The sequence below is a fragment of the Suncus etruscus genome, chromosome 1 (genome assembly GCF_024139225.1).
Source record: "Suncus etruscus isolate mSunEtr1 chromosome 1, mSunEtr1.pri.cur, whole genome shotgun sequence".
NCBI classification, from domain to species: Eukaryota; Metazoa; Chordata; class Mammalia; order Eulipotyphla; family Soricidae; genus Suncus; species Suncus etruscus.
The window spans coordinates 13,296,327-13,439,801 of NC_064848.1; the positions used below are offsets into that span (position 1 = coordinate 13,296,327).

Sequence of the window (143,475 nt, forward strand, 5' to 3'; positions counted from 1 at the left end):
GTGACCCCAAAACCAAAATAAATAAATAAAATTTAAAGGGGTGCAAAAGCTAACAGGGGACTTGGGGGGCGCTAAGGAAGTACCCTTCCAGACAGGTGTCAGATTCCACTTCAAGGGCAAGCAAGCTCAAGGCAAAGCGCTCTCAGGGTCGTCTACCTCCACCTGCAAGTGGGGCGAGGCTTTGGCAGGTGGGCGTGGGCCTAGGTCGAGCACCCCGTCTTCTTGCTTAGGGGACACCCCTCCCTGGGGGCGGAGGAGGGAGCGGCCTGACGCGACGCCCCGCCCCTATGGGCGTGGGGGGACAATTAAGAGGCCGCCGCCACCCGCTTGGGGACGCCGGTAGGGCAGGGCGAGGCCTTTGCAAATCTCCGCACGCGGCAGAGGGTGGGAGGAGCTTGGGGGCTCCCCGGACTCTTCTAAAAAAAAGGAGGAGGAGCATCAGCCAGCGACTCTCTTCGGAGCTTCCGCCACAGCCACATCTTCCGGTCAGGCGGGTCCTCCAGAGCCGTCGAGTCGGGGGCTGGAGCGGCCTGGTTCCCCACCCACGCAGTACGAAGTCTCCATATCTTCCGGCTAGGCCGGTCCTCCAGAGCCGCCGAGTCGGAGGCTAGAGTGGCCTGGCTCCCCACCCACGCAGCACCAAGTCTCCACATCTTCCGGCTAGGCCGGTCCTCCAGAGCCGTCGAGTCGGAGGCTAGAGCGGCCCGGTTCCACCTCCACGCAGCACGCCGGGCGGACGTGCTGCGTCACGCACGGGGCGGGGCAGCCGCGGGCGGAGGCCGGAGCCGGAAGCGGAAGAGTCGCCAGGAGCGGGGAGTGGGGCCTAGCCGCGGCCGGAGCCTGGGAGTAGACGGTGAGAGTCGGGCGCCGGGGGCCAGGGAGGCCCCGCGGCGGCGGCGGCGGGGATGGGTGGGCCCCGGGTCCCGGCTGCGGGGTTGGGTCTCAGCCCCCAGCAGCGGCTTTTCCTCCTCGAGCCCCTTCCAGCCGCGGGCTCGACTTGACCTTTGACCTTTGACCCGGGCCCCGACCCGCCCCGGCCTCCCGGGCTCGACCCTGCCTGCAAGCCTGCCTGCCTGCCTGCCAGCGTGCCTTCCAGGGGGCCCCTTGGCACCGCTCGAGGCGCCTCCCCACGCGCGCCTTCGAATGCACTTGGGGCCCGGGCCCCGCGGGGGGTCCCCCTTGGCCGCCGCCGGCGGTTACCGGGGCCGGGACTCGGCACCCTTGGGCGCCGGGGCGGCGGGAAGGGCTCCCGGGCCCGGGCCAAGGCCAAGCAAGGCCCAGGCCGGGCTGACTGGACACACAGCCCGGCGGCTCCCGGGCGCGGGTTCCGGGGGGCGGCCGCCGCAGGGCGGAGCGGGGCGGGGCGCCGCGGAGTGGGGTGGAGTGGCACCCGCCTGAACCCGGCCCCGACGAAGCGGGGGTTGGCGGCCCTCCAGCCTCCCTCCTCTGTGCGTGCCCTTGAAACAAAAAAAAAGGAGCATTTCTCCCGGTGGCTGCGGCCTGCAAGGTGGCACGGCTGAGGTTGCAGAGGCGCTTGGGGTGGGGGGGTGACGAAGGCCCCAAATAACTGCGGGCCGACAGGGTGGGGGAACTAGATGATCCAGGGGTGGGTGGGGGGGACAGAGGCTGGGTCAGTCCTCCCCTCCCCGTCTTTGCCTCGTGGGCCCAGGGACTGAGCCAGGGATAGATAGCTCCTTCCTGGCCGCGGACTCCACTCCGCTTGCACTGGAGAAGCCAGCTACCTCTCCGAGTTCTGTGCCCGTGCCAGGTAGAACCTTCTCGAGCGACATTAGTAAGGTCCTTGGCAGACTGAAACTAGTTCATTTTTTTTCCCTGGGTCCCGGCTTCAGGGACAGACAGGTGGCGAGAAATGTGCTGAGAGCTTCAGCTGGAAGGGTAGAGAGGACCTGAAACTACCCCCATATGTTTCACGAGCTAGAGTTGGTTTCCCCCCTCCCGGGGGGGGGGGCTGCTGGGTGCCCACAAGCTCTTAGATACCTTGAAAGGGTTTAGAAAATGTTTCCCATGCCTCTTCGGCATTCCAGAAAGGGTTTGACCCGGATCCTTTTTTAATGTCCTTGAGAAGCTCTAGGGCTTCCACTGGCTCCAGATCTGTGCTAGGGATTTGGCCTATAGGCATATGTAGGGATAGGCAGTCCTGGCAGTTCAATACTATTCCCTTGTTGCAAGAGGAGGCAGAAAGTCAGAGGAGCCCTAATAATTTATCAGAGGCACAGAGATTCCAATTGACATCTGACTTTGAAGCCCTGCTCTTTCCATATGGCATATGTTTGTGGACTGCAGAATCTTCTAGATCCTGGTTGGAGTAAGGTCTGGTGTGGCCTTGAGCCAGGTCTCTAACTACAGTGATTTTATCTGTTTGGTGAGGACAGGCAGGACCACACCTGCCTGTGGGCAGTCCTTGCCTTCATGTCTTGGTGATGGGAGGTCCTGCCCTCATTCCATCCTTTGGGCACCTGACCAGGGTAATCGCAGGAAACAGCCAAATATTAGTCAGTTGGACATCAAAACAGAAAGCTTAGGGCCGGAGAGATATAATAGCTAAGGTGTTTGCCTTGCACGTAGCTGATCCAAGATGGACCCTGATTGGCATCCCATATAATCCCCAAGCCTGCTAGGACCAATTCTGAGCACAGCCAGGAGTAACCCCTGAGTGCCGCTGGGTGTGACCTAATAACCACCACAACAAAAGCTTTCTAAACTTTTAGAGCCACAATTATGTTATCTCCTAAGGTTGCTGGGGTCTGCACATAAGGCAGACCAGGGAAGACAGAAGGTATCTGCTAATGGGGAGATTGGAGGTTCTTCAGGATCTTGAAGCTCCCAGGAGGTGGACAGGGAGTTTCTCCCTATGCCCTCCTTCTCAGAGAATTGCTTTCCTCACAGCTTGAGCAGGCAAACTAGGACTGACCTCCCCTGTAGGCTGGCTCTGGCCCAACCTCCCATGGAGATTTTGGGTGTAGGTAACCCAGGAAACTGGGTTCTCAGTCATTTTTCTCCCTGAGACTGAGCTAGCCTGGTATTACCTACTGTGGATATAGTCCCACTGAACAGGGTAGTGCAGGGATAAGGGGGTGCCTTGGACCTACTTCCTGGGAAGACCAGCTGCCAGACAACCAACCTGGCTGCTCCTGAGATGGGCATAGGAGAGGGTACTGATGGGAGATTGAATACTTGTGGACAGAAGTAAGTGAGGCTCTGCGGTGGGTACTCCAAGAGTATGCACTGGCCTTGGCAAGAGGAAGACCCTGTCCACCTCCTCCAAGAACTACTATCATGTTTGCCTTTGGCTTCTTTAAATGGGTCCAGCAAGACAGCCTTAGGCTTCTTAAACTGGATAGCTCTCTCTAATAGCCCTTGAACTTTGACTCGTCAGAGCATCTGCTCTGCAGCATCTCACAGGCAGGAAGAATTTAGCCCAGGAAGTTTTCCTTTTCCATGTCCCAGGTGTCCTGTGTTGGTGCTTACATCCCTTTTGTGCCTTCAGCCTCAGCAGTTGCCCTGGCTCTCCTTCAGGTTAATGATGCTGTTAGGGAGGCAGCTGTTTGTTCATGGGCAGAGAAGGATGTTGCCCATTGTCTGCTGTGTGACCAGTATGACCTCAGAGTTCTTCACTTCATAAACCCATGGGAGGGGCTACCTCTAGAGAGAACAATGGGCCTCTTCTTGCAGCCCTGTGGCTGCAGGTGTCTGGCTGCGTGTTTAGCCAGGCTCTCCATTTCTCGTGGCCTAGATGCATCACTGTAAGCGATACCGCTCCCCTGAGCCAGACCCATACCTGAGCTACCGATGGAAGAGGAGGAGATCTTACAGTCGGGAGCATGAAGGGAGACTACGATACCCGTCTCGAAGGGAGCCTCTACCCCGGAGATCTCGGTCCAGGAGGTAAGAGAAGCTGAGGGAAGAACAGCGCCTGCACTTATGAGTGCTGGGAGCCAGCCAGGAAGTGGTGCCGGCTCCTCTGCAGGTGACTACTGCTGTCCTCTTTTCTCAGCGCCTCCCTTGGCCTCTCCTGCAGTCCCCTGGCTTCAGTGTTTACTGTCATCCTTGTTGCCCTTTACATTCTCTCCTTGAATCTTCCAACACTCGAGCTCATTATGACTGTAATTGTTGTTGTTGTTGTTGGCTTCTGGGTAGCTGTGCTCAAGGCTTACTTCCAGCAGGGATCAGGTTTGTAGTGTCAGGGTGTGAACCCAGGGTGGCCACTTGCAAAGAAAGCACCCTACCCTATATCTTTGTCCCTACCCCGTTTCAAAAAAATGATTCCAAGGCTGGTAGGGTTTTTGCCTTCATCCTGGACAGACCTGGTTCGATTCCCAGCATCCCATATGGTTCCCTGAGCATGCCAGGAGCGATTTCTGAGAGCAGAGCCAGTAACCCCTGAGCACCACCACGTGTGGCCCCAAAACAAAAAAAAAACCCACAAGATTTTTTATTTATTTATTTTTTTTTTTTTTGGTTTTTGGTTTTTGGGCCACACCCGGCGATGCTCAGGGGTTACTCCTGGCTGTCTGCTTAGAAATAGCTCCTGGCAGGCACAGGGGACCATATGGGACACCGGGATTCGAACCAACCACCTTTGGTCCTGGATCGGCTGCTTGCAAGGCAAACACCACTGTGCTATCTCTCCGGGCCCCCCACAAGATTTTATGGGTTTTTTGTTTGTTTGGTTTGGTTTTTGGGTCACACCCAGCAAAGCTCAGGGGTTACCCCAGACAGCCTATCCCTGGCAGGCTCAGGGGACCATATGAGATGCCAGGATTCGAACCACTGTGCTGCATGCAAGGCAAACACCCTTCCTCCATACTATCTCTCAGGCCCACAAGATTCTATGTTTATTAAATCTTTATACTTAGTAAATTTGCTTATGATGGCTTGTTTTGTTTTGTTGTCACACCGGGCGATGCTCAGGGATTACTTGGGCTCTGCACTTAGAAATCGCACCTGGCAGGTCAGGGAACCATATGGGCTGCTGGGAATCCAACCACCTTCGATCCTGGATCGGCTGCATGCAAGACAAGTGCCCTACCACTGTGCTATCTCTCTGACCCCTGATGATGGCTTTATTTGTATATTTTGGGTGTCAGTCTAAGTCTATAAAGTAGACTCTGATTCTGGTTTATGATGCTCTTTACTAACTGTAGAAGTCAAAGAGATTCGATAAAATTAAGAAAAAAACACTTATCTTCTGCAAGATTCCTGAGAATTTGGATACCTTAAATAAGCTGGAGGCAGGGAGGGAAGTTTATGAAGGAGAGAACATATCCCTTCTTTTGGATATCAACTGAATTAAGGTACCAGGAGAAATCTGTCAATTATGGAAATTCTGGAGAGGCAGTCTGATACAGATGTCAATGCAGATGCGGTCATGGGTCATGAAATTGTCCAAACTACACATTCTTGATTCTGTAGGAAAACTAAATTATTCTGGAAGGTGCCAGCATGGTCAGGTTCTGGTAAGAATCATTACAGGCAGGGCCGGGAAGGTGGCGCTAGAGGTAAGGTGTCTGCCTTGCAAGCGCTAGCGTAGGACGGACCCCGGTTCGATCCCCCAGCGTCCCATATGGTCCCCCCAAGCCAGGAGCGATTTCTGAGTGCTTAGCCAGGAGTAACCCCTGAGCATCAAACGGGTGTGGCCCAAAAACCAAAAAAAAAGAAAAAATGAAAAAAAGAATCATTACAGACTACATAGAAATACAAACTACATTTTTTTTTTTTTGTTTTGTTTTGGTTTTGGTTTTGGTTTTTGGGCCACAGTTGGTGACGCTGAGGGGTTACTCTTGACTATGCGCTCAGAAATCACTTCTGCTCATGGGACACTGGGGGATTTAACCGTGGTCCGTCCTGGGTCAGCCGCGTGCAAGGCAAACGCCCAACTGTTGCGCCACCGCTCTGACTCCTACAAACGATATTTTATCTTTTGCTCTCATACATAAACAGGGAGCTTAGGAAAGAGAGCCTATCCCACTTTTTTTTTTTTTTTTTTTTTTTTGGTTTTTGGGCCACACCCAGCGATGCTCAGTGGTTACTCCTGGCTGTCTGCTCAGAAATAGCTCCTGGCAGGCACGGGGGACCATATGAGACACCGGGATTCGAACCAACCACCTTTGGTCCTGGATCGGTGCTATCTCTCTGGGCCCTATCCCATTTTCTATGCTAATGTCTTCCCTGGTAACCTTTCCAGTAGAGCCTAGTAATTTAGCTGAGCACTTTGGGGAGGAGAGAAGTGGCAGGTTGTCACACACCCAGCTGTGTTCACAGAGCCCACAGATCATTCCTGGCTAGCTCGGGGGACCATATAGGTTAGTGATGGCTAACCTTTTTTGAGCACGAGTGCCCAAACTGCCACACAATGCCCGGTCCGGTCCTCCCAATGGCCAGTCCAGCTCTGTTGCCAGGTGAGCTGCAAAGCAGACACCCGCACACTCACCTCCCGCCGTGCGGCATATCTTAATTGTGGACCTTCCCCCATGCCAGCTGCAAGGCCTTCGCGTGCCACAGGTTCGCCATTGAGGAAGGTCCATATAAGACCATATAACTAAGACTTGAACCTGAGTTGTCCCTATACAAGGCAAGTGCCCTGCCCCTTACTATCTCTTCTAGCCTTAGCTCTTACCTTTCCTGATCCTCAAGCCTGTCGGCCTCCAGATCAAAATAACACTGATATCCAGATCAGAAGACCATAGGGTGATCCAGAGTATTGGAGGCCTCCATGCCTTCCACCATTCTCCTCTGCCCTGGGCTCTGCTGAGACACTTGTTGCTATCTGGAGGAAAGGTTCTGCTGGTTGGACCACATACACACACCATTCATACATGCTTCCTCCTCTGCATGCTTCTACAATAGGCTGACCTTGAAGCCTTTTCAGAGGTTTTTTTTTTTTTTTTTGGTTTTTGGGTCACACCCGGTGACGCTCAGGGGTTACTCCTGGCTCTGCGCTCAGAAGTTGCTCCTGGCTTGGGGGACCATATGGGACGCTAGGGGATCGAACCGTGGTCCATCCAAGGCTAGCGCAGGCAAGGCAGGCACCTTACCTCTAGCGCCACCGCCCGGCCCCTTTTTTTTTTTTTTTTTTTTTTTTTTTTTTGGTTTTTGGGCCCCACCTGGCGGTGCTCAGGGGTTACTCCTGGCTGTCTGCTCAGAAATAGCTCCTGGCAGGCACGGGGGACCATGTGGGACACCGGGATTCGAGATTCGAACCAACCACCTTTGGTCCTAGATCAGTCCTAGATCAGCTGCTTGCAAGGCAAACACCGCTGTGCTATCTCTGCGGGCCCTTTTCAGAGGTTTTACCACATGCCTTTTAACATGGTAGCAGGACGGAAAGTCTTGTTGACCAAGACTGTATTCTGTTGTCAGCCATGACCGCCTACCCTACCAGAGGAGATACCGAGAGCGCCGTGACAGTGACATGTACCGGTGTGAAGAGCGGAGCCCTTCCTTCGGAGTGGACTGCTATGGATCCTCGCGTTCCCACCATCGACGTCGGTCACGGGAGAGGGAGCCTTACCGACCTCGCAAGCATGCCCACCACTGCCACAAGCGCCGCACCAGGTCATGTAGCAGCGCCTCCTCGGTGAGTTGTGGCCAGAGTGTGCTGGCTGGGGCTTAGAGGCCTCATCTCTTTCTAGCGTTCTCAGGCTGGCTGGTCCGGGTGAGTACTGCCCAGCCCCTCGCACGCACGTTAGTGTGTGTGCATGCGTGTGTGTATGTGTCGTCTGGTTCTGCAAGGTTGCACAGTGGGCCTGACTCCTCTCTCTCTCTCTCTCAGCCTCTTGGCAGTGGCAATTACAGGGCCTCTGGTTCTGGCACTGGCTGGCCCCCCAGCCCGTCTATCTGTCTCTACACTGCTCCAGGAGAGCCTGGAGAACACTTCTTAGGGAGATGACTCAGGGTTGCTGGTTGTTGGTCTGAAGCTGTCTGGCCTGGTCCTTCTTTCCCAGACTTGCCACATATGCAGCGGAGTACAGACTGGGAAGGACTGTACCACTTCTGCATCCACATTTTCATGGCCCTCCCCGCAGGCCCAGGGCTGGAGTACCCCTGGGGAAGGGAGGTCAGCTCCACCAGGAACTTTCTTCTGACCTCTAGCCAGCTCTCTTCAGCTGACTTCTAAATGTGGTACAAGCAAAGTGAGGGAGCTGGACTGCCTGTGCAGTGGGACATGAGCAGAAAAGGCAAAGAGGTATATAGCCCCAAGCCTTGTCTGGTTGCAAGTCTTCTGCCAGGAGCAGTCTGACATTGTGCCCAGCATGGAGCTTGTATGCTCTGTTGAGAGCCAACTCACACTGCATTCACAGTCCTGAGCAGAAAAGCAGTTGTGTCTCTGAGGTTCCATGCTATTGTCTCTTCTACCCATCCCAGTGCATTTGATCCCTGACTCCCTTCCACTGGCCATGAGGCCCCTGTAGAGAAGCAGTAGGACCCATGGAGGGGGCCAGACATCTTCTCTGCCTCACTTTCTCCTGACTTCTTGGAGAGAGCATGGCCTATTGGCCTCTGCATACTGCCATGGGATGGCATTTGGGTCTGTGGCTCTACTTCTCTGTCAGCGTAAGGCTCATGATGGGCCTGGACTGTGAGTAGCAGGGGTGCCAGGGTCCAGGCAGGAGCCCTATGTGGCCATGATGCTAGGAGGTCTGCATTGCAGGTTGTCCTGCCTAGAGGACCCCAGGTTTCTATGTGCTCAAGGCTGGTGGCACTCGGGCAGCTGGTGGCAGGCCCTTCAGGTCGTGATGTGAAGTGTGGCCGCAGCAGCTGTGGGGGCAGCTGTGGCACATTGGTTCTGAGTGGCAACGTCGGACACGCAGCACTGTGTGGCAAGCACAGGCTGACGACTCTCTGCAGCTGAAGCCAGGGTGGCCTCTGACCATTTTGGATGATTGGCCCTGGGCTGGGCTGGTCACTTTTCTTGCGCCGTTCTCACTGTGTCTTCAGCACTGCGAAGCCATTGGGGAGGGTCCGGGTGGGGGAGACAATGTAGAGGCGGGAGTCTCAGGGCCCAACTCTTGCCCCACCTGGCCCCTCGGCAGCAGAGGCTGTCGGTTGTCTTTCTGAGCAAAGAGCATTAGCGGCACCTTTCTCTTAGATAATGTCCGAGTTTTCTTTACATACCTGTAGCTGTTTTTACTTTTCTGTTTTTGAAGTCAGTTTGTGTCTTGACGTGTCCCTTGCAATATCCCTATCGTTATATATGCTGTGTGCCTTATGAAATGCTGGGATCTGGAAAATCCAACCAACCAACCCACCGGCTCCTCACCGTCTCCACCTCTGCCTTTGACTGACAACTCAATCTGTCAATCGGAACCGCCTACCATGCGATTGGTCGGATGGCGTTTCGGGGGGCGGTGCATGCAGAGAAGCCAACAGAGCAGTAAGCGCAGCAGCCGGAGTGTGGAAGATGACAAGGAGGGCCACCTGGTGTGCCGGATCGGCGATTGGCTCCATGAGCGATGTACAGCCACCTTTCGTAAAACTTTACCTCTCTACTTTCTATCCCTTTGTTAGATGAGACCTCTCCTGCCTGGAGGGGCCGCTAGTGCGCGTGGCGCCTTAGCGGGGCCACAGTAATTGCCTGAATGACACAAACACTAGCCACTTCTGTTTTTAAGAGTGTAGCAGTGAGGGAGAAACCTTTTTTGTGTTTGAGAATTTGAATGCTGTGAACTTGCAGGAGCTGCCGGCGCCTTCTGTCCTCCAGCACCTCATGCTGTGCTTCTTTTCTCTCCTAGATGAGATCGTGGGGAACCTGGGTGAAGGCACCTTTGGCAAGGTGGTGGAGTGCTTGGACCATGCCAGGTGAGCTAGCCTGCAGGGCTGAGGGGTATGGTGTTCAGAAATTGTTTTTTGTTTTTTTTTTTTGTCTTTCCAAAGCAATGTTTCTGACCTGTGCTTGTTGGAATTTTGCGGTCTCTTGAAATAGGAGGTGTATAGCATGGATTTGGTGTGCTGCTCCATTTCTCGAGATGGTAGTCCTGTGTATGCACATAGGAGTCCTCCATAGTCTGGCTCTGATGAGACCTGCTCACTTTTCTACCTCTTCTCAGCACCTGCTGAGACAGCCTGAGCCAAGCCCTCCCATGTATCAGTTCAGAGGCAGCAGGTCTGGGTCTCACCAGGCAGGTGCTGTATTCAGGCATGCCTGAGGGTCCCTTGAGTGGGCTTAAGGAGAACAGAGGTGTTGGGCTGCACCTGGCGTTGTAATCTACTTTTGTCTACTTCCCGTTCCTTGAGACCAGACACTTAGAGCCTTCCCCTAGGACGGAGAACTCAGACTAGGAAGCCAGGAGCCCATGATTGCCCTGCTTCCAGGGTCTTCGCTCTTGCCATGTTCCATAGGATGCTGTGTTGTTGTCTTGGTTGAGCCCTGCACTGCTCCTAGGCAGCCCTCTTACTGTACAGCTGAAGAAACATGCCAGAGCTTGCTCACAGTGCCCACTCACACCTCCAGAAGGCAGGGCCAATTAGAGCCAGCCGTACAGTCTGCCAGGGCCCCAAGAAGAGGTAGTGACAGTGATGGAGGAAGTATTTCCAGTTCTCACTTAAGTCTGTGGACCCAGGGACCCAGTGCGGGGGAAAATCAGATAGACCAAAATGTTTGACTAATATGACAGGATTCAGATGTGCCAGATACGAGAACTGTAATACCTGGGGAAGCTCAACTCTGCTCCCAGAGAAGTGACACCCTGAGTAGCTGTAGGAAGAAAGCCTCTGACTTCTCTGAGGGGAGCCCCTTCCCCATTCCCCAAAGAGTGCCGAAGGGCTTTAGGTTGAGTGGTTGGGCAGAGGCAGGGCTCATCCTCAGAAGCAGGTGGAACCTGCCTGGGACAGAGATAAGCACCCTTTGTTGCTAGTCCCAGCCGGCATTCTGGCCTCGGAGGCCTACATGATCTTTACTCCAATTCAGACAGTTAACTAGCTCAGTATTGCCCAAAGTGGGTATTACCACCCTGGGGTGCTGCAGCACCTTACGGGGACAGTAGTAAGTAGTCAGGTGCAATTTGTTCACTTAAAAGGGTGCTGAGTGATTCCCACCCCCTCCCCAGAGAAGGGAAAGTGGGCTAAGTCATTTTGGAATTCTACGATCCAAATAAGGCCTGGGGCCCTTAGAAACGATGTCTTGCTGCCCACTGGTGCACCTGTGGGAACCACGCTCTCTGTAGCCCCATTGGGCCTCATGCACTGGTTGGCCTTTGCTTATCCCATTTGAATCTGGCAGCAGAACTTTCCAGGTTCCCTCCTAAGTGGGCGTCCTGCTGGTGACATCAGGTTGGCCAGGATGGGAAGAAGTGCAGAGCAGGAATCGTTCTCATCATCATTGGGCATAACACATTCAGTGCTCACATCATAGCCAAGCCTGTGGGGGTATGGTGGAGGTGTGGCCTAGCCCTCCTGAAAATAGCACTCCACTATTAGCACCATTCCTCACTCCATCCTAGAATCTACCCCGGGGGATTATGATTGCACAGACAGGCACACAAGCTCAGGAAGGTTTAGAGGTGCCACAGAAGATGTAGGTAGAACAGCTGGCCTGCATTTAAGTTACTGAGTAAGCTATGGGTCTGGCAATAATCAGCCAACTAGGCTTCTGTCCACTCTCCACTGGGAGCTGGATTTGGCAGTGGCTGATGAGGTAATATAAGCCTAAGCCTTTTTATTTGGTTTTGGGGTAACATTTGGTACTTAAAGATGGGTGCTTCCAGGGGCTTCCACAAGCAGAGCATGTACACTCCAGTTTTTAAGCCATCTCGCTGGCCCCTAACAGCTAGTCTGGCGTGGATGCCAAGGTTGTGTATGTAACAGATATGGTCAGTTGAAGTTTCAGTATCTACTCTCTCCAGGCAAGCCCCATGCTGGGAGTCCTTAGAGTGGTTGCTGGGCCCAGTACTGGCTGAAGGGTGAGTCTGGGTGGGAGAAGACTGGCAGCCTCATGACACTTTGGTTTCCTTCCCTGGTCTCAGAGGGAAGTCTCAGGTGGCCCTGAAGATCATCCGGAATGTGGGCAAATACCGAGAAGCTGCCCGACTAGAAATCAATGTTCTCAAAAAAATCAAGGAGAAAGATAAAGAGAACAAGTTGTAAGTATTTGGGAAAGGAAAGATTTGGGAAGGAAGCTTTCAGTGGTCTGTGTCTGAGGCAGCCTCCTGGGGCTCTGCAGTGTCCCTTGTTGACACCACTCCTTCCTATATTTAGACCCAGGGAAATTTGGCATGTGAGATTGTTTTTGTTTGGGGGCACACCTGGCAGGGCTCAGGGCTTATTCTTGCCTTGCACTCAGGAATCACTCCTGGCTCTGTGCTTAAGGATTACTAGTAAAGGTCAGAACCATATGAGTTGCTGGGGATCAAACCCAGATTAACCATGGGTTAACCTACCCATGTCCTACCCGCTGTACATATCACTCCAGCTCCAGACAAGCGAGTCTTGCTGAAAGGAGTCTTTGGACTTTTAGTCCAGGCTATGCCTTAATAACTATTCTAAGGCAGGTATGTTTTGGAGCTTCCTGGAGTTGGGGTGGATGGGCCAATGACAAATTAGAAACTTAGAGGCTGTTTGGAGCTCGCCGACTTGGAGAGGTGGCCAAAGGAACCTGCCTTGGACTCAGACCCTAATCCTACAAGTACCGAATTGAGCCTTGGACCAATTCAGCAGAAACTCCTCGAAATATTGTCCTATACTATGCTAGGCGCTGTCCCAGCTCAAGAGGTACAGGGCTAAAAGCCTGCCAAATCTTGGAGGAGGCAGGAGAACCAGCCCAGAGCCTCAGTGTTAGTTCACCCCCCCATCCCCCCCCCCCACCCCCCCCCCCCCCGTGATGACTGGTGATGAAAAAAAGTTAAATATTTTTTTTGATTTCTGTTTTTGGGCCACACCTGGCGGTGTTCAGGGGTTACTTCTGGCTCTATGCTCAGAAATTGTTCCTGGCAGGCTTGAGGGGGACCATATGGGGTTCCAGGGATTGAACCTAGGCCTGTCCCAGGTCAGCCACGTGCAAGGCAAACACTCTACCACTGTGCTATTGCTCTGGCCCTAAGTTGAACAGTTTTTTTCTTCATGTTTAGCTGCATCCTGGTGGGTGACTCTGTGAACTGTGGGAGTGGGGATTGGCTTCATCTGAGGGTCATGGGGTGGGGCATCCAGCAGATAGCCTAAGCCCTGTCTGCCCTTCTTCCTCAGCCTATGTGTCTTGATGTCTGACTGGTTCAACTTCCACGGACACATGTGCATCGCCTTTGAGCTCTTGGGCAAGAATACCTTTGAATTCCTGAAGGAGAATAACTTCCAGCCTTACCCACTTCCACACGTCCGGCACATGGCCTACCAGCTCTGCCACGCCCTCAGATGTAAGTGCCTTCCCTCAGGTGGGACAGGGCCATTTTATCCCCTCCTTTCACTGCCTAGGGCACCATGGGTCCTGGCTCAGATACCTGGTAGAGTCCAAAGTAGTGATGGCTGCCATCCAGGGGTGTCCTGAGCTAGCCTTTGCCCCAGGCACTTGGGCAGAAACCGAAACCAGAAATTGCTTTAGAATCAGCCCTGTATCCACCCTGGGCCTTCCTGCACAAAGGAGAGAAGGCATCGGCAGCCTGGGGGTCAGGATATATAGACTGGAGGTATTCTGAAAGCTCTTAACTGGCTTGAGATCCTGGTTCTCTTCCTACCAGGTGAAAGTCTGACTTGGTAGGTGTACAAATAGGTGCCATTTGCAGGGTAGACCCTCTGCTCACTATCACATATTTGGGATGTAGGATTTGCAGGAGTTGGAGAGGAAGAGCAGGCTGGTTGCTGTTGTCATTGCAGAGCGTCTGGGGACAATAAAGAGCCACCTTTTGAGGGGATGGTGCTCAGGGGTTACTCCTGGCTCTGTGCTCAGAAATTGCTCGTAGTAGGCTCAGGACCATACGGGAAGCCAAGGATTGAACCTGGATCCATCCCGGGTTGGTCACGTGCAAGGCAAATGCCCACTGTATTATTTGCTCCAGCCACAGTAGAGAGCCTTTCTAAACCAGCCATGCTGCTCTGCAAGGCTTAGAGCCAGCCTGAGCTGAAAGTCTGGGGGTGTCTCCTAGGCTTAGGGTCTCAAGTACCCGACAGGAACATGGAACGCTCATCAGTGGGAGCAGGTTTGAGGGAAAAGCTGGGCTTCTTGCTCAGCGGCAGTCAGGCTCATGAGTAGCCCCTGGATTAATGGTTCACAGCCACTGCCTTGATCATATTCTTCCTGGTGTGAAAGGGTAACTTACAGTCTTGTTTTGGTCTTGGCTCTACAAAACTGTGTGGCTGGTACCCAGGAGGGGGAACCCACCACAAGGCATACTGCAGTTTGGCTGAGAGGCCTGACCTTGTGGACTGGAAGGGTGAAATTTTGGGGTGGGGGGAGGGAGGAAGGGAGGGCTCTCAAGTGGTGCTCAAATCTGGGAGAACCACTGGTTATTCTAAGGTAATTGAAATGCAAGTTCAGAACAAGCATCCCAGGGTGCTGTGCGGCTCAGACTCTGCAGTGTAAAGGATTACCCAGGTCATCCCAACATTGCTGGGAGCCTGAGAACATTCTTTTTAGCTCGGAGGTCTCCAGGGTTGTACCCAGTAATGCTCAGGGAACTAGGTAGGACCAGGAAATGTACCTGGTCTGGGCACATGCTAGGCTAGTGCACAATTGCTCTTTCTCCGAATCCTTGAATATGGTAGATTTGGTTTTGGGTTTTTAGGCCACACATGGCAGTGCTCAGGGCTTACTCCTGGTAGGAATCAGTGTTGAAGCAGGGGAAGCAGTGGAGGAGTGCTGGTAATCAAAGTAGGATCAGGCATGTGCAAGGCAACCAACCACCTTATATCTACTGTACAATCTCCTCAGTTCCCAGAAGGTGGATTTTTTTTTTTTTTTTTTTTTAGTTTTGGGCCACACCGAGGGACACTCAGGGTTACTCCTGGCTATGCGCTCAGAAATCGCTCCTAGCTTGGGGGACCATATGGGATCCAGGGGGATGGAAAGTAGGTCCAATCCTAGGCTAGCACCAGCAAGGCAAATGCTTTATTGCTTGCACCAGTGCTCCAACTCAGAAGGTGAACTTTTTTTTTTTTTTTTTGGTGTTTGGACCAAACCTGACAGTGCTCAGGGGTTACTCATGGATCCTGGCAGGCAGGGGGTGGAGGTGGGGGGCGAGCATGTGGGACACCAAGATTCAAACCACCTGTGGTCCGGGGTCGCTGCTTGCAAGGTGAATGCCCTACCACTGTGTGCTCTCTCCCGCTCAGAAGGTGATTTTTAAGTAGAAAATATTTCCTGCCTCGTCAGTCCCAGAATCCTTCTGACCTATGCACTGTGGCCTGGAGTCAGCACTGTTCTGTTTTCCTTCCCTCCCTCTTTCCCAGTTCTACATGAGAATCAACTGACCCACACAGACTTGAAGCCAGAAAACATCTTGTTTGTGAATTCTGAATTTGAAACCCTCTACAATGAGCACAAGGTATTGTTGGGGGAGAGGGGAGGGCCCTGTTGCTGGGGTGTGCACCCACAGCATGGCCTTCTGATGTGCTGCCCACCTTGTATCACAGAGCTGTGAAGAGAAGTCGGTGAAGAACACCAGCATCCGAGTGGCTGACTTTGGCAGTGCTACCTTTGACCATGAGCATCACACGACCATTGTCGCAACCCGCCACTATCGCCCACCTGAGGTGATCCTTGGTGAGTGTAAAGCCCTCCAGTCTGGCTAAAGCTGGCACTTTGTTGGGAGGTGTGCACAGAGGTGTGGCCTGCCACCCAAGGCCAAAACTGCCATGGGGTAAATGGGGCTTTTGATCAAGATGGGGCTTATGTTAGGGCCAGCCAGCATGGCTGCTGCCCATGCCTCCATGCTGGGAATACAGGCTGCATCATATTGTCTCCTGCTTCCATTTCAGAGCTGGGCTGGGCACAGCCCTGTGATGTTTGGAGCATTGGCTGCATTCTCTTTGAGTACTACCGGGGCTTCACACTCTTTCAGGTGAGGCCTCCCCACTAAGGCTCCGAAGTGTGGCTTCTCTGGTAGGTGGCAGGAGTCTTAATTGGGAACTCTCTACCAGTCCGTATCCTGGCCCCGGAGGGTAGCAATGCTCAGGGGAGGGACAAGGACTGGACACTTGGTTCACTGGAAGTCGATGGCAGGAGGTGACTCTTGGGCATGGAGATGGGTGGGACTGCGGGGTTGAGAAACACCTGTATCCTTTTATCACAAACTGACTGGACACTGAGAGGACAGGTGTTAGCTAGTATTGAGTAAGGGGCTGGGACTGCTCCATTGTGAGTTTGTAGGTTATGGGCAGGGAAGACTTTGAATTCTCCTCCACAAGAGGGAGGCTGGTACTAACCCTAGCTTGCATACTACCTGATCTTCCGTAGACTCATGAAAACCGAGAGCATTTGGTGATGATGGAGAAGATCCTAGGACCCATCCCATCGCACATGATCCACCGTACCAGGTAGGAGCCCTAAGAACCTTCAGGACTTTCCTGTCTCACTTGTGGGTAGCATAAGGTTTTGCAGCTTCACTCTTGGTGCCCTCTGTGTTGTGCTCCAGTGACCTGACAAACCTGTTACTGTCCAGACATTCCTTTCCCACCTGGCTTTGCTTCTGGGCCTGGAGAAGAGCCATCTCCCCCCATTAATGCCAGACTCCTTTGCCACACTTCCCATTGCCTTCCTCCCTGTTTTTTAGGAAGCAGAAATATTTCTACAAAGGGGGTCTGGTTTGGGATGAGAACAGCTCTGACGGCCGCTATGTGAAGGAGAACTGCAAACCTCTGAAGGTCAGTTTCTGGCTTCCCCCAGCTCAACTCATGCCAAGGAGACACCCCAGGCACTGGGCACACATGCAGCGGAGAGACAGGCCAGGCAGCTAAAGGCTGTCTCGCTCCGGCTCTTTGGGAGGCACATGACACCTGAGGCTGCTAGGTGCTGGGTTCTTGCAAGCTGCCCTGGCCAATCCCAACTGGGTGGCTATGATGTAATTGGGGAAGAGCAAAGCAGATGTCTGAGAACCTGCGGCTTCCTGCCCTTCTCAGTTTTGGGAAGAAGTAGGCAGAACTGAGGTGAGGGGGAGGGGAGGGAAGGCCTAGACATGGCTGGGAAGCCTCTGTCAACTGCATTCGCTGCTTGGACAACTGAATTCCGCAGAGGCCCTTACCACCCATCTGTCAGGACTTTTGCATGTGGGGGCTGAGGCACCACGTCAGCAAGACACCCAGTAGCCTGACTATTCTGAGCAGGAAAGGAAAGGAGCCGCTCATTGTCCTCCAGGAGGCAGCACTGCCGCCTCCACCCCATCCAGGGGACCTGCTGGGGCTTCCCGCCACCCTGCTGTCACACTGAGGCACCTTGTGTCCCTGAGCAGAGTTACATGCTCCAAGACTCCCTGGAGCACGTGCAGCTGTTTGACCTGATGAGGAGGATGTTAGAGTTTGACCCTGCTCAGCGCATCACATTGGCAGAGGCTTTGCTGCACCCCTTCTTTGCCGGCCTGACCCCAGAGGAGCGGTCCTTCCACACCAGCCGCAATCCAAGCAGATGACAGATGCAGGAGGCCCCCGCACGAGCAGACCAAGAGCAGGACTGGGCTGCCCGGCCCTTTTCTCCCACCTCCACCACTGGGCCCTAGGGCCAGAGCCACCCAATGAACAGTGCAATGTGAAGGCAGGCAGGAGCCTGCAGGGGACTCGATGCCCAGCTGCCAGAAAGCACAGATTTGACCCATGCTATTTATATGTTGTAAAGTTATAATAAAGTGTTTCTTACTGTTTGTAACCCCTGGTACCAGTGTGTCCGTCTCCGGCTCCTTGCCTTCCTCCTTCCCTCACCTTAAATAAAGTCTTTTTCAGTTCAGCTTGTGGAAAGCTACATGTAAAATTGGCCAGGAATAGAAAGACTAGCCAGTCGGTGTCAAGTGGTCTCGAGCCTAGGAGAGCAGGACTTACCCTTAAGGGGACAGCTATGATGGTCCTCATCTAGACCCAGCCGAGTCTTGCACTGTCTCACTTAATTCTGTCCTCCCAGCCTGTTGGGTAGGCCTTAAGGCTTTATGTGAGGATGATGGGACTTACTGAAGGCTGGGAATGAAGCAGTACTTTCCCTCCTTCCCCAAAGCACCATCACCACTGGACCAGGGCTGTCATTCAGCTTTATTTCCGTGCTGATTTTTAGCAGCTTTCCCTAAGAGCCACGTGAGTGACAGTCACAGCAGGGGGGATGATGCCACTGAAAGTAGCTGAAGCTGGAGGAACCAAGCTTTCACACCACTGGGGAATCCAGGCAGGAAGAGAGCCAGTGCGCACAGGTATAAATTCCCTCAACAGGGTCCTCAAGAAGGCTCAGAACCCCATTAAGTACTGTAAGGAGCAATCCTGAGCCAGTGTACTTCTCTGCTGGCTTCTAGCTCCTTTTCCATTGTCCCAAATGAGGTGAAGGGGGGGGTGCTAACCATTAGCAGCAGGGAACCAGACCTCTACACTTGGTTGTGTACTAAAATGCCTATCACCCAATGTTGCTTCTCACACTGTTGCCCTGTCTAAAGAAAGGGCTCCATGCTAGAAACGCCCTGAGAGTGAGCAGAGGTGCAAGTTCAAGAGTAGCTGGCCCCTCACACCGCTAGAGATGACGTGACAACTACTCAGTATGGAGAGTCCAGCCCCCTCTGCCCTGCCACATTAGCTCCTGGCTAAGTTTGTTTTAAGGAAAAGGATATGTGGTCTGAAATCTGTTACCAGCCTACCCTGTGTCCATGATCCTTTACAAGTTCCCCTTAACCAGGGTGGGTGCACAGAGCAGACATCAGTGCCCTCTAGGGAGCCCTTGCCAGGAATCCAGGGCCTCGTGCTGTCTCATCAGCCTTCCAGAGAAACTGAACAGCAGGAATGCATATAGCTGAATGCCATCAGCTAGCTCTCCAGAACTAGATTTGGGCATCTCTGAAATGGGGCCTGAGTGCTCAACCATGGAGTTAGGCCCAGACTAAGAATTAGGGAGCGATCATAGAGGGAAGGGGACTGGTGACCTAGGACAGAAGCACCAGGGAGCCTCTTCTGCTCAGCACCAGGCTCCCCAGGGGCCTTTCCAATACTTCACATTAAAGCTGCGGCCAAAAGGGTAAGCCCCTAGCTAGAGAGGGTGGTGGCTGAAGGGAGGGCACCGCTGGTCAGATGGGCACTGTGGTTCTACAGTAACATAACTGCTGAAGACAACAGAGATAATGGTGTAAAATCCCACAAATTATGCCACTCCTTCACAGCCTTAGTGATGGAAAGGAGGAAGGACCCTTGTAGAAACCCAGGAGAAAACAATCAGCTCAGGAGAAAGGGTCAAAAGCTTCCAAATCACCTTGTTTGTGGGGTGGCAAGAAGGCCATGCAGTCCTCAAGGTAAATGGAGAATGTGTATCGCCTTGGAGTGGCAGTGGCTTCTACATGATCAGAGAGGGGAAGGGGCTCAGCAAGGATCAGAAGCCGGGGACAAAGCCAGGAGCTTGGGACAGCAAGTGCCAGCAGGACCTGCCCTACGCGCCCTGGCTGTAAACTTGAACACAATCGGAGCTGCCTATGTCTGTAAACAAAGTTCGGCGGGGTTGGGCCACACATGGTGATACACTGCACGAGGGCTGCTGCCCACCACACACACCCAGTGGGAAAGCCTGCCTGGTGGGGGTAGGGATCAGGGCAGTACTAAATGGGTTCTGCTCTCAAAAAATAAACTCAAAAGAAAAACATCTTAACAAGGTCCTTGGAGCTTCACATCCTTGTCCAATTCAGTGGCTGAACCAGTTCGCTGCCCAGAACCCTTCTAAGCAGAGTGCAGCGGGATGACGAATTTGCAGCCAAAGGGTGAGTGGTAGCTGACGCCCACCTCCTGGAACACTTGCTGGGGGATGCCGATGTCACAGAGATAGACCCGGCCTGCGTGCTCACCCAGGGGCAGTGGTAAGCCCAGAGCCAGAGACCATTTGGCATCAATGCCCTGCTCCACTTCATGCACAGGAGGGTCTATGCTGAGCACAGGTGCCCGGTTCTGGTTGGCCCAGGCCACGGCTGCCTTGTACCAGGGCTGGTCCCGAAGGAAGGCGTTCTCAGGGCAATCCAGACAGTTGATCACCAGGTCCACAGGGCTTGTGGGCAAATCTGCAGGAGGAAGAATGTGTCACCCAAAATGCCCATCAGAGTATTGCCCAAGTGGCCCAGAGGGCTTGTCACAATCACCCAGGTGGGCCTTAGGGCAGCATGGGTCTGGCCCCAATCATCTACCCGGGCAGGGCCCTTTGTTGTCTCTGCTTCCTATTTACCCATTGTCAAATACTCCAAAAAGACTTGCCCCCACCACTTCTGGCAAACTTATCGGGCCCTTCCATATGCTGGATCAGTTCTGTCTTCATCCCAAAATCGCCTACAGCAGTGGTCCTCAAACTTTTTATACAGGGGCCAATTCATTGTCCTTTAGACCATTGGAGGGCCAGACTATAGCAAAAGCAAAAACTATGAACAAATTCCTATGCACACTGCATATATCTTATTTTGAAGTGAAGAAACAAAATGGGAATAAATACAATACGTGGCCTGCGGGCCATAGTTTGAGAACCACTGCCCTATAGGTTCACCCTCTTCTTCACCTGCCTTTCAGATGCCAATCTCGACTGGATCTTCTCCTTATTGGCTGCTCCCACTGTCTCTGTAGCTGCCTTCTTAACCCCCAGCCTCTGAACAAAGCTCAATCTAACAGATGTACCATGTCCTATCTTCAGCCAGACTCAAGATGATCTTAAATACCCTCCACTCCTGTCACTCCAAGCTGGATCCTGCCTCTGCCCTCCACACTGACCCACAACTACCAACACCTTCCACTGTATATCCACCTCTAAGGTACCTCTTTCAGGCACCTCTAAGCTTCTGCTCTTCCTCCTCCCAAGTCTTCCCATCTCAGAGATGCCACCATTAACCTTCTAAGACCGTGGAATCTTCTTCACATTGCCACAGTAACACACCTATCATCTGAACTAACAGAAATGCTACTTAATCATTCTCCTAGTCAAAATGTAAGCCACAAAGAACTTAAAAAACATCAGTGCAATATCTCCAGTGTCAAAGCTCTGCCTGCTGTATAAGCACTTATGAAAGAATAAATGGGCAAGAGCGGGGAAGTGTGAAGAGCTCTTTTATGCAAGGGCCCTCTTTGCCTGAGTGGTTTCTCATCTGTCACCACTAGGTGGCACTACCACATTACCAAATACAAAGGATAGAGTAGGCCTCACCTTTGAGGCTGGAGACTTGTTGGCCTTGGGTCTTGCTGAAGAGAGACAGCTCATTGGTGACAGATTCCAGCATCTTGACAAAGTTGGGCAGGAAGAGGATGACCTGGACATCGTGGTTGGCGAGGTGCCTTCCACAGCTGATACCTTGAGCGCCCTTGACGTGCGGCCCACAGAGCAAGGCAACTGTAGGCCTCTGGTGAACATTTTTTGGATTCAACCTGGAATAGATGGCAAAGAAACATGAGGAGCTATAGCTAGAGATGTCTGTATACCCTACCTTAGCACCTGTTGCTCTCAGAAGTTTTGACAGGAGCCAGGGAAATGACTGAGCTTTTGCTTACAGAAGGCCTGGTTCCATCCTGAGCACCAAAGTATCGTTAGGTGTCCAGGTTTCCAGGAGGGCACCTCCAGTTTCCTTCCAAATGTCTGTCAGGTATGTCTTCTCATCAGGCAGGGATCAGGATGTGCCCTCTGCCCTGTTGACAGAGGCTTGCTTTTTCTGACCTGGCTCTGGCACAAAGGACCCTACCTTGGCAGCCTCCTCTGTGTTTCCCTGGCATAACTACACTCTGGCAAGGGGACTGGTGCGCCCTTCTCTACTGTCCACAGAAGCTCTTTCTCACTTCATTTCCATTTCCACTCCATCAAGGGCCTAGCTCTTACAGTCCTTCACTTTCCCGATTCTGATCCCCTCTCTTTGAGATTCCACTCAAGGCTGACCTCTTCCTCGGATTACTCTGGCTCACACTAACAGTTTTTTCCTTCTTAGTACCTAGGAAACAGGCTGTCTGAAACTATTTTCAGTTTGATGACAGCAGGGCAGCAGAGGCATACAGAAGGTTGATAATGCATCTGACTCTGTCTGCCAGTACGGGCTTCTGGGTACTACATTGGTCTGAGACCTCTGGGCTGATCAAATCCATTTTATTTATTTATTTAGGGTTTTGGGTCACACCCAGTGGCGCTCAGGGGTTACTCCTAGCTCTGCGCTCAGAAGTCACTCCTGGCACTCAGGGGACCATACGGGATGCCGGAATTTGAACCAGAGTCTGTCCTGTGTTGGCCACATGCAAGGCAAACGCCTTACTGCTGTGCTACTGCTCCAGCACCCCCTTTTTTATTTTTTTTTTTATTTTTGGGTTTTTGGGCCATACCCGGTGACGCTCAGGGGTTACTCCTGGCTGTGTCCTCAGAAATCGCTCCTGGCTCGGGGTATCATGAGACACAGGGAGATCGAACCGCAGTCCGTCCTAGGTTAGAGTGTGCAGAAGCCCTAGTGTTTGTGCCACCACTCCGGCCCCCAAATCCATTTCTGATGAAGCAGATACTTCTAACTTCCTGTAAAAGCTGAAACCTTCTCTGGGTCAGGAGCTCCAAGCAAGGAGGCTTAGAGGACTAGTCTTGCAGTGTGGCAGTCTGCCTGTGAGGCAGGAAGGTCAGCCAGAAGGAAGGAACCAGCAGGGTGAGGTCCAGGATAAGTGATGGACCCTTACTGATGTCTCCAGGATAGAAGATGACAAATGCTGTGCTCGACATCTATTTAGAAACATGTCCACATGGGGCCGGAGAGGTAGCCTGGAGGTAAGGCGTCTGCCTTCCAGGCAGAAGGACGGTAGTTCGAATCCCAGCATCCCATATGGTCGGTCCCTCGTGCCTGCCAGGAGTGATCTCTGAGCATAGAGCCAGGAGTAGCCCCTAAGCACTGCCGGGTGTGACCCAAGAAAAACAAACAAACAAAAAACAGAAACATGCCCACTCATTTCACCTACAATGCCTGATTCTTAAGGAAAATAGGCCAGTTCTTGCCCTAAGACATTGTACCTTCCTTCTTGTGATACTCTACACAAAGATCCCCCTTCAGAGCAATGAGCAGAGGAGGGAACCCACATACCATCAGTAAGACTCAGAGCACAGGTGCTGGCAACCTACCTATATCTATGCCCCCTCAATAAACCTGACACTACACAAATTCAAAACAAAGCCCAAGCCTGCGGCCTGACAAACTGTGGAGTAAAATTGGCAGCATAGCCCAAATAACAGCTCACCATGACCTCCTTCAACCACCTACAACATGGCCCTCGGCAATCCCAAGTCGTCCTTCCTGGTGGCCATGTACACCTGGTTCCCAGCTCAGCTCTCTGAGCTTAGGTAATACTGAAGGGAATATAGCCATATGATGGTGATCAAACGTAGGTCGGCCGCATGCAAGGAAAACAAGTGCGCTACTTGCTGTTCTCTGCGGTCCCTAAAGTCATCTTTTTTTGTTTTGGGCCACACTTGGATCTGTGCTATGATACCATGAAGCGTCTGGGATTGAATCTACACCTCCTCAATCAAAATACATTCAGTCCATTGAGTCACTAACTCTCTAGCCCTCAAATCCTCCCCTCTCAGAAAAGAGGAGGTTTGAGCAATAATAAAGTAGGTAGGGTGCTTGCTTTGCATGAAACTGACCCCAGTTCAATCTGAGTCCTTGAGCATACTAGATGTGATCCCTGAGGGGAGTCTGGCGTAAGCCCTGAGTACTGCCGGATATGTCCCCACTCTGCCAAAAATTATTTTTTTGTTTTGTTTTTGAGCCATATCCAGTGACTCGGGTTACTCATGGCTCTGTACTCAGAAATCGCCCCTGGCCTGGGGGACCATATGGGATGGCAGGAATCGAACCACGGTCCATTCTAGGTTAGCGTGTGCAAGACAAACGCCCTAACGACTGCACCACCGCTCCAACCCCACCAAAAAATTCTTGTTGCAGCTGCTGGAAGACCTCATTTGAGGTTCCATTTAACATATTAGCACTGCACACTATGGTCTGCAGATGCCCAATATTTCCCAGGTCTCTGGACCTTCTCTGGACCCACACCTGAGGCTTCCATCCTCCCCTGCCCACGTATTAAGTGCTCTGGTTCCTCAAAACCCAACCTGAATAGCACTGAGCTACGAAGAGTCGCTTCTCCAGCAGGAGTCACACTTGGCTCTGTGGAGGCCCTGCTGTTCTCTACTCCCAAAGGCATCCCTACTTACCTGTTGGGTCCGCCGAGAAGGGTGAGCGCCATCTGGCTGGCACACACTCCTGTCATCTCTAGTCTGCGCTCCAGTGTCAGGCCATGCTTCTCAGCCACTGACAACAGCTTTTTGTGCAGCTCATAGGACACACTGGGGACAACCAGGCCGGAGTCTGCAGTTCCAAAGACAGTGAGGAGAAAACGGAAGAGGGATTTCAGAAACGAGGTCCACACATGGGCATGTGCCATATGAAGTTCTATGAAAACCTAAATAGTAAAGCTTCCCATTCCCAGCCTCCTGCCTGTCTAGGGGGCCAGGAAGTGGAATCAGCTTGTTCAGTTTGCTTTTTGACCACAAAGGTCAAATTCACCAAGATGTATTTGACAGTGAAAAACATGGAAGAGAACCTGTATTTCTCACTGAGGGACACTGGCCTAACTGAGCTTTCTTCTTAGTGGGCTCAGCCTTCCTCAGTCTGGTCGTATGGCCCAATGACAGGCAGGCTGGCTTGTTCACCCTATCTTCTTCCTCCTCCTTTCTTCTAGTTAATGCTTCCTCTTAAAAAATATTCAACTGGGGCCTGAGCAGTGGCACAAGTTATAAGGCAACTGTCTTGCCTGGGCTAGCCTAGGATGGACCGCGGTTCAATCCCCTGGCATCCCATATGGCCCCCAAGCCAGGAGTGATTTCTGAGTGCATAGCCAGGAGTAACCCCTGAGTGTCACCGGGTGTGGCCCAAAAACCAAAAACCAAAAATTCAACTAAGGGGCTGGTGTGATAGCATGGAGTTAGAGCGTTTGCCTTGCATGCAGAAGGATGGCAGTTCAAATCCTGGCATCCCATATGGTCCCCCGAGCCTGCCAGGAACGATTTCTCAGTGTAGAGCCAGGAGTAATGTCTGAGCACTGCTGGGTGTGACCCAAAAACCAAAAATAAAAAATTCAACTAAAGGGTCAGAGAGATGTACAGCAATAGGGCGTTTGCATGCAGTCAATCCAGGACAGATAATGGTTCAATTCTTGGCATCCCATATGGTCCCCTGTGCCTGCCAGGAATGATTTCTGAGCACAGAGTCAGGAGTAACCCCTAAGTACACCAGGTGTGCCCCCCCCCCACCAAAAATTTTTAATTAAGGGTCTGGAGAAACTGTATAGCTAGTAGGGCATTTTCAATCCCCAGCATCCCATATGGTCCTCTGAACACATCAGGACTAATTCTGAGTGCCGAACATAGATTAACCCCTGAGCATCATGAGGTGTGGCTAAAAAAACAAAAATTCAACTAAGCAACTTGTCTCAAATATACTTTTTGCTTTTTTGTTTGTTTGTTTTTTCTTTGTTTTTGCTTTTCATTTTTGAGCCACAATACTTACAGTAACATCAGGGTTTACTCCTGGCTGTGCTTATGAATTACTACTGGCAGTGCTTAGGAAACCATATAGGGTACTGGGGATTAAACCCTGGTCAGTAACGTACAAGATAAGCACTCTATCCACTATTTCAGTCCCTTCAAAATATTTTTAGTTTTCTGGTGTGAATGTAACCCAATACTACTTCCACAAGAAAAGAGCACAGAGTAAAAAATTATGTGATGTGAGGTAAGGTGAAACATGCACCTCAAAAAGAAAGCACATATTGGGGCCGGAGAGTTAGCATGGGTGTAGGGCGTTTGCCTTTCATGCAGAGGGATGGTAGTTCGAATCCTGGCATCCCATATGGTCCCCCGAGCCTGCCAGCAGCAATTTCTGAGCGTAGAGCCAGGAGTAACCCCTGAGAGCTGCCGGGTGTGACCCAAAAAAGAAAGAAAGAAAGAAAGAAAGAAAGAAAGAAAGAAAGAAAGAAAGAAAGAAAGAAAGAAAGAAAGAAAGAGAGAGAGAGAGAAGAGAAGAAAGAAGAGAGAAGAAAGAAAGAAAGAAAGAAAGAAAGAAAGAAAGAAAGAAAGAAAGAAAGAAAGAAAGAAAGAAAGAAAGAAAGAAAGAAAGAAAAAAAAGAAAAAAAGAAAGAAAGAAAGAAAGAAAGAAAAGAAAGAAAGAAAGCATATAGTATCAAAACAACCAACCAACTCACACTACCTCTGTGTGTCTCCCTCCCCTAAGTCTCTGGAGCTGAGATCTGTATGGGCATTCCTGGCCCAACAGATGATGCCATCCTACAAATAGAGCCATTCATTCAGCAAGCCTCAAGGAGGCAGATTCTTTGTCAAAGGAACCCTGACTGGCCTCCTGGGCTGAAGGATGAACAAGGATTCTACTTTGATTGAGTCATTATGGGACTGCACGTAGCTAGTTCTGCCTGACTACATCAGCAGTTCTGTGAGATGCTGCGTCCACCTCTGTACTAAACTGTAGTCCTCAAAGTAAGTATAAGCCTATTACTCATTTGCCTCTGCTTAAACTTTAAGTCTGGGCTACCTTTTCCATCAGGAATGGGCTCACAGTAGGTCAGCTCACATACTGAAGTACAGCAGCCAAAGCACTACTGCAGGACCTAGCCTTATGCTTACAGCAGAAGTTTTCAGAAAGTTCATAATCAGGGGCTGGGGAGATAGCATGAAGGTAGGGCATTTGCCTTACATGCAGAAGGATGGTGGTTCAAATCCCAGCATCCCATAAGGTCCCCCGAGCCTGCCAGCAGCGATTTCTGAGCGTACAGCCAGGAGTAACCCCTGAGTGCTGCCGGATGTGACCCAGAAACCAAAAAAGAAAAGAAAAGAAAAGAAAAGAAAAGAAAAGAAAAGAAAAGAAAAGAAAAGAAGGAAGGAAGGAGGAAGGAAGGAAGGAAGGAAGGAAGGAAGGAAGGAAGGAAGGAAGGAAGGAAAGGAAGAAAGGAAGAACGAAAGAAAGAAAGAAAGAAAGGAAGAAAGAAAGAAAGAAAGAAAGAAAGAAAGAAAGAAAGAAAGAAAGAAAGAAAGAAAGAAAGAGAGAGAGAAAGAGAGAGAAAGAAAGAAAGAAAGAAAGAAAGAAAGAAAGAAAGAAAGAAAGAAAGAAAGAAAGAAAGAAAGAGGAGAAAGAAAGAAAGAAAGAGAGAGAGAGAGAAAGAAAGAAAGAGAGAAAGAGAGAAAGAGAGAGAGAAAGAAAGAAGAAAGGAAGGAAGGAAGGAAGGAAGGAAGGAAGGAAGGAAGGAAGGAAGGAAGGAAGGAAGGAAGGAAGGAAGGAAGGAAGGAAGTTAGTTCATCATCATCCTACTAAGTCCAGAGTCTTGGAGTGACAAATACATCTTCTTCACTATTTCAGGAAAAATTTAGAGAGGTTCTGCCAGTTGTTTAAGCCTCCATGCACACAGATTCTCAAAGCCACACCAAATGAGGTTATGGTATATTCATATTATTTTGGTTTTGTGGGTATTCCCAGAATTGACTCTAGGTTCTGTGTTCCTGGAAGAGCATGGAAATAATTTGGTGAGTGGCGGAACGAGGGGTTGGTTACATGCAAAGAATGATTATTAGCTATTGTACTATCTCTGCAACTCTAGTGCTCAGATGCTACTTCTAGCTCTATGTTCCAGGACTGCTCCTAACAGTGTTTCAGGGACCATGATTTTACCCACCACTCCAGCCTAAAGGCTGTAAACTGTAACAACAGGAATTCCAGCACAAAGACTGAACTTAAAGCACCAGGTCTGTAACCTCAAGGGGAGGTAAAAATAACAATTTAATATAAAGACGCCTACATCTTTAAACAGAGCTCTGTCCTGGTTTGACCAAGTTCCTCTCTCCTCCTGCGTTTTTGTGTTCTGCTGATATTGGCAGACAGTAGACAGTGCTGTCCAGGATCAACACTGTCTTGGCTACTGCTCTGAGATACCAGGCAGGGACAGCCCAGATATCAGTAATGGAGGGTGAAGCCTGACCTTGCATGTCAATAGCTGAGGAAAACAGCTGCTTTATGGCCTGTTCCAGACACGCACACATTATCTGAACTAATTAGGAACCATTGAGAGCAGTGTGAAAAAGCACAACAAATTCTCAGAGTCCTAAGTCACTAACAACTCTAAACCTGCCAGACAAGTCACACACCTGCCGACTCTGCCTGCAAAGTCACGCAAAGCAAAAGCTTTCACCAAAGCCTGACATTTATTTACCTATTGATTCTCTTTTGGTTGAATTTGAAATGAGACGAGGTGTTAAGTCTTGGCCACCCACAAATAAAGCTGCTAGGGTCTAGGTCTTGTGCAATGCTTGGTCTTTCCACCATTTCTCTCTGAGGGCTCTCCAGGGCAAACTGAAGCAGTTTCTGCCACCCATCTCCTTACAATTCTTTTTTTTTTTTTTTTTTGGTTTTTGGGCCACACCCGGTAACGCTCAGGGGTTACTCCTGGCTATGCGCTCAGAAGTTGCTCCTGGCTTGGGGGACCATATGGGACACCGGGGGATCGAACCGCGGTCCGTCCAAGGCTACCGCAGGCAAGGCAGGCGCACCTTACCTTTAGCGCCACCGCCCGGCCCCTCCTTACAATTCTTAAGGGTGCTAACTTATGGTTCAGAGAAAGGAGTGCTTATCCCACTATGCATCTACTTGTATCTCCCATCTGTGCCAGGGGTCAAGCACAGCTGACAGGACTAGGGGTTCATTCTCCTGCGGTCCTTCTAAACTTGCAAGCACCAAACCCTGTTCCTTTCCGACGATGACACTAAGTCCAACCAGTATGACTGGCTTATCAGAAACAGAGGAAGGGAACCAAGAACATAGCGTGTAAATCACGGACAATAACATCATCAAGGCTTGAACGTGGGCCACACCTAATTATGTTTGGGTTGGAAGGTAGATCTTTATTGTTCTGAAGTTGGAAGCTTTACAGTCAGGTGGCAGGCTGTTTTTAACATTAGTATGTATTTTACAGCTGTTGGTGAAATAAAGGAAGATATAATTATAGCCAGTTCGTGACAAGCAAAGTACAGGATCTGATTTAACCCCAGGCTATCAAGGAACATTTCAAAGCCAGGAGGGAAGACCATCGCCTCCCTGTACAATTCACTCTGTAGCACGAGATGAGGGCCACAGACCCAGAGGCCTCGCCACAGCACATGCCCACACTTTTTCTTCCTCACTTCTTTTTTTTTTTTTCCGCCCGTCTCCTTCCTCCTCCTTTCTTCCTCACTTCTGCCCACCTCTTCCAGTACAGGAAATTTCAGGCCTCCCTTCCTGCCCTCATGGACACATAAGAACCTCATGTCCTTCACTGCACATCCACTCTCTTGGCCCGCCTCGAGCATCTCTCCAGGCCCCAGCACCTGCACACACACCAACTCCTAACTCATACATCCTGCCGGCTATATTCCAAGGTTCCTCCAGTTCTACACTCCTGTCTTCACACTGACAAGGCCCTCTACTGGAAAAGGCTGCATGTGTTCAGAGTCCTGTCCACTAAGTCTAACACACCACTGGACATGAGGATTCCTCCAAGATCATGAATTATGTGACTCCATTCTATGGAGGTTACACAATCAAGAGAAAAGAGGCAGACATGTTCCCAAAGCCACATGCCAGACACAAAAGAATGGGATTCCACAGAAAGTTATTTTGAATATGACATGGAATGCCACAGACATGAGTGATGTGGCTAAGGGGACTGACAACTCTCATAAGTTGAAAGTTAAGACATACGGTAAACACAATAAAACCAAACTCCTCCTCCCTCAGCTTGATGCTTGTACTAAAATGGCACACAGCATGTGACAAGATGACACACACCAACAAGGCAATTGTTTTTGAGACCAATTGGGTTTCTAGAATATGCTATTGAGAGCCTCATAAAAAACCTTCAGGTGAGATCATCTTTTTTGTTGTTGTTTTGGTCATATCCGGCAACACTCACAAGTTTCTCCTGGCAGGCTCGGGGGACCTTACGGGATGTTGGGAATCAAATTGGAGTCTGTCCAGGATTGGCAAGGCAAACACCCTACCACTGTGTTATCTCTCTGGCCCAAGGCCATCTTTTTTTTTTTTAATTTTATGGGGGGATGGGCCACACATGGTGGCAATCAGGGGTTACTCCTGGTTCTGCATTCAGAAATCACTCCTAGCAGGTTTGGGGTACCATATAGAATGCCAGGGATTGAACCCGGGTTGGTCCATGGTCAGGCATGTGCAAGGCAAATGCCTTACCACAGTGCTACTGCTCCTGCCCCACATTAGGCCATCTTGTGAGGGATCCAGATATCATAGCCCTGAGTTAAGAGCTGAAACTCTGGGCCCGGAGAGGTAGCACAGCGGTGTTTGCCTTGCAAGCAGTCAATCCAGAACCTAAGGTGGTTGGTTCGAATCCCGGTGTACCATATGGTCTCCCGTGCCTGCCAGGAGCTATTTCTGAGCAGACAGCCAGGAGTAACCCCTGAGCACCACCGGGTGTGACCAAAAAAAAAAAAAAAAAAAACAAAAAAAAACAAACTCTTTCATTAAAACTGGCAACTGCGGGCCGGAGAGATAGCATGAAGGTAAGGCGTTTGCCTTTTATGCAGGAGGTCATCGGTTCGAATTCCGGTGTCCCATATGGTCCCCCGTGCCTGCCAGGAGCAATTTCTGAGCCTGGAGCCAGGAATAACCCCTGAGCACTGCCGGTTGTGCGCGCGCGCGCGCGCGCACACACACACACACACACACACACACACACACACACACACAACTGGCAACTGGGCAGGAGCAATAGTACAGCATAGAGGGATTTCTGCTTTGCAAACAGACAACCCAGGTTTGGTCTTCAGTATCCCATTGGATCCCCTAGGGATGCCAGGAGGGATTCCTGAGTATAAAGCCAAGAGTAAGTAAGACTTGAGCATTGCTGGGTGTAGCCCAAAAAAGGATGGATTTTGTTTTTTTGGGCCACACCCAGCGGTGCTCAGGGGTTACTTCTGGCTGTCTGCTCAGAAATAGCTCCTGGCAGGCATGGAGGACCATATGGGACACTGGGATTCGAACCAACCACCTTTGGTCCTGGATTGGCTGCTTGCAAGGCAAACGCCTCTGTGCTATCTCTCCGGGCCCGGATTTTGTACACTATGTGACTGTAACTATCACAGTGGTTCAATTAAAGAAAAAAAAAAAAAAAAAGACCCTCTAGCAACACTTTCTCATTGAAAAGTTTCCTGAGATCCTTTGTTTAAGAAGCATGAATGCTTGTTACTGAGGAAGAGTTTGGATAAGATTTGCCTGGTCTCACAGACTGTACTTATTCCCCAGAAATGCACCAATGACTACAATTACTCCCCTATGTCTCCAAAAACACAAAGTTGTAAAATTACTATAATGAAAGATAAAGATACCAGGAAGCGGGCCGGGTGGTGGCGCTAAAGGTAAGGTGCCTGCTTTGCCTGCGCTAGCGTTGGATGGACCGCGGTTCGATCCCCCGGCGTCCCATATGGTCCCCCAAGCCAGGAGCAACTTCCGAGCACATAGCCAGGAGTAACCCCTGAGCGTTACCGGGTGTGGCCCAAAAACCAAAAAAAAAAAAAAAAAAAAAAAAAGATACCAGGAAGAGTAAAGGGGTTGGTCACATTTACTTTATTTTTGTATAAAGACTCTGTAAAACTGTACCAGAGCAACAAACAATACTAACTTGGTAGAGTAATAGAGCAAACATTGCTATTGATTGTGGAAGAGCAGCTGAATTTATCTGAAGAAAAAACTACTTTGATGAATCTAAGTGTTATATATATGGGAAAAGTGGACACTTAAGTTATGTCAGGACCAAAAATATGCTTGGAGAACATGAACCTCCACAGAAGAGAAAATGAAAAGAAAAAAAAAGTCCTGAACCAGGAAAAATGGAAAAGATTGAATGAAGATAAAGGTGAGAATCCTACTGACAGCCCTGGTGAGCTCACAGCTTTCCTGAAAACCCAAATTGAAAATCCAGTTCAGGAGGTACCTCATCATCAGAGGGTTTAAGAGGCCCAACAAGAAAAGCACATAATTCAGTTAAGAGGAATAATTTATTTTAAAATTATATATATTTAATTAAAACTTTTAAATATTAGGGCCAGAGCCAATAGCAGTGAGTAGGGTGGCTGCCTTGTGGCAGACCCAAGTTTGAACCCTAGCAATCCATATGGTCTCCAAGTCTGCCAGGATTTTTTTTTTTTTTTTTTTTGGTTTTTGGGTCACACCCGGCAGTGCTCAGGGGTTACTCCCGGCTCCAAGCTCAGAAATCTATCCTGGCAGGCTGTGTGTGTGTGTGTGGGGGGGGGGGGGCCATACGGGATGCTGTGATTCGAACCAATGACCTTCTGTGTGAAACACAAATGTTTTACCTCCAGGCTATCTCCCCCAGGAATGATTTCTAAGTGTGGAGCCAGGAGTTACTTGAGAGCCCCAGGTGTGACCCCAAAACAAAATCCACTTTTAAATATTTAAAATATGAAAAAGGGGGCCGGAGAGATAGCATGGAGGTAGGGCGTTTGCCTTTCATGCAGAAGGTCATCGGTTCGAATCCCGGCGTCCCATATGGTCCCCCGTGCCTGCCAGGAGCAATTTCTGAGCATGGAGCCAGGAATAAACCCTGAGCACTGCCGGGTGTGACCCAAAAACCACAAAAAAAAAAAAAAAAAAAAAAAAAAAAAAGAAATAAAATATGAAAAAGGACTCTATCTTTTTTCCCTCCCATCCTCCACCCAGGACTCCATCTTTTTGTTTTGTTTTTGGGCCACACCCAGTGATGTTTGGTGATTATTTCTGGCTGTGACTCAGAAATTGCTCCTGGCTCAGGGGACCATATGGGACATCAGGGATTGAACCAAGGTCCATCCTAGGTCAGCTGCGTGCAAGATAAATGTCCTACCACTGTGCTATGGCTCCAGCTTCATCCATCTTATTATTTTGTTTTAGGGCCACACCCAGTGATGCTCAGGGTTTATTCCTGGCTCTGCCTCAGTAATTATTCCTAGTGGTACTTAAGAGGACCATGTAGGATTTCAGGGAGAAGTCCTGAGTCAGCCACAGGCAAGGCAAATGCCTTCCATCTGTACTGTTACTCCAGCCCTGTAAGGACTCTATCTTAAAGAGACTCAGGGCTATGAATTAAACGGCTGGAACATGTGCTTTGTATGCTGAAGGGCTAGGATTGTTCCATGAGACCACATAGTTCCTCAAGCATGGCCAAGGCTGACCCATGAGCAGAGAGCTAGGAGTACCCCCAAAACAAAAAAGGCTTGCTCCAATTCCAGGAGCAAGGTTCACATCAGCAAGAAGCCTGTCTGCAGAGACATAGGCACAAGAGTGCAGGTGCTCTTTCCATAGCACACCAAGCCTGTGTCTTGATATAAGCACTTACTGCATCTGCAAACACAGAATGGGGAATGGGTGGATGTGGTGGGAAAGTGAGCATGCTAGGCTGATATATGGTTGGAGGAAGCAAAATGAGAAGGATTACACCCTTGCCTGCAGGGTCAAGTTTCTCAACAGTCCCTCCTAAATGCAAAGATTAATTTCTTCCTAAATTCCTCTGGATCATATATGCAAAAACAAAGCACATTTTCCTGGCTGTCTGTTTCTCAGGAGATAAACACTTCTGGAGGGACTCTTGGTGAGGCAAGCAGCCGGGGCTCAAAGGCAGACACTGAAACACTGTATATGGAAACCAGTAGGAAAGATGAAAACCAAACCTTACTCATGCTACTTCATGACCAAGCTCAGAGCCTTGGCTCACCAGAGGGCAAGAAGAGCCACAAACCAGCAGGAACAGAGCTGTAGCTTCACGAGCTACTCGCCTGAAACCGGAGCTGGAACATCAAGTAGGAGAAATGGGGCGGGAAAACAGTGTAGACTGGCACAAAGACTCCCTGGTGCTTTGGTCCTATTTTGGGGGGGGGGGCCCTTTTTTTTGGGCCACACCCGGTAACGCTCAGGGGTTACTCCTGGCTATGTGCTCAGAAGTGGCTCCTGGCTTCGGGGACCATATGGGACGCCGGAGTATCGAACCGCGGTCTGTCCTAGGCTAGCACTGGCAAGGCAGACACCTTACCTCTAGCGCCACCACACCGGCCTCATGTCCTAACTATTTTTAATATCCATATTCTCACACATCAACTCCATGCCTTGGCCAAGCCAAGCTCCCACAGGTCCCTTTCCTCACATTACTCATCAGCACCTGCCCAGCCTCCAGAGACCTTCCTCATTCTGCCTGGTGCAACCCTATCCATGCCTGACAGCAAAGCATTCTCCACTGAGCTCAGTCGTCAGGGTCCTCTTGCCTCTACCACATACAAACAACTCCCAGACTCCAGCACACACACAGGGCTATCCATTATGAGAATGCTACCTGAGGGGATCAAACTGTCCTATTTCTTTTAGGTCATGAATACTAAGCACAGATTTTTCTTTGAAAGCTAACAATTTGACCCAGCTTCTGGTACCCTCCCACCACTGAACACTAAGCATTCATACAACTCCAGCATTTCATAGTATATCTGTGCATGCACACACATGTACACAAGTGTACACACACACGAACACAATCTGTCTCAAGAAGTCCCAATGACAAATCTGGAATGTGATCAATTCTTGAGATCACAACTGGTTACCGTTAGTTAGGTCAAAGCTGGAGGAATGTCTGACAATTTGTGACGGTTGGAGTCAGCAACATTGTCAAAGGGCCTGAAAAGCCTTTCCAGAGAGAAAAGACAGATTAAACAAAGATCTAAATTTCGTTGCTTCCTGGATGTGTTTTTCCAATCAACTGCCCTTTTATAACACTGTGTGCTTCACCACACCAGCCCCCCCCACCCCCAATTTGGCAAAGAGTACTGCCAAGGAGAATAGAAGCAATTAAGAGAATAAAGGATTATAAATTGTTGACACCAATTACCATGTAGTCAATGTGGAGAGCTACCAGCAATTAAGTGGTTAAATCTCTCTCCTCCTCCTCCTCCTCCTCCCTCTTCTTCCTCCTTCCCCCCCACTTCTCCCCCTCCCCCCTCCCCCTCCCTCTCCTTCCTACCCCCCTCCTTTTTTTTTTTGGTTTTTGGTCCACCACCCAGTGACACTCAGGGGTTACTCCTGGCTATGCCCTCAGAAATTGCTCTTGGCTTGGGAACCATATGGGACGCCGCAGTCAGTCCTAGGTCAGCCACGTGCAAGGCAAACACCCTACCACTGCACCACCACTCTGACCTCTAAGCTGTTAATTTTTTTTTATCTTATCTTATTTTTTTATTTTTTTTATTTTTTTTTAAATAGTTTTTTTTGGGGGGGGGGTTTTGGGCCACACCCAGTAACGCTCAGGGGTTACTCCTGGCTATGTGCTCAGAAGTTGCTCCTGGCTTGGGGGACCATATGGGACACCAGGGGATCGAACCGCGGTCCGTCCAAGGCTAGCGCAGGCAAGGCAGGCACCTTACCTTCAGCGCCACCGCCCCATCTTATTTTATTTTATTTTTTGGTTTTTGGGCCATACCCAGTAGCACTCAGGAGTTACTCCTGGCTCTGTGCTCAAAAATCGCTCCTGGCAGGCTCAAGGGACCATATGGGATGCCGGGATTTGAACTACCATTGGTCCTGGGTCGGCTGCTTGCAAGGCAAATGCCCTACCGCTGTGCTATCTCTCTGGTCCCTATTTTTTTTATTATTTTTTTTAAGATGTTAAATTTCTTTTCTTTTTGGTGGTGGTGGGTGGGGGTAGTGGGGGTGGTAGGTGGAATGGTGATAAGATGTTAAATTTCTAAAACCCAAGTCATCACCCAAATAGGTAGGAAAAAAACACTATGTTTTTCTTTCTTTTTCTGTTGTTTTTGTTTTTTGGGCCACAACTGGTGATGCTCAGGGGTTACTCCTGGCTATGTGTTCAAAAATTGCTCCTCACTTAGAGGACTATATGGGATGGCAGGGATTGAACCCACGTCTGTCCAGGGTCATCCATGTGCAAGGCAAATGCCCTACTGCTGTGCTATCTCTCTGGCCCACAACAGGACTCTTTTTTCTTTTTTTTTTTTTTTTTGGTTTTTGGGTCACACCCGGCTCAGGGTTTTTTCCTGGCTCCGTGCTCAGAAATCGCTCCTGGCAGGAACAGGGGACCATATGGGATGCCGGGATTCGAACCAATGGCCTTCTGCATGAAAGGTAAACGCCTTACCTCCATGCTATCTCTCCGGCCCCAGGATTCTTTTTTCTTTGTTTGTTTGCTTCTGGTTTTTTGGGCCACACCTGGTGACACTCAGTAGTTTCTCCTGGCTATGTGCTCAGAAATACCTCCTGGCTCAGGGGATATATGGGATGCTGGGGATTGAACCCAGGTTCGTCCTGGGCAAACACCCTGCCGCTGTGCTGTTCTTTTGCTACTCTTAGGGTGAGTAGAAATATGGTATCTAGGTCTAAAGCACAAATGCTGAAAAGCTACAGTGGGGAGTTGTCCAGATTATCTTCCATAATCAATCTAAGCTGGTCCTCTCCGAATGAAATTTTTGCCTTGTAACTGTTCTCCTCATACACTGTGTATTCTTCTTCCTTTTCAGCCACATTTAGACAAGAAAGAAAATGTGACAGGTAAGATTTGTAACAGCCTTTGTCTTTTTTGGCCTCAATATAGAAACCTATAAAGTGACAAAGTTATACCAGGTATCCAAGTAACCCAACATTGACATTTTATGTTCCAGGTTGTTTCTCACATATCTCAGATAGTCTATCCTGTTCTGATCCAAACACTTGAACAATAGATCTGACTGAAAATGCAATTATTGGGCCCGGAGAGATAGCACAGCGGTGTTTGCCTTGCAAGCAGCTGATCCAGGACCCAAAGGTGGTTGGTTCGAATCCCAGTGTCCCATATGGTCCCCCTGTGCCTGCCAGGAGCTATTTCTGAGCAGACAGCCAGGAGTAACCCCCTAAGCACTGCTGGGTGAGGCCTAAAAACCAAAAAATAAAACAAAAACAAAAACAAAAAACAACAACAACAAAAAAAAACCAGAAAATGCAATTATTTGTGTTGTCTAAATACAACTGTGGAAACCTATGGTTTCCTGGAGGCTGTCAGGAGTTGGAACAGATATTCCAGCAAAATCTGTAAGAAGGGCCAAGGAAATAACTCCATCTTCTATAATGTCCCCTAGATATTCATTTTAGAAGTTACCAATACCAGGGCCCGGAGAGATAACACAGCAGTGTTTGCCTTGCAAGCAGCCGATCCAGGACCAAAGGTGGTTGGTTCAAATCCCGGCTTCCCATATGGTCCCCCCATGCCTGCCAGGAGCTTTTTCTGAGCAGACAGCCAGGAGTAACCCCTGAGCACCGCCGGGTGTGGCCCAAAAACCAAAAAAATAAATAAATAAAGAAGTTACCAATACTATATTATCCATAATTATAAGAATTTAAGATTACATCAGTCAATAAAAAAGAAAATAAAAGAGTATTTGGTGACCCCATGGGTTTCAAACTGCAGTCCGAGAAGCCCAAAAAATAATACTCAGGAGAAGGGCCTAGGATGAGGCAAATACCTCTCCATAGCTGTACATCTGCTTCAAATGCCTAACGTTTGAAGCGTTGTTACGTAACCAAATGATATATTCAAGAACTTCCATACTTCTTCGCAATCTGAAGAATCGAAGAACTAATATACGCTGTCCATGCACTAAATATTTATGGTAGTCCCCTCTGACCCAACTGTATATCTCCCGGTTTTTTCCACTTAACACTGTTGAAAAAATATTTCCTAATTATTAAAAATTCTTTGTTGAGTTTCTGGTAGCTGCATATAATACTTTAGGATTAACAGAGATTTGTTTGGGGGCCACACTCAGTAACGCTCAGGGTTTACTCCTAGTGGTGCTTGGGGAAGCAGATAGGGTGCCAGGGATTAAATTTGGAAGGGCGAATTGCAAGGCAAGTGCCCTCCCCACTGTCCTGTCTCTTCCAGCCAGGATTAATATACTACAATGTACGGCTCCCTTTTAACTACCCACTAACTCACCTAAGAACAATATGTAATGACTGATACTACTACCAGGCACCACTTTATTTACTTTGCTACAAGGAAATTATGACTAGCTGATCTCAATGACCAAGGCTAGCTGTAGCATATGAAAAAGTTTCCATAAGATGATTCTTGGAATTGTATATAAAAGTGTTTCCTTAGGATTGTTCTGTGACTTTTGCCCCACCTAACCCTTCCAGGTGGGGCGCTGTGGAGTTGGGAATAAATAGCTGGAGGGACAGGAGTTAAGGGTCCTTCTGTGAAAAGCTGCTGGCTGCAGGAGGATTCTTTGGCTCTCCTCGCCCGAATCTTTTAAACCCCTATCGTTCTGGTCTGTGTGGATTATTATTTGCTGCGGATAAATATTTCCAAGGTCTTCCCCCGAAAGGGGACAAGGGGATGGGAAGTAATTTCTCATTCTGGGGACTGTTCTTGGATTCACAAATACCCAGCCAAGATAACAGCGAAGATATCTTGCAGCTAGCAAAAGACAAGGACAACTGATGTGATTTATTGACTTTTTCTCCCTATTTTGTTTTTGGGCCAAACCAAGTGCTCTGGAGCTACTCCCAGCTCAGAGTTTGGTCCCTATGAGGGGATATAAGGTGTTGAAGATGGAACCTGAGCCTTTCACTGAAACCTTAATTTTAGCCATTCAACTTTTTGTTGAATTTTAGCCATTCAAGCTTTTTGTTTTGTTTAGTAAAACCAAGGGCCATATATATTCTGTCTATGTATTTGAATAGCAAGCTACATCCCCTGCAGCAATCCCCAAACTGTTCTCACTTCAGCACAACACAAACCTGAACTAAGCGTAAGATGTATTTGGCAGAAACAGGGAAATCAAACTTAAAATGTATCTATCTAATTATGTGAATGGCCACATCTCTTAATTCCTGATTTTTAATACACTAAAATGAAGAATAGACTACATGTTGCCAGATAATAGGGTATTGGTGGCTACGTTGTCACAGAAGAGAATTCAAAAGGCGAGGCTGACTCAGAATCTGAGTTACTCTGTTTCAGGCATAGCAGATGAGTGATCAGGAAGATGAGCTGGTGGGCCTTGAGCACTCACCTGTACAGAATTCCTTGCTCACAGCATGGGGCACAGTGATGCGGCGGTACACAATAGGCTCGGACTCAAGAATGTTCTCATCATGGCTGGGTACGCGAGCGGGTCTTTCATTCGGGGGTGCCGCGAGAGCGGGTGCCACTTCTCCTCTCATAGGTGTCGATCTCCTCAAACACTGCTGCCTTGTCAAAAAGGGCCAAGTTCCCTTCAAAATCAAAATCTGTATCTGGGATCTCCTCAATATCATCCCCAAAGCACTCATCATCCTTATTCTTCATTTGGCCGTTCTTTAAGCCACTTTTCTTTGGAGTTGCCTGATTTGGGTGCCTGCTACTGGATGACCCTGGAGAAAAAGCAGAGACAAATGTTACTGTGTCCACAGAAAGTACTCAGCAGAAGTGGAAACATTATTGTGAGTATTTTGTGGAGAAGTCACAGGAATCAAAGAAAAAACAATAAAGGTACTCTATGCTTAAATCCTATTAGACAACACAAATATCACACAGAATATAAGTTTTCACATTATACAAGTAAAGTGAATATGAGATAAACAATCTTCTTGAAAATCTGTTTTGTGTGAGTGTAAAAAAATAGTTTCTCTGAAAGAAATTTCTCTCTGTGAAGGGAGAGACAGAGGAAGTGATATACGTTCAAGAAAGTAACATGGCCTTCTCCAGAGTGGAAAAGACCACTTATGGAAAACATAACCAATTCTTTTTTTTTTTTTTTTTTTTTTTTTGGTTTTTGGGCCACACCCGGCGGTGCTCAGGGGTTACTCCTGGCTGTCTGCTCAGAAATTACTCCTGGCAGGCACAGGGGACCATATGGGACACCGGGATTCGAACCAACCACCTTTGGTCCTGGATCGGCTGCTTGCAAGGCAAACGCCGCTCTGCTATCTCTCCGGGCCCATAACCAATTCTTCTCCCCTAAGAAAATCAATAAAGAGGGGCTGAAACAATAAGTACAGTGGGAAGGGTGCTTGCCTTGCAAGAACCCAAGTTTGATTCCAGGCATCCCATGTAGTCCCCCAAACCTGCTTGCGAGCCAGGAATAAACCCAGAGCACTGCCAGGTGTGACCCCAAAACAAAGAAAAAGAAAATTCAGTGAGAGAAGCTTTTTAACAGCTGAATGTCTAAACAGAAGTAGAAGGAGAATACTCCTTCCATTGGTACACTTCTCGACTCAATGCTCATGAGAAACTGGATCAACTGCCTCAATAAATACTAAGTAGACAACTTTAAATTTCTTGTTTGGTTTCAGACAAAAATGGAATAGGAAGGAATACCCAATTCAGGTAAGGTGTTTCAGATTGAGTCAGATACAAAGCTACAGTGGTAAGTTGCTATTATGACTAATGTTTCTGTTCTTTTTTTTTTTTTTTTGCTTTTTTGGGCCACACCCGGTGATGCTCAGGGGTCACTCCTGGCTATGGGCTCAGGAATCAGAAATTGCTCCTAGCTTGGGGGGACCAGGAGATCGAAACATAGTCTGTCCTAGGTTAGTGCGTGCAAGGCAAATGCCCTGCTGCTTGTGCCACCGCTCTGGGCCCATTTCTGTTCTTTTGATTAGCATGAGCTCTTTCCTCAAAATGTTATCACTTCTGGGTAATTCCTGCTCCATTAAATAGTAACAAGGACCCTGTAGACCTGACCCCATAGAGAGCATACCAAGATGCATCTCCCCACTGGAGCAGCTTGCCACTTCCATTCTCAAACTTCATCTGGCCATCCTCAGTCACTTATTCTAGTAGTCCTGAAAGACCCCAAGGAATTCTCCAGGACATTCATTATGAGAGAACTCTGAACTGAATTTTTCTTTTTTGTTTTTTTGGGTCACACCCAGCAGCATTATGGAATGCCAGGATTCAAACCATCAACCTTCTGCATGCAAGGCAAACACCTTACCTCCATGCTATCTCTCCAGCCCCTGAACTGAATTTTTCATGTGATTCAATCTGACCACCCTGAAAAATGGGCAGACCATAAAAAATATAATCATATAATAATATGTGATAGTAACATACCAAATTGAATTTTTTTTTGTTTTTTTTGGGTCACACCCAGCAGCACTCAGGGTTTATTCCTGGCTCTACACTCAGAAATTGCTCTTGGCAGGCTTGGGGGACCATATGGGATGCTGGGATTCAAACCACCATCCTTCTGCATGCAAGGCAAATGCCTTACCTCCATGCTACCTCTCTGGCCCCTCAAACTGAATCTTTAATGTAATAAATACAATATACTTCCCTTTTAGAGGAGCTCCTAATTACTAAAAAATATACCTCCAGTGGTTGGAATAATAAACTATTACCTCATGTATACCATTCTCACCTATACTGCTCTAAAATATCACAAAACAACCTTCTTCTACTCAATGAACGGGTGTCTACAAGCACCTAGGAATTTGTGTGGGGGGGGGGAAATGGAGATGCAGTATGGTATGCTGGGGTTTGAACCCAGGGTTTCAAACATGCGCAGCATGCACTCTAATCCTGATCCATTTGCCCTGCCTGTTGGTTAATATTTTATCACTAGCATGTTATATAATCTAATCTTATGCCTATCAGCCAACTTCTCCATTTCTTTGTACATAAAATACTCATTCACAGAATCCTTAGGAGGATTTCCAGCACAAAGCAGTCAGTCTATTAAACAAATACTTGTTTCAAGAATTAACACCAGGGGCTGGAGAGGTGGCGCTAGAGGTAAGGTGTCTGCCTTGCAAGCACTAGCCAAGGAAGGACCGCAGTTCGACCCCCCGGTGTCCCATATGGTCCCCCCCCAAGCCAGGGGCAATTTCTGAGCGCTTAGCCAAGAGTAACCCCTGAGCATCAAATGGGTATCTCCCCACCCCCGCCCCAAAAAAGGAATTAACACCAGCAAGACTAATTATAATAATTCTTCTAAAAGATAAGAACCATACAACATGAATATTCAAAACATCCTAATGCTAAGTATTAGCATGAAAAATGACTGTACTAGGAGTAAAAATTAGATATAAGCTTCTAGGGATAACAACACAGCTGGGGCTGGAAAGAGTGCAGAGTGCCTTGCATGCATGTAGTTAAGCCAGGCTCAGTTCCAGGAATGATCTAGTTTCTTGAACACCTCCAAACCCTCAGGTTACTGCCAGCTGGTGGTGATCATGGGAGTCAAGCCTGAGAGATAGTATAGTGGGTAGGGTACTTGCTCTACATATGGCTGACCCAGATTCAATCCCCAGATTCTCATATGGTCTCCAGAGGCCATCAGGAATGATTCTTAAATGCTGAGCCAGAAGTGAACCCTCAGCACCACTAGATGTAGCCCCAAAATAAAAACATACCCCAACCACTCTCCAAAAAAAAAAAAAAAAAAAAAAAAAAAAGGCCCATACCTTAGAGCTACCTCCTAATTCTTTTTTTTTTTTTTTTTGTGGTTTTTTTTGGGTCACACCCGGCAGTGCTCAGGGGTTACTCCTGGCTCCATGCTCAGAAATTGCTCCTGGCAGGCACAGGGGACCATATGGGACGCCGGGATTCAAACCTTCTGCATGAAAGGCAAACACCTTACCTCCATGCTATCTCTCCGGCCCCAACTACCTCCTAATTCAGAATAAACTTTTATAAAGTAATTTAGATAGGTGCTTACTTTGCAAGTGGCTAACCTGGGTTTGAATCCTAGCACCCCATAAAAGTATCCCAAACCCTATCAGGAGTGAGACATGAACACAGCCATGTGTAACCTCAAAACAAAAATAAGTAATGACTTAAAAGCCTGCAAATAGCTCAATGATAAGTAAAGCTGGTATGAAGTTACACGATCAATCCTAATACTGCTGTTTGGGATCCTGACACCACATACTTACTTCTGCTAGCAAGTATGCAGAAAGACAACCAGTCTGTCTTGTGATTCCTGATTACTATGACAACAAAAGGGAATGGGGAAAGGGAAAGTAAGTCACTAACAAACAACTTTATCCCAGTGAATAGAACCTACTAACCGGGCCCGGAGAGATAGCGCAGCGGCGTTTGCCTTGCAAGCAGCCCATCCAGGACCAAAGCTGGTTGGTTCAAATCCCGGTGTCCCATATGGTCCCCCGTGCCTGCCAGGAGCTATTTCTGAGCAGACAGCCAGGAGTAACCCCTGAGCACCGCCGGGTGTGGCCCAAAAACCAAAAAAAAAAAAAAAAAAAAAAGAACCTACTAACCACAGCATTGGGACCACGCCCAGTGCCTATAAATAAATTTTATTTATATATTTATAGGCACTACCAGTGCCTATAAATAAATTTTCATTGCAACAGTCACACTTGTTTACATATGGTATTGTTTGGACCAAAAGATGCACCCCACGCCCCCAAAGTGCATCTTGTGGAGTGAATGCTGCTTAGAGCTGAAGCCTGAGTGCAGGGGAAGAGAGCATCTAAAAATTATGTGTGTCTTATAGAGTGAAAAATAAGGTATGCTGATGCTGCTGTAGGTTACAGAGGTAAATGTAAGTATCTGAGACACTTTGACTGCAAAGATTGAAATACTTAACATTTGGGGCACTTTATTTAAGTTTGAACTTTTGTAGGTATAATAGTGAAAAACAATGAGTTGATGAGCCAACTGAGAGTTCTCATGAGGCTTTGTGGAGGACCACATGTGACACATTCCATTTCCAGAATGCACAAAGTTCTTCTCAATGTCACATTAAAGTTGAGTTTTGAAGAAGATAAAGAAAACCAAATCACTGGAGCAGAGTTTGCCTTGCATGCTGCCGACCTAGGACGGACCTGGGTGGGTTCAATTCCCGGCATCCCATATGGTTCCCCAAGCCAGCCTGGCAATTTCTGAGAGCAAAGCCAGGAGTAACCTTTGAGTGCTGTTGGGTGTGGCCCAAAAACCAAAAAAAAAAAAAAAAAAAAAAAAAGTAAATAATGTACTGGAGAGATAGCATGGAGGTAAGGTATTTATTTGCCTTGCATGCAGAAGGACAGTGGTTCAAATCCCAGTATCCCATATGGTCCCCCATGCCTGCCAGGGGCAATTTCTGAGCGCAGAGCCAGAAGTAACCCTGAGCACTGGCAGGTGTGCCCCCCCCCCATATGAAACTACCAATTTGGAGGGTGAGGGACTTAGGCCACACATTACTACACTCAGGGCTTACTCGGATCTCTGCACTCAGGGATCACTCCTGGCAGTACCCAGGGGGCCCTATAGTAGTGCTGGGGATCCTATTCTCCTCGGCTAACATGTTACTCACCTCACCACCTGCTTTAGTGTATCTCAAATCACTCCTGTAGACCCAGTATTCAAATGGCCTGTATTTCCCCCAAAAGCGGCCTTTTCATTTGACCCCTGCCTGCTACAGGCAGTTTTTCAAGACTCTTCTTACCCTGAAGCCAGCTGTTGTTGCCAATTCGGCATCCAGATAGACACCTTGAACAAAACCTACTTCTGCTCATTCAGATAACCCCAGTAGGTCAAGGCTAAATCGGCCACTGCAGAGTTAATGTGATGAAGTGATTTAAGTGCAAGCACCGGAAGTGCTCATTAGTAAGGAAAACTTGACAGATGGGCATTGAAAGGAAGACATAGCTCTTACAACAGTTTCTAATCAAGTCTTCTTCAGATTTCTACTCAGGGGCATTTCATTTTGCCTTCACACCAGATATCTGCCACCAATATAAAGATATTTCTAGTGGCATTTGGGGGTAGCTGAAGAGTGTGCCCCTGGAATCTAGCAGAGTCCAGAGATGCTACTAAGTATTCTACAATACATGGGACTGTCTCTCACAAATGGCCCCCCAATTAAGAGTCCTGAGATTAGAATCCAAAAAACAGCATACTAGGAGAGATGCAGCCCGTTGTTGTTGTTGTTGTTGTTTTGGGTTTTGGGGCCACACCCGGCAGCTAGGGGTTACTCATGCCTAAGTGCTCAGAAATCGCTCCTGACAGGCTCGGGGGACCATATGGGATCCAGGAATCAAACTTGGGCCCGTCCCAGCTCGGCTGTAGGCAAACACCCTACCGCTGTGCTATCACTCCAGCCCACTTGTTTTGTTTTTAGGTACACCAGGCAATGCTCAGTCAGAGTTACTCCTGGTTCTGAGCTCAGGGATCATTTCTGGCAGGTTTGGATGACTATATAGGCTTGTGTTATAGAACCTGAGCTGGCTACTTCCAAGGCAAATGCCCAATCTGCTGCAGACTATCACTCTAGTCCTAGAGAGAAGCTGTCTTTCCTTCTGAAAAATGTTCATCCAGGTGAGACATATGAGCCTGCTGGAGCCATCTGAAACTAATTTAAGAAAAAAGGGGCCCAGAAAGATAGCACTGTGGCGTTTGCCTTGCAAGCAGTCGATCCAGGACCAAAGGTGGTTGGTTCAAATCCCGGTGTCCCATATGGTCCCCCATGCCTGCCAGGAGCTATTTCTGAGCAGACAGCCAGGAGTAACCCCTGAGCACTGCCAGGTGTGGCCCAAAACCCCCCCCCAAAAAAAAAGAAAAAAGAAAAAAGCTAGCCAGCTTTTCTAATAAGTCAACTTTTCTAAAAAAAAAAAAAAAAAAAAAAAAAGAAGAAGAAAAGAAAAAAGCCAACACAAAGAAGAGCTTCAAAGAAACAAGGTTGAAGCCCTGCTTTTACTTAGGTATGTGTGTCATATCATCTTAGCCTTAAGTATTTGAATCTGTCTTTAAAAACCTCTGAATCATCCAGGCCTGGGGTGGGGAACCCCCCTTAGGCACCTGAAAGGGGGGGTGGCCTGGCGCTGGTGCCCCATGGTTTTTGTCATACCCTGGCCGTTGGTCACTTCTCTGGCTGGCCCGAGGCATGTGACAATAAACATGCAAAAAACGGGCCTGGAGAGATAGCATGGAGGTAAGGCGTTTGCCTTTCATGTAGGAGGTCATCGGTCCCATATGGTTCCCCGTGCCTGCCAGGAGCAGTTTCTGAGCCTGGAGCCAGGCTCCAGCACTGCCGGGTGTGACCCAAGAACCACACAAAAAAAAAAAGGCCGGAGAGATAGCATGGAGGTAGGGTGTTTGCCTTTCATGCAGGAGGTCATAGGTTCGAATCCCAGGGTCCCATATAGTCCCCTGTGCCTGCCAGGAGCAATTTCTGAGCCTGGAGCCAGGAATAACCCCTGAGCACTGCCGGGTGTGACACACACACACACACACAATGCAAAAAACGTAAAAAACAAACAAAAAACAAAACAAAAATAAAAACAAAAAAAAACTCTGAATCAGGGGCTGGAGTGGTGGTACTAGTCTAGGATGAACCGTGGTTTAATCCCCCGGCGTCCCATATGGTCCCCCAAGCCAGGAGCAATTTCTGAGCTCATAGCCAGGAGTAATGCCTGAGCATCACCAGGTGTGGCCCCCCAAAAATCAAAAAAATAAAAAGAAATTAAAAAAATAAATAAAACCTCAGAATCAAATCACCGTTCTTCATATGAGCAAGTTAATTGAGCTTCAAATTCATTGAGCTAAAAATGTCTGTTAGGACTTCAACTTATCACATTCAAATATCATTCTATTTCCATATATAAAAACAAGAGTAGAGGAGTCAGAGAGTACTGTGGAGTCGGGGGGAAGGATCTTACTCTGACAATGCCAGCCTAGGTTCAATCTCTTGCACCATATATTATCCCTCAAGCCTCACCAGGGGTGATCCCTGAGTACAGAGCCAGGAGTAAACTCTGAAGACAGTCTACTGTGATCCAAAAATAAAACCAGAGCATAAAAATCATGTAACTCTGAGATGAAATCAAAACTACTAGAAAAGATCGTATCTTTTATTTTATTTATTTATTTACTTACTTATTTGGGGTGGGGGGGTTGGGTCACACCGGGCAGTGCTCAGAGGTTACTCCTGGCTCTATGGGCTCGGGGAACCATATGGGATGCCAGGATTTGAACCATCAACCTTCAGCATGCAAGGCAAACTTCTTACCTCCGTGCTATCTCTCCGGCCCATATCTTTTATTTTTTCTTTCTTTTATAAAAGGTATATATCTTTTATGTTTATTTCCAATAAAAAGGTCAAAACAAAAAACTATTTTCTTGAAAATAACTTTTTGTTAATAAAGCTCATAGACGAGATAGAAAAATCACACTATTCACAATTTAACAGTAAAAAACATGCATTCATTGTATAAATTTTGTATTCCACTTTGTCCTGTGGCTTACAAATGTCAATCCCTAAAACGTATGCAAGTCAATGGAGAGCAGAATCATTTAGAACTGTCATCCATTACTAAGTCTGGTCCTCCAGAAACACACACATTTCTACTAAAGTAGGAAATAAAAACTTAATGAAATACCATCACCAAATAACAAAAGTCAAGAGATTATGAAAGAGAAGATAATTGAGGGGCTGGAGCAATAGCACAGCAGTAAGGCATTTGCCTTGCACAAGGCTAACACAGAATGAACCTGGGTTCGAATTCCGATATCCCATATGGTCTCCCAAGCCAGGAGAGATTTCTGAGGGCAGAGTCATGAGTAACTCCTGAGCACCGCTGGGTGTGAGCCAAAAACAAACAAACAAACAAAAAAAAAAAAAAAGAAAAGATAGTTGAGTAGCTACAAGAAATGATAATGACCTTGCCAAGTGTGTTGCGTGACTAAGGACAGACAGGAAGTCATCAACAATACAAGAGGGAGTATGAGGCAAGAGCTTCACAGGAAAGAAGTTCAGTTAGATCTGGCATGAAATGGCAATGAACTAACCTGGACTCATCACAATGACAAAAGGAAACAATCAATCAAGTGGCTTGAAGTTAGTAAATAAAGTAAAATGGGAAACCATTTTTGTCTTGTCTTTGAGACTCTACAAATAGAACTTGCAACCAAACCCAGAGTTGCCGTATCTTCTGCAATGCAAAAGTTTATCAATTTTCTTGTGTTAAATACAGAATTTCCCATGCTATCACAGAGCAGCAAGAAATAAATAATATAAACATAGGACTGCACATAGCCAATCCTGGCTCAAATTCGAGTACTACTAATTGCTCCTGGAGCAACCAGAGAAACCCCTAAATACAGGACTGGGAGTAAACCCTGAGGACTAGGTATCCCCCTAGAGAGATTGGTATTGTTATCCCCAATAGAGAGAATATAAATGAAGAGTTAAGTTAATTTGTCTATCTTTCCCTTTTCTTATACTTTTAACACAAATATTGGGACATCTTGGGTGAATAATACTTGGCTTACTCAACCCAAACAGCCTGGCGCTATAGTAAACTGACCTTTGGCCAGTGAGAGAGAAAAGCACTTCCCTTGCAAAAGATAAACAGTGTTTCCCAGATTTCTTTACAATGACAAAGGCCAAGTATGTGTTAAGACTATAGAGGCTGGTGGCCTTCCTGTGCCATTTTGCTACTAGCTTTTGGCACCAAGGCCCTTAGGCCAAAATAACTTAAAACAAAACCATTGTTGTGTAATCCTCAGTGCCACTTATTTATTGTTTTTTGTCATACATATATTATAAAAGAGGAACTTTATCCCGCACTTGGAGCGCTAAAGGGCACCTGATGGTCATTTTGCCATTTTAGTGCCAGGCTGAATAAAAGCTTCTGTGAGAAGGCAGCTGAGAGTTTCTGGAACTCTTTTTTACAACTCCTAAATTCAAGGCCTGGTAATCTGCCAACCTCTGTGCTTCAGCAGTGGCACCAGTGCGATAGGTATTGAAGCACACTCAAAGTCACAGCATAACCAGTCAGCATGACAATTTGGTAATGATAACCTCTGCCCTCAGAGAGCAGGACCACTGTTACATTTAAGAGAAGACACACAGACCTGTGTCCTTAGCAGCTTCCTCGTGCTCCAGGGGACTGTGTTCCTCATATCCCCTTGATAAATATTTTGAGCAGTCAGTTCAATGACCAAGGCCATAGAAATTATTTTTTACTCTTCCAAGTCGAGCTCAGAAGGCCCAACAATTGGGCCTACAGTGAGATCCCGAGAATACAGTACTGCGGAGGACAATGCCAGAGATCAAACATAGGCCAGCCTCGTGCAAGGCATGTGCCTTAACTCCTGAATAATCTCTCAGCCCCTAGGACTGTTTTTCTGGGGAACACCTGCTGACACTCAGGGGTTACTCTGCTCAGAGTTTATTCCTGGCAGACTTGACCTTATAGGGTACTGGGGATCAAATCTGGTTTGGCCACATGTAAGGCAGATGCCCTCTCTGCTCTGACCCCATTAGTGACTTTTTTTTAGGTGATGCTAAGTGGTTACTCCTGGCTCTGCACTCAGAAATTGCTTCTGGCTTAGGGACCATATGGGATGACCGGGCCCAAACCCAGGTCCGTCCTGGGTTGGCTATGTGCAAGTCAAACACCTTACTACTGTGCTATCACTCCAGCCCCTAAATATGAAATTTTAAATCTCCTTGTGCTAAATCATCAATTTAAAATTAGGTAACCAGAGCCAAAAAATTCCTCAGCACTTCAATTAGTAATCTGATGTTATTTTTTGTTGTTGTGTGTTTCGGCCTCACCCGGCAGCGTTCAGAGCTCAGGGCTTACTCCTGGCAGGTTCGGGGGATCATATGGGATGCCAGGAATCAAACCCCGGTTCACCCCAGGTCAGCTACATGCAAGGCAAATGCCCTATTGCTGTGCTATCACTCCAGCCCTAATCTGACAGTTTTTTAAAAATCAGAATGAAGCAAGATTACTTAAATGTACCCATTGACCAGTCTCAATACCAATATATACATACCAGAAAAAAATTCTATCCAGAGATTTTTTTTTTTTGGTTTTTGGGCCACACCTGGCAATGCTCAGGGGTGAGTCACCCCTGGCTCTGCACTCAAAAATTACTCCTAACAAGCTCAGCAAATCTATGGGATCGAATCTAAGTGGGCAAGGTAAACACCCTACCCGCTGTGTAATTGCTCTGGACCCTCTATTCATAAACTTCTTTTTTACTTTTTGGCTCACATCTGGCAGTGCTCAGGAACCCCTGAGCTCTGCACTCAGAAATTGCTCATGGCAGGGTTGGAAACCATATGGGATGCCAGGAAATGAACCTGGGTCCATCCTGTATTGGCCTCGTGCAAGGCAAATGCCCTACCACTGTGCTATCACTTCGGCCCCTATTCATAGACTTTTTTTTTTTTTTTTTGGTTTTGGTTTTTGGGCCACACCCGGCGGTGCTCAGGGATTACTCCTGGCTGTCTGCTCAGAAATAGCTCCTGACAGGCACCGGGGACCATATGGGACACCAGGATTCGAACCAACTACCTTTGGTCCTGGATCGGCTGCTTGCAAGGCAAACGCTGCTGTGCTATCTCTCCGGGCCCTATTCATAGACTTTTAATGAGAAAAATACTTAGGAGTCAGAGAGTATAGAGGTTAAGATGCCTGTTTTTTTTTTTTTTTTTTGGTTTTTGGGCCACACCCGGTAACGCTCAGGGGTTACTCCTGGCTATGTGCTCAGAAGTTGCTCCTGGCTTGGGGGACCATATGGGACACCGGGGGATTGAACCGCGGTCCGTCCAAGGCAGCGCTGGCAAGGCAGGCACCTTACCTTTAGCGCCACCACCCGGCCCCCATAAGATGCCTGTTTTTAAAGCAGTTGGTCCTGTTTCAATACATGATACTAGATACAATCATCCCTAGGAGTAAGCCCTGAGTGCCACCAAGTGTGATCCAAAAACAAAACAACAAATTCATACTGCTAACTGAATACTCTCTGAAAAGAATACGTAATGATTTTAGTTATTTAATTTTCTGGAAAAGGCAACACACTAGAGATAAGAAAAAGATGAAAGAATGCTAGGGTAGAGGTGGGGAAATAGTTAAAGAAGGAGAGCAGAAAAAATTGAAAAGGGGAAATAAAAGGGCTTCTTTATAATATTAAAGGAAGGACACAAGATATATATACTTGTTTAAAACCTACAGAGGGGCCTGAGCGATAGCACAGTGGTAGGGTGTTTACCTTAGCTGCTTTTAACAATGGGAGCTGCACACTCATAACCAGTAACGGTATCATGGACATTTCCACTGTGATTATAGTGCTCAACAGGGTCATATTATTAGTATTATAACCATTATTATCATTGTTATTATGGATTTTGGGTCACAACCGGCAGTGCTTAGGAGTTACTCCTGGCTCTGTACTCAGGATACACCCCTGGTGGTGCTCAGGGGACCATATGAGATGCCTAGGATCACACCTGGGCCAGTCTCATGCAATGCTAGAGCCTTTTTTTTTTTTTTTTTTTTTTTTTTTGGGGCCACACCCAGTGACGCTCAGGGGTTACTCCTGGCTATGCGCTCAGAAGTCGCTCCTGGCTTGGGGGACCATATAGGACGCCAGGGGATCGAACCACAGTCCGTCCAAGGCTAGTGCAGGCAAGGGAGGCACCTTACCTCTAGCGCCACCGCCCGGCCCCAATGCTAGAGCCTTAACCGCTGTGCTATCGCTCCAGCTCCTGGGTCACGCACTTTAGATTGGTCGTAGGATCCCAAATGGCAATGCTGATGATAACCCTGAGCATGTGGGACAGTTAGAAACAAGGCAGCTTCATGTTGACAAAGCAGTAACTCTGTAACTGAGCTGATGCTGGGCCCCCCGAAGGTTTTAAGAACAAAAAAAGCAATCTACATTCTAAACAAAAAGTCATTTTCTATCTAAGACTCCTATAGAATACAGAAAAAAAGGGCCCGTAGAGATAGCACAGTGGAGTTTGCCTTGCAAGCAGCCGATCCAGGACCAAAAGTGGTTGGTTGGAATCTCGGTGTCCCATATGGTCCCTCGTGCCTGCCAGGAGTAACCCCTGAGCAACGCTGGGTGTGACCCAAAAACCAAAAAAAAAAAAAAGAATACAGAAAAAAAGTTTAATTTTAGTCTCAAATACCTTCAAATATCAAATATATTTATTTTCCTTCCAAATTTACAATAGTTTATTACCTACAATGAGCCAATGGCATTTACAAATTTGTCACTATAAAATAAAGCCAGCACCAACACATACCAGTACATCCAGTAGTAGTGAGAATTTTAAACTGTCAGTCTATCTGCCAGAAACTTTAAGAGCACAGAAACAGCTAGGTAAATTCCTCCCCCTACTTCACATGTGAAAAGGAACCAAATCATGAGAAGTTACTCAATAATCCTTTAAAGCAGGGGTCTCAAACTCAATTTACCTGGGGGCTGCAGGAGGCAAAGTTGGGGTGATACTTGAGTGCAAAGTCAGTAGTAAGCCTTGAACATTGAGTGTGACCCAAACAACTAAAACAAAACAAAACAAAAAAAGATTCCTCTAGGGCAGGGCCACCAAATGTTGTACGGAGGGCTGCTAACGGCCAGAGGGCCGCGAGTTTGAGTCCCCTGCTTTAGAGGGACCTGCATATGGGGCAGTGGTAAAACATTTGTTGTACTTATATGACCCTAAACTCAATCCCACGCAACAGTCCCTTTTTTTTTTTTTTTTTTTTTGGTTTTTGGGCCACACCCGGTAATGCTCAGGGGTTACTCCTGGCTATGTGCTCAGAAGTTGCTCCTGGCTTGGGGGACCATATGGGACACCGGGGGATCGAACCGCAGTCCATCCAAGGCTAGCGCAGGCAAGGCAGGCACCTTACCTTTAGCGCCACCGCCTGGCCCCACAGTCCCTTTTCTTCCCCACTATGCACTCACCAACCACAAAATGCTCCTGGAACTGCCCAAAGGTTTAACATGCATATCACTATCACCATCAATCACCAGATTAGAAATGTGACACAGGCTGGAGAAAGTGCTCAAAGAGCACTTTTTCCTCAGGCACTGCTTGGAATGGAACCAGCCAAGAGCTAGAAGCAGCCATTTACCACCACCAAGTGTGGTCCAAAGCCACAGACCACAAGAAATGTCACTAAATGTCTTTAAGAACTTCAGGTAGGGGCTGGAGAGATAGCGCAGTGGGAGGGTGTTTGCCATGCAAGCGGCCGACCCTAGACCAATGATGGTTCGAATCCCAGCATCCCATATAGTCCCGTGCCTGCCAGGAATGATTTCTGAGCACAGAGCCAGTAGTAGCCCCCTGTGTGCCACCGGGTGTGAACCAAAAACCAAAAAAAAAAAAAAGAACTTTAGGTAGATGACAATTTCTCTTTAAGAAATTTAGGTGTAAAGGACTAGTCCTAGAATTTAAATTAGGGCTGAAGTAGTAGTACTAGTGGGTAAAGCAATTGGTTTGCATGTGGCCAATCCAAGCTCGATCCTTGGCATCTCATATGGTTTTTCCTAAGTCCTAAGCACCGCCATGTGTAGCTCCCCAAAAAAACAAATGACCCATATTATACTTCTGTGAAGCTCTGCCAGCACCCTTTATTAGAGTAATAAAGGATTTGGTTTAAAGAGAAGCAGTAGATAAGATTTCAGGCCCTGAAACATCAGGTTACAAAGAAATATCAATTTTATCCTACTTACAAGAGTTGTGACGCCGCCGGAAACTCTTTGACTGACTCAAGGACTCCATATGCCTATCCACGTAGCTCTTTGAGCACTGCTGTTGCTGGGGAGAAATGGCAACATCTTGACTCTTCATGTCTGTCCTCTTCGGGATGTTCTGAGGAGCACTGCTGGAAGAGACTGGCTTCTTGACCAACTTGCCTGTGCCATTCTGATTGATTCCCACTTGGTAACCGACACCAGAGAAGCCTAATTCTGTCTGATGAAGGTCTCCAAAATGCTGATTGTCCCCAGGACCTGGTATTTCCAGAATTTTTAATTCTGTAATGTCACCTGCCCTGAAACACACAGAGTTCAAGTCTCAAAACTGTAACAGTGATAAAACTGGCTTCAAAATCAATCGGCCCACTTTTGCAAGATTACATTTCCACAAATTATCAGAGGTGAAATCCAGGAACAGTAGCTACCAGGAATAACACAGGAATAAGCTACCAACTTTCACAACAGAAACAGTCCTTGGTCTTTTTTTTTTTTGGGGGGGGGGCCACACCCGGCGGTGCTCAGGGGTTACTCCTGGCTGTCTGCTCAGAAATAGCTCCTGGCAGGCATAAGGGACCATATGGGACACCGGGACTCGAACCAACCACCTTTGGTCCTGGATTGGCTGCTTGCAAGGCAAACGCCGCTGTGCTATCTCTCCGGGCCCACAGTCCTTGGTCTTAAAAAGACATACTGTTAATCACAAAATTAGCAAGTTTCCACAATGCTTGATAGTTTTTAGGGGACTGGGCTGGCTGATAGAGAGGTGGTAGTTGATGCTGCCTTACTGTGACCAAGGTTATGAAGTTCCTGGCATATAGGAAGCAGCTTTGGCACTGGTGGGAAAGGAAACTCACTGTTATTGACCTATTAAAAACTACCTGAGCTATTGGACTGCCCCTTGTTATTCTTCTTTAAGATTGACATAATAAGAAATGAATTTGAAAGATTGGTTGCTCAACAACCAATTGAATCCGTAAAAAATGATACAAACTTGCAGCCCTTTCCTTGGGACAGAAATATCACACTATTGTACGACAAGAATGTGAAAACAATTCTATGGTCCAGTTAGAACACCAGGCAGTTCAAACTAAGAATCTAGAGCTAATGTCACAATATAGATATAATGACTAGAAAAACATCCTGCAAATGTAAATATGATTAAACGTGCAGAGAACCTCCGAAAGTTAAAGAAACATTCAAGATTTAAACTGGCAATGAAAAAAAAATACAATACACAGATAAATCTAAATTAAGAGAAATGGAGTCAAACTGGGTTTCCCGATAAGAACTATTAAGAATGAACTATGACTGTAGTGCAATTAGAAGACAAAGTCATTTAAATGAAGCAATAGCACAAAGAGGCAAACAAAGAAAACATCTGGAAAGATTACTGAACAGACAATTTGGGTTGTAAGGCAAGCATGTTCCAGGCCGTCCTGGAGCAGGCCTCTGAGCTGTGAAGGACAAAAGTGCTTTGTAGAAATTATCAATGGTTAAGTGTTTAGAAACCATAGGATGTGGACTATTATATAAAAAAATTTATATAAATATAAAAACTTCAACCTGAAAAAAAAATTTGGGGGGGGGGGCCATACCCGGCGGTGCTCAGGGGTTACTCCTGGCTGTCTGCTCAGAAATAGCTCCTGGCAGGCACGGGGGACCATATGGGACACCGGGATTCGAACCAACCACCTTTGGTCCTGGATCGGCTGCTTGCAAGGCAAACACCGCTGTGCCATCTCTCCGGGCCCTCAACTTGAAAAAATTTTGTGAGGTGTTTTTTTTTCCCATTTATTCACTCTATAGTAAGCATATATATATGTACTTACTCAGTGATGAGCCCTATCCTAAAATGAAGTATGTAGAGATAAAAATCTGAACATGCCATGAAGAATCTGTCTCAAGGTTTTATTTAGTCTGGGTAAAAAGGTAAGCAGACAAAGGAGTGAGATTCTATGACGTGTGTGCAGGACGGGGACTGACTAGAAACACTAAAGCCAAACAGCTAAGTTCGACATATGGATAAAATATTTCAGCTAAGTCACAAGAGCAGGCCAAATAGAGATAGAGAGGAGTCTTTCAGAAGCTGGAAAGGTAGTACAGGGTTAAGGCACTTGAGTTCCACACATTTCACTTAAATTCAATATATATTCACATATATACTCCATATATGTGTGTATATATAGTCCCATATATATTCCATTCCATATATATATTTCATATATTCCACTGAGTACTGATTCCTGAGTACAGAGCCAAGAATAAGCCCTGAACACCACTGGGTACGGTTTCAAGAAAAAAGAAAGTACTTCAAGACTAGAACTTGTAAAATATGGCACACTTGAGGAACTGAAAATGTTAGGATCTAATAAAGGAAAGAGTTTTAGAGGGTCATCATGAGAAAATAAAACTGTATAGGCTCCCAGGGGCCAAATTATATCAATACTGATTTTTTAGATGACTGTAGAGAAGATGAAGAAAACAGAGGCTAAAGAATACCAGGGAAGACATAAGATGAAAAAAAGAGAGCACGTGGAAGTCAAAGAGATGGCTGGAGTATAGTAAAAGTATAGTAAAAGGGCTGGAGATTAGGTTGTATACATCTAAAGTCTGGGTCTCAATCTCAGCACCATATGATCTCCTAAGTACTATCACTGGGAGCAATTATCAAGTGAGCACCAGGTATTCGTAGCCCCCAAACAATTTCAAGTATGATCCCAAAACTGAAAAACGAAAAGACAAATAGCAGTGCAAAGGGAAAAGACAGAATGGAAACAAGGGACATTTGGAACCTGGAAGACTGGTAGAATTCACAACTGATTAAACATGAAGACCAATGAAAGAAAACAGAATTTATTAGGGCCAGGAGTGGCCCTGGTAGCCCTTTGATACCACTTAGTATGGCCCACAATAGCAACAACTAAAAACAGCAGCAACAGGGCTGGAGAGACAGCACAGCATTGGGGCATTTGCCTGGCAAGTGGCTGACACAGGAGAGAGCCAGGTTCAACCCTCAGCATCCCATATGGTTCCCCAAGCCTGCCAGGAGCTATTTCTGAGCGTAGAGCCAGGAGTAACCCCTGAGTGCAGCTAGGTGTGGCCCAACACCCCTCCCCCAATAAAAATAAAAATAGCAGCAAAAAAAAACCGACCTCAAAGAAAAAGAATTTATAACTCTTAGCTTTCCAGCTGAAGCTAAGGACTTTTAATAGTGAGTCAAGTATGTTTCTGGAACTAAATGATACAAACTATAAAGAAGGCTATATTTGTACTGGGAGGGAATCGAAAGAGAATTCAGAAATAAGTACAAAGGCAAGGCCGAGAAAGAAAATCAAAAATAAAATAAAGGGTTATTATCAACTTAACCAACTTAAATAAATACAACATATTTGACAGAAAAAACTGTTTCTTGAACCATAAGATCATTGACTGAAAGCCAACTATGACAAAGTCTGCTAACAAGGCACCTGCACTAGAAGACATAAGATCACAGACTCTCTTCAAGCACTGACAAACCTCAACATCAGGTAAGAAGGCACTGGCAATCAGACTTCAAGTCCATTTGCTGAAATGCAAATAACTCAGTTCACTCACCTGAAGGTGACTTCGGGCACAAGGCACTTCACTCCGTTGTGGAAAGGCCGGGTGAGAGAAATGGTCTGGCTGACCTGATCCACCGCTGACACTCTTCCTTGATAAACTCCCAAGCTCTCACCACAGTTGATGGACACGATACTTCCTAGCCAGTCAGCAGCCATGTTTCAGATGTGCAACCACAGTGGAAAAAAGGACCCACACAGCTTGCCTTGGGAAAGATACATCTTTAATTAGATTCAGCAGGTACCATGTCAGGCTCTCAACCCAGGGCTACTTAATAAACATATTTTATTACATCCTTAACTGAAAAAAGGAGAACAAAACGTTTTATTGTATGCATATCAATGAATAAGTGAGTACTTTGCCTCAATATACAGAAAGCTCTTTTTTTTTTAAAGCCAGTCAAATTGAGCAGTGGGGGGGGGGGTTATACACCAACTTTTGTGATACTCACAGAAAGCTCTCAAAGTTACTTTAAATCAAATTATCCAAATCATAACTTGTTTATACTGTTTGGGGGGGGGGGCTTCCCAGAGGTGCAGGGGTCCACCAAGGCTATATCTCATGGTGCTTGGGAGATCATGCAGTGCTGGGTTCCAAATGTGAGGCCCTATGCATGCCTCTTTGAACTATCTGCCCAGCCCTATTTTCAATCTGTCAGCAGGATGCTCAAAAAAAGCATATTACAAATATATAGTACAGTGGGTAGGGTACCTTTAAAGCCAATAGTTGACCCAGTTTCAATCCCTAGCACAACATTTAGTTCTTCAATCTCTGCCAGGAGTGATCCCTGAGCTCAGAACCAGGAATAAGCACCTTAGCATTTCGGGTATGACACAAAAACAAATAAGAAACACCAGCCAGGGGGCCGGGCGGTGGCGCTGGAGGTAAGGTGCCTGCCTTGCCTGCGCTAGCCTAGGACGGACAGCGGTTCGATCCCCCGGCGTCCCATATGGTCCCCCAAGAAGCCAGGAGCAACTTCTGAGCGCATAGCCAGGAGGAACCCCTGAGCGTCACAGGGTGTGGCCCAAAAACCAAAAAAAAAAAGAAAAAAAAAAAAAAAAAAAAAAAAAAGAAACCCCCGCCGGTGTAAATCTTTTTTTTTTTTTTTTTTTTTGGTTTTTGGTTTTTGGGTCACACCCGGCGGTGCTCAGGAGTTACTCCTGGCTGTCTGCTCAGAAATAGCTCCTGGCAGGCACGGGGGACCATATGGGACACCGGGATTCGAACCAACCACCTTTGGTCCTGGATCGGCTGCTTGCAAGGCAAACGCCGCTGTGCTATCTCTCCGGGCCCCAGAGTAAATCTTAAACTGCAAACCAATGTTCATGCTGCTTAGCAATTGTACTTATTTTATTATCAAATCCAATTTCCTTTCCATGGATTTAAGGTCTTACATGACCTAATTTCTGCTAAACCCCTATGGCTTCATCCCTTCTCGAGTACTTCCCACAACTCTCCCTTCACACATATCCCTAGTACTCTTCAAATACGGAAAGCTTGTTCCCTCCAGAACTTTGCACCATAATCATCTCAGAAAACTACCCCGCCCCCAGCTTTATGAATGACTCTCCTGCCTTTCTGGTATTAGCTTCAAAGTCACCATCCCAAGACTCTGTCCCTCACTATCCAATCCAATATAGCAACCTCCCATCACTTTGCATAATTCACGATAAATCGCCATGTGCTAGTCTAAATTGTGTTACCTTGTTGGTATCCCTTCCCTCAACTTCCTGTTTATCCCACCTGGAATGGTCAGACCCACCCACACCTGAGAGGGGTCTTCGGTTTGGAATAAAAGATATAAAAGTTGTGTGGGAAAGGAGGGAGCAAGGAATCATTGAGAACAGCTGAAAGGGAGACAGAGAGCTCCTGAGAGAAAGAGGCCAGAGGAGAGCTGTGGAGAAGCTCCTTGGAAAAGGCTTAGCACAGAGCCCTGTGAAGAAATCCACGTGGTGGTTAGGGCCATGAAATAAAGCTGGCTTACTCCTATGAAACTTTAACTGACTGCCTGTGAAATTATTTCACCCCTCTTCAGACCCACCGAGATAAGGGGTAAAAGCACTATGGGGAGAAAGGCCTCACCCAACACTAGGACTTCAGACTTTTTTTTGGGGGGGGAGCACACCTGGTGACGCTCTGGGGTTTACTCCCAGCTATGCGCTCAGAAATCACTCCTGGCTTGAGGGACCATATAGGATGCTGGGGGATTGAACCATGGTTCATCCTAGGCTAGCGCTTGCGCCACCGCTCCAGCCCCAAGACTTTTTTTGTGGGGGAGGTCACACCCGGCATCGCTCAGGGGTTACTCCTGGTTCTACACTCAGAAATCGCTCCAGCAGGCACGGGGGACCATATGGGATGCTGGGATTCAAATCATCGTCCTTCTGCATGCAAGGTAAACTTGCTATCTCCATGCTATCTCTCCGGCCCTAGGCCACAAGACTTTTAATTTAAAACATTATCTCAGTTGAGAGTCAGATACACAAAGGCAAGGGATCCTGTGTATCTTGTCAATGAGCATGTCTCACTTGACAATCAGTAATTTACTCAATCAATGAAGAAACTGGTAGTAACAAATTTGACAGAGGTTAATCACTCAAAATATAGAGCTTCTAAATATCCACATATAAATTTCTGGATTCAACTTACAACAGTTTTTTGTTTTTGGTTTTGGGGTCACACCCAGCGGCGTTCTGGGGTTACTCCTGGCTCTGTGCTCCAAAGTCACTCTTGGCAGGCTCAAGGGACCATATGGGATCCCGGGATTCAAACCAGGGTCTGTCCTCTGTTGGCCTAGTGCAAGGCAAATGCCTACGGCTGTGCTATCGGTCCGGCCCCAACTTAATACAGTTTTAAAAACAAACTGCTGAGAATAATCCATGCAAACGTTCGACATAGAAAGTCAAGTAAGCCAATAGTCAGAAAATTGCTAACACAGGCATGAAAGTATACTGAATAAAGTAAGGGCTGGAGAAAGAACAAGGGTTAAGGTACTTGCGTTGTATGCAGCTGATTCTGGTTAGATCCCCTGAAAGACACCCAGTTCCCTGAGCACTGCCAGGTGTGACTTTGAGTAATACCAAAAATGTTACATACAAATACACATACTCATCCAACTAAAATCAAAACACTTTGGCTTAATGTCTGTCATGAAAAATAGAAGACATGGGGCCAGAGAGATAGCACAGGGCATTTGTCTTGCACGCAGCTGATCCAGGACAAATGGTGTGGTTCAAACCTGGCATCCCATATGGTTCCCCATGTCTGTCAGAAGCAATTTCTGAGCACAGAGCCAGCCTGAGCATTGCCAGGTGTGACCCCCACAAACAAAAAAAAGTAGAAGCAACAGTTAAAGACATAATTGCTTAAAGTCCCTAGAGCTAAAGCACATGCACTCACATCCTGGATGCCTCAAGAGTACCAGCTGCTAGAACCCCCAAACAAGATCTCAAGAAACTGGAAAATTACCAACAAAAGGACCATAAAGCAGACAGAAGTAAAAAAAGTACTAAAACTTAGAGCAGAAATTTATTAAGTGGAATCCCATAAAAACAATCCAAAAGATTAATGAAACCAAGAGCTGGTTCTTTGAAAGAATAAAACAAGATTGAAAAACCACTAGCAAAACTCAGAAAGAACTCTAGTAAACAAAATCAGAGAAGTATCTGCATTGAAGTAAAGGGGAGTAAGTAGAAGGTAATGGAAAATTGGTGATGGGAAATAAACAAACAATGGTGAAGGAATGGATGTTGGAACACTATGATGAAAAAACTCAATTTTAAACAACTTGTAATCTCTGTTTCTCATGGTGATTAATTAGGGGGAGAGTTGTTTATGGGGCCAAAGCAACTGCACACTGGATAAGAGTATTTGCCTTGCACGGCTGACCTGTATTCAATCCCTGACATACTATATGGTCCCCCAGCCTGCCCGGGGTAATTTCTGTGTGTTGAGCCATGAGCAACCAGGTCCTCCCACCAAAAAGTGGTTTATAGAAGAACCCGAGGAAAGAGTAATATGTATTTGAGAGAAAGCATGGGCTTATGAGGGGGGGAATTCATTCTCAGTCTGTCCCCCCCCTTTTTTTATATATATATAATAGAATGATCACGGTTCTTTTGTAAAGTATTTGGTGGCCCAGGGACATGGTTCAGTACCAGAACACTTGCTTTCCATTACAGGGGTCTCAAACTCGCGGCCCGCGGGCCGTTAGCAGCCCTCCGTACAACATTTTGAGGCCCTGCCCTAGAGGAATCTTTTTTTGTTTTGTTTTGTTTTAGTTGTTTGGGTCACAACCCCCAATGTTCAAGGCTTACTGCTGACTTTGCACTCAAGTATCACCCCGACTTTGCCTCCTGCGGCCCCCAGGTAAATTGGGTTTGAGATCCCTGCATAAGACCTGGGTTTGAGTCAGCAAAAAATGTAGCTTCTTGGGGCCGGGCGGTGGCGCTAAAGGTAAGGTGCCTGCCTTGCCTGCGCTAACCTTGGACGGACCGCGGTTCGATCCCCCGGTGTCCCATATGGTCCCCCAAGCCAGGAGCAAACTTCTGAGCACATAGCCAGGAGTAACCCCTGAGCGTTACCGGGTGTGGCCCAAAAACCAAAAAAAAAAAAAAAAAAAAAAAAAAATGTAGCTTCTTTAGCTCATGACTACATCTGTAATATTAGTTCATTCTTTCTCAAATAGTATTTAAGGATACCTCATAGTATTTAATGATACCTTGATGTATTTATCCTTTCTGTGGAGTTAATAAGGTTATTCCCAGTTTGAGGGTATTACAAATAAAGAATTATAAATTCGGGGCCGGGGAGGTGGCACTAGAGGTAAGGTGTCTGCCTTGCAAGTGCTAGCCAAGGAAGTCCCCCCTGGGTATCAAACGAGTGTGGCCCCAAAAACCAAAAAAAAAAAAAAAAAGAATTATAAATTCAGGGCCAGAGCAATAAATAGTACAGGGTGTTTGCTTGCATGTGGCCAACTCAAGTTCAATCCCCAACATCCCATATGGTTTTCCAGCACTGCCAAAAGTTAACGTCTGAGCACAGACCGGTGTGGGAGTTTCCCCTCCAAAAAAGGGAAACCAAACAGCAACAAAGATTCTTATACTAAACGCTAATGATTCCAGACTACTGAATGCCACACTGAGAACAGAACATTGTGGCACTTCTCTTTAGATAAAGCACATATATCAAAATGACATACCATCATACAATTATGGCAGTTCACAAATGACCCATAAGTCACAAATAAATCTAACTAAGGGGGCTGGAGCAATAGTACAATGGATAGCATACTTGCTTTGCATGCAGCTGACCAGGATTTGATCTCAAGAATCCCGTATGGTCCCCTGTGCAGTACTAGGAGTAAGTCCTGAGTGCAGAGTCAGAAGAAACCTCTGAGCATCAGAGGCAGGTGTGATCCCACACACACACACACACACACACAAAATTAAAACCTAATTAAGGACCTATAGCTTCTATCTAATCTGGTACAGGAATGCATCCAGACAAAAGGGGTAACCCATTGTCTTCAAAGAACAGTAACAACCGGGGCCAGAGAGATTGCACAGTAGTAAGACGCAGAAGGACGAGGTTCGCATCCCGGAATCCCATATTGTTCCCCGAGCCTGCCAGGAGTGATTTCTGAGTATAGAGCCAGGTGTAACCCCTGAGCGCTGCTGAGTGTAACCCCCCCAAAAAAAAAGAACAGTAACAATCAACAGATTATGGGTAGTAGTACTGTTTTGATACTAAGGTTAAAGATTTTACACAGACATGCACATATATATATATATATATACACACACACACACACACACACATACATACATACATACATACATACACACACACACAAAGGGTCCAGAGTGATAGCACAATGTTGGTAAAGTGCTTGCCTTGCATGAGGTTGACCCAAGTTTGATTCCCTGTGCCACTTTTGTTCCTGGAGCCCACCAGAAATGTTTCTTGAAGAGACAAGAGCTCTGAGCATCACTAAGTATGACTTCATCCCCCCCCACCCAAATGCCTTCTAAGACCACTTACCCCAAATAGAAAGAAATTGTAAGATGGGGGAAAAAATCACTCATGTCAAAGCAAATCTATATCAAGTATCAAAAAAGTTACTTTTCAAACTTTGACAAATTTCGGAGGTACATAGATAGTACAGGAGTCCAGGAACTTGTCTAGCAGAATCAAACCTGATTCAATCTCCAACACAACTGGTTCGAGCCCATAACCACATACAGACCCTCTGGGTACTGTGGGCTATTGCCCACAAACTTCTGCCTTACCCCCTTATACAAGATGGCAAATTCCATCTTTCAACTTTTTAATTTTAATTTAGGGGCCACACCCAGCATGCCCCAGGAACCAGGTGTGCTAAGAATGGAACATATATGTTCATGTGCTTAGGCCATTATCTATGTCTCTGGTCTCAGCTCCTTTCAATTTCTTTTTCTTTTTTTTTTTTCTTTTTTTGGTTTTTGGGTCACACCCAGCATTGCTCAGGCTATCTGCTCAGAAATAGCTCCTGGCAGGCACAGGGGACCATATGGGACACCGGGATTCGAACCAACCACCTTTGGTCCTGGATCGGCTGCTTGCAAGGCAAACGCTGCTGTGCTATCTCTCCGGGCCCAGTTCCTTTCAATTTCTATCCACAAATTAACTTACTCTTGGAGAATATCCAGACCTAATTCTCCAGTGTAAGTCAACAAGCACCAACATGAAGTGCAATGGGTAATATAGTAGTTCTCAAAACCTAACTACACCACTGACTCACCATCTTGAATCCTGAGATGCAAATATCGTTTTATAGTCATTAGGATTATCTGAATTATCTTCGTTGGTTTTGGGGTTTTTTTTTTTGGGGGGGTCACCCTCAGCAGCGCTCAGGGGTTACTCCTGGCTCTGTACTGAGAAATCACTCCTGGCAGGCTCGGGGGACCATTTGGGATGCCAGGATTCGAATCACTGTCCCTCCTGGATCGGCTGCTTGCAAGACAAATGTCCTACCGCTGTGCTATCTCTCTGGCTCCTCAAATATCTTTTTATTATATGAATTCCTCCTAAGTCAATTTCTAACTTTATTAACTTGTGTAACTGAATCGTCTGGACCCAATTAAAACCTCTCATATATATCCCTCCTTTTCATTAAGCTGTCTTGGGGGAAAAATCTTAACTAAATGAGATTTCCTTTACTTCAAAAAAGCAACAAATTTGAAAGGTACATTTCTAGATAAAGTTTCAAACACTTTAGATATTAATGTCTACAAAAGCAATGAGGCCTCAACTAGAATCCCAGAATATATTGTATCCATAAACAAACCTCTCTAGACTTGCAAATTCAAAGCTAGAACTCGCTCATTTTAACACAAACTATCAATTTTTCTGGCTCACCAATCAGAAATATCAGTATAAAGATTTAGGAAATGTCCTAATAAAATTGCTACGCTATTACCGTTTCGCAATGTTGTTCTAGCTTAATTTAGAAAAACTTTAGTAATCCCATCATTAGCTGCTTACAACAATGACACATTTTCCATTTTGCATTGAGAATCTGAGAGATCTTAAACATTATCTTGCCCAAGGTTTCTCAAAGGGATGGATATATGGACTCCTGCTGGCCCCAGGTTATCCTATGGGGAATACAGATTAAAACAGCATAGATTATAACTGTGGCAAGAGAATAGAGTCGCCATATTAAGTATACAAGTCGCAAGAGGGTCATGATTAAAGGGTTGAGTAATGCTGCCCTACTTTATGTTTTTCAAGCTACAGGTCTTTGTCAGTCACGTTAGCGAGTGGTAACCAAGTAACTTTTCATGAAATAGAAAACGTCAGAGAGCACCCTTGGAAAATAAATAAAAAGGCAAATGTTTGTTTCTTTCTGTCTACATGAATAATTCCAATGGGCGTGCTCACGTGAATCACTGTGTTATGATGTAAAATATGAGGCTGGGATTAAAAAATGATAATAATAATAATAATAATAAAAATAAAAACCTTGAGTAGTCCAGAAAGATAGTACAGAGGTTACGATTACGAATTTACAACCAAGAAGTTAAGGCCTTACATGGTCATTCTCAGCCAGGTATTGCGTGTGTTCCCCCACCAGCACTGCCAAGTGAGGCCCCAAAAACAAAACAAAAAAACTCAACAGTAATCAAAAAGATGCTTGTTACCATCTTCAAGTGATGACTCAAATGGGGAATCTGCGCTAAGTATGCCTAGTCAGTCATTTACAAAAAAGAAAACTGAAATCAAGTTGATGCCTGGATGGGACAGCAGGATCTATGAATTAGGTTAAGTTTGTGCTTCGGGGAGAAAATAAAAACCTCACTCCTTACTCTATTCTAAAACACCACAGAAGACAGAAGTGGGTGGGATGGGGTGGGGTAGATTCTGTGGTCTGGACTTGTTAAAAGTTTGCAACCCAGTGGCCAAGATGGGGAGGAGAGCTAGGCCACCCACACACACATCCCAAACACCGGGGCACACTCAACAGGTCCGTCTCGGATTCATTCGATGAGTAACTTTGCAAATGGGGGTAAAGACTCAAGCTTTGAGCAATCGCAAGTGGGAACCCGGTGTCTGTGAGTGTGTGTGTGTGTGTGTGTGGGGGAGTGCCCCCAAAGAGCAGAGCCCCAGAAGCGCTTAGGAACTTCTCCCGACGCTTCCCCTCCGTCCCTCCAGCACCCTGACCCCCTCTGTCCTTAGAGTTAGCTGTTCACGAATGTGGGGTTCGCGCCATCCCCCTACCAGGCACCTAAGGTAAATTAAAGCCGGATGGGCCCGAGCTACAGCAGCAATTGGGGGGTGTGGGGAGCTACACGCAGAGACCAGGCTCGCCTCTCCCAGCCTCCCTCCATGCCCCGACGACTCAGGATATCCTGTCTTCCACCTCCCCATTCAAACCAGACCCCCGAAGCGACCCCCCTACTTGCCAAGGGGCAGGCAGCCCCCCGGGCTCGAGAAAAGCCAACGAGGCCTGGATGGATGCTGGAAGCCCGAAGCAGCCGAGTCACCCCAGAAGCCCCCAACCACAAGCCGACCCCCCCAACCAACCAACCGCCTCCCCTCGCTCCCACCTCCACGCCGTCGGGGGGCCCACGCCGCCTCCGTACACCAGAGACCCCCAAGACACCACAACACCCGGCGGCCGGAGGGGGGCTAATCAATCCCCGCCCACCCACCACTACCACCACGGCCGCCGCGCGGCGCGGTATGTGACGTCACTTCCCGCGCGCCGCCGGGGAAACCCGGAAGAGCGCGGCTCCTAGCCTACGATGCAGGGCTCAGACGCGTCGCTCTATGTGACGTCACTTCCTGTGCGCCGCCGGGGAAACCCGGAAGAGCGCGGCTCCTGGCCTGAGATGCGGGGTTCAGAGGCGCGCGTGACACCTTCTGCATCCTACCCGCTCGGATCATTCAGGCTCCCTGAATGGTGGTCTTCGGCTCTTGTTTTCTTCGCTAAAAGCCCTCGCTTTTCCTCCTCTCCTACCCTACACCGAACGCGGATCCGATGAGGAGGTCCTGGGCTGGGCCTCTTGATGGTAGAAAGCCTACCTTGGGACCTTGGTATACAGGCCGACTCCGCCACTCGTGAAAAGAGGAAATTCAAGGCCTGAGCGATCGTACACTTGGACGATCCGGATTTTGGTTGAACCCAACAGGAGTGAACCTCCGAGTAGAGCCGAAATAAGCCCAAATGGCAACCTAGTGTGGATTAAAAACTTTTAAGTTTATTTATTGTGAGACCATTGTGAATGACAAGTCCTTCAAGGTTGTAGTTCAGGCATATAATGACAGTGAATTCGGACCATTCCCACCACCAGTGTTGACCTCCCTCCTTCAAAGTTCCCAACCTTCACCCTTCCGCCTCCCTGGTTAACCAGTGTTAACAGGTCCATTTTAAATTTAGGTTGTTGTAGTTTGAGTCTCTTGATTCTATTGACGCTTACAAAACACTCATTTAAAAGGAAAGAAAATTTAATAGCGCTTTTCAAGTACAAGTTTATAAGTTTCCGCCTGTTTTCCAGCACTGCCCTGCAGTGGCTTCTGCACAGAAAGAAGTGAAGAAGCGCTGCCACTCCTTTTCCCCGGGGTTTTGTTTTCTTGCTGCACTGGGCTCAGTGCTCTGGGTTTCTGCTGGCTGTACTATCTCTTGGTCGCAGTGGATTTTTAGACTTACTAGCTTTGAGGGGGATACCAGGATGGGGTTTGGTAGAGAGTTGTAAGAATTTAAAGTCTGGGAACTGGAACGTTAGCACAGAGAGTAGGGCATTTGCCTTGCACTCTGCCAACCCGGATTTGATCCCCGGGATCAAATTGATCATTTGATCCATATGGTCCCTGGAGCACCGCCAGGAATGACCCCTGAATGCCACCATTGTGGTCCAAAAGAATTTTTTGTGTGTGTGGTTTTGGGGGCCACACCTGGCGGCAGTGCTCAGGAGTTACTCCTGGCTCTCCGCTCCTGGAAGGCTCAGGACCATTTGGAATACCAAGGATCGAACCTGGGTCCGTGCCAGGTTGCCCGCGTGCAAGGCAAATGCCCTACCGCTGTGTTATCGCTCTGGCTCTGGATTGAATTCTGAAAGCAGAGCCAGAAGTAATACCTGAAGGTGGCCCAGCCCCCACAAAAAAGGATTAACTTTAAATTATTTAAAGCATGCTTTTTATGTTATGTAAATTTTACATTTTTTAATTGGTTTAGAGGAAGAACAAAGAGAAGAAAAATGTCTCACAAAGGCAGGCTGGGGAAAGGGCAAGAGGGCAACTGGGGATATTGGAGACAGAAAATGTGCACTGGTGAAGGAATGGGTGTTGGACAATATATGACTGAAACTCAGTCATGAACAACTTTGTAACTTTGTATCTCATGGTTATTCAATTAAATAATATATTTATTAATTAAAAATGGGGCCAGACCAATAGCACAGTGGTAGGGTGTTTGCCTTGCACGTGGCTGATCTAGGACAGACAGGGGTTTGTTCCCCTGGTGTCCCATATTGTCCCCCAAGCCAGGAGTGATTTCTGAGCTCATAGTCAGGAGTAACCCCTGAGCTTCACCGGGAGTGGTCCAAAAACCAAAAAAAAATAAAAATAAGAATAAGAATAAGGGGCGGAGGCAGGAGCAATAGCACAGCAGGTAGGGCATTTGCTTTGCACATGGCCAGCCCAGGTTCGATCTCCAGCATCCCATATGATCCCCTGAGACTGCTAGGATTAACTTCTGATTGCAGAGTCAAGACTAACACCTGAGCGCTGCTAGATGTGGCATATATATATATATGTATGTATATATATTATATATGTATATATTATATATAATGTTTAAGGCATATATATGTGTATGTATATATAAAATGTTTAAGGATGGGATATGTAATTTAGTAGTAAGTAAAAAGCCTTGCATGTAAGAGGCTTTGGTTTCAACCCTGGCACTATATGAATAATAAAAGTACTATATAGTTATACTCAGTCCTTTAAAAAATTCTCACTGTATTAGACCACAATTAATTTTGTTCACAGAATCAGAAATTCTCCATCTCTAGATTCCATCCATTTTGACATTCTTGGGGATCAGCAGAGACACACATTTATTTTCTAAAAACTTGCCTCCACTTGTACCAATTTCCAGAACCCATTAATCAAGTTGGGGAATTCCCCCAAGTTGGGCCAGAGCAATAATGCAGCAGGTAAGGTGTTTACCCAGGTTTGTTCTTAGCATCCTATATAGTCTTCCAAGATCCACCTGGCGGGATCTCTGAGCTCAAAGGTAGGACTAATCCCTGAGCACCTTTCATGAGCCCCCCCCTCCAAATAAATATAAGAGTTCCCCAAATCAATGAATTCAGAGTTGTCGGGGAATAGCTTTATATGTAGATTAAAATAATCTGAGAAGTGCCTTCCCTTTCTGCAACATGGTGGTGGAATTCTTTCTGGCAGGCAAGGCAGACATTGGAGAAAGCAGGAATCCTGAATCCCAGAGAAGATAATACCAAGAGTCTGGACCATTCAGCCAGACAAAAGTATCTCCCTGCCCACCTACCCAAAGCAATACTTTCTTCTAAAAAGCCCCTCCCACCAAATCCTGTCATCTTTAACCCATCCCTAACTCTTCTTTTTTTTTTTTTTTTTTTTTGGTTTTTGGGCCACACCCAGCGGTGCTCAAGGGTTACTCCTGGCTGTCTGCTCAGAAATAGCTCCTGGCAGGCACGGGGGACCATATGGGACACCGGGATTCGAACCAACCACCTTAGGTCCTGGATCGGCTGCTTGCAAGGCAAACGCCGCTGTGCTATCTCTCCGGGCCCCTAACTCTTCTTATAGCTAAATAAGAGGGATTTGTTATTTTCTTGATAGTGTTTAGTATAGTCTGAGCATAAGAACAAGAGGAAGGGGCCCGGAGAGATAGCACAGTGGCGTTTGCCTTGCAAGCAGCCGATCCAGGACCAAAGGTGGTTGGTTTGAATCCCGGTGTTTCATATGGTCCCCCATGCCTGCCAGGAGCTATTTCTGAGCAGACAGCCAGGAGTAAACCCTGAGCACTGCCGGGTGTGACCCAAAAACCAAAAACCAAAAAAAAAAAAAAAAAAAAAAAGAACAAGAGGAAGGGGGCCAGAGAGATAGCATGGAGTAGGGCATTTGTCTTGTATGCAGAAGGAGGGTGGTTCGAATCCCAGCATCCCATATGGTCCCCTGAGCCTGCCAAGAGCAATTTCTGAGCATAGAGCCAGGAGGAACCCCTGAGCACTGCCGGGTGTGTGATCCAAAAACAAAACAAAACAAACAAACAAAAAACAAGAGGAAAGGGGCCAGAGAGATAGTATGAAGGTAGGGCGTTTGTCTTGCATGCAGAAGGATGGTGGTTTGAATCTCAGCATCCCATATGGTCCCCCGAGCCTGCCAGGAATGATTTCTGAGCATAGAGCCAGAAGTAGCCCCTGAGCGCTGCTGGGTATGACCCTCCCCCCCTAAAAAACAAAACAAAATAACAACAACAACAACAAAAAAACAGAACAAGAGGAAGGGAAACCTGTGCTAGGAAGTGGGGAGTGTGTTTGACTAAATGGTCTCAGACGTGGCAAGCAGCCCTTTGCCTCGGTTGAGCCCCTACCTGTACCCTCCCACCCTGGTTTTTCTCCTACCTGTCCCCCTTGGGGTCCTAAGAAACTACCTCAAACAATTAGCCTTCACATATGCTTCTTATTCTTCTGTTTTTGTTTTGTTTTGTTTTTGGGTCATACCCAGAGGTTCTCAGGAGTTACTCCTGGCTCTGCACTCAGAAATCACTCCTGGCAGGCTCAGAGGACCATATGAGATGCCAGGATTCAAACCGAGGTCTGTCCTATGTTGGCCACGTGCAAGGCAAAGGCCTTACTGCTGTGCTATCGCTCTGGCCCCTCTCATATTCTTTTTTTGTTTTGTTTTTGGGTCACACCCAGCAGTGTTCAGGGGTTACTCCTGGCTCTACACTCAGATCGCCCCTGGCAGGCACAAGGGACCATATGGGATGGCGGGAGTCAAACCACCATCCTTCTGCATGAAAGGCAAACATCTTACCTCCATGCTATCTCTCCGGCCCCCTCACATATTCTTCTTATACTGAGTTGCTCATCTTACTCTGACCCTGAATCTCTAAACAGCCTCAAGAATGCCAGCTTCCCTTCTTGGTTCCCAGACAAGCCTAACGAGTTGCATGTAGACACAGAGGCTTCTCACTCCAACCTGCACGCTGGCTATTAAAACACTGGAGAGAGAGAGGTGAGGTCACTGTGTTGACTCAGAGCTGGATCAAATTGATTACAGAGGTGGGCGAGGCTGACATCACTTGGAAAATGTCCTAGGTTATGGCTGCAGACAGCCCAGAGTGGACTCCCTCCCAGGCCAGGTCACACCACAGAACACCTACAAGCTAAACAGGCATGCTGTACCTTCCCATGGCCCAAATGAATAAGGATGACAAGTTTCTTACTCTGCTGCACTCCTGTTTTTCCTCCTCCACTACCATATGCTGACATTCTTCCCGCAAGAGGCATGCTGGGATAAACAAAGAGTAAACAATAATTTTTCATGTAAACTAAAGGCATTCAAAAAAATTGGCCATGTTCAAACTTGGCCAGCTTCATAGACTCACTCTTTTCTTGAACAAGGTGAAAAACTGAGCTGTGAAAGATCATGGGTACAATGGCCCAAGCCACATCTGGGGAGGAGAGAGTGGGCCAAGCTCCTACCTGCCAAAGCCACGCTTGTTGCCTCCAGCACCCAGAATCACTGTTTTCTGATGCCCTACCTCATCACCTCTCTACATTTCCCCTCAGGGACACCAGTCTGACCAAACTTAAGGTATGCCAGTTTGGAGGCTTTTTATCATTAGGGCTTTTTGGAGCAAGTGCGGAGACCCTTCCTTAGTATCTTCCTTTTTCCAAAGGTATAGCAACTGAACACAAGTCCCTAAAAGCCTTAGTATCAGTAATAGTGTTTTGAATTTCTAGACAACTTCATTGTTTGATGCTGTCATACCTATAGGAACACACCAATTTAACAGAATGAAAAACTTTGCCAGTGTATTAATGACTTCATTGAAGATACAATTTTCACAAATGTACTGCTACTGTATGCTTTTTTTTGTTTTGTTTTGTTTTGTTCTGTTTTTGGTTCACACCGAGCAGAGCAGTGCTCAGGGATTACTCCATTTCTGAGCTCAGAAATTACTCCATGGGCCAGAGAGATAGCATGGAAGTAGGGCATTTGCCTGGCATGCAGAAGGACGGTGATTCAAATCCTGGCATCCCATATGGATCCCTGAGCCTGCCAGGAGTGATTTCTGAGCATAGAGCCAGAGGTAACCCCTGAGCACTGCCGGATGTGACCCCCCTAAAAAAAAATTACTCCTGGCAGGCACGGCGGACCATATGGGATGCAGGAATTCAAACCACTGTTCGTCCTCGATCAGCTGCATGCAAGGCAAACGCCCTGCTACTGTACATTAAAAAAAATACTTCCGTGGGGCCGGAGCAGTGGTGTAAAGCGGTAAGGCGTCTACCTTGTTCGCGCTAGCCAGATGGACCGTGGTTCCATCTTCCGGCATCTCGTATGGTCCTCCAAGCCAGAAGCAATTTTTTTTTTGTGTGTGGTTTTTGGGTCATACCCGGCAGTGCTCAGGGGTTTTTCCTGGCTCCATGCTCAGAAATTGCTCCTGGCAGGCACAGGGGACCATATGGGGCGCCGGGATTTGAACCGATGACCTCCTGCATGAAAGGCAAACGCCTTACCTCCATGCTATCTCTCCGGCCCCAACCAGAAGCAACTTCTGAGCACAAGCCAGGAGTAATCCCTGAGCCTCACCATGTGTGGCCCAAAAACCAAAAAACAACAAACAAACACCTTTGTTTAGGGCTATTATCTTGTCTCATTTCACAATTAAATGCGGATTTTAGGAGCTTTAATTACTTGCTGATAATTATACAATAATTGTAGGAACAAAGGTTTCATGATTGATGATGAGATATCAAGATGTACAGAAAAATAAATTTTAAAAATGTGTGAAAATTGAGACCAGAGAGATATCATGGAGGTAAGCCATTTGCCTTGCATACAGAAGGCCGGTGGTTTGAATCCCAGCATCCCATATGGTCCCCTGAGTCTGCCTAGAGCGATTTCTGAGGGTAGAGCCAAGAGTAACCTCTGAGCGCTGCTGGGTGTGACCCAAAATAAAAAAAAAAAGTGAAAATTTCCAGACAAGAAAGCCCTGTGGGGGCCGGAGAGGTAGCACAGCTGTAGGGCATTTGCCTTGCAAGAGGCCAATCCAGAACCAAAGGTGGTTCGAATCAACGCATCCCATATGGTTTCCCGTGCCTGCTAGGAGTGATTTCTGAGCAGATTGCCAGGAGTAACACCTGACATCGCCGGGTGTGGCCCAAAAAGAAACAAACAAACAAACAAAATGAAAGTCCTGTGTTCATTCCAAGGCAGTTTCCATCAGCAATGCTTAAGCAGGTCTGGCTGACTTACATTAAATAAATGCAGTGTACAGGAACCTGAGTGATATCACAGCAGATAGGCTATTTGCCTTGCATATGGCCGACCCAGGTTTTATCCCTGGCATCCCATGTGTTTTCCTGAGTACCACCAGGAATGATTCCTGAGTGCAGAGCCAGGAATAACATCTGAGCACAGCTAGGTATGTCCCCCAACCCACTCAAAAAAAAAAAAAAACAAAAAACGAATAGAATGATAGTGTAGTGGGTAGGGCACGTGCCTTACTTAGCCCCAAACCCAAAAATAAATAGATAAATAATTTTGTTTTCTTCACAGTGTCTAAAATGGAAAAAAGGAAAAGAGAAAGAGATGAGAGAGAGAGCAAGAAGAAGAAGAAGGTTTGCATAGAGACAATCAGGTTAGAGGGCAGGGGGAGGATGGGAGGGGAACTGGAGGACTTTGGTGGTAGGAAATGTGCACTTGTGAAGATGGTGTACATTGTGTGACTGAACTTTAATCATGAGCAACTTTGTAACTGTGTATCTCACTGTGATTCAATTAAATAATTTATTTTAATAAAATTTGTGGGGGTGAGAGACACGCTAACAATGTTTGGGACTATTCTTTTTTTTTGTTTTTGTTTTTGGGCCACACCCATTGACGCTCAGGGATTACTCCTGACTATGTGCTCCTGACTTGGGGGACCGTATGGGACGCTGGGGGATTGAACCGCAGTCCATCCTAGGCTAGTGCTTGCAAGACAGACAGACGCCTTAGTTCTAATGCCACCGCTCCAGTCCCATTTGGGACTATTCTAACTGTTGTTTTTTGTTTGTTTGGGTTTTGTTTTGTTTCATTTTGCTTTTTGTTTGGATCAGTGGAGCTGACCCTGTGTTCAGCTGGCTCTATGTTCAGTAATCACTCCTGGCAGGCTGTGTGTGTGTGTGTGTGTGTGTGTGTGTGTGTGTGTGTGTGTGTGTGTATACCCCACATGCAAGCAGGGAAACATATGAATTGCCGGGGATCAAACCCTAGTCAGCTATATGCAAGGCAAATGCCATCCCCCCTGTATTTTTGCTCTATCCCAAAGGATTACTCTAACTGTTCTTAGGGATTAACCCTGGCAGTGCTCAGAGGACAATGCAGTACTGCAGATCAAATCTAGGCTCCCAACATACAAAGCATATGCTTAGTCTATCAACATCTCTTTAGCACCTGATTCCTTAAAAAAAGTGATAAGGGCAGGACTGGAGTGATAGTATGGTGGGTAGGACCCTTACCTTATACACAGCAGAGCTGGGTTTGATCACAGGCATCCCAGGTGATCAGAATTGATCCCTGAGCATAGATCTCAAAGTAAGCCCTGAGAACTATCATGTGTGACCCCCCCACCCCAAAATTAAGGCAGAACTAGGATGGCATGAGGCATGCAGGATGAGGTTTGAATAAGGGTTCCCCACATCTTAAGCATTTGCTCACCAAGTGCTCAATCACTTGAACAATCTCGTTAGTCCCCCTGATTCTTTTTAATCTAGCACGAGATCACAAAATGTGATTAATGTTCTTTGCTCTTCATAGTTGTGGGGTTTTTGTTGTTGTTGTTGTTTTGTTGCCTTTTTTTTTGGTTTTTGGGTCACACCCGGGAGCACTCAGGGGTTACTCCTGGCTCTACGCCAGTGCCTCTCAATTATTTTCTGTCATGCCCCCCTAGGAAGAAGAAAACATTTTTTGCGCCCCCCCACAAGACTATTAATAGTATCTTTATTAAAAAAAACTTTAACCTGCAAAACAAAAATATATATAATAATTTGAGCTAATTTTTTTAAATCAGAGGTGATGTCTGGATTAATGGCTACAATGAGCACGTTTTGCAATGCATAGCTTTTCGAAGCGGGGTTTGAAGCAGGACACAGCGACTCTCAGCTCCAGTGGCATACAGAGACATAAACACAGGGCTTAGCTTATTAGGACAATGTTTGCGGAGGTCACACGTGCCCCCCTTTACAGAGGATCGCGCCCCGCCTGGGGAGCGCGCCCCACTATTTGAGAACCACTGCTCTACGCTCAGATATTATTCCTGGCAGGCTTGGGGGACCATATCAGATGCCGTGATTCGAACCACCGTCCTTCTGCATGCAAGGCAAACACCTTACCTCCATGCTATCTCTCCGGCCCATAGTTGTGTTTATTATTTCTTCTCAGTGTCACATTGCTCCTCAGTTGTTTAAATAGAGCAAATAAAATAACTAATTCATTTTGTTTTCTCTGTCATTTTTGTTGTCGTTGAGTCACACTCAGTGGCCTTCAGAAAAAGCAGAAGGGGAAGGGTAGTTTTGTAGTTTTGTTATTTTGAGGCTATGCCTAGTGATGCTCAGAGATCATTCTTTTTTTTTTTTTTGGTTTTTTGGGCCACACCCGGTAACGCTCAGGGGTTACTCCTGGCTATGTGCTCAGAAGTTGCTCCTGGCTTGGGGGACCATATGGGACACCGGGGGATCGAACTGCGGTCGGTCCATCCAAAGCTAGCGCAGGCAAGGCAGGCACCTTACCTTTAGCGCCACCGCCCGGCCCCCAGAGATCATTCTTGACAGGGCTATGAGAACCATACATATGTCAAGGATCAAAGTAAGTTTGTTTCATACAGGGTAAATGCCCTAGCCACTGTATTATTGCTCTGGCCCCAAAAGAAAGTAGTTTTGAAGACAGGAAGCCTATTTGTGGATTTTGTGTAAAGTTCTTTAAACCTGAGTTAAGGAAATGCAAGAAGAGGGATTTTTCTGACCACTGAATCAGTGAACAAGGTGCTCAGTCAGACTAACTGTGACTGTATGCTGTGGTGGAGAAAAAAATAAAGGATCTTTTGTTGCCATCTACAACTGCTCTAAAAAAGAAGAGCTTCCGTGTGTGATGTTCATTATATCTAATCAAGGAACAAATACACTCACAACGTATTAGAGAAGTAACTGGTTGGATTCCTCCTGGAAGAGCAAATAGCCCTATCGATGACAGCAGATGAAGTATTTTGAGATATTACCACAGAGTGGAAATAATTAACATCCAAACATTCTCCTGAGCAATTCACTGAGCAATAGCACAGTGGGTAGGGGTTTTGCCTTTCATGCAGTCAATCCGGGCTCAATTCCCAGCGTCCCATCTGGTGCCCCAAACCTGAGTAACTTCTGAGTAACTCTGAGTGCAGAGCCAGGAGTAAACTCTGAGCACTGCTGGGTGTGGTCCAAAAATTAAAAATTAAAAATAGACAGGTTTCTCACTTTCTTCAAGGTTCCCATTACATAGCAATACGTAATGCAAGTATATTGAACAAATAAAATAGTTAATCCATTTTTTCTCTATCATTTTATTTTAAAAATTGTTGTTTTTTATTTGTTTATATGGGCCACACCAGTGATGCTCAGTGGTTACTCCTGGATATGCAATCAGAAATTGCTCTTGGCTTGGGGGACCCATATAGGATGCTGGGGAGCTAACCCAGGTTTATTCTGGGTGGCTTCGTCCAAGGCAAATGCCCTACTGCTGTGCTACCACTCTGGCTCCTGTCATATCATTTTCATTGTTGTTTTTGAGTCACACTCAATGGTCCTCAGAAAATGGAGAAGGTGAAAGGTAAGCACAAATCAGTCTATGCATTTAGTAATTTTCTGTCTTTTTCTCAGATGTCAGGGACCCTGACAGCTAAAAAAATTGAGCCAATAATTAGTACAGCAGGTAGGACTTGCCTTACACACAGCTGATCAGGGTTCTATCCCCAGCATCCCATCTAGTTCCCTGAGCCCACCAAGAGTGATTGCTGAGTACAGAGTCAAAACTCTGAGCTTTGCTGAGCGTGGTCCCCAAACAAAACAAATGTTGTTAGTCTTACCTGCCCAAGGACATTTTTTGATCAATATTTATATAGTTTTATAATAGAGGGGAAAGACATATATTTGTTTATTTAGAGACCCAAAATGTATTTGCATTATGTGGGATTAATTGGATTGTTGGATTGATCTGACCCCACCCCACTCAGTATATGCCTTGGTTGGAAACATCTTTTTGTTTTTTGTTTTTTGTTTTTGTTTTTGTTTTTCGGGCCACACCCGTTAGATGCTCAGGGGTTACTCCTGGCTACGTGCTCAGAAATTGCCCCTGGCTTGGGGGGACCATATGGGACGCCGGGGGATCGAACCGTGGTCCTTTCCTTGGCTAGCGCTTGCAAGGCAGACACCTTACCTCTAGCGCCACCTCGCCGGCCCCTGAAAACATCTTTTAATGTCGCACCTTGGATTGGTGTTTAGACCACCTGGTCCCACCGCCAGGTGCAGTTTCTTCCTTCAGAATAAATACTCTGGGGCTGGAGAGATAACATGGAGGTAAGGCGTTTGCCTTTCATGCAGGAGGTCATCAGTTCGAATCCCAGCATCCCATATGGTCCCCCGTGCCTGCCAGGGGCAATTTCTGAGCATGAAGCCAGGAGTAACCCCTGAGCACTGCCGGGTGTGACCCAAAAACTACAAAAAAAAAAAAAAAGAATAAATACTCTGATTTTCAGGAAAATGCTCTCTTGTGTTTCTGTACTTTTACAGAACTTGCTGCTTCTTAGGAGTAAATGGCAAATGTGTTGGAATTCCTGAATCTGCTTCTTCCGTCTTGTGTGTGTGTGTGTGTGTGTGTGGATTTTTTTTTGGGGGGGCCACACCCAGCGTTGCTCAGGGGTTACTCCTGGCTGTCTGCTCAGAAATAGCTCCTGGCAGGCACGGGGGACCATATGGGACACCAGGATTCGAACCAACCACCTTTGGTCCTGGATCGGCTGCTTGCAAGGCAAACGCTGCTGTGCTATCTCTCCGGGCCCTAATCTAACTTTTTAAGCAGGTTCTCTTTAGCTGCCCTGCCATCTCAACTGGTTTCTTCTTCATCCTGTCAATCTCTCCTGCTGCTTCTCCATCAATCTCTCTAGGAATCCCCCTTATTCCCCTGAGGCAATCCTTTTGTTACCTTCCAAAGACCCCTCCCAGAAATGGGCCAGTCTTACCATCAGGTAAGGTTACACAGGAAAATGAGGGATGGGGTGACATCTCCCCTTCCTTAAATAATTAATGAGAAAGGTACTCTTGTTTTCCTGACTTCTACCTGCCAAACGAAGGAAACTTAATATTCCAATATTCCCATAAGCTGCAAAGTCTAAAGTGAGAAATTAAAATATTAGCCTTTTCCATAAACATAGCTTTTCTGTAAAATATACGTGTAGCTTAAAATTACTTAATGTTTATTTAATCAAGCAATTTCCCCCTGGAACTTCCTCTTCCTTTCCATTAACCTTACCTAAATCCTAACCTTCCCTAAACCCCTAAACCTAACCCTAACCCTAAATTACAAGAAACATTTATACATTTTGAAAATAGGCTACTACCTTAAAATACACAATAAAACAGTATGCAATTGGAAACATTAATTATGGAAAACTATAAAGCACATTTAAATCAGCAAGACTTAGACTGAGATCAAGAGATACACCTGAAATAGTAGTTAAGATGCAGGAGGCTTTAAATCAACTTTTTCAGTTGGGCTTCACTGTTTATCTACCTTTTTGGGGGGTGGGTTCATACCCAGCAGCACTCACGGGTTACTCTTGGCTCTACACTCAGGAATCGCTCCTGGCAGGCTCAGGGGACCATACAGGATGTCGGGATTCGAACCACCGTCCTTCTGCATGCCAGGCAAACACCCTACCTCCATGCTATCTCTCTGGCCCTATCTACCATTTTTTATTTTATTTTATTTGGTTTTTGGGCCACACCCGGTAATGCTCAGGGGTTACTCCTGGCTATGCGCTCAGAAGTCGCTCCTGGCTTGGGGGACCATATGGGACACCGGGGGATCAAACCACGGTCCGTCCTAGGCTAGCGCTGGCAAGGCACACACCTTACCTCTAGCGCCACCACGCCGGCCCCTTAATATTTTTTTTATCCCATCACCAACACCAACATTTTCCAGATGCAGGTGAGCTGTATGTTTCTCCCAGGCCACTCACCACATGGCTTTAGCTCCTTGGAACCGCAAGCTGAGCTGGAGGATCTGTTTCCCTTGTCTGGTCCAGAGCTTCAGTCTCTCAGCTCTTTGCCCCGCCCAGCTGCTGCACCCCGTTTGCCCGCTAGCAAGAAGGGAACAGTCTCGGATGCTTCTCGCTAATCACTGCCGCTTCTTCTTCTCCACACCTCTGGGCAGCAGTGGTGTTTGGAAGAGTAGCTTTTTGCCGCAGCCGTCTGCATCAGGTGTTCAAAGTTCAAGGTGGTCCGAACTGATAGTACAAAAATTTTAAAGCAGGATGCATGTCTGGGCTGAGGTCGTCATCCAGAGAAATCAGTCCTTTTAGTGAAGTGATTTCAATCTGGTCCTTTTCCAATTAATGGTCTCTGTACGTCTCTGAAGAGTCTCTGAGGAGGCTGAGGTCTTTGGAAAAATAACTTTTTGCAGAAAAATCTCAGTCCTGGGCTTCGGATGGGGGTGTTCCAAGTTTTCACCTCCTCTCCTTCACTGGCTCTTCTGCCCCCAGAAGGGGTCTCCACCATGTTTAGAAAAGGCACCACATGGCCCAAGGTTTTGGGATCACTCTAGGTGAAAAGAGCCAAAATCAAACACAGGAACAGGAATATCACCATCATCACTGTCTTCTTGGTCCAGGGTTCAAATCAACGTTCAGGTGCCAAAATGTAGGAATACATATTAATTAGGTACTGATAGAATTACTGGATGAACAGCTAAGATTAGGAAATATTGAACCTTCTTTTTCTCAATGGAATTTGCCCATATTTATGATAAAAAAAATCTGGGAAATGGAGATTTTTTGATAGATCTTAGAGATGTAAATTTATCCACGATACCTATGGGCAAATGGCAGTCAGGTTTACCATCTCCTGTAGTTATTCCAAAGGACTGTCTATTAAAAATAATTGATCTAAAAGATTGCTTCTCTCATATATTCCTATTCAACCAGAGGATAGAAAACATTTTGCATTTTCAGTTCCTTCTCTCAATAATACTTATTTTTGCAGGCATTTTCAATGGATCGTTCTCCCCCAGAACATGTGTCAGATTTTTTGTTTATTTGTTTGTTTTGTTTTTTAGTTTTTGGGTTACACCTGGCAGCGTTCAGGGGTTACTCCTGGCTGTACGCTCAGAAATCACTCCTGGTAGGCTTGGGGGACCATATGGGATGCCGGGATTTGAACCACCGTCCTTCTGCATGCAAGGCAAATGCCCTACCTCGATGCTATCTCTCCGGTCCCCAATGTGTCAGTTTTTTGTAGATAAGATTTTGTGCCCTGATTGTGAAAAGTTTCCTCAAGCTCGGGGGACCATATGGGATAACGGGATTCGAATCACCAACCTTCTGCATGCAAGGCAAACACCTTACACCCATTCTATCTCTCTGGCCCCAACAATTTTTTGTTTGTTTTTGGGTCACACCCAGCAGCGCTCAGGGGTTACTCCTGGCTCTATGCTCAGAAATCATTCCTGGCACGCTCAGGGACCATATGGGATGCTGGGATTCTAACCACCGACCTTCTGCCTAAAAGGCAAACGCCTTATCTCCATTCTATCTCTCCGGCCAATATTGCCTCTTAATGAAACTTTTCAAAGGGCCCTCTCAGATTTCACAGGAGAAATATCTTCCCATTATCCAGCAGGAAAGACTTGGGACTTTTTTTTTTTTTTTTAAGAAAATTCAGTTTAAAAAAAAAAGGAAGGGGCTGGAGAGATAGCATGGAAGTAAGGCATTAGCCTTGCATGCAGAAGGTCGGTGGTTCGAATCCCAGCATCCCATATGGTCCCCAGTGCCTGCCAGGAGCAATTTCTGAGCATAGAGCCAGGAGTAACCCCTGAGCGCTTCTGGGTGTGACCCAAAAACCAAAAAAAAAAAAAAAAAAAAAAAAGAAAAAAGAAAAAAGAAAGTTGTTTCTTCAATTGTTCTGGATTCCCCTATTTCCAACACCAAGGTTTTTTTTTATATATATAGATGGATCCCAAAATGGAAAGAGAGGCATCACCGGGGACAACATTAGTATGATTATAAATACCAAATATATTCTGTACAGAGGGCTGGAGAGATAGTATGGAGGTAAGGCGGTTCAAATCCTGGCATCCTATATAATCCCCTGAGACTGCCAGGAGCAATTTCTGAGCATAGAGCCAGGAGTACCCCTGAGCGCTGCCATGTGTGACCCAAAAACAAAACAAAACAAAATCTACCCAGAAAGTTGAATTAGCAACTTTAATTCAGCTATTAGAAAACGCAACAGAACCAATGAACATTGTCATTGATTCTGCGTACGTGATAAATTTATGTCCTGCAATAGCCACTGCCTCCCTTAATGCCAACAACCAGGTTATATAGAATTTACTTAAATGATTACAACAGCTTCTTCAAAAACGAACTGAGCCCATATTCATTACTCATATTAGAGCCCACTCAGGTCTTTCAGGACTGATGGCTCAAGAAAATAAAACTGCTGACTTTTGGCAATGACTATATTTAGGGGGGTCACACCCGGCAGCACTCAGGGGTTACTCCTGGCTCTATGCTCAGAAATCACTCCTGGCAGGCTCGGGGGACCATATGGGATGTCAGGACTCAAACCACCATCCTTCTGCATGCAAGGCAAATGTCCTACCTCCACGCTATCTCTCCAGTCCTGGCAATGCCTATATTTAAATCTCCCCTAGAAAAACATTCAGTTCTACATACAAATACACCTGTTTACATGCGAATTACCAAATTCCTTGGAGGCAAGCCAGAGAAATGATAGTGAACTGCAACATATGTGCAACATTAACAAAGAAAACTCACATTGCAGGAGCAAACCCAAGAGGTTTACAGACTAACAAACTTTGGTAAATGGATATAACTCAAACAGATTTATTCCCAAGAAACCTTATCTCCATGGTGTGGTGGATACATATTCTCAATTTATATGGGCAATCCCTATGTCTTCTCAAAAGTCTAAGGCTGTTTGTAGTTTTCTTTTACAGTATTTTTCTATAATGGGTATTCCATATTTTATAAAAACAGATACTGGGTCCGCCTATATTAGCACAACTATTGAATTTTTTGGTAAAGAATGGCAGATAAGACATCTGAAAGGGAATCATCATAATTGTCACGAACAGACCATTGTGGAAAGGACTCACAGAACCTTAAAAACTCAATTACAAAAAAAATAGAAAAAGAGGTTTACCACCAACGGATTTGTTATCATTGACTCTCATTACACTAAACTACTTAAATTTACCCCAAGGGGAAAGTTACATTGCAGGAGAAAGATGTTTTAAAGAAGATATATAGAGACAAAGAACAACCCATACACCTATTTGGATTAAGGCAGATGATAAATGGATAGCTGAATATCTTCTTCTGAGAGGAGAGGATATGCCAATGTTTCTACAGATGACAACCCTCCCAAGAAATTTTGGGTCCCATTTGCCTCGTCAGAAACTAGACTATCATAAATGATCAGGTTCGGACTGCTGAGACTATAAAGTCCCCTTCAGATCAAATACAAAAGACTTAAGACACTGACAACTGTAACTTTGCTGAGACCTCCATGACAGGTAACAAGGATTTAACATTCACACCCCATAACTTGAGTGAGACTGACAATAGCGATAAACCCTTACATTCCAGGATACAAAAAGGACAGGAACCTGTCTTAACTGGGCTCCAAAATATAAGAAACTCTTGCTACATGAAATCAATATTGCAATGCTTGTAAATAAAAGACATTAACAGGAAAAAATCTACTGGGACATGAAGGTAAATTAGCGAAGAATTTGGCTAGATCATCAAAACCATGGGAAATGGATATCATAGATATATTAACCCAGAAAGCTTCAAAGTAACAATTGGCTTACTTAATGACCAGTTTGCCGGACACAATCAGCAGGATCCTCATGAACTATTGATGTTTCTCATAGAGAGCCTACACCAGATTTGCTTAATGAAAATTCGGTGACAGATAAAGCTAAACACCTTACGGACAATGAAAATTATGAACAATCTGGGGCTGGAGAGATAGCATGGAGGTAAGGCATTTGCCTTTATGCAGAAAGTCATAGGTTCGAATCCCAGTGTCCCATATGGTCCCCCGTGCCTGTCAGGAGCAATTTCTGAGCATGGAGCCAGGAGTAACCCCTGAGCACTGCTGGGTGTGACCCAAAAACCACACACAAAAAAAAAAAGAAAAAAGAAAGAAAAGAAAGAAAGAAAGAAAGAAAGAAAGAAAGAAAGAAAAAAAGAAAGAAAGAAAGAGAAAGAAGAAAGAAAGAAAGAAAGAAAGAAAGAAAGAAAAAAAGAAAGAAAGAAAGAGAAAGAAAGAAAGAAAGAAAGAAAGAAAGAAAAGAAAGAAAGAAAGAAAGAAAGAAAGAAAGAAAAGAAAATTATGAACAATCTGAACAAGTATACCAAAAGGCTCACAAGTCTATTATTTATTATCTCTTTCAAGGACAGTTCAAATCTATACTTCAGTGCCTCACATACCACTGAAAGTCTGAGGTTTATGAGATGTTTGTTCATTTGTCCCTAGCTGTCACGTCTACAGATAAATGTACATTACAAAAATGCCTCTTTGAATTTTTCAAAGAAGAAGAATTAATTCATTTGAAACGTTTTGCTTGGCCAGAGAGACAGCACAGCGGTGTTTGCCTTGCAAGCAGCCGACCCAGGACCTAAGGTGGTTGGTTCGAATCCCGGTGTCCCATATGATTCCCCGTGCCTGTCAGGGGCTATTTCTGAGCAGATAGCCAGGAGTAACACCTGAGCACCTCTGGGTGTGCCCCCCAAAACAGAAAGAAACGTTTTGCTTTTGATGGCAAACAAATTTAAAAAACCACCATCCTTCCGCATGCAAGGCAAACGCCCTACCTCTATGCTATCTCCTCGGCCCCTAAAAGGGATTTTTTGAAGAAAACATACATATGGAAACTGCCACCAGTACTAATAATACATTTGAAACGTTTGCTTTTGATGGCAAACAAATTAAAAAACTACACACTTATATGGATTTTCCTTTAGAAGACCTCAATTTAGCAGAATTCACTCCTGAGAATAAAAACAAGATTGAGAAAAACAACTTATCATCAGTGTCAAACCATTATGGTAAAGTTCACTGTCGCCACTGTACATCATATTGTAAACTTACTGCAAGACAACACTGGATCAACTTTGATGACAAGAAGATCAAAAAGTCCCTAATAATCCACAGCAGCATACATCCTGTTTTATACTTCTCGGAGATCTACAATGAATGCCAAATAATCATTTCACTTCCTTTTCAGTTGCTATTAATGCTCTATGGTTCTTTTCACAGATATGAGCACTGAAAAGAATTGAAAACAATGAATTCCCACTTCAGTTGCTTTTATGGTGAATTTATGTCTTAATTTTATTATTGCTCTAGGTCACAGTTACTCATGAAATTTTCAATATAATTCTTGTTACTCAAGGTTCACCTGAAAGAAAAATTTCTCATCATATTAATGTTGTTCTATAACAATTTATTTAGGTATATTTATTTAACGACTTTCATTATTTTATTCTAACATCACTGCTTTATTTTCCCCGATTTAGGTTTCAAGATGGAAGTGAATACATAATTTTGGCATGACGAGTTTTTAGGTGGACTCCCTTCACAGTGCTCCTCATCTATGATTGATTATTATATAGTTACCATTTAATACTTATATTAGTGTTTTCCATGTTTGTATTGTGCATAAAATTCTCTTTCAGATCTGCTCCACTCTGCTTTTGGAAAAAATATTTTGTGAATTTGAAGTTATTTATCTAACCAGTTTGCTGGCTACTATATCTTGAAGCACTCTTTGTCAATTCAGCTGAATTTTTCTTTTGCTCTATTTTGAATCCATCAGCTTTTTTTTTTTTTTTTTTGGGCCACACCTGGTGTTGCTCAGGGGTTACTCCTAGCTGTCTGCTCAGAAATAGCTCCTGGCAGGCATGGGGGACCATATGGGACACTGGGTTTTGAACCAACCACCCTTGGTCCTGGATCGGCTGCTTGCAAGGCAAAAGCCGCTGTGCTATCTCTCCGGGCCCATCCATCAGCCTTTTGGTTAAAAAAAATTTTTTGTAATTATGAGTGAGTGTGGTGGCCATGATTTTTGTGAATTCTGTATTTGTCTGTCTTGTTACGTGTCTGTTCATTTTATATATTTTGCATATAGTTCTTTTTTCTTAACTTTCTCTTCCCCAATTTATTCTTTCTTCCTTATCCTTCCCTCTCCACCCACCCCAGTCCTTAGCATTCAATTTTCATGAATTCCTTCATCTATGCAAATCACCTCCTTCACCTGCAATTACAGGCTTTCTGATTTCGGCCTTAGGAAGAAATCCTCAGCTTTTGGAATTTCATATTCTGTACCAAGTTTCAACCCACTTTTCCAGACTCCTCAAGTATCTTTGGTCTGACTTTTCAGAGTTCCATTCCCCTCATCATTATAGATTGGCATTGGACTCTGTAGAAAATTCACCTTTCTGTGGGTTTTAAGAAAAATGAAAGACATTCTTGCAATAATTTTCAGAGACAAAGGAGAGGAAGGCTGGAAGTTCCAGCTCACGACACGAAGCTCACCACAAAGAGTGATGAGTGTAGTTAGAGAAATAACTACATCGAGAATCATCATAACAATGTGAATGAATGAATGAATGAATGAATGAGGGAAGTAGAAAGCCTGTCTAGAGTACAAGCGGGGTGGGGTGGGGAGGAGGGAGATTTGGGACATTGGTGATGGGAATGTTGCACTGGTGAAAGGGGGTGTTCTTTTTATATAACTGAACCCAACCACAATCATGTTTGTAATCAAGGTGTTTAAATAAAGATATTAAAAAAAAAAGAAAATTCACCTTTTGTATTTTTCTTATGACTGTAATCCTTTGAATTTATATTTGATACTAGTCGTTTTTTTGTTTTTTTTTTTTACTATTGTAATTAATGTTCTTCCCCATTTTAATTTTTACTTTTAGGAATTGGTGTTGTGTTACTTTAGGGTTTTTGCTTCCTGAACTTTAGGTTAGTGGCTTGGATGTACTGTTAATAATTTCCTAAATGACATTTTTGTCGGTTCTCATGGTTTTTGCTTGGGCGCATCATAGAAAAAAATATAGTAGGTTCATAAGGAGGTTCTATCCATTTTGGATGGAACCTCAAATTATTTATCTATATGGGGAGGTTCTCAGCCTTAAACATTTTGGTCTTGGTTTGATCCCATCAATAAATAATTGGCTGTACTTTGTACATTAATTTTGAACCTTTCACAGACTTCTGCATGGACTAAGAACTTGGATTAAGTTCAGATACCTGTTGGTCATCATTACATTTGCCCCCCCCAGTGGTCATGGGGTGTGCCTCCTCCTCCTAAATAGGGGCTAATTCAGTGCCCCCAAATATGGGCTTCCTGGTCAGCCTGGACATGAATAGAAAATGTGCTTTATCTCACCTGTTACACAGCCTTTCTAGTATCTCGTGGAAGTATCTCTGTCTCCAGATTACAATTGGGCTTTTCGCTGGCCTTGGGAGCTCCCCATCGCCTACTAGATCTTTAATCATTGAATTTTGGATACTCCACTTGTTCTTCCAAGGAAGAATTTATTTTAAATTCTTCATCTTGTACGCCGTAGATCTATCATCTCTGGAGCTTATAGTTGATTCCTTGACACATGTTTCTGGTTTTGGACAGCCTGTGTTTAGGTTAGGATTTTTTTTACTTTTCCCTGTGATGCGCTTATGCAGACAGTCGCCCTTTTCTCTTTGCTTAGTTGTTCCTTTTATAATTATAGGAAATGTTATTTACTTTTGTATCTTATTATTGTTGCTTTACTAAAGGAGGGAGAATTGTTATATATGGAAGCATTTCTATAAAATCATTATCTCTGTCCATTGTCCAAACTTCCAGGTGGGGATGCTGTTGAGAGCCTAATAAATAATTGGCCATATATATAAACAAATAAAATATATACATATACAAATATATATACATATAAAATATATGCATAAAACAAATAAATAGTTTTCAATTGAGGTGCTCAGAGTCTTTTGGGGCAGCTAACTAGCTAACTCTAGGTTTTTGGAGCTGGTGGTTGGCTGACAAAGGATTCTGCATCCAACCTTCTCACCTTTTTACCCTCCTGTCTATGTGGATTATTTGCTGCGGATAAATATTACCAAGATCTCTTCCCCCTCCAAGGGGATAGGGTATGGGAATCCATTTCTCATTCTGGGAGCTCTTTGAGGATCCATCAATAACCAGTCAAGGATTAAACTTGACACAGCACCCTACCTGCTGTACATCTCTCTGGTTTGCCCATCCCCACCCTAGGAATTTCTTGTGTTGAAATTAATGTGTTGCATTAATGGTTTACTTTATAGTGGGAGTGAGATCAGGAAAGCACCTGAGGTTGGGGACTGGTTGCCAGGGAATGTTGGGGTTCTATTCCCTGTGCTTTCCTACCACTACCTCTGGGGAAGGAGGGAAAAATTGGAGGTTGAGTCCAATGGCGAAGAAGTTCAACTTAGTCAAACTTAAGAAGTCCTCCATAGGGGCCGGAGAGATAGCATGGAGGTAAGGCGTTTGCCTTTCATGCAGGAGGTCATCGGTTCGAATCCCGGCGCCCCATATGGTCCCCTGTGCCTGCCAGGAGCAATTTCTGAGCCTGGAGCCAGGAATAACCCCTGAGCACTGCCAGGTGTGACCCAAAAACCAAAAAAAAAAAAAAAAAAGAAAAGTCCTCCATAAAAAAAAGGAGGGGGGATGGGGAAAGGATCTTCATTGAGTTTCCAGGTTTGTGAGCATTGGAAGTTTTCAGAGAGTAACACTATTTTTTCCATTCTAGCAGCAGTCTGTTATTATGGCCTTTCTGACTTTGTGTTTCTAAAATAAAAATAAATAAATAAATAAAAGCAGTGGATACCAAGTGATAGTTGTACAACATGTCCTAATGCCACTTACTTGCATCCTGTGAAATGATTAGTGTTCGCTTCACTTGAGGGGGACCAGAAAGACTATAAAAGATAGTAAATGAGATAATAAGCCCACTGTTGGATGTGGCCCAACAACAAAAACAGAAGTGGTAAACCTCATATTATGTGTATTTTACCACTTTTTAAAAAGAATGAAAGTAGGGGGCCAAAAGATAGCACAGCAGTAGGGCGTTTGTCTCGCAAGCGCTGACCCAGGACCGACGGTGGTTCGAATCCCGGCATCCCATATGGTCCCCCATGCCTGTCAGGAGGGATTTCCGAGCAGAAAGCCAGGAGTAACTCCTGAGCACCGCCGGGTGTGGCCCCCAAAATAAAACAAACAAACAAACTAAAATGATGAAAGTCTTACTTTTTTGTTTGATTTGTTTTGCTCTGCTTTGGGACCACATCCAGCAGTGTTCAGGCTTTATTCCTTTATTCCTCTGGGATCACTCCTGGAAACGCAAGGGACCTTACGGGATGCTGGGAGATAGAACCTGGATAAACCACAAGGTAGGCAAGAGCCCTAATTAACACCTCTCTCTCTAGCCTGAGTCTTTTGTATTTAAATTGACCTGGAGTTATTTCAGGGCCAGAGAGTCTTTCTGGAGATTCTTGGCTTCTCAAGAAAGAGACAGCCAGAGTAACAGTGTGCTAATTTCCACATTTATTTCACAAAAAATGTTGAGAAAATACTTTTGTGTGTGTATGAAGCAAGACAGTTGATTTTGTTTTGTTTTGTTTTGTTTTGGAGGGGGTACAGCTGGTGATTGGCAGGAGTGGTGGTGCTCAGGCTCGAGGAATCACATTGGGATTGAACCCAGGTCAGCAGCGTGCAAGGCAAGAATCCTTCGGATTGTACTATCCATCCAGCCCTTGCAAGATAGGTTTTTTGTTTGTTTGGGTCACACCTGGCGGCGGCGCTCAGGAGTTACTCCTTGCCCTGAGCTTAGAAGTCGCTCTTGGCAGGCTCGGGGGACCATATGAGATGCTGGGATTCAAACCGGGATTCGAACCAGATCTGCCCTGTGTTAGCCATGTGCAAGGCAAATGCCTTACCACTGTGCTATCACTCTGGTATGCAAGATTGTTTTTATTGAACACAATTTACTTAGAAAGACTTGAGGGGAGAGAAAGAGAGGAATACATGTTTAAAAGAGAACACAGACTTCTCCATAGTAGAAAAAGCAAGCAAGCAAAGATTGTGTGTTCACATGCTTGAGAGATAAAGCTGAAAAAATTATTTTGTTTTCCAAACCCAGGATAAAAAATAGCAAACTAAAGGACCATGGAGATTGCTCAATAGGCTAGAGTTCATGCTTTGTATACAGGAGACTCAGGATCATTCCCCAGCACCACATAGTCTGTTGAGCACTAAATCCTGACCACTGCCAACCATGACCCCAAAACAAAAACAAAACAAGTTAACCTGAAACATCATAACAGAAACCCAATGGCTCAATGGTTGCTGTGGTCAGCAACTCCTCATCACAGGAATGCCTGAACACCTCCAGATATAACCCCCAAAACAATAAAACAAAATATAACCTAGACAAACAAACAAGACCCATTAACCCCAAAACATTAATTTAAAAAGTCTAGCTTCTCTCCTTTTTTTTTATACCAGGCACATGCCTGGCTAGTATGTTCAAGGCCCTGGATTTGAACCACCCCATGACCTGCTGAAAAGCACCAACACCACAAGTGTTAAAAGGAGAGAAGTTCAGGGTAGGAGAGAGTACAGCAGAAAGGGTGTTTGCCTTGCACATAACTTACCCGAGATTGCTCCTCAGCACTACGTATCGTCTTCCTCAAGCTTCACTGGAAGTTTCCTGAGCACAGAGCTAGGAGTAAGCTCTGAGCACTGCCAGCTGTGACACACACACACACACACACACACACACACACACACACACACACAAATAAAAGAATTAAAAAATGAAAGAAGATAGATTTTTTTGTTTGTTTTGTTTTTGGGCCACACCCGGTGGTGCTCAGGGGTTACTCCTGGCTATCTGATCAGAAATAGCTCCTGGCAGGCACGGGGGACCATATGGGACACCGGGATTCGAACCAACCACCTTAGGTCCTGGATTGGCTGCTTGCAAGGCAAACGCCACTGTGCTATCTCTCCGATTCCAAAGTTAGATTTTTTTAAATTAGTGTTTTGGGGTTATTGAGTTTTGTTTGTTTGTCTAAGTTGTATTTTGTTTTATTGTTTTGGGGGTTATACCTGAAGGTGTTCAGGCATTCCTGTGGCGAGGGAGTTGCTGATCACAGTGTTTTAGAGATCATATGGCAAAGCATGCATGCTGGTCCTTTGGAAAAGCTCAGTTTTTATACTAACTTAAATATTACTTCAAGGCCTCTGTCCTTTTTTCTTCCCCAGGGGGTGACAGTGGCTTGGAAAGCCATTGATGTTCAGGAGATTTGAAGGTCTCACTGGCAATTCTCTTTCAACCAGACCTAATAGGGTTTAATGAAAGAGCTTAAGATGTGATGCTGCGGGCCCGGAGAGATAGCACAGCGGCGTTTGCCTTGCAAGCAGCTGATCCAGGACCAAAGGTGGTTGGTTCAAATCCCGGTGTCCCATATGGTCCCCCGTGCCTGCCAGGAGCTATTTCTGAGCAGACAGCCAGGAGTAACCCCTGAGCACCGCCTGGTGTGACCCAAAAACAAACAAACAAAAAAACAAAACAAAGAAAACAAACAAACAAAAAAAGATGTGATGCTGCTGATTTCTAGGGTGGCTGGGATTACACAGGCCAACCCAGCAGTGTTGGGGGACTCCCAAGGCTGCACCTTGTCTTAAATGGAACTGCTATACTAGCTCCTGGCCTTAGGTCTATGTATATTTTAACTTGCAAATAGGTCCCAAAACAAAACAAAAAACGAACAAATAAAAATACTGAAGGCAATAACTGCATGCTGTTTGATGAACAGTTTTTGTTTCTAAGTTTACTTGCCCTTAACAACTAGGAGCAATAATAAAAAATAGTTTTATAATATAGGTGACTAACTCAAGCCTTATAGATAAATGTCTATTAATCTCAAAGAGAGTTCCAATTTTTTCATTATGTATTATCAATTATTGAAATAAAATTAATCAGAGCCATTCAGTCTTATCATGCTTATGTCATTTTTTTTTTTTTTTTTTTTTTTTTTTTTTTTTTGGTTTTTGGGTCACACCCGGCGGTGCTCAGGGGTTACTCCTGGCTATCTGCTCAGAAATAGCTCCTGGCAGGCACGGGGGACCATATGGGACACCGGGATTCAAACCAACCACCTTTGGTCCTGGATCGGCTGCTTGCAAGGCAAACACCGCTGTGCTATCTCTCCGGGCCCTGCTTATGTCATTTCTATTTCCTTATGATTGCCTAAAAAGTCCCTGCTACAAGTTGTAGATTAGACATTGAAGGCTAGAGAAATAGTACAAAGGTTAAGGTTTGCCTAGTATGTGGCAATAGTTGCAGTTTGGGTTCAAATCCTGCATCCTATACGGTCTCCCATGCACTTCTAGACAAGGTGCTTGAGAACAGAATCAAGAATCCTGAAGACAGGCCCGGAGAGATAGCACAGCAGTGTTTGCCTTGCAAGCAGCTGATCCAGGACCAAAGGTGGTTGGTTCAAATCCCGGTGTCCCATATGGTCCCCCGTGCCTGCCAGGAGCTATTTCTGAGCAGACAGCCAGGAGTAACCCCTGAGCACCACTGGATGTGGCCCAAAAACAAAACAAAAAAAAAGAATCCTGAAGGCATGAAAAAAAAAATCTCACTGGGTCAGAGAGATACTAGGTATTAAGATACTTGCCTTGAAAAAAAAAAAAAAGATACTTGCCTTGCCTATGACCAATACCAGTTTAATTTCCAGCACCACATATGGCCCTCTGAGTCATGCCTGATGTGATCCCAAGCACAGAGCCAGAAGTAAGCACTAGAGTGCTGCCTGGTGTGACCCAATAATAACAACAAAAGCTTACTTAACAAACCATTACAAACACTCACACATCTCTATTAAATGGTCATATCAATATTAGCAAGCCTTTTTAGCCCCGAGGCAGAGACTTCGCAGAACCAAACAGCTCCACTCCAAGACATTAAGATTATACCTACAGGACCGGAGAGATAGCACCAGGGTAGGGCATTTGCCTTCAAAGTAGCTGATCCAGAATGGATGGTGGTTCAAATCCTGGCATTCCATATGGTCCCCCATGCTTGTCAGGAGCAATTTCTGAGCATAGAGCCAGACCACCAGGTGTGACCCAAAAATCAAAAAAAGAAAATTATACCTATAAAGAGAGCTATAAATTTATGTCTTAGTTTATTATATTATTTTTTGGGGGGTCACAGCCGGCAGTACTCAGGGGTTACTCCTGGCTCTACATTCAGAAATCGCTCCTGGTAGGCTCGGGGGACCATATGGAATGCCGGGATTTGAACCACCGTCCTTCTGCATGCAAGGCAAATGCCTTACCTCCATGCTATCTCTCCGGCCTCTATCCTATAATTTTTATAATAAAATTTAAACTAGTAATTTTTTAATGTTTGGGTGATGGGACTAACTGCTGATGTGTTAGAAACAGTAGCTGCCTCAGGATATTTAATTTGAATTAATTAAATTCGCTGTTGAATTTGTCTTTTGTCTCTACGAATATTGGAGATATTGCTTCTCTCAGAGGAATCTGCTGCAAATGCTATCAGCTGTAATGTGACAAGGTACACTAATGACAACTGATTTGTTTGGTTGGTTTGCAATTAATAACTTTGTTTGGGGACTACATCCAGCTATGCTCAAGGCTTACTTCTGGCTCGTTGCCCAGGGATCAATCTTGGTGGGGCTTGACAGGACTATATGCTGAACTTGGAATTTAACCCAGGTTGACTGCACATGCAACACAAGTGCCTTAGTGCTTTTTAGACCAAGAGCATACAACAAAAAGAATGCCAGCCTTTTGATCTGAAGAGTTTGCATGGCTGAATTTTACTGACTTTAACACTTGCGTTACCATTTTGAATATTCCTTCATCCTTCTCGTTACCATTTTAACACTTGTGTTTTCGTTTTGAATATTCCTTCATTCCCTGCATACATTGCAAACTGGCAACTGGACCTAGAGGATTGACCAGACTGGACCCGCCCTTTGGCATTATCAGTGACAATGTGGGTGCCCTTTCATCAGGAGACACATGCCCAGATTTCTTGACTTTATTGATACTAGCAGCTATACAGTAAAATGCTCAGATTTATTTATTTATTAATAGCTGCAAAAAAGTGATATTCAATTTCTATCTTTTCTTTGTTTTTTTTTGGGGGGGTCACACCCACCAGTGCTCAGGGGTTACTCCTGGCTCTATGCTCTGAAATCACCCCTGGCAGGCACGGGGGACCATATGGGATGCCGGGATTCGAACCACCGTCCTTCCGCATGCAAGGCAAACACCTTACCACTGTGCTATCTCTCTGACCCCCCCTATCTTTTCTTTTTTATATAATAACTGAAAAACCTTACCAGGAGACATTCTTTTTTTTCTTTTCTTTTCTTTCTTTCTTTTTTTTTTTTTTTGTTGTTGTTTTTGTTTTTTGGGAAACAACCAGCAGTGCTCAGGGGTTACTCCTGGTTATCTCCATGCTATCTCTCCAGTTGCATCAGGAGACATTCTTCTTCTTCTTCTTCTTTTTTTTTTTTTCTTGCTTATTGGGAGACATTCTTATCTACTCTCTGGTTAACATTCATATAGAAAAGTTTAAAGAAAGGTTTGTATCTTTGTCTTCTGTTTTTTACTTTTTAATTTGTTGATGGTGAGTTATTTTGTGTGTTTTGTTTATTTGTTTGCCTTGGCCATACCTAACATTATTTTAGGGTTTTTCATGCTCAGGGGATGATGCAGTGCTGGGGAACAAAGCTGGGACTCCCACAGGCAAAGCTGACACTCTAGCCCTTTAAGTTATTTCCAACTTTTTTTTTGGGGGGGGGGGCCACACCCGGTGGTGCTCAGGGATTACTCCTGGCTATGCACTCAGAAATAGCTCCTGGCTTAGGGAACCATATGGGACGCCAGAAGATCAAACCACAGTCCGCCTTAGGCTAGCGAGGGCAAGGCAGACACCTTACCGCTTATGCCACTGCTCTGGCCCCTATTTCCAACTTTTGACAACCAAATTGCTCTACCTCTTTGACTAGTTAGATTCTCTTCAGTTTACTCTTTTTTTTTCTGACCCTTTCTTCGGTTTACTCTTTTTTTTGGGGGGGGGGGTTTGGGTCATACCCTGCAGTGCTCAAGGGTAACTCTTGGCTCTGCAATCAGAAATCACTCCTGGCAGGCAAGGGGGACCATATGGGATGTTAAGATTCGAACCACCTTCAGTCCTGGACCCACTACTTGCAAGACAAACACCCTACCACTGTGCTATCTCTCCGGCCCCCAAACAAGAACCAGTTTACTCTTAAATGGCCTGATTCACTCGTGTAGCTACTTTTTTGCTATTCTAGATATGGCTCTATTCTAGGCTCATCTTTATACTGTGTACCTACCTTAGATCTATAAACAGGTGGATTGGAACAATAGTATAGAGGGGAGGTTGTTTTCCATGCATGCAGCCTGCCATGTTTAATTCTTTTTTTTTTTTTTTTTTGGTTTTTTTGGGCCACACCCGGTGACGCTCAGGGGTTACTCCTGGCTATGCGCTCAGAAGTCGCTCCTGGCTTGGGGGACCATATGGGACGCCGGGGGATCGAACCGCGGTCCGTCTCCTAGGCTAGCGCAGGTAAGGCAGGCACCTTACCTCGAGCGCCACCGCCCGGCCCCGCCATGTTTAATTCTTAGCACCCCATAGAGTCCCCTGAACCCTGTCAAACATGACCCTTAATGCAAAGTCAGGAATAAGCCCAAAACAGTACTAACTATATTTTAAAAGCAAACTAACAAACAAAGTATAGGCAGCATTTTTCTTAAAAGTTCTAGATGGCGGGGCCGGGAAGGTGGCGCTAGAGGTAAGGTGTCTACCTTGCAAGCGCTAGCGTAGGACGGACCACGGTTCGATCCCCCGGCGTCCCATATGGTCCCCCCAAGCCAGGGGCGATTTCTGAGCGCATAGCCAGGAGTAACCCCTGAGCGTCAAATGGGGGTGGCCCAAAAAAAAAAAAAAAAAAAAAAAAAAAAAAAAAAAAGTTCTAGATGGCAATCTAAGGACTCTGGATAATCAGTGCTTTTGAGTTGATTATTATTTCTAAACTTAGGAAATATGTAATAATTCTAATGATTAGAATCATTTGTGTATAGAATCTATATTACATAATCATATACATTCAATACATGTATCATTAACTTAAGTTTTTCTATATAGCTATATACCTTTTTTTTTTTTTTGGTTTGGTTTTTTTTGGGGGGGAGTCACACCTGTTTGATGCTCAGGGGTTACTCCTGGCTAAGCACTCAGAAATCGCCCCTGGCTTGGGAAGACCATATGGGACGCCGGGGGATTTAACCATGGTCCTTCCTTGGCTAGCGCTTGCAAGGCAGACACTTTACCTCTAGCACCTCTAGCACCACCTCACCTCACTTGATTCTTAAAAAAACAAAGAGCTCAGTCAGAGGGACCAGAGATGTTTTGGAAGCATCTTGGCATAACTGCCCAAGGAGAACCCTGAGTGTACTTTAAACTGGTGCCGGTGGGTAATGGTGGCACATGGAAGACCACCTTCATGAAGCGCCACCTAGCTGGAGAGTTTGACAAATATGTTGCCTCCTGGGTGTGGAGTATACCAGCTAGTTCTTCCACACCAACCAAGCCCCATCAAGTTCAATGTATTGGGCACAGCTGGCCAACTGAAGTTTAGACGTTTGTGGAACAGCTCCTACATCAAAGTAACTTAGAGATCTGGTATGAGTATAAAAAAATAATCCTATCATGTTGTGTGGCAACAAAATAGATAACTAAGGATGGGAAAGTTAAAGCAAAATCTATTGTCTTCCACTGAAAGCAGAATTCTCAGTACTATGACTCTGCTGCTGAAAACAATGACAGTGTTGAAAAGCCCTTCCTCTGGCTTCATAGAAAAATAATCAGAGACCCGAGTTTGGAGATTATAGCCATGCCTGCTCTCACCCCAGCTGAGGTAATGATCATGGATCCAGTTCGACAGCTCAATGTGAGCACAATTTATAGATTGCTCAGGCAACTGCTCTCCCTGGTGAAGACCTGTGGATGAAGGTGGAGCCCAGAGTCAGTAGCCAGTTTTATAGGCACTTTTCCTGTGATGTCAGTGTACAGGGCATTTACCACTTTATTATATAGCTAAGCAGAGCATGCACTTAAACTTCAGTTGCTGAAGAAGGTGAATCAGCTTAGGAATGAATGTGACAGTTCAAAAACCCCTTTACCAGTTAGAGTGCTTGCCTTGCATGTGGCTGACCTAGGTTTGACTCTCAGAACCTCATATACTATAGGACATCCACTAGGAGTGATTCCTAATTGCAGAATCAAAGAGTAAGCCCTAACACCTCTGCATATGGCAAAGGAAAAAATACCCACTCTTTTGGAATCCATATTTAGCTATTTTGGAATGCAGCTGTCTCCCTTGAGGTCCAAATTTAAGACTGCTGATAGCACACAACAGTCTTCAGTGGTCGGATCTTATTTATTACTGTCATACCAATTCCTTTTCATTGAGAATCAGAATAAAATATTTCAAATCAGGAGCCGGAGAGATAGCATGGAGGTAAGGCATTTGCCTTTCATGCAGGAGGTCATCGGTTTGAATCCCGGCGTCCCATATGCCCCCCCCCCCCCCCCGTGCCTGCCAGGAACAATTTCTGAGCCTGGAGCCAGGAATAATCCCTGAGGACTGCCGGCTGTGACCCAAAAACCACACACACACAAAAAAAGCATTTCAAATCAAAAGATGTACAAAGGATACTAAATTAGAATATTCTCATTAATTGCCCATTGTTTCCTTACATTCACTATACTCTCAAAATATTAGTGTTCTTTTGATAATGGAATTGTTATGCCAACCAATAAGATTGTTGAGAAAAGCATAAATTAGATACATATGCTAATCCATTCTTCCTTACTTTAGGAGTAAAGTAAGTAATTTAAAAAGTATTTAGGGGCCGGAGCGGTGGCATAGCAGTAGGGCGTTTGCCTTGCATGAGTCCGACCTAGGACGAACCATGGTTCGATCCCCCAACGTCCCATATGGTCCCCAAGCAAGGAACAATTTCTGAGTGCAGAGCCAGAAGTAACCCCTGAGTGTCACCAAATGTGGCCCCCCAAAAAAGTAAGTATTTAAGAAAATATTTTAGGAGGCTAGAGAGGTAAGAGAGTGAGTAATGCGTTTGCCTTGCATGCGGCAGACCCGGATTCAATCGCTGGCATCCCATATGGTTTCCTGAGACCACCAGTAGTGATTCCTAAGCACAGAGCCAGAAAGTAACCCCTGAGCATTGCCAGGTGTGGCCTAAAACCAAACAAAATTTTTATTAGTTTTTTTTTTTCATCTTGGAGGTCATACTTGTAGATGCTCAGGATTTATTCTGCACTCAGGGATCACTCTTCATATTATTCTGGGGAAAAATTGTGGAGCTGAGTACCAAATCCAAGTTGGCCAGGTTCAAGACAAATGCCCTAGTTTCTATACTATCTCTCTGCCCACCCTCCTTCAACTATTTTAATTTATTTATTTAGGTTTTTGAGTCACACCCGGTGGCATTCATGAGTTACTCCTGGCTCTGTATTCAGAAATCGTTCCTGGCAGGCACAGAAAATCATATGGGATGCCAGGATTTAAACCACCATCTGTCCTGGATTTGGCTGCATGCAAGGCAAACGCCTTACCGCTGTGCTATCTCTCTGGCCCTCCCTTTAACATTTTTGTTGTTGTTGTTGTTGTTGTTGTTTTGGTGTTTTTTATTTTTTGGTTTTTGGGTCACACCCAGCGGTGCTCAGGGGTTACTCCTGGCTGTCTGCTCAGAAATAGCTCCTGGCAGGCACAGGGGACCATATGGGACACCGGGATTTGAACCAACCACCTTAGGTCCTGGATTGGCTGCTTGCAAGGCAAATGCCACTGTGCAATCTCTCTGGGCCCTTTTTTTTTTTTTTTTTTTTTTTTTGGTTACACCTGGGAGCACTCAGGGGTTACTCCTAGCTCTACACTCAGAAATCAATCCTGGCAGGCTTGGGGGACCATATGGGATGCTGGGATTCAAACTACCATCCTTCTGCATACAAGGCAAATGCCCTACCTCCATGCTATCTCTCTGGCCCCCTCCCTTTAACTTTTAAACTCAGCAATTTAGTTATTTGTTTTGTTTTGGGGGGGCACACCCAGTAGTGTTCAGGACTTACTCCTGGTTCTGTGCTCAGTGTATTATCACATCAGCACTTTCAATTTTTTTAAATTTACTTTATGTAAAGAGCATGTATCACAAAGTTGACATAGTTGATCATAATACATTTGTTTCCAGATAAGTGGGAGCTATAGTATTAAAAAAAAGAAAAAGAGAAGGAAGTGAGAGAAAAGGAAAAAAAAATTTGTTTGTGGTCCACACCTGGTGGCACTCAAGGATTACTTCTGGCTCTGTGCTCAGAAATCACTCCTGGCAGGCTTGGGGGATCATATGAGATGCCGGGAATTGAACAAAGGTCCGTCCTAAGTTGGCAGTGTACAAAGCAAATGCCCTACCACTGTGCTATCTCTCTGGCCCCAATAACAAGCAAATTTTTGAAAATTATTGTATCTCCAATGAGGTTATTAAGTCATTGTCAGAAGATTTAATAAGCTTTTATTGCTAGTTAACTATTCTCTTACTTCATTTATTTTTGAACATTAGGTGGCTTCATATACACATTGGCATCTAAATTAGTGTGTTCCTACAAGGAGGACAGTATTAAACAAAAATGGGGTTGTAGCAGTCTAGGAATTACAAGCATTATTGATGATACCATGGCTTTTTATTTTTGTTTTTCTTGGCCACACCCAGTGATTCTCAAGGGTTATTCCTGGCTATGCACTCAGAAATTGCTCCTGGCTTGGGGGACTATATGGGACACTGGGGGATCGAACATGGTCTGTCTTAGGTTAGTGTATGCAAAGCAGATGCCCTACCACTTGTGCCACTGCTCAGGCATGATACTTTGGCTTTTGTGGGGGTGTGTTTTCAGCTGCCAGGTCTTCTTCAAGAAGGAGGGTAGAGGATGCCCACACTCACTCCAAAAATGTTTTGGTGATTTCTGCCCAAATACTGGCATGCTTGGAGTTCTGATCAGATTGGTGTTTCTGCAGAGAGCTATAGAGGAGCGGTGAAGCTGACCCATTGATGAAACAGCAATTGTGGATGGTAGTTACAGCCAGCATGCCTTTGGCAGGGTGGGTATTTAGTCCGCCCTCTCCTCCTAAGATTGCCAGTTTTCAGCGGTATGACCACTAAACCCATAATTTTTCATGGCTTTTGTTTACATCTCTTTCAAGACTAGAATCTATGCACCGGAGAAATAGCATAGCAGTAAGGCGTTTGCCTTGCATGCAGAAGGACCGTAGTTCGAATCCCGGCATCCCATATGGTCCCCGTGCCTGCCGGGGGCAGTTTCTGAGCATAGAGCCAGAAGTAACCCCTGAGCGCTGCTGGGTATGACCCAAAAACAAAACAAAACAAAAAGATATAGGTGACAGGCATACCGGTGCTGAATCAGAGGGTGAATCATCTCAGAGCCCTATTCGCAGTAATTTTGCCAACACAGGCTCAGCCCCTTTACCTGGAGTAAACATCTCATTATTGAACCCCTTGAGGTGAAAGACGTAGTTTGGTTTAAAAAGTCATGTAAAGATTACTGCCCCACATCACCATATTGTGGGGAGTAACTAAATTTTTGGTGTCAAAAATCAGTTTGGGGCCCGGAGACATAGCGCAGCAGCGTTTGCCTTGCAAGCAGCCGATCTAGGACCAAAGGTGGTTGGTTCGAATCCCGGTGTCCCATATGGTCCCTGTGCCTGCCAGGAGCTATTTCTGAGCAGACAGCCGGGTGTGGCCCAAAAACCAAAAAAAAAAAAAAAAAAAAAAAAACCAAAAAATCACACACACACAAAAACACACACACACACCCAAAAAAAAAAAAAAAAAAACCAGTTTGGATTCTGCATGATTTTAAAAGAATAGTAAAATGTGTTTAACTTCATCTCAGCAGGTTCAATGAGACATGATTTACATGGAAGGAGTTAAAGCCAAGCTCTTTAGCCCAGAAGGAACTAAAAAACGGGTAGCAGGGGTGACCCTATCTTATGAACTATTGATGGGTGAAAATCAACATTCAAATGTTCAAGTTTAAGCTGCTTTACCAAAGAAAATTTTGGATATAGTTAAGGAATTTTTGTTTGTTTGTTTGTTTTTTTGGGGCCACACCCGGCAGTGCTCAGGGCTTATTCCTGGCTGTCCGCTCAGAAATAGCTCCTGGCAGGCACAGGGACCATATGGGACACCAGGATTCGAACCAACCACCTTAGGTCCTGGATCGGCTGCTTGCAAGGCAAACGCCGCTGTGCTATCTCTCCAGGCCCTATAGTTAAGGAATTTACATTATCCTCATGGGAAAAGATTAATTCAACAGGAATAAATTCAGGGAATTTTCTTAAAATTACACACGGCAATCTTGAACCATATGTAGAGTTTGTGGGAAGGCTCCAGGTATCACTTAAATTGCAAATGAAAGATGAGGAGATGAGAAAATTTCTCGAAAAGAATTTGGCTTACTACAATGCTAATACAGTTTGCAAGTCAGTATTATTGCTTCTGATTGATAAAGTTAATTTGATCGATTTTCTCAGAGCCTGTCAGAATGTGCAAGATATAACTCAACCCCCACCTCACACAAATCCTGTAAAAACCTTTACAGTGACTTCCCACAGAGGACAAAACACATTCAGGAAACCAGATTTTTGTCCAAAATGTGATAAAGGGTATCATTGGGCATGAGACTGCTGGTCCAAAAACCACTTTGATAACAACCTGGGAAGAGGTTTGAAAACAAACCAGGGGCCGGGAAGGTGGCACTACAGGTAAGGTGTCTGCCTTGCAAGCGCTAGCCTAGGACGGACCACGGTTTGATCCCCGGTGTCCCATATGGTCTTCCTAAGCCAGGGGTAATTTCTGAAAATATATCTAGGAGTAACTCATGAGCATCAACGGGTGTGGCCCAAAAATTAAAAAAAAAAATAAAGAAAAAGAAAAAAAAAGAAAACAAACCCAAGGAGGCAAAGTAACTGCTTCCATTGTGGGAAGCCAGGGCATTTCGACTCCTTTTAAATTCAGTTTTCAGGGGCACAGATACACGATGCAAGGAAATGCATATCGTGGCTTGCCTCAGCCCCATCAAAATCAGGGGCAAAACCCCTCAACCATAATGCTGCTCAGCCCAGCCAAAGGAAATTCTGCACTGTAAATGATTTGAATCCTGCAACACAGGCAACGGTGGTTTGGACATAAGATGTCTAGAAGACATTACTATCTACCCAGGACAATGTCCTTATATGTTGAAAACAGGTATTATGGATCCAACACCCCCGAATACAGTAGGTATGATTTTTGGCAAGAGCAGCCTCAGTATCAAGGGAATTTCAGTCATAAACAAAGTCATTGATTCAGACTCTATGGGAGAAATAATTGTGATTATTACCATACCAGTTACTTGGACTTTTAAGAAAGGTGAAGGAATAGCTCAGCTCATGATAGTTCCATATGCCAAGATAAGGAAATCAGATAAAGAACGAATAGGAGGTTTTGGAAACACTGATCCGGGTGCCATCCACAACCCACTCGTGGCTATGGTTCCTAAAGTGAGGGATGAAAATCCAATGTTGAGCTTTAATTGCAAGGGCAAACTTTTGAAGGGCTTCTGGATTCTGAGGCACAGGTTACCATAATCTCTGAAAAAGAATGCAGAAAATTGGCCTCTCCAAGCAGTCCGGTATTCTCTGTAAGGCATAGGAGGTTTAATATCCTGCTTGCTGGCCCCATACCAGAGCCTTTCTCCCTAGCCTGGGGAGTACTGGGAGGCTTGGCAGGCCCCCAGCCGTCCTTGTCTTTTTTCCCTGACTCCAGGCCTTCCCTGGGTGCCAGCTCAGATGGCCAGAAGTGGGTTCAGGTGGACTCTTAGTGGTCCTCAGGTTCCCCCCTCCCTCCGTACTCCAGGGTGGAGGTGCATGGGGAGGAGGGCGGGCAGACATCTGGCTTCCGATTTCATCCTTGATTCTGGAGACCAGCTCTTGCCAGGTATAGGGTTTTTCTCCCCTGGACTTAAGTTTTTCCCTGGGCACTGGTCTAGGTGGGCTCTATAGGGGTCAACAGGCTTTCCCCCTATCTCTCCCTATACTAATGGTAATGCGCTCTGGGAGGAGGGCAGGCTGTTCTAGCACTGGTTTATATTGGGACAGTCAGTGGAAATTTTTTCTCTTTGTTTTCATATTGATAGTATTGTGTGCATATATTCTATATATCCAAAATATCCATCTTGTATTGGGACCTTGATACTGCCCTACAAAGCTCATTTCTAATTTTTTTTTTTTTTTGGTTTTTGGGCCACACCCGGCGGTGCTCAGGGGTTACTCCTGGCTGTCTGCTCAGAAATAGCTCCTGGCAGGCACGGGGGACCATATGGGACACCGGGATTCGAACCAACCACCTTTGGTCCTAGATCGGCTGCTTGCAAGGCAAACGCCGCTGTGCTATCTCTCCGGGCCCTCATTTCTAATATTTTACTGCCTCAGTCCCAACCCTTACTTCCCCCCATCCTCCCATGTAGGTGCAGCTAATGACATGAAGCTCACCACATAGAATGATAACTGCAGTTAGAGAAATAACTACACTGAAAACTATCATAACAATGTGAATGAATGAGGGAAAAAGAAAGCCTGTCTCGAGTACAGGTGTGGGTGGGGTGGGGAGTAGGTAGATCTGGGAAATTGGTGGTGGGAATCCTGCACTGGTGAAGGGGGGTGTTCTTTACATGACTGTAATTATACAACTACAATTATATTTGTAATCACGGTGTTTAAATAAAGATAATTTTAAAAAAATATCCTGCTTGCTGAGTATAGAGACTATGGTGTGCAAAGGCCCAGAAAATCAAAGAACTATAATTAGACTTCACGTGGGCCCATTTTCACCATCCTTGTGGGGTCACGATCTACAAAAACAGTCAGGAGTAACCCCTGAGCACTGCCGGGTATGGCCTAAAAACCAAAAAAAAAAAAAAAAAAAAAAAAACAGGAAACAATCCATACACCTGTTTGGATTAAGGAGGATGATAAATGGATAGCTGGATATCTCCTTCTGAGAGGGAGAGGATATACCTATGTTTCTACAGATGAAAACCCTCCCAAGAAATTTCAGTCCATTACGCCTTGTCAGAAATTGGGCAAGCACTAATGATCAGGTATAGACTGCCATGACAACAAACTCTCCTTCAGATCAAATACAAAATACTCAAAAGACAGACAACAGAGGCCAGAGAGATAGCGTGGAGGTAGGGCATTTGCCTTGCATGCAGAAGGATGGTGGTTCGAATCCTGGCATCCCATATGGTCCCCCCGAGCCTGTCAGGAGTGATTTCTGAGCATAGAGCCAGGAGTAACCCCTGAGCAATGCCGGGCTGACACCCCCCCAAAAAAAAAAGACCAACAACAGTAACATTGCTGAAATCTCCACAACAGGTAGCAAAGATTTAACACTCACACCCCACAACTTGAGTGGGACTAATAATGGTAATAATGGTCTTTACACTCCAGAACACAACAGAAAAGACAGGAACCTCTCCTAACTGGGCTCCAAAATGTAGGAAATTCTTGCTACATGAACTCAATATTGCAATGCCTGTATAATATTTCAGACTTGACTCAGTATTTTTTATCAAGATTATTATAAAAAGGATGTTAACAGAAAAAATCCTCTGGAACATAAAGGTAAATTAGCAGAAAAATTTGGTCTGATTATCAAAACCATAGGAAATGAATATCATAGATATATTAACTCTAAAAGAGTCAAAACAATTGGCCTACTTAATGACCAGTTTGCTGGACACAACCAGCAGGATCCTTATGAATCTTTGATGTTTCTCATATAGGGCCTACACCAGGATTTGTTAAAAGGAAGTTCTGTGACAGATAAAGCTAATCACCTTATGAATACTGAAAGTTATAAACAATCTGGACAAGAACACAAAAAGGCTCACGAGTCTGTTATTTATGCTCTCTTTCAAGGACAGTTCAAATCTATACTTCAGTGCCTCACATGCCACCAAAAACATGAGGTTTATGAGATAGCTGTTCATTTGTCCCTGTCTGTCACATCTACAGATAAATGTACGTTACAGGAATGCCTTATCGAATTTTTCAAAGAAGTGTTGAGAGATGACAACAAAGTGCATTGCAATTTCTGCAACAATAAGAGGGATTTTTTTTGAAGAAAACACATATATGGAAATTACTACCACTACTGATAATACATTTTAAACGCTTTGCTTTTGATGGCAAGCAAATTAAAAAAAATTGCAAACCTATGTGGATTTTCCTTTAGAAGACCTCAATTTAGCAGAATTCACCCCTGATATAAAGACAACATTGACAAATACAACTTATCATCAGTTTCAAACCATTATGGTAAAGTTCACTACAGATACTGTACATCATATTGTAAAATTGCTGCAAGACAACATTGGATCAATTTTGATGACAAGAAGATCAGAAAAGTCCCCAGAATGTTAGTGAAATTCACAGCAGCATACATTCTTTTTTACACTGTTCAGAGACCTACAATGAATGATGTGATTTTTTTCCAGCTAATCATTTCCCTTCTTTTTCAGTTTTTTGTTTTGTTTTGTTTTTTTGTTTTTTGTTTTGTTTTTGGGCCACACCCGGCGATGCTCAGGGGTTACTCCTGGCTGTCTGCTCAGAAATAGCTCCTGGCAGGCACGGGGGTGGGGGTGGGGGGACCATATGGGACACCGGGATTCGAACCAACCACCTTTGGTCCTGGATCGGCTGCTTGCAAGGCAAACGCCACTGTGCTATCTCTCCGGTCCCTAGTTTTTATTAATGCTCTATGGTTTCTCTACAGGTATGATTGTGAAAGGGTTTGAAAATGCTGATCCTTATGGTGAATATTGTCTTGCTTTTATTACTCTCCAAGATTGTAGCTACTTATGAATTTTATATAATCATATTCTTTCTTTATACATAGGGATTTTCCAAAAGAAGACTTCTGTATTTTTTTTTTCTGGTTTGTGGGTCACACCCAGCAGGCTCAGGGGTTCGTTCCTCCTGGCTCTATGCTCAGAAATCGCTCCTGGCAGACTCGGGGGACCATATGAGATGCCGGGATTCGAACCACCAACATTCTGCATGAAAGGCAAATGCTTTACCTCCATGCTATCTCTCCGGCCCTGACTTCTGTATTTTATTAATGTTTTTCCATATCATTTTGTTGAGGTATATTTCTCTAATGAGTTTTTAGTTTTATATTCTAATACTACTGCTTTGTTTTCCTCAGTTTAGTTCTCAAGATGGAATTTGAACGCCTAATTTTGGCAAAATGATACCTTTTGATGTGGACTCCCTTTTCAGTGCTCCTCATTTTTGCTCAATATATTATACAGTTACTGTTGATTATTTATAGTAGAGTTCTTCATGCTTGTATTGTACATGTAATTTTCTTTCAGATCTTCTCTACTCGACATTTGGAAGACATTTTTGTGAGTTTGAAGTTTTTCTCCTATCTAGGTTGCTGGCTATTATGAAGCACTTTTTACCATTTCAGCTGATTTTTCTTTTGTTTCATTTTGGATCCATTCATTGAATTTTTTTTTTGTGTGTGTGTGTTTTGTTTTTTTTGTTGTTTTTTTTTTGTTTTTTTGGGCCACACCCGTTTGATGCCCAGGGGTTACTCCTGGCTATGCGCTCAGAAATCGCCCCTGGCTTGGGGGGACCATATGGGACGCCGGGGGATCGAACCGCGGTCCGTCCTACGCTAGCGCTTGCAAGGCAGACACCTTACCTCTAGCGCCACCTTCCCGGCCCCCATTCATTGAATTTTTGGTTAACCTATTGTGTGAGTGTGGTGTGTGTGGTGGCCACCTCTATATTTATTTTTATTTTATTTATTTATTTAGTTATTTATTTATTTATTTATTTATTTTTGGTTTTTGGGCCACACCTGATGGTGCTCAGGGGTTACTCCTGGCTATCTGCTCAGAAATAGCTCCTGGCAGGCATGGGGGACCATATGGGACACCGGGATTCGAACCAACCACCTTTGGTCCTGGATCAGCTGCTTGCAAGGCAAGCACCACTGTGCTATCTCTCCGGGCGCCTCTATGTTTATTTTAATGTTTGTTTGTATTATATGTAATGTCTGTCCATATTATATTTAGTCTTTCTTTCTTGTATATGACCATTTCTTTTTCCCCGGAAGAAGATGATGACACTGCTGCCACAGTGGTTATGCTGGTGCTTATGGTACCAATCCAATAAAAGTTTGTAGGATCTACATAAATTGACCCAGCTGAACTTACTGAAGACCATCCACTGCATGAAATGCAGGACTCAGACAGCACCATTGGCATGTGAACTGCTCATGATCCTCTTCATGGTTCATTATATCTGAAGGTCTCCTGCTCTATGTCATCACTCTGTCTGCTGCTGCTGTCAGAATTACTTGAGTTCTTGAACACTATTGTGAGAGATCTTCAGATCTAGGATATTTCCTGATCTGTAAATGCTGTGAGCCATTTTCCAGACTCCATAAGACTATGTTGCAGGCTGCATTTGGAATCTAGAATTTGTCTACTCTCCTCAGACTATCTCAAAAGACTTAGAGGATATGTATAACCTCTTTGTATACTTAAGTGTCTTTAACTCTTTAACATGTATATGTAACTCTTTAACATGTGTATGCTCTATGGTATATTATGCTTTCCTTTTTTATTTTGATATATTAGTAGAAATTCTTAGAAAAGAGTACAGATAGTACTCAGGAAGTCTTTTGTACTTTTGATAGAGCCAGGATAGGATCTGTTGGTTTATTATTTTCCCATAAGCCACAATAGTATCCTATGGCACTGTTTCTTTTGCATAGGCACATTAAAATTGGAAAATATTAGAAACTAAGAGTAGTTATTATCTATTAGGGGTTAAGACTCAATAATTTCCTACTACAGGTGGCATTCCACTCTGAACATTTGCCTTGGCGACTTGACTTGAACATTAGTCATTTACTCCTGAACCTTGGAACCGGCACAGTTCTCTGCACCTAATCTAGGAATTGACCATCTACCAGTACAAGACCCCAGATGGGTGCCAAATAGCCACAATCTGATCTTCCCTCTCTATACCTATAAAAGTTATGGAAATCAGAGTCTACCCCAACACTGAAGAGGGCTGGAACAGACCCCGTCTAATAGAACATTCCTACAGAGGACGAGAGGCTCAAGATTACTTTATGGCTCAAACTGTCTTTGAGGAGAAATTTTCCAAGGACCTTAAAGAATACTATAGGGTAATACAAATTACTGTTCCTGGAGACAGCAGATGGCACTAAGGCAGGATGCTTCGTGGGTAGGAATACCCTGTTTTTAGGCCAAAAAGTTTATTTTTACTAAGTTTTTCCAAACTTTTGTTGTGCCTATGCAAAATATTGCCAACCTTTTTTTTAGAAGCATATGTCATAATCTTATAATCATGGGATATGAATTATTTTGTATTTCTATAAGTCAAATAAGGGGACATGTTGGGTTACTGATCCTATCCTAATCAATTATTGTAAACCACCCTATGGTGTGATCTGGTGATAGTATATTGGATTATCCCTTACTTGGTATTCTTCTAGCACCCTAGGGTGGGACCTGGTTCTTGTCAATAAAAGCAGGGGTCTGAGGAAGGCAGGGGCTCATTCTTCGGTCTTCTTCCACTGAGCTGCGCTCCATCTTGGGAGCAGGAAGCTTGGGTGGTTTGAATTCCTTACTTGAGCACTGGAGTTCCTGAACCTATTCTTGTACCTCTTCACTATGTGAATTATTTCCTGCAGATCTCTGCAACTGGAACTGTTCCCCCTACCCTAATTGGACAGGGGAATGGGAACTACCTTTCCTGTCTGAGAGCTCAGTGGGAATCAAACCTTAACCAATCTCCTAGAGAATGTGACTCTTTGGGTATCTCATATCTTCCAAGCCACTCAACCCTATCCCTTACCTCCTATCCCCAACAATCACTAATCTCTGATTCTGTGGATTTGTCTATGCTGGATGTTTCAAACAAATGGAATGATAAAATGAGGTCTTTGTACCTGATTTCTATCACTTAGATATGTTTCCCAGCATCATTCATACAAAGTGTTATACAAAGTATAACACATGGTTTATTTGGAGGAAGGTCCCAACTCAGCCATGTTTGAGCCTGTTCCCAGCATAGTGCTCTGAATGCACTCTTGAGATAGTTGGGTGACAATGAGTAACTAAAGATATTAATCAGGGCCGGGTAGGTGGCGCTGGAGGTAAGGTGTCTGCCTTGCAAGCGCTAGCCAAGGAAGGACCGCGGTTCGATCCCCCGGCGTCCCATATGGTCCCCCCAAGCCAGGGGCGATTTCTGAGCACATAGCCAGGAGTAACCCCTGAGCGTCAAACGGGTGTGGCCCAAAAACCAAAAAAAAAAAAAAAAAAAAAAAAAAAAAAGTTGCTTTTTTGGGGCCGGGCGGTGGCGCTGGAGGTAAGGTGCCTGCCTTGCCTGCGCTAGCCTAGGACAGACCGCGGTTCGATCCCCCGGCGTCCCATATGGTCCCCCAAGAAGCCAGGAGCAACTTCTGAGCACATAGCCAGGAGTAACCCCTGAGCGTCACAGGGTGTGGCCCAAAAACCAAAAAAAAAAAAAAAAAAAAAAAAGATATTAATCAGTACTTTATTTTACCACATATTCCCATATTTTTCTATAAAACTAATAAGAAAGGAATAAAGAAAGGCTGGAGGGTCAGGGGCCAAGTGGTCTATATGCATTGGTGGGGAATTAAATAAGGACAGAACTAAATACCCAAGCCAGAGTCAATGATAATAGAAGCAAGGGACCCAAACTTTAACAATCTAAACTCAAAGGGGCCTTTTTTTTTTTTTTTTTTTTTTTTTTTGGTTTTTGGGCCACACCTGGCGGTGCTCAGGTGTTACTCCTGGCTGTCTGCTCAGAAATAGCTCCTGGCAGGCACGGGGGACCATATGGGACACCGGGATTCGAACCAACCACCTTTGGTCCTGGATCGGCTGCTTGTAAGGCAAACGCCACTGTGCTATCTCTCCAGGCCAAATAAGGGGCCTTTTATAGTGGCAGGCCACGGGGCAAAGGGTTGTATAGGATGCACTCTGGATCCATTGGTGGAGGGAGGTTGACACTGGTGGTGGGAAGGATCCTGATTAGTTGTATATCTGAAATTCAACTATGAAGGACTCTTCAGATCACAATTTTTTCAATAAAATAAAATTAAAACAAAAATGAGATGGAATTTGGGACCTTTTTGTTGTTTTTGTTTTGTTTTATTTTTTGGGTCACACCTGGCTGCGCTCAGGAGTTACTACTGGTTCTGCACTCAGGAATCACTCCTGGTAGTGAATATGGGATGTCAGGGATCAAACCTAAGTTGGCAGCTTGCAAAGCAAATGCCCTACATACTATACTATATCTCTGGCCCTCAAGAAACCTTTTTAGAGTAAGTTTACCTGCACTCATTCCTCTCTCCCAGGTCACCCTATTCCATCTCCCCCTCTTATTTTCCTTTGTCTGACAGAGTCCTGGTTCCAGAGAATTAATTGGATTATGTATTTATGAATCAATTCTCCCAACAAGCCGAAGAATCTCGAGAAGAAAGGATATTTTGTTCACTTTCTACCCACAACACCTGATGCAGAGAATAATCTTCATGAACAAATGCTGTTAATTAGGGCTAATAAAGCATATGCCAAACAGTCTATGAGTTTTATCTGCCTGAGATCAGTCACTTAATCTCTTCACAGCCTCCTCCCCTTCCCTCAGCAATGTCTACTCAAGCCTGGACTCATCCCTTGTAGTTGGGGGGTCTTCACCCAAGTGTTTGGGAAGAGATGAAACAAAACAAACACACCTAGCAGTGGGGCCAGAGAAAGAAATCAGTGAGCAGGAGAATATGCTTAGGATGTAGGAGACCTGGGTTTCATCCCTGAGACCGAAGATCCCCTGAGCACTGAACTACGAGTAGCCCCCTGAGCACTGCCAGATGTGGTAAAAAAAAAAAAATCAAACGTGGGGCCCAAGAGCTAGCACAGGGGTAGAGGCATGTGCTTTGTATCCTGCTAACCTAAATTCAAATCCCTGGCACCACCTATGGCCCCTCAAGCACCTCCAGGGTTCATTCCTGAGCACAGAGCCAGAAATAAGCCCTGAAGCACTGCTAGATGTGGTCCAAAAATCAAGCTAGTGTAAACTTGGGTGTTTTTCAAGCAGAAAACTATCAGTCATGGCCCGGCTAGGTCAAGTATTGCTGGGACTAGTTCACTAAGTACCTGCTCCCCACAAATAATATTAAGATAATATCTTTAGTTAGTCCAGGTATATATTTCCTATATTTTTCTGAAATTTGTTTTTGTACAGGTACCTACTGCTGTCAAAATTGTTCTTAAGCTCTCATGCAAGATCAGTGGAAACATGCAAGTCCAATGCAGGCTAAAATTAAAAAAAAACTATTTGTATATACACATACTTTAAAAGTGCATTTTAATTCAGGTCATAGAGAAGGAGGCAGAAGGTGCTGAAATTCTCCCCTCACACGTCAACCCCAATGTGACCCCCAATGTCTGAATCAGGCACTTTTTCTGTCCTTTTTAGGCACAGATTATAATCATTCAGGACATGTTCTGGGGCCTGACCTGGCTGGGAGGCAGCCCTATTCCTGCTTGCAGGGAGGAAAAAGGGAGATGAGCTCCCCGTAACAGAGTACAGACCTGTGTGGGTCAGCCTTGCCCAAGCAGAAAGACCAGCCTAGCTAGGATCACAGGTGCTCTTCCCTTCATTCTTAACAGCTCCCAATTGTTGAAGAGCTTACCAGACTATCATGACCCACTCTAAACATTTCTCAAGAGAGTTACAAAGAAAGAGCCAGCTGGGCCTGAGGCTTTTCAAAGTTCCTCTGAGGGTCCAGAAGGCCTCTGGAGTCCAGTCTAGCAGGCCTACCAGCTCAAGCACATTTAGAAGGCTTCCTCAGCAGCTCCGACTCATGCAGTGCAGCCTGTGGTGAGGCCAGTTCAGGTTAGGGGGCCGGGCATGATTCTTCAGGCTTGCCCAAAGCTCTTACCATCAAAATCAACCAGCGCAAAATCTGTGAGTTTTCACTGAAGATTCAAAGCCCCCAGGGACAGCCCATGTGTAGAATCAAATAATTAACGATGGGACGCAGGCTTCAGGAAGAATCATCTTTATTTATGCCCTTGCCACCACAGGTGTGTGGCCTATGTCAACCTTTTAAGCATTCAGCTATATTTTGCTAGCCCTGCATCTTATTTCCTGTTAGCCATCTTCCCTTTGGGCTCCATGCGGCCCAAAGATCCAAAAGCCAGGAAGCCAAGCCGGGCCAAGAGAGAAACGGCAAAAGGGCCCGAATCCCCTGGCTCAGAGGTTTATCTATCCTTTTCCAGACCCCTCCCAGAAATGGGAGGTTTTGCAGGTAGTTACACCTATTATCCGGTTCCCAAGACCCCTCCCAAATATGGGTGGGTCTTAGGGTTTTTGCACCCAACTTCAGGGTTTTAGCTAGGTACACCAACACCCATGGGACAGTGTGCCCAGAAAAATCAGGTAAACTGAATCTAGGGGGCAGAGAGCTCAACCCCCTCAGAGCGTATGTGTGCCTGGAAGTGATGGCAGCGGGCATACTTCATGGTTAGTCCATAGATGGGGGTCAGGTCCACCTCTACGCCTGGAGTCACACTGAATTCTACCCTCTGCAGCAAGATGGCCAGGAAAAGGAAGATCTCCCAGCGGGCAATGGTTTCTCCCAAGCATTTCCGCTTGCCCATGCCAAAGAGTATCACTTTCTCGCTCGCTGTCTTGTCAATGGTGCCATCTTCGGTGAGAAACCTTTCTGGCCGGAAGGCAGATGGATCATCCCACAGCTTCCTGTCATCAGAGGAAAGGCAGCTGAAGTGGGAGCTTAGGAGCTCAGAAGCTTCCTCAAGATTTTTGTTTTGTTTTGTTTTGTTTTTGGGTCACACCCGGCGGTGCTCAGGGGTTACTCCTGGCTGTCTGCTCAGAAATAGCTCCTGGCAGGCACGGGGGACCATATGGGACACCGGGATTTGAACCAACCACCTTTGGTCCTGGATCGGCTGCTTGCAAGGCAAACGCCGCCGTGCTATCTCTTTGGGCCCAGAAGCTTCCTCAAGATTTATCCAGTCCCAAAGAGGAGAGCGTAGGCAAGTGGACCCTGGGGACCAGCAGGGTCTAAAGCCACCAGGAGAAAGTGAGGTTTCTTTTGCCCCTTGCCCAAAACTTACGGGTCATGGTTGATCTGCCACTGATTCACAAAGATACAGCGTTCCTTGGGGATGTAGAAGCCAAGCAGACTGGTGTCTCTAGTGGTGCTGGGGAATGAGGAAATATTAGACCCCACAACCCAAACTCTGTCTCTACCACTATTCACATCCAACTCTGGGGTAGCATCTGGGAAGCAGTGGATCTGTGGGGTCTCACCTGTGGGGGATAGTGAAAGGCACAAAGGAGGAATGTCGGAAGGTCTCCAGGATAAAGGCCTCCAGATAGGGCAGCTGGAATCTATCTGAGAGCCGGGGCTGTCGCACTCCACCAATCACCGTGTCTGCCGGAGATCAATGTCAGACATATGAAGGGGCAGCCCAGACTGGCCAGACCCCTGGCCCTGAGCCTTTTGAAGAAAACCACTACCTACCCAGTTCCTTCTGGATCTTTTTCTGTATACCAGGGTTCGTCACTAGGTACAGGAGTGCCCAGGAGAGAGCAGTTGTGACTGTGTCAAACCCTGGCCAGAAGAAAATAGGGAGAAGTTAGGCTGTGGGTGGTGGAGGGCACTTGGGCCCAGGAAAGGCACAGAGGCAGCTCTCACCAGCTCCAAAGAGATCCATAACCACGTTGACAATCTTCTCATCGGACAGCTGCATATTGGCATTCTCGTCCAGCTTCTTGTCCTGACAGTGATCAATCAGGCTGTCTGTGATGTCCCGAATATGGCCCTGGGGAGGGAAAGCTCCCAGATTAACTCGATCCCAAATACAGTTTCACACACTGGTATCCCCTCTTATTTAAGAGGTGATCGCAGGGGCCGGCGAGGTAGCGCTAGAGGTAAGGTGTCTGCCTTGCAAGCGCTAGCCAAGGAAAGGACCACGGTTCGGTTCGATCCCCCGGCATCCCATATGGTCCCCCCAAGCCAGGGGCAATTTCTGAGCGTGTAGCCAGGAGTAACCCTTGAGCCTCTAATGGGTGTGTCCCGAAAAACAAACAAAAAAAAGAGGTGATCGCTGATGCCAGAGAGAGAGCATGGAGGGAAGGCGTTTGCCTTTCATGCAAAAGGTCATTGGTTCAAATTACGGCATCCCATATGGTCCCCCGTGCCTGCCAGGAGCAATTTCTGAGCCTGGAGCCAGGAGTAACCCCTGAGCACTGCCGGGTGTGACCCAAAAACCAAAACCAAAAAAAAAGAAAAAAAAAAAAAGAGGTGATCGCCACTGACACTGCCATTCCTGCCTCCCAAAGCCTCCCTCTGCCTCAGCATTTTAACTGTTCTTTTTTTTTGGGGGGGGGGGTCACACCCAGCAGCGCTCAGGGTTTACTCCTGTCTCTATGCTCAGAAATTGCTCCTGGCGAACTCAAGGACCATATGGAATGCTGAAATTCAAACCACTGTCCTTCTGCATGCAAGGCAAACGCCCTACATCCATGCTATCTCTCCGGCCCCCATTTTGACTATTCTAACCAAGGGACACTCAACAGAGTATGGCTCATTACCATCTGCCTCTTATGCTTTCTCTCCCATGAAGGCAGGAAGGACTCATTAACTCTTCCAGGTTCCCAGTACAACTGACCTAGGAGTCCCCTGGATTCGAGGTACAGGAGAATGTTGCTGACTGATAGGAAAATTAAAAATCAAGTCTATGCCAGCACTAGCTCTGAAATTCCAGGGAGAAGATCCTGCAAGTCTGCCAAACCCCAAACACTCCCCATTCTCTGTGACCAGCCCACTCCTGACCCCACCTTTCTCTCCCCAGGCTGTACCTTTTCAAACTTCTTGTAGTGCTCCTTGACCATCTTCTGCATTAAGTTATAGAACTTGTTATTCAAGTCCTTGAAGGTAGCCAGAGTAGGGTTGGGCAAGTAACGGAGGATTGGGATGAAGTCAGCTGGGTTGCCTGAAGCCACTATCTCCCCAAATTCATTACTCAGGTCAACCAAGCTAAGAAACTCCTGGTCGTCGTGGTCAAAGCGCTGGCCGAAGCATATGGCACAGATGACATTGGCTACAGACACCACTACATACCTGTAGGCGTCAAAGTGCCCAGTCCCTGCCATCAACTCCTGGAACTTGCCAATAAGATATTCGGCCTCCTTGCTTACATGCTCCTCCAGATAGCAGGAGGATGAGGATGTTGGATCCGAGGCAATGGCAAAACTCTTTAGTGCATTCTGGGCCAGGCGCCTGCGAGCAGCCCACACAGGCCCTGAGTCTGGGTTGAAGGTCAGGCTCTGACCTTCAGTGACCAGGGTGAAACTGTAGAAGTCAGGCCGGCCTTTGAAGTCATCTCCCTGCCGCACCAGGGCCTGCCTGATGGTATCCAGGCCACTGAGCACCACCACAGGCGTGCTGCCAATTCGGATCTCCAACACATCCCCATAAAGCTGGCTCATCCGTGACAGGACCAGGTGCGGGTTCTTCCCTAACGTCAGCGCATGTCCCAGCAGGGGCCAGCCCCAGGGCCCTGGGGGGTTCTTCAGGCCTTTGGGGGCTTGAGGCTGCCAGGTCCGGATAGCCCAAAACACCAGGCAGAAGACAATAGAGATCAAGAGTAGCTCCGTGGCTGAGAAGGGAATGGTGAGTCCCAACACAGAAAACATGACCGGTGAGTAGTGTAGACTGTCAGGTGACTGCTGAGAAGTGGGCAGGAAGAAAAGGTTATGATATAAGTGGAGGTGAGTCAATGTCTTAAAGCTTCAACATACTAAGAAAACCAAGAGGACTCTTTTTGTTTGTTTGGGGGTTCACCCAGCGAAGTTCAGGCTCACTTGTCCTGGCTGTCTTGGCTGTCTTCCCTATATGTTAAGGAATTTCCCAGAATTCCCTCAGGAAAGTGTGTGCACAGGAGTTGGCGAATGATGAATGACAGGAGCCACACACAGCTGTGTGAGAGAAATAGTGTTCTGGTTTATTCAGCATATATTGGGGGTCTATATGCAGAATTTTTTTGCCAGTCACAGTTTTTTAAGGTATGTAAAAAGAGTTCACATTTGTTCCTTTGCAAAGAAAACATATCTCTCTTGTTAACAGAAGCTTTATCAATATACACTGTTTGATCTTCAAAATAATTCACATGCTTCTAGGTGGTTTGCAGACCTTATGAATAGATACATGTAATTAAGAGCCCAGAGACTTCCCTGGGATTAAGAAGAAGTAAATTTTTACTTATTTATGGTTTTGGGGGGGTTTTGTTTGTTTGTTTTTTGTTTTGGGGTCACACTCGGCAGTGCTCAGGGGTTAATCTTGGCTCTGCACTCAGAAATCACCCCTGACAGGCTCAGGAGATCATATGGGATGCCAGGATTCAAACCACCATCTGTCTGCATGCAAGGCAAATGCCCTACCATTGTGCTATCTCTCTGGCCTCAAGAAGAGGTAAATTTCAACATCTCAAAGTTTTTCCTCTCTGGTCAGGCCTTAGGTGTCAATTCTGACGTAGATGAAAGGATTTAGCAAGAAGCCAGGTTTTTCTATCAAGGTTCCTTTTTACCTGAGGGAATAGGTTTTTTGCTTTTAGGGCTTTCTTAGATAACTAACTTCCTAAGTCTAAGAAACAATTTTTATTAGAAGGGGCAATAAAGAAAACAATCTTTACCTGGTAAAAGATTTCTTTTTTTTGTTTTTTTTTTGGGGGGGTCACACCCAGTGGTGCTCAGGGGTTACTCCTGGCTATCTGCTCAGAAATAGCTCCTGGCAGGCATGGGGGACCATATGGGACACTGGGATTTGAACCAACCACCTTTGGTCCTGGATCAGCTGCTTGCAAGGCAAACGCCACTGTGCTATCTCTCTGGGCCGGTAAAAGATTTCTTGAAAGCCATTGCTACTTCCAGGCCAAACTTTGAATGTTATATCCAGGGTAAAAAATTAGCTAGCAAGTCACTCAGAGTCCCTTAGTGATGTCCCAAAACAAACATTCCTTTCATCTGAGAGAGCAGTCTGCTTAAGGCTATACAGCTTTTTAAAAGACTATGATGATTGGGGCTGGAGAGGTGGCACTAGAGGTAAGACATCTGCTTTGCAAGTGCTAGACTAGGATAGACCATGGTTGGATTCCCCAACGCCCCAAATAGTTCCCCCAAGCCAGGGGCGATTTCTGAGTGAATAGCCAGGAGTAAACCCTGAGTGTCAAATGGGTGTGATCCCAAAAAAACCAAAACAAACAAACAAAAAGACTATGATGATTAAAGTTGTATTAGGTATCTCTTGGTGCTGTTTTCCAGGTAAAGAGAAATTTAATCAAGGCTATATTTGCCTGTATAGATTCTTATATTTGGAAGTAAATGCTCAAATATATACATATATACATACTTAGTACAGTGGAAGGGAGATTCATATTTAGGCCATATAAATGTTTGTAACTAAGCTTGAGAAATATCACTCTCACTATTAGGGAAGTCTGGTCAGCCATTACTGAGGGGTGCTCTCAGTGGGTCTTCTGATTAGCTTCCTTTAGCCAGTGGTTATTCAAACTATGGCCCATGGGCCACATATTGTATTTGTTCCTGCTTTGTTTCTTCACTTCAAAATAAGATATATGCAGTGTGCATAAAAATTTTTTCATGGGGCCAGTGAGGTGGCACTAGAAGTAAGGTGTCTGCCTTGCAAGCACTAACCAAGGAAGGATTGCTGTTCGATCCCCCAGCGTCCCATATGGTTCCCCCAAGCCAGGGGCAATTTCTGAGCACTTAGCCAGGAGTAACCCCTGAGCATCAAAGGGTGTGGCCCAAAAAAAACCAAAAAAAAAAAAAAAAAAAAAAAAGAATTTTTTTCATAGTTTTTTATTTTACTATAGTCCAGCCCTCCAACGGTCTGAGGGACAGTGAACTGGCCTCCTGCTTAAAAAGTTTGAGGACCACTGCTTTAGACCATGCAGTGTCACTCACTCCTAGCTCTGCACTCAAAAATCACTCCTGCTGCTTTGAGGACCATTGTGATTTCAGGATCAAACCTAGCAAGGCACATACCCAGCCTGCTCTACTATTGCTAGAGTCTAGCCTCTAGTCTCTCTTCTTCTATAATTTTTTTGGGATAAAGAGAGTGGGGGGTTAGAGAGCAATACCCAGCTGTGCTCAGAACCTGACTTTATGCTCAGCTCACTCCTGGAGAGATCATAAGAATCTAGTTAAATATAATTCATCATAGGCTGTAAACAAGGTAAGAAAATATCTTTCCTGCTTGTGCTGTTCCTTTGGTCCCCAAAAGAAGAAGCTGGAGGAGTATGAGAGATAAAATAGATAGGAAAATTAGAACAGAGGGTAAGGTAGGCTGGTAGGTTCGAACACCAGTAACATATATGATCCTCCAAACTCCACTAAGAGTGATCCTTAAACACAGGGGCAGAAATAAGCTCTGAGCATGCCAGATATGGTCCCCAAATAACTACTACTACTACTACTACTATTGCTGTTGCTACTGCTACTGCTGTCGTAGTAGTAGTAGTGACAATAGATAATGAAACAAAAGCATTTGGAGATCACCTAGATTGATTTGTGTGTGTGTGTGTGTGTGTGTGTGTGTGTGAGTGTTTAGGGCCACACCCATCAGTGCTCAAGGGTTGCTCCTGGCTTTGCATTCAGGAATTACTCCTCACAGTGCTCTGAAGATCTTCTGGGATGTCCAGAAACAAACCCAGGCAAATGTCCTACCCGCTGTACAATTGCCTAGCTTAACCATCCAGGCTGCAAAACTCCAAGGCCAGGGTTGTTTTTTTTTTGTTTTTGTTTTTGTTTTTGTGGTTTTTGGGTCACACCCGGCAGTGCTCAGGGGTTATTCCTGGCTCCAGGCTCAGAAATTGCTCCTGGCAGGCACGGGGGACCATATGGGATGCCGGGATTCGAACCGATGACCTCCTGCATGAAAGGCAAACGCTTTACCCCCATGCTATCTCTCCGGCCCCAAGGCCAGGGTTTTTATTGGCACAATTTACAATGAAGTTGTCTGCCCACCTGACCCCCTATCACCAGGCTATGGATAAACAAAAAATAAATGGAAACCAAAGCTGCAAGAAAACTCTAGACTGGAATCCCAAAAATTAATGATAGACTTGAACAGACTGGGTCTAAAAAAATTGTGCAAATACATGACTTGTCTCTCCAAGACAGTGGTTCCAACTGGTGTCCTGTATTGAAAGTAAAAGAACCAAGCACCCAGAACTTGAACAAATCACTTTACACTTCCAGGTTTCCATCCTCTGAGACATCTTGATCTCTAATTGAGGGTGACCATGGATCCTAGAGAAGACCCAGATCCAATCAGATATCCTCATAGTCTGACTTAATGAGGATACCCAACAGAAGAACCACACTAGCCAGGATGTTTATAAACTTTACACACTCAAGTGGGAGTGGGGGGATTTTTGGAGGAGCTCGTCCCAGAGTATAGTTGAGCGCTAAGTCCTAAAGCCACCTAGACAGGATTTCCTGGCCCTGGTGTGCAGTGCTGTCTCCTTTTACTCAATAGGTGCCCACAAGGAACTCTAACCCTAAGAAAGTTGGCAGGAAGCCAAGAGACTCAGGACTGGTAGTGTTCAAGTAGTGGTTGTCCTAGAGGCAATTGGCAACTGGCAGCTGGCCCCACACAGACAAAAGGGACAGTTAATGAGACAGTGTCCGAACTCCTCACAGACCAGTTCCTTTGTTCCTGCCACACCTGGGCCGCAGGCACGTCACCCTTGAGAAAACAGAAACGGTGTAGGGTAGCTTTAAGATAAAGCCATGTACAGGGTCAAAGAGATAGTATGACCGGTAGAACACTTCCCTTGCATGTAGCCAACCAGGGTTCAATCCCAGGCATCCAATGTGGTCCCCTGAGCACTACCAGGAGTAATTCCTGAGTGCAGAGCCAGGAGTAACACATCCAAATATAGCCCCCAACCAAAAATATTTAAAAATGTGTGTGTGTGTGTGTGTGTGTGTGTGTGTGTGTGTGGCGGGGTGGAGAGATAGCATGGAGGTAGGGTGTTTGCCTTGCATGCAGAAGGATGGTGGTTCGAATCCCGGCATCCCATTGGTCCCCCGAGCCTGCCAGGAGCGATTTCTGAGTGTAGAGCCAGGAATGTAGAGCTTGAATGCTACAGGGTATGACACCCCCCAAAAAATGTGAGTGTGTGTGGAGGGCCAGGTAAAGTTGGTTAGTAAGAACCCAAGCTTCCAGGCCAGAGAGTGAATGCAGGGCTTAAGGCATTTGCCTTGCAAGCAGCTGACTCAACCTGCAAATTGACCTGTTCAATCTCCAGCATCACGTATGCTTTGGAGCAAACACTGCCAAGGAGTGACCCTACACACATCTGGGTGTGGAATAACCCCCCAAAGAGCCTAAGTTACCCCCTCCAGCCACCTGACCACCTCTCACCACTCATCATAAGAGCCTAATGAAAGGAATGTCCAACTGACTTTCCTCAGCAGCTGCCCTCAGGGGGAAACTCTCTGAGAGAGGGCTGTGGACTGGGGCTGGAGCAGGGGTCCTGGGGTCCCCAAAGGTTTCCAAACTGACTGTGTGCACTTGGGCAAGTCTTGCTCCTCTCCATGCATACTTCAGTGGCCCCACCAGAGAGCTGTCCTGCCTCCACCCCCATTTTATTTATTTATTTATTTATTGCTGGGGTTCACTTCTGGTTCTGTGCTCAGGGACCACTCCTGCCAGGAGGTGGGAAATAATCTATGGTTCTATGTTTTGTCCACCAAAGCAAGCGCCCTACCAGCTGCACTATCTTTCAGACCCCAGTCTCTTTGGTGGAGGGGCCAGATAAGAAAGGCATAAGGGGACACTTACCTATGGCTGGGAAGAGGGGCTGAGCAGAGCAGAGACCCAACCGAAGACTCTAAAGAACTGTTTACCTAAGAAGATGAGCTTGAAGGCACCCTCAAGCCACCTTTATAGGCTGCTTTTGGCCACGCCCCTGAGACTAGAGGAGGGGCATTGGAGGAAGGGGGTGCGGGGGATGGTCTTTCTTGGCAAGGAGAAGAAGTGGGACACAGTGGAGGGGAAACAGGTAGAAACCCATTGTGGGGCACCTTATGCAAGGACTCAGAGTGGGACCAGCTAGTCCTAGGGGCTCAGGGGAGGCGATAAGGGGCCAGCGGTGGGCTGGTACCAGGAGATCCCTAACTGGGCACCACTCTCCCGGGCGGGCACTGGGACCTCTCACCCTCATTTGGGGGAGACGTGCCAACGCTAGCTAGCGGACTCAAAGAGGCAGGGCGGGGTTTCGGGGGACCACCCCACCTCCAGGGTTGCAGAGACCAGCTTGCGTGACAAGGGAGGCGACCCCAGCCCCGAGGTCACCGGGGCGGAAGGCCCTAGGCGCCGATGGGCTTGGCACATCCGTCTCCAAGCGCGCGGGTGGCTCCCGGAGGTCTGCGCTGCGCTCAGGGCCCCAGGGGCAAGAGTGGGGGGGACACGCGCTGTCTCGGGGTGCAGCCCTGCAGCCCTGCAACCTTGCAGCAGGGACCCTCGAGGTCCCTTGGCACCCCAGGGGCTGCTGAGTGCTTTGGAGGGGTCCAAGAAATAGGGCTGAGGAGCTGCCACTTTCTCCTAGCTCTGGGCGGGTGGGCACCCCAGGAAGAAGAAGGTCCCCTTCCCCACCCACCCACCCACCCCGGAGCAGATGCTCCTGCCAGCTGCGTGCACGGTTGGGTGCAGCCCTCCAGGGGCCAGAGGTCAGACGGTGCGTCTCCGCCCCACCTGGCCAGGGGCACCGTGCCCGGGACTTGCGTGACAAGGGCCCAGAGGCCGTGCAAGCCACACACACCACCGCCCGGTTCTGGGGTCACGCGAGGGGCCGGGGAGGGGCCCGGGAGACGTTTTTCAGGAACCTGTCGCCCTCAGGGTGGAGATACGAGTGAGGAAGGAGGAGAGGAGCCGAAAAGCTTCGGGGTGCACATCTGGAGAGGGCTAGGGAGGCGCGGGAGGGGGCGGTGCAAAAGCCCAGGGTTTGCGTGCGGAGCTGGGCTTGGCCTGCAAAGCGGGGTGGCTTCGTGTGAGTTGATTTTCAGTCCACGCCTGTAGCCGGACACGCAGCTCCAGCGCCGCCCAGCTAGCTGACTCCTGGCTCCTGAAGAACCCTGCCTGCAGACAGAGGATGCCCAAGATCTTGGCCCGTTCCAGCACCCACGCCTGTGCCATGCCCCCCACTCCACCCCAGCCACTGACCTGGGTCTGAAAACAGAGCTTCTTTCTATATCTCCTCTCACCTCTAGCTCGAGTCATTACATTACCTCCTACTCAGGCATTGCGTAAAAGAATCTATATGCCAGGCGTTCTTGTGGATGGTTTGTGATTGATAGATCGATGATGGAGAAGAGACCGAAAACAACAAAGCTGCTATTCTCACGCCAACTTCATTACCTGGAAGGAAGGTGCACAGGCTTTTGAGCAATTAATACAGAGGCCCTGAGATAGCTCAAGGGACCTAAGTGCAAAGGGGGCCGAACTTCATAGTAGCCTCCAATCACCATCTGTTGTGGCCCAAAAACAATCACAACAATGCAGAATTATTATGAACGGTGAACATGGCAAAGAAAAGAGCAAATTCAAGACCCTGTAGAGTACACAGTGGTCATGGAAAATTAGTGTTCCAAGGTGGGGCTTAGTGGAAGCTGGCAGGCAGCTCACTGTTGAGGGATGTGGGACTTCTTGTGAGGTGAAGAAGCTGTAGGTGTGAATCAAGCTGGCGTCCATCTTGCTGAGACCACACAGAAGCAACCTGTGTCCAGTTCAGACTCCTGTTCCCCAAATCGGCTTGCATTTGTCCTTCATCCACTTCAACTCCTCACCTGTCCTGTTCCTTCCAGAGTGAGATTTGGGGTGGGGGAAGTGTATACACAGTGCTCATGGCTTACTCCTGACTGCATTCATATCACTCCTGGCAGTGTTCAGGTATTGACCCGTAATGTTGTGGGACCAAATCCTGGTCCACTTTGTGCAAGGCAAGCATCCTACCTACTGTACCACCACTCCGCCTCAGAGTGGACTTTTCGAAAATGCAAAATCTCATTTACATCTTGGTCTTTCCCCCTTTAGAAGCTTACATCTGAAAATAAACCCTTCGAAGGGTTTAACAAGCCTGCCCACCTGTATTTCTTTTCTTTTCTTTTTTTTTTGGTTTTTGGGCCACACCCGGTAACGCTCAGGGGTTACTCCTGGCTATGTGCTCAGAAGTTGCTTCTGGCTTGGGGGACCATATGGGACACCGGGGGATCGAACCGCGGTCCGTCCAAGGCTAGCGCAGGCAAGGCAGGCACCTTATCTTTAGCGCCACCGCCCGGCCCCCCACCTGTATTTCTTTTAAATTTTTTTTGAATAGTTTTATTTAGAAATTTAGAGGAAAAATAGGGAGTGAGGGGGAGGGAGAGAGTGAGAGAGGAATAGCAAGCTCAAAACAGAGCTCAGGGGGCTGGGAAGGTGGCGCTAGAGGTAAGGTGTCTGCCTTGCAAGTGCTAGCGTAGGACGGACCACAGTTCAATCCCCCGGAGTCCCAGATGGTCCCCCCAAGCCAGGAGTGATTTCTGAGCACATAGCCAGGAGTAACCCTGAGCACCAAACGAGTGTGGCCCAAAAACCAAAAAAACAAAAACAAAAATTTAGAGCTCAGACTTTTCCAAAGGTGGAGGAAACCCCAGTATTCATCCCAGAGTGGAAATATGAAAGTCTAGAAGTTCATATCAAGAGGGGAGACTCAGGTGATGTGTGTGAAGAGATGTATAAGGTGTATAAGTCTGGCAATAGTCTGCCCTACCTATATTTCTGCTCTCCTCTACATTGTCTCAACTAAAACATCACTTCTGGGAATCCTTCCTGAATTTTCTCCATAGCAAGTAAATTTTTCCCGGCTTTATGTCTAACACTTCTCCATAGTAATTCTCAGAACATTTGATACTTGCTATGATGCTGATCCAACCTGTTACTACTTCCTCTCTGTCGTAACACAGAAAACAAACCGATTAGGAAAAATATTGATACCTGGAAAAGGTATTAGGCACAAGTGTGTTAGGGATGTGTCAGGGCCAAGCACGACTCCAACAAGAAAGGTTGTGGAACCATGTTTAAAAGAGAAATAGGCAAAGCAGAGAAGCCAGGGTCTTTACAGCCAAACCCATAGGCTGGGAGAGGGAGAGATAGCAAGCTAAGGTTGGGATCAAGGCAAGGGGTCATCTAGGGAGAGGATCAGAGAAAAGAGAAAAGCAGGAGAGGTAGCAAGACAACAGAAACAGAGGACCCAACCAAAAGTTTTTCAGCAGTCTAGTAGCTATTATCTAGCAGAGTAGTCTGGTCGAGGCATCAAAGCTCACCCCACCAACCCACCACCCTACCCTCACCCCCATAGGAGCCTGGAGCTTATATGCCTGGTCCTAAACAGCTACAAAGGGCCTCTTCCTATTTTTTATTTACAAAGTTTTTCATAATTGAATTTTAGACATACAATTTTCAGCATCAAACCCACCACCTGTGTCAACCTCCCTCCACCAATGTTCCCAGATTTCATCCCAGTCCTGACCTCACATAGGTCTTTTTATTTACAAATCATAGCTACCTTTTTAATCCTCGCCAAACCAAATGCTTAGAGCCATAAAATTAACTTCCTAAATAAAGACTTAACTCTGAGGTCAAGAGAGGTTGAAGACTTGTCACAATCACTTAAGGAATGATCTTATGGGCCAGAACTCAGTTCCAGATCACTCTCATTTCAGATGATTCTCAAGTAACCAGAAAACAGTTCTCATGCCATTTTTTTTTTTTTGCATAGGCCCAGCAAAATATAGGGGACATGGAAAAAAAAGGCCTTAGCCTAATACAAGAAGACCTTACCCCTGAAGTTTTCTGGCATAAGACCAACTCTAAGCTTCAGGTATATTAGGTTGTCCAACCCAAGTCATTGTCTGTAGTGCCAATATACTTTTATTTTTCACACAGTCACTGTTGTTGGTATCAGGTTTCTGTAGCCAAGGATCTTGGAATATGTCCATATGCTATATAAGTCAGAATGATGCGGAGCACCCTTTAGTTTCACTCACAATTAGAGGGTGATGCAGAGAGCTCAGTCTTTAAAGCAGGTTGTTATTGTTGTTAAGTTCTCTGGGTGTTAAAGGGAAGTCTCTGTTGAATAGGTCTATGCCAGAGCAGTGGTAGGATCTTCCTTGGTAGAGGATTGCATTCAGGTGATGTAGTACAGAACCATGGTTGTTTTGTAGATGGCATCAAAGGGCCTCTTCTAACTGGACTTCTTAAGCCTTACAGGGACAGATCCCTCTTATAGCTGTCCAGGGTCCATAAAAATCTGTGAACTTTAAAAGGGCTGAAGCTCCTGGACAGGGCATTTCTGGACCCAGAGTGCAGGTTCTATGATGGTGGATTTTGGGCATAAGACAGGTAGGGGTGAAGCATATGTTTCTGGGATTTCCCTTGCATGCAACATTCCCCCATTTATCCTACATTTAAGCCTCTGGGCATTGGGTATATTGGGGCTCCTCAGGTTGAGCCTGAGCTCCCTAATGCACAAGCTCTGAAACTCATAGTAGGTTAGCTCCCCAGAGCCAGAAAACCAGCGAGTGCTAAATACTGCTTAGATAAAGTCTCCTTCTCTTGGTAGGAAAGGCATTGCTTTGGGCTAGAGAGATAATATAATTATTAAGGTACTTGCTCCACCATGCAGTCAACCCTGGTTTAATCCCCAGTATCACATGAGGTTTCCTGAACACAAATCTGGAAGTACCCCTGAGTACCACCAATGTAAATGGAAGGAAGGAAGAAAGGGAATGAGGGAAAAGAAAATAATAGGGGGGCCGGGCGGTGGCGCTAAAGGTAAGGTGCCTGCCTTGCCTGCGCTAGCCTTGGACGGACCATGGTTCGATCCCCCGGTGTCCCATATGGTCCCCCAAGCCAGGAGCAACTTCTGAGCACATAGCCAGGAGTAACCCCTGAGCGTTACCGGGTGTGGCCCAAAAACCAAAAAAAAAAAAAAAAAAGAAAAAGAAAAAGAAAAGAAAATAATAGGAATAAAAAGGTAAGGAAAGGAAAGAAGAGAAGAGAAAAGGAAAGAGAGATATTCATTAATTGCCTTCACTTCTCTGCTGGAGACATTGATCCTTGACAGGAGCTGGCTCAGCTCACATGACAAGTTGAAGTAGATCCTGGAACTCCAGCCCCTGCTTTCATGCCAGGACTCTCCCCACCAAGATTTGCTAACTCAGACAACCAGCCACTCCTTAGGAGACCAAAAAGCACAAGCCTAGTTTCTGGGGCAGATCCCCATCTTCTCTGGACATTAAGTTCTATGCATTAGAGTTATGAAAGTCTTTACCTTTTCATCATCAATACCTATTTATGAATAACTCAGAGAATGAAAGGGGGATCTCAGGGGCACAGAAAAAGAGGGAGTAAGGCAGGAAGTTAGAGGACCTTGGCCTGGGACTGAGCAACCAGCGTGGGTCAAAGTTTGCCTGCCTTGCGTGAGAAGCTCTTTGGCTAGGATCCCCTAGGTTATCCATGCCAGGAACACAGAGGCGGGAGTGGGGACAGAGTGGGAGTGGATAGGGCCCTGAAATGGAGAAACACAAACAACTGCGAATCTGGTCCAGGAGAGTAATTCAGGCCTGAGGCTAAAGGACAAGGGGATCCCAAAGAGGAGATCAGAACCAAACCCAATTAAAGCCTTTGCTGCATCTAAAAAGGCTTCCTGGAGGGACATTCCTCCATAAAAGAAACAAATGGGGTGGATTGTCAGGGGTGCTGAAAGTAGAGAGAAATCATAAAGGATGGGAATCCTTAAAGGCATTCCTGACAAACAAGGGGCACAAGCTGAACAGGGCTAGACTGCAGGCAGCAAGGGGAGCAGTGAGTGAGGAGGGGAGCAGCAGGGGAGCACTGGATAAACATCCCAAACACAGTATCCTCTCAGCAACATGCCTAGAGAGTTAGAGAAGTTTGGTCTTCAGGGTCCAAGGCTCAGATGGATCAGCCTCTTGTTCCCAGCTACAGTAGTGTGGCCTCCTTGTCCCCTGGCAGCCTTGGTCTCAGCCTATTCTCCTGTGACAGTGACTGAGACTGACTCTCTTCAACTCTCGCAAAGTCATGGCTTGAACCATCAATCATGGTCACTCCAGCAATCAAGGAAGTTGGAACTCTTAGATCTACCGTATTTATTCAATTATAACACACACCCGTGTATAATGCGCACCCCTAATTTTCTATTAAAAATTGGTATAAAATTTTGTTTCACACCAAGCATTGTCATTGACAAAAAACGTTGAACTCGTGCGGCCATGATAGAAATCATTTATTGACAACGTAAACTGGTATAAACACAATACCGAAATAAAATTACCGGTAACAATATTTATTTAAAATGCTTCCAAGTCAGATTCATCATCAGATACACTACAGAGTTGTTCCCATTCTTCTTAAGTTAATTTTTCATCAGTGTCCCAGTTGGCAGGAACATCTGTTTCTCCAGTTTCTTCGTTCTCTTCTGAGTCTGAATTCCACAGCAGGTTATCTTCTGTGCCGTCCATTTGATTGCTGATACCTGTCTTCAAAAAACTCTTGATGATCATTTCTTTTGGTATGTCTTCCCATGATGTTTTAACCCAGGATGTCACGAGAGATAGGCCAGGTTTCTTGAGGTTTATTTTTTCTTTGCCCTCGTGTACAGTGCATGGCTGCAGCCCGGAAAAGGCACAGTGCGAACTCACAATTCACCTGCGCCCTCATTGGACCGGCCGCCACTGCCACCCTCATTTATAACGCGCATTTATAACCCAAACTTTGATTTCTTTTCTTTTTTTTTTTTTTGGGGGGGGGTTTTGGGCCACACCCAGTAACGCTCAGGGGTTACTCCTGGCTATGTGCTCAGAAGTTGCTCCTGGCTTGGGGGACCATATGGGACACCGGGGGATCGAACCGCGGTCCGTCCAAGGCTAGCGCAGGCAAGGCAGGCACCTTACCTTCAGCGCCACCGCCCGGCCCCTGATTTCTTTTCTTGATAGAAAATTCTGCGTGTTATACTCGAATAAATACAGTATACCTAGCACAGTATCCTTGCTGCTTCTTTTGGCCTATCACTTGGTCTTTTGGAGATCAGCCCAACCCTACTCTTTTTTAGTCAATGGGGTTGGTGAAGCTAAGTAGCCAGCATATGACCCCACGTTACAAGGCTGATCAGCTCAATAAGCACACTCCAGAGGCTTCTGGAAACTGTCAGTAGAGAGAAATTCTCCTGCCAGGAATGACTATACTGATCGAAAATAAGTGGACCTTGGAGTATTATCACAGAGAGATAATGCTGTGGATAAAGGACTTGTCTTGTATGCAGATAATCTGGATTCCATCTCCAATACCCTATCCCTAAGCCCCACAGGAGTAAGCACTGAGCACAGAGTGCTCACTCATGAGCACACCCGGTGTGGCCCTCAAACAAATAAACAAACCGAAAAAATGACAGAGGCCTGATGAGACTCTAAGTCTCAATAAGCAGAGCACCAGGTCCAAAGGTATTGGCAAATGAGGTTCCTACCTTTCTTCTGCACCTACTAGTTGGACAAAGCTGGAAAACAGGTAAGCAAGCCCAGTGCTCACCATGCCTGGCCCAGCTCAAGGCATCCTGCTTAAGCCATCTTTGCTTCTGGTTAGGCCAACAGGACCTGGTGGCCATGTGGCGGTGATGGCCAATGTTCCCACTCATTTCACCTGCAAAGCCTCCTAGTTCTTCTAACAAGCTGTGACTCTTACAACCCTGGCTCCCCCTTCCCAGGGTCACCAACAGCCTTCAGTACTCCATTTTCAGCAGGACTAGAACAAGAGCTCTCCTAGCTTTGATGGAAGAAAGAGCTATGAAGGCACAGCCCTGGGGCTCCAACAGGTGGGGAGATAAGGTATAACCCAGATGTTCTGGAAAGGTTCCAGAGGAGGAGGGGAGTTGCAGAGAATGAGAGAGAGAGAGAGAGAGAGAGAGAGAGAGAGAGAGAGAGAGAGAGAGAGAGAGAGAGAGATGTTCAAAGGAAATTGTTTTCCTTTTCTCTTTGTGAGAGGTTGGTTCAACACCCCTACACTCAAGTCTAATCTGAATCAATCCTTATGGATTTATAACCTTCCTGGGGACTGGATAAAACCTTGGTCTGGGGAGAAGGGATGTGTTTCAAGAGATCAAGTACATACATGCCCATGTGAAGGCTGAGGTTTGATTCCTAATGCCATATGCTACTCATAAGTTTCACTAGGTCTGGCCCTGCTGGCACTGGAGCTTCACTGGGAGTGACCCCAAGAACCTCAAAATATTGCTGGTGTCCCCCTTAACAATAAAAACATAAACATGGATTTATAATATCACTCTGATCAATGACATACAGAAACATTTTTTTTTATTTTGGGCCACACCCAGTGACGCTCAAGGGCTACTCCTGACTATGTACTCAGAAATCGCTCCTGGCTTGGGGAACCATATGGGACACCAGGGATCGAACCCAGGTCCATCCTGGGTCAGCAGCATACAAGGCACCATCACTCTGGGCCCTGACATACAGAAACTTTTTGAGAGAGCAATTAGGAATCTATCTTCTCCATTAAAAGTGATGCATAGGAGAGGAGCCGGCCCAGAGAGATAGCACAGCAGTGTTTGCCTTGCAAGCAGCCCATCCAGGACCTAAGGTGGTTGGTTCTAATCCCGATGTCCCATATGGTCCCCCGTGCCTGCCAGGAGCTATTTCTGAGCAGACAGCCAGGAGTAACCCCTGAGCAATGCCGGGTGTGGCCCAAAAACCAAAAACCAAAAAAAAAAAAAAAAAGTGATGCATGGGGGGCCGGAGTAAGTAGGACATTTGCCTTGCACTCAGCTGACCCAGGACAAATCTGTGTTCAATCCTCTGCATCCCATATGGTCCTCTGAGCCTGCCAGGAGCAATTTCTGAATGCAGAGCCAGGATTATCCCCTGAGGCTGGCCCAAAAACAAACAAACAAACAAAAACAAACAAACAAACAAAAACATAAAATGATACATGGCCAGGGTCAGGGCGATGGCTCAATAGGCTGAGCCTTGAATGTGGGAGACCTGATTTTAATCCCAGGCATTGCATATTCCTCTGAGCACTGTCAGGTGTGACCCAGAGCCCAAAGCCAAGAGTAATTTCTGAGCACTACTGAGTGTGGCAAAAAAAAAAAGAGGGAGGAAGGAAAGGAGAAAGGGCGGGAGAAAGGGAGGAAGGAATGAAGAAGGAGAAAAGAAAAGAATACCTAGCCAGAGGCAAATTATTACCCCTGTGGGTCTTGTCAAGTTATGAATGAGATGGCTGGCACTGCATCAACCACCTTGTGACCATGAGGGAGATAACATGGTAGAAAGGCTGCCATTCCAGTGATTATTGATCAGTAATGCACAAAGAATACGTTGTTATTCAGTGACTTTGCAAGAAAGAGGGTCTGTTTAAATAGGCTATTGAGGAAAACTTACTAAGGGGCTATTTGGGCTGGAGAGATAGTGCTGGGGTTAAGTCACTTGCCTTGCACATGCCGGACCCCATTTTGAATATGGCACCACCTACAGTTCTCCCAATCACCACCAGGAGTAAGCTTTGAGCAAAGAGCCAGGAGTAAACCTTGTGCATACTCCTGGTATGCTCCAAAGAACAAAACAAACGGGGCCGGGCGGTGGCGCTGGAGGTAAGGTGCCTGCCTTGCCTGCGCTAGCCTAGGACGGACCGCGGTTCGATCCCCCGGCGTCCCATATGGTCCCCCAAGCCAGGAGTGACCTCTGAGCGCATAGCCAGGAGTAACCCCTGAGCGTCACTGGGTGTGGCCCAAAAACCAAAAAAAAAAAAAAAAAAAAAGAACAAAACAAACAACAAAAACATGAAGTAGTCAGAACATACCCAAAACAAAATAAATAGCAAATAAGTGATGGTGAGTTTGAGAAACAATTAAAACTCTCAGTGGTAGCTGGTAAGAGTAAAATTGGCCAACTACTTTGAAGGATTTTTGGTGGGATCCTGTGAGGCAGATAAATCCATATAAGCCGTGCTTAGTAATTCCACTCTGGACTCAATAATTAGCAGGATCCACACTTAAAGATATCTGGGAAAGCTCCCCGTAGCCAGGACAGAAAGCAACACCAGGGTCAATCAACAAATGAACAAATAAATCAAGGATTGTGGTATTATTATAATGGAACATCATCCACAAAGAGAAGAAGTACAGACACACCCAACATTGAAGGTGAAGTTTATGAAGCAACAGAAACCAGATTCATTTACAAGTGGTTGAAATGGTAAAACTTGGGTCAGAGAGATAGCATGGAGGTAAGGAGATTGCCTTTCATGCAGAAGGTCATTGGTTCGAATCCCGGCATCCCATATGGTCCCCCGAGCCTGCCAGGAGTGATTTCTGAGCATGGAGCCAGGAGTAACCCCTGAGTGCTGTAGGGTGTGACCCAAAAACAAACAAAAAAAGTGAAATGGTAAAACTTTTGGGGTGTGGGGCTACACCCTGCAGTACTCAGGATTTACTTCAGGCTCTGAGCTCAGGGATCATTCCTAGTAGGGTGGGGGGGGGTCCATATGGGATACTGGAGATCAAATCCGGATCAGCTGCATGCAAGGGAAACACCTACTGGCTGTACTATCACTTTGGTCCCCAAAATGATAAATTTTAAATTCACCATGATTTAAAAAAAAAAGTAGAGGGCCAGAATAGTACAGTGGGAAGGATGCTTGCCTTGCATGTGGCTGACCCTGGTTCAATCCCCAGGACCGAATATGGTCCCTCAAGCCTTCCAGGAATGATTGCTGAGTGCAGAACCAGGAGTAATGCCTGAATTGCTGCTGGATGTGGCCCAAATTTAAAAAAATGGAGCTTAGGAAAAAAATTATATCAACCATGATAAAAAAAAAAAAAGGTGGGGGTGTTAGGGTTTGGAGTCGAAGGATGAGACCACACAATTGGAGTAAAGCTAAACAAAACTTTATTCCATCAGCCATAAGCTCCATACTGACCAATAGGGCCATGTCCCTGAGGAGATCATGCCCAAGGTCACAAGTCAGATTACATAGAGAGGAGATATAGGGATGTTCTAGCTTCTGATGATCTTAAAAAGAATTGGCTGTTGTCTAGGGCACTTTCCTACTGCTTCCTACTGTCCTTTCCAGATAGGCTATTTGGTTATGGCCAGGAAGCTTGGGGCAGTGTTAAAGAAAATAGGGTTGAGTATGTGGTTCTTACAAAATGATGTCCCTCCTTGTTCAGAACCAGGACTCCACAGGGAACCAGAATAGTTGGGAGCTTGTCTTGCACATAGCCAACCTGGGTTCGATTCCTGGCATCCCATATGGTCCCCTAACAGTGATCTTTGAAACAGTTAGGAGTAACTCCTGAGCACCACTCTGTGTGACCCTCCCCCCCAAAAAAGAAAGATGAGGGAGGGAGAGTGCTGGCTCAAAGGGTGAAGCACATGCTTTGCATATGGAAGTCCCAAGCTTTAACTCTGACACCACTTAGTCTCTCAGCACCACTTAGAGCAACCCTTGAGCACCAAGTCAAGAGTAGCCCTGAAGTACCACTGTGAGTAGCCTAAAAATCAAAAACAACTTTTAAAAAATGAGAAGGGAGAAGCTATAAAGCTGCCTATTCAAAAAAAAAATCATCTTTTGTTTGTTTGTTTTTGTTTTGTGGGGCCACACCCAGGTGCTCAGGGGTTACTCCTGGCTGTCTGCTCAGAAATAGCTCCTGGCAGGCATGGGGGACCATATGGGACACCGGGATTCGGGATTCGAACCAACCACCTTTGATCCTGGATCGGCTGCTTGCAAGGCAAACACCACTGTGCTATCTCTCTAGGCCCCAAAAAAATAATCTTAATGTAAACTACAGACTTTAGTTAGTAGTAATATAAGGTTGGTTTTTATCCCAGCGTTTATGCAAGATGTTAACATTAGAACAAAAAAGAAGTGAATGGGGAATGAAGTGTTTTCCTATAAACCTAAAATTGCTGTAAAAAAATACTGGGACTATGCAATAGTACAGGGGTTAAGGCACTTGCTTAGCATGCAGCTACTCCTGGTTCAAACCCTGATATCACACATGATCTCCTGAGCACCATCAGGAGTGATACCTGAGCACAGAGCCAGAAAAAGTCATGAGCACAGTCAGGTATGGCCCCCAAACTGTCACCTCATGCTTACAAAACCACTGAGCTAAGCCACTGAGCTCTTTTTATCCTTGACAGTTTCCTCTTGCATGAGCTGAACCCAGGCTTTTCCCTTCTTCTCTGTTGAGACCTTCCAACCTGCATTGTGGCTTCACTTTACAGTTCTGGCTCCAGTACATCTTCTCATACTGATGTCTCAGCTCTCTCACTTTCTGAAATTTAAAAGCTTGTTCCAGGCCAAAACAGAGTTGGTTTCTCACCTCTGCTGGTTTCTGAAACATCCCGCAACCCTACATCATGAGAGATGAAGAGGCAGGTTCTATTTCTGCACTTTCTTTCCCTACCCCAGGGCCACCCAGCAAGCAAGCAGAAAGGGGGGCACTGAAGAACCAAGTACTTTGACTGGCACTATTTTTTCTTCTCACTTTAGCTCAGTGTGTGGGTGTGTGTGGGGGGTGTGCATGCATGCATATGTGTGCATGTATGTACTTGTGTGTGTCTGTGTATATTGTGTGAGAGGGAGAGAGAGATATCTGCTGCCAGGTAGACTGTTCAATTCCCAAAAGAGATGCTGGACTCTGAACCTCTTTCCTGCCCTCTGCTCATTTCTACAGAATTTACCCTATAGCCCGAGACTGCTGAGGTCCCCTCTCCTATAATGAGGTACCCCTAATGTAATTAAAAATCCTGACCTTCAGCATATCTAGCCTCAAGAAGGCACCAACTCTGGCCATGCATGCTGCCTTCTTCAGGCACCTGTCTCAGTCTGTTCATAGATGTCCCCCTTGGGTTCTCAGGTGTGCATCAGACCTCGGCAGAGAGAAGTGATTAGAATACTGTCTTTTCAAAGCTCCGATTCAACTCGAGCACACTCCAAAGGACACCACAACACATTACATAACTTCTCGGATCTGCTGTAATCTGAGTGTAATATCGTTTAATCTCTAGCCAATGGATTACTGAGATTGATTTGGGTGATATTTGTGAAACCCTTAGGAGCAATTGGTATTGCTACCCCTAAGTAGCAAGGCCATCAGAGTATGTGAGAAATAAACAGACACCTCCATCTCCCTTACTTCACTCCACTGACATTTGGGGAGCACCTTCTTCCCCTTCTCACACTCAAAGTCTTAGTCTCCTAGGATTCCCCTCGACTTTGCAAGACATGTCCCCTCCTTTCTTCCCAAAGTGGGAGCATATAGGTGCTCTTCGGGACTCATTACAAAGCAACAGATTCCCACCTTTGATCTCACTTTCATCAACAATCATTAACCCCCCAGCATGCCCTATCTTCTCTTTCCATAAATACACAGACACAGTGGGGAGAGTGCTTGCCTTGCACATGACTAATCTCGGTTCATCCATGTAGTGCCCAAGAACCACAAGAGCTGATTCCTGAGCACTTCCAGGTATGACCCCAAAATAAAGGATTATTCCTGTGGAGCTCAGAAACCATATGGGGTGCTGGGGTTTGAACCCGACTTAGCTGTGTGCAAGGCAAGCACTATGTGTGTGCCATACCCTGTATTATCTCTCCAGATCTTAAGTACATTTGAATTTTATTTGTTTTGGGAGGGGTATGTTTGGCTGTGTTCAGAGATTTTTCCTGGCATTGTGCTCAAGGATCATGCCTGTGATTGCTCAGTGGACAATACATGGTGTTTGGCATCTAATTAGGGTCAGTGGCATACAAGGCAAATGCTTTACCCTTCTGTACTATCTCTCCAGCCCAGAGGTACATTTTTATGTAGAAGCATTTGAAAGTAACTTACAAAAATTATGACTTTGAGGGGGCCGGAGAGATAGCATGGAGGTAGGGCATTTGCCTTGCATGCAGAAGGATGGTGGTTCAAATCCCGGCATCCCATATGGACCCCTGAAACTGTCAGGATGATGTCTGAAGGTAGAGCCAGGAGTAACTCCTGAGTGCTGCCGGAATGTAACCCAAAAACCAAATATATATTTAAATTTGAGGCTGGAAAGGTAGTAGTGTGGTTAAGATGCCTGCCTTGCACATAGCTGACCAGAATTCCATCACCAATATCACATATGCCCCCCAGCACCACCGGGAGTAATCCCTAAGTACTGCCTGGTGTGACACAAAAACAAAACAAAAAAAGAAATGATGACCCTTCACCCATAATCACTCCAACACTAATCTTCTAGAAGCATTAATTAATCTCCTAATCATATTCCCTAGATAAGTCTTCCAAAGAGCCAGGAGCAGCTCACAAACACTGAGTTGGGAGCAGCCTTGGACCAGCCAGATGTGACCCCCAATAATTTTTCAAATTCTGGCCCCAAATATGTTTCATATAGTTTACTATATATACGGTATATATTTTCATATATATAATATATATATATCCACTCCAAGCAATACTCCTGGCTTTGCACTCAGGAATCACTTCTGGTGGGCCTAGGAGACCATATGGGATGCTGGGGATAGAACCCCGGCTAGCTGCATGCAAGGCAAGCACTTATCCACTATACTATCACTCTAGCCTCCTCATTAGACTTTTATATCTCTTTGTATAATCTCTCTGCTCAGAACAGGTTCTAGATTTGTTTTTTTTTCCTAATAAAATGAACAATTTTGTTGTTATTATTTTTGTTTGAACCACACTCATCTGTGCTCAGGGCTTGCTTACTCTTGACTCTGCACTCAGGAATCACTCACAGGGATGTGAGGGACTGTATAGGGTGCTTGGGCTTGAACTGAAGTTGGCTATGCATGAGGCAAAGCACCTTCCTTACCTGCTATATTATCTCTCTGAACCCTGAAATGAATCATTTTTTAAAAGTTATAAGCACCAGCCCTGGCTGGGATAAAAAAAAAAATTCAGTAATGGAGCCAGAGTGAAAACACAGCCAGGTAGCAAACCAAACACCCAGGATTGAGGGCCAGAGAGATCATATAGTGGATAAGTGGCTTACCTTACTTTCAGCCAACCCAGGTTTGATCCCCTGCATCCCAGATGCTTCCCCTGAACACTGCCAGGAGTAATTCCTGAATGTGGAGTCAAAAGTTGAACCCCTGAGCACTGGTAGGCATGGCCCCCAAACTAAACAAAACAAAAAATGAAAACAGAACAGGGCCTGGCACATATAAGGCATGTGTTTTACCACTTGAACCCCATCCTCAACATTGGCAATTTTGATGCATTCAAGTCAGTAAACCATAAGAATAACACAAAATTAAGTTAACAATGGACCTGAAGACTGGAGAGAGACCAAAAGCTACCAGGCAGGCTTTGCAAGCAGGAGAACAATATATTAGCCACTAATCTCTGGCTAATATATGATTCCCTGGATACTTTTGGAAGTGACTCCTGAACACTGGGCCAGAAGGAGCTTCCTTGAGTTCTTCCTACAAGAAGAAAAAGCATGAATTTTATTTCTTTTCCTTTTTTTTAAACTTTATTTATTTATTTATTTTATTGCTTGATTGGTTTCTGGGCCACACCTGGTGGTGCTCAGGGGTTACTCCTGGCTCTGCACTTAGAAGTCGCTACTAGCAGGCTTGGGGGGACCATATGGGAGGCCAGGAATTGGGATGCCTAGGTTCCTCCCAGGTCGGCCACATGCAAGGCAAATGTTGCATTGCTGTGCTATCTCTCCGGCCCAAAGCATGAATTTTCTTCATTCACTTTTTCTTTGTTTTTTTTGGCTACTTTGATTTGGTTTCTAGGCCACATCTGGTGGTGTTCAGGGGTTACTCCTGGCTCTACCTCAGAATCATTTCTTGTGGAGCTCAGGGGACCTATTTGGAATTCTGGGGATCAAACTTGGGTCAAGTGCAAATTTTACAAGGTAAGAGCCCTAGTCATTGTACGTCCTTCCATCTCCCTCATTCACGTTTGTTTGTTTGTTTGTTTGGTTGGTTGGTTTTTGGGCCACACCCAGTGACGTTCAGGGTTACTCCTGGCTATGAGCTCAGAAATCACTCCTGGCTTGGGGACAATATGGGATGCCAGGGATCAAACCCAAGTCCGTCCTGGGATAGCAGTATGCAAGACAAACCCCCTACCACTGTGCTAGCATTCCAACATCCCTTCATTCACTTTTAAACTCTTAGTAGGAGAGGTCAATTGAAAGCACAGAGTATTTGCTTGGGTAAAGTATTTGCCTCACAAGCAGCCCAATGGGGTTCAATCTCCAGCATCCCATTTGTTCTAAGAGCCTTCCAGGAGCAATTTCTGAGCACAGAGCCAGGAGTAACCCTTGAGCAGCCATGGTGTGGTCCAAAAACAAACAAACAAAAAATAAAACAAAAACCTTCTTAGCAGGAGAGAGAAAAGTGAGCAAGAATAGCTGTTAGCAAGGCCTTGAGGTAAAATGTGAAGGTGACTGGGCTTCATAGTTATCTCCAGAAGGGACATTGTGCACCCCCCTGCATCAGGGCAACTGAGTGTCCCCACATAGCCCTTGCTCAGACTCCAGGAGGCAAAAGGTTACACTAGCCAGCCCAGATTCACTATCAGCCCCCTGACCTGCCCTTGGAAGCTCCTAAACCTAGACCGCCACCACCTCATCCCCCAATAATTGGGCATTCCTTCCCTGAAGACACACAGCCTTTCCCCAAAAGAGCTGCCCTCATCCTGGCTAACAGGTAGAGCTGAGGAATCCTGGCCCAAAGCCAACCCCCAAACCTTGATCCTTCAAACTTTATTCAGTGACTTTTCGATCATGTGACCAGGCCAGCAGGCCAATCTGATGAGGGTGGCATTTATAAAAGGCCCCTCTCCCAGGGCTAAGAACTCTGTGCCAGCCCCTACTTCCCTGCTGAGCTCCAGCACCTGCCTCTACAGGTACTTCTCTTGGGTCTAGTTCCCATTTCCTAGAGCCCCCACTTGTCCCCTGAGCACTGGAGGAGATGGAGGGATGAGGGGATTCAGGGTGAGGCAGAGAAGATGTCTTCTAGGACCTGTTGCTTAGTGACACTAAATATATTATTTTGTTTACTGTTTTACTGGGGAGGAGTTTAGGACATTCCACCCAGGACCTCACACATGCATGAAGTGTGCACTTTCATAGGGGCAGCTTGGGCCAGAGATGGTACAGTGGAATACAGTACAGACAGATTGGACAGAGAAGCTAACCAGAGTTTAATTTCTGGCATCCTATATGGTCCTTTGAGTGATCTATGAACATACATAGGATCAGGAGTAAACCTTGAGCACCACTGGGTGTGCCCCAAAGATACTCAAACAAAAAGGTAGGTTTGAACGTGAGGTAGGGAGCTTCAGCCCAACCTTGGTTTCTGGGGGTGTGAATGGGGAAAAGGTGAGGTTGGTGGTCTTGATCCAGAATCCTGGGGACAGACAAGGGAATCCTTGGAAAGAATGAAGGTCATGTTTTGCTTGGAGGAGTCCTAGGTACAATGCCCAACATCATACAATCCCCTAAGCAGCACGAGGAATGACCCTTAAACAGAGCTAGGACTAACTCCTGAGCAGTTCTGAGTGTGATCCCAGGACAAAACAAGCAAAACAGATGACCCAGGGTGCAGGCATTGGGAGCCGTTTGCATCAGCCCTGGTTCTTGACTCTGGTAGAGCCAAGGGAAGCAATTTCTAGTGGCAAGGACCCTTTAGTGCAATAGGGGTATACTACTGTACTAACAGGAAGCCATCATGCTTCTCTGTTAAGAGGTTGCTACTTGCCTCCACTCCAGCCTCAAGACTGGAAAGAGATGATAGGGAGATTGCTTTGTAGCCCTCAATGTCTCTGATAAGTTAAATAAAGGGAGGGTCTCTGGGACCCATAGGACAAGATGGTCCTAATCCTTCTGGTGCCTACCTCAGAGCCAAGCACAGAAAATGTGCTGGGAGTTATTGACTGTAGGGTAAGTAAATAAATGCATGCATAAATGAATGGCTCCAGCCTGACTCCTCTTCTTACTTCCTCTGTAGGGATCCCATGGCGTTGTTTCAGTCCATCCCCTTCTCGGCCCCGGAGCTGCTCCTGGTATCTATCATCTTCTGCCTGGTGTTCTGGGCTATTAGGACCTGGCAGCATCGAGCCCCCAAAGGCCAGAAGAACCCCCCAGGGCCCTGGGGATGGCCCCTGCTGGGCCACATACTAACGTTGGGGAAGAACCCACACCTGGTGTTGTCACAGATGAGCCAGCTTTATGGGGATGTATTGGAGATTCGCATTGGCAGCACCCCCGTGGTGGTGCTCAGTGGCCTGGACACTATCAAGCAGGCCCTGGTGCGGCAGGGAGATATCTTCAAAGGACGCCCCGACCTCTACACCTTCACCCTGGTCACTGATGGCCAGAGCATGACCTTCAACCCAGACTCAGGGCCTGTGTGGGCTGCCCGCCGGCGCCTAGCCCAGAATGCCCTCAACACCTTCTCTATCGCCTCAGACCCGACATCCTCATCCTCCTGCTACCTGGAGGAGCATGTGAGCAAGGAGGCCGAGGTGCTTGTGGGCAGGTTGCAGCAGCTGATGGCCAAGGCAGGGAGCTTTGACCCCTATACCCAGGTGGTGAAGTCAGTGGCCAGTGTTATTGGTGCCATGTGCTTCGGCCAACACTTCCCCCACAGCAGTGAGGAGCTACTCAGCATCGTGATGAACAGCCATGAATTCGTGGAGTCTGCCACTTCAGGGAACCCTGTGGACTTCTTTCCCATCCTCCAGTATCTTCCCAACCCACCGCTGCAGAGGTTCAAGGACTTCAACCAGAGATTCCTACGGTTCTTGCAGAGGACAGTCCAGGAGCACTACCGTGATTTTGACAGGGTAAAACTCAGGGGCAGCAGATGGGAACAGGTTCCCCAGGATCTCCCAACCTTGAGCTTAGCCATGACCCTCCCCATCCCTCTTCAAGGTGCACTGCATGGTTGAACAGCCTAGAAAGGCTCTGGGACTCCTCAGGTCATCGGGAGTCCATCTCTTGCCTTTTGGGGCCTCACTTTCCCCTTCTATGCTTTCTCTCTCAGAACCCCTGAAAGATTAGGCTAGCACTAGGTCTCAGTAGAAACTTCTGAAGAAAGGGGGTACTGTTATTAAGGGTGAGAAGGCTTTGGATACTGCTGGAACCTGAGCCCCAGTAGAAACTAATCCCTAGCTCAGGTGTAGCTCAGGTGTCGCTTTGCTTCCCTGTCCTTACACCAACTTCCTCCTTAGAAATCGGAGCCCTGGGGATATTGGGAAGAAGGTTTAGGAAAGGGGCGGGAGATAAAGCTTTAACCCCTGTTGCTACAAGCCTCCCCAGAATCTCAACTCACTTCCTGGAGACCAGAAGAGATAAGGCAAAGTATAGTCTTTGACTCTGGAAGTGTTGGGAGGTCCCTAAACTTCTGCCCTCACAGGACAGTGTGCAGGACATCACAGGAGCCCTATTCAAGCACAGCGAGAAAGGTCCCAAAGTGGATGGCAGCCTCGTCCCACATGAGAAGATCGTTAACCTTGTCAATGACATCTTCGGGGCCGGTAGGAGCCATACCCCCGTTCCTCTCTCCACAGCCCAGGTGCTCCCTCTCTGCCCAGATAATCCACCACTGGTCTTTAGAGTGTGCATAGGCACAGGGATGGGGCCCAGATCGGTTTAAATTTCCCATAAGAAACTCCACCATGGGCCCGGAGAGATAGCACACCGGCGTTTGCCTTGCAAGCAGCCGATCCAGGACCTAAGATGGTTGGTTCGAATCCCGGTGTCCCATATGGTCCCCCGTGCCTGCCAGGAGCTATTTCTGAGCAGACAGCCAGGAGTAATCCCTGAGCACCGCCGGGTGTGGCCCAAAAACCAAAAAAAAGAAAAAAAAAAAAAAAAAAGAAACCACCATAGGGCCGGCATAATAGAACAGTGGTAGGGTTTTGCCTTGCACACAGCCTACCCAGGATGGACAGTGGTTTGAATCTCAGCATCTCATATGGTCCCCCGAGCCTGCCAGGAACGGTTTCTGAGTGAAGAGCCAGGACTAACCCCTGAGAACTGCGGGGTGTGACCCAAAAATCAAAAAAAGAAAAAGAAAAAAAAAAAAAGAAAGAAAGAAACTCCACCAAGACCCTTTCCTCAGCTGGTGCTCAAGTTGCCTTGTCTAAGCAGCAATGTTTCTCTCCAGGCCATTGTAAATCCAACAGCTCATTGTGAAAACAGTGACTCCAGCTTGAATTGAAGAGAAGCCTCTGCCTCAGCAATCTCTAGGGGGTGTGGGTAAAGCAGGAAGAAAGAGGAATCAAAAAAGACAGGGTTTGGAGCGATAGCACAGTGGTAGGGTGTTTGCCTTGCATGTGGCTGACCCAGGATGAACCTGGATTCGATCCTCAATGTCCCATATGGTCTCCTGAACCAGAAGCGATTTCTGAGCACATAGCCAGGAATAACCCCTAAGAGTCACTGAGTGTCACTGGGTGTGGCCCAAAAACCAAAAAATAAATAAATGAATAAAATAAAGAAAGACTGAGACAGTGAGCCCTTCCCTCAAGAAAATGCTGACTTCTGACCCTGTCTCCCTTGCTTCCTCACCTCATTCTTTGTCTAGGGTTTGACACAGTCACAACAGCTATCACCTGGAGCCTTATGTACCTTGTGACAAATCCTAGGATACAGAGGAAGATCCATGAAGAGTTGGGTATGTGCTATTCCTCAGTGCTCTGGTAGAGAGAAACCTGGAAATAACACATTTGTTCAAGCTTCACAAGGCTAATCTGTGATATGTTCTGTTACATGCAAGCCCAGAGCATCTAACAGTGCCTACATTGGCCTTTAAGCTGCTGGGTGTTGAAAGGATAATAAATGGACCTCAGATTATCAATAGATGGGGTCGGAGAGATAGCATGGAGGTAAGGCGTTTGCCTTTCGTACAGACCATCATCAGTTCGAATCCGGCTTCCCATATGGTCCCCCGAGCCTGCCAGGAGTGATTTCTGAGTGTAGAGCCAGGAGTTTCCCCTGAGCACTGCCGGGTGTGACCCAAAAACCACACACACACACACACACACACACACACACACACAAAGATTATCAACAGATATAATGGCCTGGAGTGTAATACAGTGGGCAGGACCCCATATGGTCCCCTGAGCCCTGCCCCGCCCCCAGGAATGATCCCTCAGGAATGATCAGGAATGATACCACAAAGAATGAGATCTAGTATACTGGGAGACACAGAAGACATGAAGCAGTCAGGGCAGCCCCGAAACCCTGCCTGTTTTTTCTGGCCTGTAGACACAGTGATTGGCAAAGCACGACAGCCCAGGCTCTCAGACAGACTCCAGCTGCCCTATTTGGAGGCCTTCATCCTGGAGACATTCCGCCATTCCTCCTTTGTGCCCTTCACCATTCCCCACAGGTGAGGCCTCTCTGTCCTCCCATGGATGTTGTGTGCCCCAGGCTTCCTCCTTCTCTCTCCTCAGTCTATCAGACCCTCTTCCTGACCATTCCCCAGGATGACTCACACTCCTTTGGCCTCCAGTCAACTTCTGTCAAGTGCAAACACCATCGAACTCCCCAACTCTCAAGAGAAATTAACCCTCCTGACTCATTATCACTTTCACTCACATTCCTTCTTTGCCAGCACCCTCAGCCTATCCAAGTCAGATCCCACACAAAAAAACCTTAATTCTTCTCATGTTAGACCTTGTTCCTAAAAACTCTCCTCTGACTCCAGAGACCCTATCCTCACCTAAAGGCATCACTGACACCACTTCCTTCCCTGAAAAGCCTTCCTGGAATCATCCAGATGATAGAATTTCCTGATAAGAGATTTCAACAGAGCTTAGAGTTGTTTGTCATTAGTTATATCCCAGAATTTTAACAATGTCAATTGTGAGCATGGGCTTCTGCCTACATGTAAGCCCAGTTATTCCCAGAGTAAAAGGCCTGTCTCCTCAGTTAAGTTGGGATTGCCCATGACACGCTGTGGTACCAGAAAATGGCCAAGTACACAGCTGACCACAGACCAAAATCAGTAATTAGAAATTGGAGAATTAAAGGCTGGAGAGATAGCACAGTGGTAGAACGTTTGCCTTGCATGCAGCAGATTCAGGATGGGGTGATGGTTCGAATCCCAGCATCCCATATGGTCCCCCGAGCCTGCCAGGAACGATTTCGAGTGAAGAAGAACCAGGAGTATCCCCTGAGCACTGCCAGGGGTGTCCCAGAAACCAAAAAAAGAAAGAAAAGCATTTAGAGAATAAGAACTGTGGAAAGGAGAAAATCATTTATTTCACTCCTTCTCAGCTCCTAACACCCCAGGGTGAAATCTGCAGATGGTAGTTAATAAGTCCCTGGAGGGAGATAGAGGTGAAAGCAAGAATCTCTCAGAGACGTTCCCAATTTTCCAGCCCTACTGACAGAGATCTCTTCTTTCCACAGTACAACAAAGCACACAACATTGAATGGCTTCTACATCCCCAAAGAACGCTGTGTCTTTGTAAACCAGTGGCAGGTCAACCATGACCAGTGAGTATACATATGTTGACAATGTATGAAGTTCAGGGGTGGAGCAATAGTACAGTAGAGAGGGTAAACACATGTAGCCCATGTATGTAGCCCACCC

At 46.1% G+C, this 143,475-nt stretch overlaps 4 protein-coding genes and 2 pseudogenes across 4 annotated transcripts in view; 4 read left to right on the forward strand and 2 right to left on the reverse strand.

The window, feature by feature from the left end:
• Window positions 1–735: 735 nt before the first annotated feature.
• On the forward strand, window positions 736–17,809 carry CLK3 (CDC like kinase 3). The gene is made up of 13 exons (XM_049777897.1): window positions 736–853; window positions 3,755–3,906; window positions 7,381–7,597; window positions 9,379–9,475; window positions 9,753–9,819; window positions 11,982–12,098; window positions 13,198–13,364; window positions 15,394–15,488; window positions 15,577–15,706; window positions 15,922–16,004; window positions 16,400–16,479; window positions 16,716–16,806; window positions 17,391–17,809. Exons 2-13 carry the CDS (start codon window positions 3,755–3,757, stop codon window positions 17,565–17,567), a joined length of 1,473 nt encoding a protein of 490 aa, XP_049633854.1. The 5' UTR covers window positions 736–853; the 3' UTR covers window positions 17,568–17,809.
• Window positions 17,810–18,977: 1,168 nt separating this feature from the next.
• EDC3 (enhancer of mRNA decapping 3) lies at window positions 18,978–66,490 on the reverse strand. The gene is given in 8 exon segments (XM_049777892.1): window positions 18,978–20,162; window positions 21,287–21,504; window positions 24,311–24,464; window positions 39,263–39,377; window positions 39,379–39,602; window positions 53,659–53,978; window positions 57,277–57,487; window positions 66,372–66,490. Coding segments are annotated over 7 exon segments (1,530 nt in total). The 5' UTR covers window positions 57,441–57,487; window positions 66,372–66,490; the 3' UTR covers window positions 18,978–19,827.
• Window positions 54,428–55,076, forward strand: LOC126016052 (pre-mRNA-splicing factor SPF27-like; annotated as a pseudogene).
• A 29,407-nt stretch (window positions 66,491–95,897) lies between the features above and the next one.
• LOC126002187 (GTP-binding nuclear protein Ran-like) lies at window positions 95,898–96,589 on the forward strand (annotated as a pseudogene).
• A 15,542-nt stretch (window positions 96,590–112,131) lies between these two features.
• LOC126015044 (cytochrome P450 1A1-like) lies at window positions 112,132–115,460 on the reverse strand. Its single transcript, XM_049777886.1, has 6 exons — window positions 114,594–115,460; window positions 113,428–113,554; window positions 113,254–113,343; window positions 113,040–113,163; window positions 112,844–112,930; window positions 112,132–112,466 (listed from the first exon to the last, which is right to left on the reverse strand). The coding sequence occupies exons 1-6, from the start codon at window positions 115,428–115,430 to the stop codon at window positions 112,157–112,159; spliced, it is 1,575 nt and encodes a 524-aa protein (XP_049633843.1). The 5' UTR covers window positions 115,431–115,460; the 3' UTR covers window positions 112,132–112,156.
• Window positions 115,461–138,880: 23,420 nt separating this feature from the next.
• The window catches only part of LOC126015076 (cytochrome P450 1A2-like), an 8,898-nt gene continuing 4,303 nt past the window's right edge, over window positions 138,881–143,475 (forward strand). Inside the window, 5 exon segments of the mRNA XM_049777888.1 lie at window positions 138,881–139,711; window positions 140,284–140,404; window positions 141,457–141,546; window positions 142,143–142,266; window positions 143,292–143,378. Of these exon segments, the coding sequence (XP_049633845.1) occupies window positions 138,881–139,711; window positions 140,284–140,404; window positions 141,457–141,546; window positions 142,143–142,266; window positions 143,292–143,378 (1,253 nt within the window).

What these genes read in the sequence shown, in the direction of transcription:
- LOC126015044 (XM_049777886.1), bottom strand. Translation starts at nt 115,430, where the DNA reads ATGTTTTCTGTGTTGGGACTCACCATTCCCTTCTCAGCCACGGAGCTA. An exon ending in TATGGATCTCTTTGGAGCTG is followed by an intron (nt 113,344 to 113,427) that starts GTGAGAGCTGCC and finishes TCTTCTGGCCAG; the next exon opens with GGTTTGACACAGTCACAACT. An exon ending in AAAGATCCAGAAGGAACTGG is followed by an intron (nt 113,164 to 113,253) that starts GTAGGTAGTGGT and finishes GATCTCCGGCAG; the next exon opens with ACACGGTGATTGGTGGAGTG.
- CLK3 (XM_049777897.1), top strand. Translation starts at nt 3,755, where the DNA reads ATGCATCACTGTAAGCGATACCGCTCCCCTGAGCCAGACCCATACCTG. An exon ending in CGATTGGCTCCATGAGCGAT is followed by an intron (nt 9,476 to 9,752) that starts GTACAGCCACCT and finishes TTTCTCTCCTAG; the next exon opens with ATGAGATCGTGGGGAACCTG. An exon ending in GAGTGCTTGGACCATGCCAG is followed by an intron (nt 9,820 to 11,981) that starts GTGAGCTAGCCT and finishes CCCTGGTCTCAG; the next exon opens with AGGGAAGTCTCAGGTGGCCC.